Consider the following 115,570-nt stretch of genomic DNA (forward strand, 5'->3'; position numbering starts at 1 on the left):
AGAAGGGAATTTTTAAGGGCTCGTTTTTCTTTGTTAGACACAACGTGGCATCATGTCGGCCATAACGAGAATCCCGCTACTAATGAACGAAAGAAAGGGGATTTTTAAGGGCTCGTATTTCTTGTTAAACACAACGTTGTGTCTAACAAAGAAAAATGAGACCTGCGAAATTGCCCCTTATTTCGTCCGTGGCGAGAATTGTAGCACTTTTTTACATAACTAAAGTTACACCCTTTGAGTCTTCGGCTATGCGTGTAGTATTTGTCTTGTTAGCGTTTAGTCCGCCTAGTGCTTGTCGCTATTCAGTGTTATATTATAGGCGATGCTTGTAGTTCCGTCATGGCCTACAAGTTAACATTAGACTAACTTGCGTAGTATTGTGTTCTACAAAAATATCAATGGAGTGAAAAAGGTGTGGCACTTTACATATTGCACAGAAGACGTGCTTTCGTAATAGTGCGAGCCTGTAAGCTGGCAAAAAGTGTATCTTTAAAGAAACATGCTGATAGATTTATGAAGTTTGCAATAAATATGACGCGTTTTCAGAGTTCAGAATAATCGTATGGTTTGCGTTGTCATTTCGTCAGTCATGAAGAACTTTATTTACAGGTCCTGAGGAGTTTAAGCCGCCGAGGCATCCACGAGGGACACCCTAGCAGCCGCTACCGTAGGCGACGCCCGAGTAGGGGCGGGAACGTGGTGGCGTTCCGCCAGTTCTTGGGCCCTCTGGACTGCCTTGAGTTGATGGTCGAGCTCGGAGCTCCTGAGTGCCTCTTCCCAATTAACTGGTGAGAGGTCCCCGAGGTAACGATAGACATTGCCAGAGCATGTGCGAGAGTGAACAATAAAATTTCTGTGCAATCTGGGCATTGTGGAGTGATGTCTGTGTTGTAATGGCCGAGTCGGCAACGTGATGGGTACGATCTCGTTTGTAGCATGCGAAAGGCTACCGCTTGCGCGCGTTCAAGCTTTGTGTGTGCTAGGGGGTATTGGCTTCTGTTGTCACGATAGTGAGAGGTGATTTCGTGGAAGGTGCGTAAGGGGTCGTTAAAGGCCAACTCCGGCGATTTTTCGAGGTCGATGGATCTCAATGAAATTCGCTGGGTACGTTCCTTTGCACGTTTCCGTCATTTATACCAAATTACAGGCTTGAGACATGCGCAGATTGTTTGCAAATGAATTTTAAAGATTGTCTGCAAACACCCTCCTGGCTTCCCACAATTACCGGCAACATTGCGTCTGTGACGTCAGTATTGGGAAGGCGGCGGAAGTGACGCAGCCGAGGGCACCGCTAACCTCGGCGCTTCGGCCGCTACAGCGAGCGACTGCTGTGCACAAGGTGACAGACAGCGTTGGTTTGGCCGGCGCTTCGCTGGTCGTCCCGGCTGTCACAGTTTTCATACTCCGCGCCGGCGTGACCGGCATGCCTTGCACGACTTCCGGTTTGTTCGTAACAACGTCTACGTCATACGTAGACAGTACACTCGGTTGGGTTTCGGTTTCGGTGTTGCGCTTTTTTGCTTATTTAAAATTATTCTCCAATTTGCCGAGTATTTCTGTTATCGGGCCCGTAACAGGAGCGCCTCAGGAACATAAAAGCACCATTACTTTGACATGACCAAAAAAATCGCCGGAGTTGGCCTTTAAACTAAGATGCATGTCTGGGCCCAGCTCTTCGGTGGCTGATTGGTCGTCGCGGCGGATGAGATCTCGCGCTCGGTCATGAGTGGAAGTCTTTGCTCTTGTGGGCAGGGAACCAAGAGAGGCAGTGCCAGCCCATGTGCTTGCGTGTTTGTAAAATTTGGGCTGCTTCACGCGCGATACTGCGGTTTCGTAAGCCCGAATGGCGGCTCTGGAGTCTGTGAAGACGCTGGTGTGCGAGGGATCGATCATCGCTAAAGCTATGGCGACCTGCTCGGCTATGGCGCTCGTTGCTAGTCTAACCAAGGCGGCTGAGCGTAGGGCTCCGTCGCAATCTACTACCGCGAGTGCAAAGGTGGAGGAGTTACCGTATTGCGCCGCATCGACGAGTACGGTAGAGTCGCGATTCGCGGCGGTGCGGTCGAGGATCGCGCGAGCCCGGGCCAGGCGTCTGCCCTTGTCGGTGTTGGTGGACGTTTCGTGGGTATGGGGTTACCATGTAGGTATCCCGGACATCTCTCGGGAGGGTTACTGAGCGTTCAAGGTAGTGGTGTGGGGGACATGCCGGCCTCGTTTAAAAGTCGACGGCCTGCCTTGGAGGAGGAGAGGCGGACCACTTGGGCCGTAGTCTCGGCCTCGATGACTTCGTCGATGTCGTTGTGCATGCATAGTTGGTCGATTCGGGAGATACTCGTGTTTTAGGGTAGGCTGAGGACTTGTTTAATGCTTTTGCGCACGAGTTTCGTCTTTTCCACCTTTGTCCAGTTGTGGGCAGAGGCGACGTAATTGATGTGGCTAATTAGGAACGTTTCCACTGTCTTGGTTAATTGTACCCGCTCTACTTGTGTGCCAATTAGCACGATTAGCTCAATTAGCACAATTTCAGCAATGTTTCGCGGTGCAAAAATACTGCTTTAGCTAATAAAAATTCGGCAGATCCCACGCCTTGTGGGAATCGGTTTCATGCGAAGCAGTCAGCGAGTAGTTGCCTATGTTGCATTTTTTGGCTTTGAGCCAAGTGTTACGAGGTGGACCGACGTGTTGTTGTAAGTGTCGTAGTTGTGTGCATATCGTGGGCTTACCAGGCACGTCGACTACACTGGCGTTCACAGGGTAGCTTATAGTCGGACGTAACGTCAGCACTCACGTTAGAGTACACACGTCAGTATTATCGAAACGAAGTGCACATTACAGTGCCATACGTGACTTTCGTTAGCGTATTCCTCTGTGGTCGGGCAACGATTGAATATAGCTTGCTGAATCATAGATAGAAATGTAATGTTTATTAGGCTGCTATATAAACGAAGCCAACCCTGGAACCTCAACTGACGTTAACCCGACATGATGCCTGTATCATAGGAGTACATATGTAATGTTTGTTGTTTTGTTATAAAATTAGATAACCAGCACTACAACCTCAATTGACGTTGCACCGACATTGCGCCTTCGTGTTCTCTGAATCAGAATAAAGTTAATTCAACAACGCCTGCATAGGGTCTTTTTCCAAAGCAGTTTCTAGATCTGGCGTGGCTCTGTGGTAGAATACCTGATTACCACGCAGAATTCTAGGGTCCGATTCCTGCTGGGACCTTAATTTTTATTTGCATTCGTCTAGTCAACGCGGCCGATGTCTGTTTTTCTTAACGCCTTACTTAGAGTTAGGTGCATGGTAAACAACCCCAGGAGGTCGAAATTTCGCAGCCCTCCACTGTGGCGTCCTTCATAAATGCTGGCTTTGGGACGTAAAACCCCAACAATTCTATTACTCAAACGTCTGGAGTGGGCCAAGTTTGTTTTGAACATGAGTGAACTCAACCTTTGAATTGGGTAGTCAGTTTCGTGCATGGTTCTACTCAATGCTGGAATTGTGCAAGGTCAGTTTTGGCGTTAGCAAAGTCAATTTTGGAAGTGGGACAAGGTAGCGTCGAGAAGGTCCTCACTGAATTGTAGGCAGGGGCGAAGCCAATTATGACCCGATTCGTCCATTCATTTTTGGGTGGGCCTAAAAATACCCAATATACCAAACCATGCATTGCCAATGTTATCCTGCAGGGTCACTGCCAAACTGTGCACTGCTTGTTGCGTTGACATGCAATCCATTTCCCCGGCGAGTCCAGTTGACGCCCCGTATTATTTCCCGACATCTGCGACATCTGATAGAGCGCGCTCCGAAGGATCCTAATGGACTTTTTCCATGCATTGTTATATATGCGAAATCTTGACAGGTAGAATATGTAGTGAAGAGTTCGACGAAAGTTCGATTGGTCACGTAACATAATGATGAAGTTGCGATCACTAACCAAGGCAAAAACGCACGAGGGACGTTTACGGGCTTGTACGGGTTCCTTGATCACGCTAAAGCAGGCAGAAGACGTAAGTGTCTTATACTAAAACATGACTTAGCGAATTGGTGTCGTAAGCGGGCAGATTTCCATTGTTCCTGTTGGCGGTGTTGTCGACTGAATAAAAATTTTAAAGTATTCTAGTTGCTAGATTCTTCTCCTTAGCTATTTTATTGGAGTCATCCCAATCGATGCGGTGACCGTGAATGTCTGCATGCAAAGTCAGGACGGTCGATGCTTTCTTGTTGCAGATTTCTCTCTGACGCTCCTTCAATATCCTCGTGAACTTGCCAGTTTCGCCGATGTAGCTGCAGTCTGCACATGGTACTTTGTCGACAAGGAGGAATTTTCGCTGTTTATCGGATCCCCGACGTTAGCAAGCTGATTTTTCAGTTTCTTGGACAGCATGCGTGGATTGTGAATGTCGTATGTAAACATGCGGTCTAGAGCTTCGCTGACACCTGGAACGAACGGAACACCGGCGCGCCCCGCAGAAGGCCTGCTTTGAGACGGCTTTCGATAAAACCAAAGATAAAACAGCGGAAGGCTTCTGGCAAGCCTGGCGGCACGTATAGCCGGTATGAGTCCTTCCGGGCGCCGAACGAGAGTCTGTTCCTCTTCACTCACGTAGACGTGGAGGATGGAAAGGATGTTATCCAACTTGTATTCTGCAGTGGCTGTTGATTCAGGAGACATGTTGCGTCTTACACTTGTATAATGCTGAAGCAGTCGTCTACGTAAAGGACGAAAATATTTGGTGTGGGCGCAAAGTAAGCGAGGGCCTTCTGTTTATTGACCTCCGTTCCCAAATTGCCGGCAGTCATAGAATGGAAGATCCCATGGCAATTATGAGCATTTGTTGACATAACCGTTCCCTGTAGGAGTAGTATGTGTTGCTCAAGCACATCTCAAGCTCCATTACCTGTTCACTTAGCCATTCTCGATTAAGTAATTTCGTGCAGTAGCTCAATGTAGTAATTTTCAACATGACTGTTATCGCAAGATTAGTCCTGTAATGCAAGGTTTTTGGCTTGCAATTCCAAGAAGTTTTATTAAGCCACCGTAGAGCATGATTTCCCCTTATAGAAGTAATGGTGTGGTTTTATCTTTCCACTGCAGAAATATGCGTGCACGTCTCCTTCGCAGCATCCGGAGAGTAGCAGAATTCGCGTCGTGTCCTGCGATGCCCAGGCCTTCAGCTGTTTCGACAACGCTTCGCAGCGGCTCGGTGACCCATACCAGCGTACTTGGCGTCTTCTCCATCTGGTACTTTGGGGTTCTGTCGATCAAGTGTTCTTCACGACCGAGCGTGCATGTCAGCGAGTTGCGTTCTCATCGCAATCGAGATGGTCAACCATTGCAGTACCGGTGGATCAAGAGCAGCAGAGTTCAAGAACTGTCAAATACTGGTGCGTGAATACATTCACCGAGGTGTATATTATCTATTGAGGACCAGTAATTGCTTGCGTGTGGTTTCTCTTTTGATTTGTTCAATTGAGGAAGCGTGTGCTCATTAGTTTGCACATTGAAGCCCTTAATGATTGATGCATACTGAATAAAATTTCCGCCGTCTACATTCTATCACCACCGTAGGAGAATACTGGGCGCAAAAATTATACCTTCAGTTCCGTAATAACTTTCAGTGAATGTTCGCACTAATGTCGTTGTTTGGGCAGTTACCAACCATATGCAGCTTGAATTTGACGTGTGAGGAAGTAACGTAGACGTTAGGGTGAGTCGGTGTAGCTCCATGTCGTGACCAAATGGCAACACAAAACCAACGAAAAGAACTGTGTTCTTTCTCCAGTCTGACTGCATTAGTATTTCGCGCCTAATTCATCACAACGTGACGTTTACTATTCGTTCAGAATAATAGTACTAGAGAGTTTTTAAGTCGAAGAACGCGTTGGTACGTAGCGTCAAGTAGACCATTTAGGAGCATACGACGCCAGAATTGGAGCCGGACGTAATGATAGCCGTTCGTTGTGTGAGCCCTGAACGCATACCAGTGCAAGCTTGTGTTACGTAGTAGTGCTGCGTGAATATTCCGAGCAGGAAAGACGAAGGTAGTGGACGAGAAATGCTGGTGTCGACTCTTTAATCACATTTTGAAGGACGTTAAGTTGAACTAAGCTTAGATTTGTCACACCTACCTGAGCATCTCTGTTTACTAATAGGTCGTGCGGTTTTTGTTTTGCACTTACTAGGGTGAAGAGGAGAAGGCTGGAGATCGGCGAAAGTCAAGTTGATTCCGTGAGCGGTTCCTGCGGTGTACGTCTGCTTGGAAGAAGAACTCGCTGAGATCGGGGAAGAAGCGTCGAATAAAGGCAGCCGCGACGTGAGCGAGTGCTTACGCGAACGATTGCGTGACCAACATGTATGCATTGGATAAGCCCTTAGACTCTGTGCAATATTTATACGCTGGACGTCGTATATGTACATATTTGTCGAGATTATTTAGACTTATTTTCAATTGTGTTATTCTATTTAGCTGGTCTTGTTATTGTATAATACCACGACCATGTTTATGGATAGGTTAGCCGGCTAGAACACTGGCTGACGTGCCATGTTTTTCGTGTATAATATTACAGAAAAGTTATTAAAAGGTGCGAGCGGTTGTTGGTGCGTCACTGTCGTTATTACAGGCTCAGCCAGAACAGGTTGGCGTAAGGGGAACCTCTGACCGAGCAAACAACAACAACAACAACAACAACAACAACAACAACAACAACAACAACAACAACAACAACAACAACAACAACAACAACAACAACAACAACAACAACAACACAACAACAACAACACAACAACAACAACAACACACAACAACAACAACAACACAACAACAACAACAACAACAACAACAACAACAACAACAACAACAACAACAACAACAACAACAACAACAACAACAACAACAACAACAACAACAACAACAACAACAACAACAACAACAACAACAACAACAACAACAACAACAACAACAACAACAACAACAACAACAACAACAACAACAACAACAACAACAACAACAACAACAACAACATTCGTCCTGCGCGCACAGCAAACTTCGTTTGCTGGCGCTTGTCCGACTCTGACTGAGGGGGGGATATGCCAGGTTCGTCCTGCGCGCACAGCAAACTTCGTTTGCTGGCGCTTGTCCGACTCTGACTGAGGGGGGGATATGCCAGGTTCGTCCTGCGCGCACAGCAAACTTCGTTTGCTGGCGCTTGTCCGACTCTGACTGAGGGGGGGATATGCCAGGTTCGTCCTGCGCGCACAGCAAACTTCGTTTGCTGGCGCTTGTCCGACTCTGACTGAGGGGGGGATATGCCAGGTTCGTCCTGCGCGCACAGCAAACTTCGTTTGCTGGCGCTTGTCCGACTCTGACTGAGGGGGGGATATGCCAGGTTCGTCCTGCGCGCACAGCAAACTTCGTTTGCTGGCGCTTGTCCGACTCTGACTGAGGGGGGGATATGCCAGGTTCGTCCTGCGCGCACAGCAAACTTCGTTTGCTGGCGCTTGTCCGACTCTGACTGAGGGGGGGATATGCCAGGTTCGTCCTGCGCGCACAGCAAACTTCGTTTGCTGGCGCTTGTCCGACTCTGACTGAGGGGGGGATATGCCAGGTTCGTCCTGCGCGCACAGCAAACTTCGTTTGCTGGCGCTTGTCCGACTCTGACTGAGGGGGGGATATGCCAGGTTCGTCCTGCGCGCACAGCAAACTTCGTTTGCTGGCGCTTGTCCGACTCTGACTGAGGGGGGGATATGCCAGGTTCGTCCTGCGCGCACAGCAAACTTCGTTTGCTGGCGCTTGTCCGACTCTGACTGAGGGGGGATATGCCAGGTTCGTCCTGCGCGCACAGCAAACTTCGTTTGCTGGCGCTTGTCCGACTCTGACTGAGGGGGGGATATGCCAGGTTCGTCCTGCGCGCACAGCAAACTTCGTTTGCTGGCGCTTGTCCGACTCTGACTGAGGGGGGGATATGCCAGGTTCGTCCTGCGCGCACAGCAAACTTCGTTTGCTGGCGCTTGTCCGACTCTGACTGAGGGGGGGATATGCCAGGTTCGTCCTGCGCGCACAGCAAACTTCGTTTGCTGGCGCTTGTCCGACTCTGACTGAGGGGGGGATATGCCAGGTTCGTCCTGCGCGCACAGCAAACTTCGTTTGCTGGCGCTTGTCCGACTCTGACTGAGGGGGGGATATGCCAGGTTCGTCCTGCGCGCACAGCAAACTTCGTTTGCTGGCGCTTGTCCGACTCTGACTGAGGGGGGGATATGCCAGGTTCGTCCTGCGCGCACAGCAAACTTCGTTTGCTGGCGCTTGTCCGACTCTGACTGAGGGGGGGATATGCCAGGTTCGTCCTGCGCGCACAGCAAACTTCGTTTGCTGGCGCTTGTCCGACTCTGACTGAGGGGGGGATATGCCAGGTTCGTCCTGCGCGCACAGCAAACTTCGTTTGCTGGCGCTTGTCCGACTCTGACTGAGGGGGGGATATGCCAGGTTCGTCCTGCGCGCACAGCAAACTTCGTTTGCTGGCGCTTGTCCGACTCTGACTGAGGGGGGGATATGCCAGGTTCGTCCTGCGCGCACAGCAAACTTCGTTTGCTGGCGCTTGTCCGACTCTGACTGAGGGGGGGATATGCCAGGTTCGTCCTGCGCGCACAGCAAACTTCGTTTGCTGGCGCTTGTCCGACTCTGACTGAGGGGGGATATGCCAGGTTCGTCCTGCGCGCACAGCAAACTTCGTTTGCTGGCGCTTGTCCGACTCTGACTGAGGGGGGGATATGCCAGGTTCGTCCTGCGCGCACAGCAAACTTCGTTTGCTGGCGCTTGTCCGACTCTGACTGAGGGGGGGATATGCCAGGTTCGTCCTGCGCGCACAGCAAACTTCGTTTGCTGGCGCTTGTCCGACTCTGACTGAGGGGGGGATATGCCAGGTTCGTCCTGCGCGCACAGCAAACTTCGTTTGCTGGCGCTTGTCCGACTCTGACTGAGGGGGGGATATGCCAGGTTCGTCCTGCGCGCACAGCAAACCGCGTGCAGAATGTGCTTCGTTACTGCCTCACGAATCGACTGCTGCAAAAAGTTTTGAAATCGGTCAGGTAGAAGCGGAGTTATAGTGATTTGTCGCGCTCGCATGATAAAAATGAATGTGTACATGTGCATGTTTTCCGGGAGTTTCTTGTTGTGACTTTTTCTACTTTCTTAATTAAAAGAACGCTTTACAGTATGACGTTCAGGTTGGTCGCGAATACGGGCCAAAACTTCTTGAATGGATGTATTTTCATTTTGCAACTGACAAACTGAGTCCCTGGCCTTCGTGTGGCTCTGATCCAGATGACTTTTCTAGCGACAGTCCGTCTCTCTTTTGTCTCTCTCCCACAGTAGCGAGGCAACGGCCCCAGAACTCAAGGACATTTCTCGGCACACTCTGCGAGAACTGTTTTATGATTGTTTACTTGTAAATTTACCTGAGTCTACTCTTTTCTACCAAGCTGTCAAGATGCGTGTTTCTCGCATCTGCTAAACAGAGCTCCCAACACGTCGTAATTCACGGACCTACTCGATATAGCACTGACAACTTTAGCATGGTAAAAGAGGAAAGCCTGCTGTAGTTTTACTAAGCATATAAAACAATGATTTTCACAACAGCGCATTACGAAACGGTTCAAATAAACAATAAAACGACAGGCGTTGTAGACTGCTGTTTATGTAGAATCCAGAATAGATCAAGATGGCTGATCAACTACAGAAATTCAGCAAAGTGGGTACACTAGTAAAGAGGTATGGGTGGACATTCAAAGACTTTGAAAGACACAGATGTTAGTATTCAGATTAAAATTAACCATAAAAATTTTCCATTTCATTACTTGATTTCTGTGCTGCGAATGCAGTGGCTTCTAGCTGTAAGCTGACTTAGTACACGATATGTTGCTTGCCCGTAGGGTGCTGCGAAAATCATGCACTTCAAACTCATTACACCCGCGGAAACACGAAATATGTTTCTGCATAGATAAAATGACGCGCCAATGCTTCTAGTTATGTTGTTCAAAACAATAAACGTAGTGAAGCGAGCCTGACTTCGTCTTCAAGAGTAGAACGCGACAGCATAATCGGGCCGGTGCCGCACGGAAAGGAACGTTCGTGCTCGTAACATTGGCTGTTTCGAACTATCCTAGAATGTCTACTGCAAGTACAGTTGCGAAGCGCCCACTACGCCATTATTCCTCCATTTGCTAATTTGCGAAGTACTCACTACGCGTCAGTTAGGTGCCACGCGCACCTGTACACTTTGTAATGGTTGGACAGCTTTAAAGGGACACTAAAGGCAAATGTTAAGTCGACGTTGATTGTTGAAATAGCGTTCCAGAAACCTCGCAGTGCTTGTTTCGTGCCAAGGCAATGCTTATTTTGAATGAAAATCACGTTTCGGTGGTCCGCAAAGCGTTAGCGCATTTCAAATCACGCGCCTGAAAAGGCCTAACGTAGCATTTGCCTTGCGCAACATTGCCGGCCTTTACTGCCCGGCAGCCGACGCCGTGGGTTCTGCTCTCAAGGGCACATTACACCACATCACATGGCCACGGCCTTTTGTCGGAGTGTCCGCTGAGCGACTTTCATGAGCGTGCAAGGCACACGCAGCAGTACGCGATAACGAAACTACCACTGAGACGCGAACGCGCGAGCGGAGCGCTGCCCGGCGAAAACGGAACTTTTGCACAACCCATATTGCACAACGTCTTGCAAATTTCGGAATGTTCTTTTTCATCATGAGTAGCTTGAATACTATTGATAATTTGTACTCGGGACTCTTGACGCCATGGGGATCGTTCCAAAGCGTCCCACTGGTGGCGCACACAGCGTCCTACATTTACCTTAATTTTTCGATTACTAGAAAGAGCGTGAATGCTAACAGTGGTAAAAACCCTTGCATTTTACTTGGAAATCTACGTTACCAAAATGCCATATCAGAATCCAAGATGAAAGATGTGCGGCGACCAAAATTATCTTTGTTTCGCTATAAATGCAATTTGCTTGTCTTTAAGTGCAACGGACGGAGAGCTCACGCATGTGCCAAACTGCCCCGACGGCATAGCGTACACTTCTACAATTGTCTTTTTTTTTAATTCGGTCCCTGCTGTGTCAACATAGTTTTGTCACTGAAAGTCGGGTTACCCTTACAGGCAGATCAGTGCTGAGCGTGATTCCCCTCGATTGCAACTCTATTACACATAGTCTTTTGTTCCTGTAGCCTTTCGTTGAGGCACCTTCCCGTCTGTCAAATGTATAATGAGCCGCAGGACAGAGGAATCCTATAAACTACTTTTTCTTTGCACTCAACAAATCACTTGACACGTTTGACGTTACATGTTGCATCTCGGGCGTCTTCATCAGTGCTCTACATGTTAATTTTAGACACAAACCTATCGATTTTCTGGGCGCCGAGAATATCATCGGCGCATCGCACCGGGAAGCCATTATTAACACGAAAGTGTTTTATGCCGGGACCACCACGGCTCCACTGACGTATTTCCGTCACGGAAATGACGTTGTAAAATATAAAGACTAACTGTGGGCAAAGAAAAAAACCAGAAGAAAACGTTCCGTCACCGGGAATCGAACTTACGACCCCTCGCTCCGCAGCGCGAAACGATTCGGCCACGGACGGTACGCTCTTCACATTGCTAACGGCGAGCTATTTATATACACCATTTGCCGGTGGCGGTACTCAGAGATCGGCGTTACAGCGTGTTTTCGTTGTCACTAGCGAGATGGCGCGAAGAGCTGGAAGAGCGGAGAAGAGCGTGCTTGAAAGGTCGTCGCCGTTGCGACGAGCGCCCGCGTCTACAGGGCGCGGTCGCTCGTGCGTGCGCTTATCTCGTGATCGCGGTGGTTTGTACGTCTCGCGTTGAGAGCACGAAGGTCACTTGGCTCACTGCAGCGGCCGCTTTTGCGAAAGGAGCGCGGTGCTCACGCAGAAATAAGTTACAAATGTGACAGTTAGTTCGCTCTCATCCTGTGTATGTTCGTTTCGTGCGTCCTTTCTGCTTGAGCAGCGCGTTGCAAGTTTCGAGCTGCTTGCCGTTCTTCGCGTGACATTACAATTTGTTGCTGTAGCATTCATTCCTTCGCCCTTGGGGCGAAAGAATGCGCAACAAACGGTCAACTACGTCTGTGAAGACACGTACGTTTCACTTTCGTGTTATACCGATTCCTATGACAGAGGGATCAGCCATGTTTTTTTTTTTTAATTTGTGCGTTATTGTGTGCAAGAACGGCAACACAACCATCGGATTCCTGTTTCTTTTCTAACACGAAAATGTTTTATGCCGGAGTCCACCGAGACTTTCATGACGTATTTCCGTCACGGAAATACGTCGGCGAAATGAACGCCCATCAAATGGCAAAGAAAAAACTGTAAAGAAGTTTTGATGGCAGGAGTCGAACCCATGACCTCTCGGTCCGCGACGATGGCTGGCGGGAGTTTAGCCCGCTGAGCTACCGCTAAACAAATAACGGGTGCTACATGAACGCGCCTTTTATCTTTCACACTTTCCTCTCGCAGTGCTCTTGGATGGATGCTATGAGCGTCCCCGGGTCGGTGAGATGTGTGCCACCAGGTTTGAAAAAAAAAACGGGCCGTTGCTACGACCGTCCCTATTCGGCGCGTTTACATTGGAAATGTAATTTCGCTTTAGCCCAAGCCTCGCTCATAGCATTCATCCATATCGAAAAATATATCTCTGACGCTCGCCTGGCTGTCGCAACGTGTTCCCTTCTCGCCCTGTGCGAATTCACGGCCAAGCTTTCTAGAAGAGACGATGCGCGTAGCGTTTCTCTTCGCGTTTCACGACGTTTTGAAGGAGTGCATATCGAGTTTCAGTGTTTATTATGTGCCCGTTGATGCCATATTTGCGCGGGATTCACCCCATATGCGGTGTCCACATATATGTTAAGAACTTTAGCTGCAGCAAGGGTTAAATCATGATCATGGGCGTTAGTCGTAGGTACGGAGATGCGCCACTAGGTGTCAACGTGAGTGCGTCCACATCAAGTGGTGCTATGTCTCCCAAACAACAGTAGACATTGTACAAGCTCTCATATACCAATGCACTATAATCAACCAACTGCTACTGTGACGACACGTTCCACTTTCGTGTTATACCGATTCCTATGACAGGGGGATCAGCCATCTTTTTCTTTAGCTTTACCGGGATTGTTTATTTCCTACAGGCAGAAATCCGTCACCGCCACCAAGACCGCATTCGAAAAACCACTCTTTCGCAAGCGCTCTATTTGCATATTCGGGCTTTGGCTCATTCTGTTCTGGCACGATATCTTAGTGGCCTGCAACATGCAATATTTTATTCCTTTTGCGAATCAGCGAAGGGCCCACTACGCGTCCGCAAGGCAACACGCGAACCTACGCAGCTGTTCACTTTGTTGATGCTTTTGCTGATGATGATGCTTAAATATGTCTCAGCGCTTTGTAACGGGTGGGCCTTTAAAACACCCACTCATCGCGCAATTCACATGTTTTAACACCTGGCGCGATTCTACGCTTTTGTCACGCAATATTTCATGCGTTAAGGAGACTGCTTCCACTACATGACATTCATATAGTATTGTTTTTTTTTTTTCGAAGCAGTAGAACACGTGGTAGAACACGTGCTTCCCACGCTGACGGCTTGGGTTCGATTCTCACTCGTACCCGAAGTTTTTTATTATTTATTTTATTTGCGTCTTTCTCGATTTTTCGGTCACGTACAAGATGATCATTTTTCGCTCACAACCAACGACGCCATCACGGACGCCGACACCGACGCCGACACTGGAATTTCTGCGAAACGAACTCTTTAACGCTGTCGCGTTAAATCCCTGATACCATGAGAATAAATTGCTTGACTCGTAGCCCACGAAGTAAAATGCGCTGCATCGAAACATTTCACGTGCAACAGCAGCGCCAGAAGACAGCCTAGGGAGCAGAAGCAAGATCGGAGGGGCGGAATAAACATCCGCCGCGGTAACTGGAATACCTCATCGCGAAGCAATAGTGTCAGTAGTCTGGAAACGTTCATATGCGCATGCTATGCGCATGACTAACTTATGCTTGTCATAGAACATTCCCAAGCTTAATTTCGACAAAGCTTGGTGCGTGACACCCCCGCATTAGCGACAAAGCATATATGCGTGGTTGTTTTCAACGGGTCGTATCTTTTTGCCCCCCAGTTACCCATGTCGGCGACTTCGGACTACTAAATGTTAGTACTGCCACCTGAATTTTGTGAAGTGCTTATTGGTAGTATCGCATGACTGAATTTGTGACATTGAGGGACACAGTAGTCGAAGGCACCGAATAGGTGCGCTATAGAGGTTGTATGAACAGGAAAAACTCAGATGGACCCTTACGCGATCGCCTAAGACGACTCGAAGGCGATAGCCATTTTAACGCGACAGCGTTAGAGGGTGATTCCACGAGAGATCGAACATGCCTGTCCGGTCGATATTTTTGTTTTGCCTGGGTTTTTTGTATGTTATGTGGGCACATTCAAAGTGCACGGAACTGAAAATTTTATTTCGAAGAAACGCTCCCAGCGCGCCAAAAAAATATTTGAAGGTGGCGGCGCGGGCCTCCTGTTTTTGCTCACTGCAATGTTTTCGGATTTCACGGCCGAATTTAACGCGAACTATAAATGCTGTGGCGAAAATTTCTTTTGCTGGTTTTAATACGCATTACTGTGAATTACATCCATGCTTTTTTTATACCGTCCTCATAAAGAAGAAAATGTGAAAAAATGGCAAACACGGCCGAAATCAAAAAAAGGTCCTAAGTTTGAGGCACCTTGGCGCCTTTGCTATTTCAAACAGAAACTTGAAAACAATGTCAACTATAGAAAAGAGCCTTTGCAACATATATACCGAAGATCATTTTCCTACGGGCAGCGCAAAAAAAGAAAAAAAATAGTTAAAAAAGCGAGTTTTTTTCAAAAAATAAAATAAAAAAACTCCGGTCTCAATTTTGACGACAATTTTTTATCGAAGAGCGCTTATGTCAGTGAACACACGGTTTTAATATCATATGTCCTCATTTGCTTTGTTTACGAGATATAACGGGCCAAAATGACCTTTGCTGTGTGTGCTCACTTCAGTGCGGCTGATGGTTGTTATCAGCTTGCATTGTGCGTAAATCTCAGTTTTAATTATTCTGCTGCAGCAAAACCTTGCTTTGGTGGCTTTTCGTCAAGAAAAATGTGTTCTCAGATTTTATTTGGTTCTAGCGTGTGCGAAAGTGGGCTGCTGCCGCCCTCTAAAGGGTGATTCCACGAGATATCGAACATGCCTGTCCGGTCGATATTTTTGTTTTGCCTGGGTTTTTTTATATGTTATGTGGGCACATTCAAAGTGCACGGAACCGAAAATTTTATTTCCAGGAAACGGTCCCAGCGTGCCAAAAAAATATTTGATGGTGGCGGCGCGGACCTCCTGTTTTTGTTCACTGCAATGTTTTCGGATTTCACGGCCGAATTTAACGCGAACTATAAGTGATGTGTCGAACATTTTTTTGTTGGTTTTAATACGCATTACTGTGAATTACATCCATGCTTTTTTATGCCGTCCTCAAACGGAAAAAAAAAATGTGAAAAAAATGGCAAAACCGGTCCAAATCAACAAAGTTTGCTAAGTTTGATGTGCCTTGGCGCCTTTCCTATTTCACACACAAACTTCAAAATAGTGTCAAGTATTTCAAGGAGCCTTTGCAACATTTATACGGAAGATCCTTTTCCTACAGGCAGCGCAAAATAAGAAGACAATAGTTAAAGAAGCGAGTTTTTTCAAAAAAGTACGTTTTCAAAAAATAAAATAAAGAAAGCTCCGGTCTCAATCTTGACGACAATTTTTTAGCGAAGAACGCTTATGTCTGTGAACACACGGTTTTAATATGATATGTCCTCATTTCCTTTGTTCAGGAGAAACAACGAGCCAAAATGACCTTTGCTGTGTGTGCTCACTTCAGTGCGATTGATAGTTGTCATCAGCTTGCATTGCACGTAAATCTAGTTTCAATTATTTTCCTGCAGTAAAACTTTGCTCTGGTGTCTTGTCGTCAAGAAAAATGTATTCTCAAACTTTAATTGTGTCTAGCGTGTGCCGGGGTGGGCTGCTGCCGCTCTCTAAAGGCCTAACGCGTACGCAGTTTGCAGCTTACAACCTCAACTTACCGCGCCAGTATTCGCTAATCAGAAGCACGCGAGACACCGCGAACACATGGTTTAGGTCACTTTGTCAAAAGTCTCATTGCACACAGAATAAAGCATCTGTATGCAGCGAAGGCAGGGGTGGAAGCGGGCTTGAGTGTTTTGGAGCAGCCCAGGGAGCAGGCATATTGCTGTTTTGGAGCAGCTTTGGAGCACCAAATTGTGTGTGTATCGTGTTCGATGTAAGGAACTGAGGCGACACGTTGCTGAACAAGGAATGACCCCTAGGTCGTTTATTCATGACGCTTATATAGCTGCGTGGGCAACGAGGGGAAGGGAAAGACAAGGAAAGAAGTGGCAAGCGGTATCCTCGCACATGCGCGATGGCCCGTTCTGATACATCTTTTCTTCATACAATTTGTAGTTATAATACCAAGCAAACAAAAGAAACACAAGTGAACTAGCACATCTGACGAAAGTTTTTTTCGTAGCGCAGGCGCTGCGGCTCCGTCCGGGATCTCGTTGACCTACGAAGTGTTGGCAATTCAGATGGGTCTCCCGGTGATTCTGTTTGCTCGGTTTCTTCAGAAACCCTGGTGCTTTGCGGGTCTGAACAGCGGTCAGCCGCCGCTACGTCGCACGTGCCGTGTGCCGGTTCCGAGCCTTCGACGGCTGGTCCTACGCTCTTGGACGGCTCGAAGTCTTCCAGGCCGCTCTCGTAGCAGTTCTCGTTTTCGCAGCGTTCATGTGTTTGCAGCAAATGTTGTCGGTTTCGCCTCAGCTGCCCTTGGCTCTCTGTTTTGACCAGATATGAACGCGGCGCTACCTCCTTAAGTACCGTTGCTTTGCGTGACCAGTTCCCATTCTTGATCCGAACAACGTTGCCTGCATCAAGGGGCGATAATGGCTTACCCTGTAGTGATTGCCGATGTTTCGATACAGGGCACTCTCTCTCGACGTTAAACTCTGGGACCGTTGACCGAAGACGACGACCTTGTAGCAGCTCTCCGGGTGACCGTCCGTCTTCTAAGGGGGAAGAACGGTAAGCCAACATGCCCAGCCAGAAATCCTCACGGCCCTCCGTAGTTTTCTTGAGAATTCGTTTCACAATCTGTACACCCTTTTCGGCTAAACCGTTTGAGCGGGGGAAATTAGGGCTGGATGTTATATGCTCGAAGTCGTACCGTTTTGCGAAGGCAGCAAAGTCACTCGAAGCAAATTGGGGCCCGTTGTCGGTGCATACTTGCGCTGGAATGCCATAGCGAGAGAATATGGCAGATATCTTAGAAATAGTTTCCGCTGCTGTTGTGCCCACGAGTCTTTCAACATCCGGGAAGTTCGACTGGTCGTCATACACCACGACGTAGGAGTCCCCTGCAAACTGGAACAAGTCAATTCCGACACGACACCACGGTCGTTTCGATGCAGGCCGTTGTAGCAGGGGCTCGCTCGGCTGGCTGTAGGCGTATTTTTGACACACCTGGCATGTTCGCACTAGATTCTCAATGTCACTGCCGAGTCCTGGCCAAAAAACTAGCCTACGTGCCCTGGCCTTGCATTTGTTTTGTCCCATGTGGCCCTCGTGTATCCGCCCCAGAATTTCTGATCTCATACTTTTCGGCACGACGATCTTGCTCCCTTTAAGCAGTACGCCGTCCACTGCCGATAACTCCGATGTGAATGGCTTTAGTTCCCCTTGAATCGTCGCACCTGCCTTTAGTTGCTCTACCACGCTGCTTAAATACGGGTCTGCGCGGATCTCTTCTTGAAGTCGTTGCTTTGTTCGTCTGCTTACCAGGCTTGAAACCACCTGAATTGCGTGGACCTCCATGTCTTCCGCTTCATCAGCAGCCCCAGGCAGCGTGGCAGTACGGGACAGCATGTCTGCGAGCACCAGGTCTTTCCCAGGGATGAACTGCAAGACATAGTCGTATTTGAAAAGACGGATGAAAAATCGCTGCAGTCTTGGTGGCATGTCCGCAACACTTTTCTGGGCGATGGCAATCAGAGGCCTGTGATCAGTTTCGACAAGAACCCTGCGGCCATAGACAAACTGGTGAAACTTTTCGCACGCAAATACTATAGCCAGCGCTTCCTTTTCAATTTGAGCATAGCGTGTTTCACTCTCGCTCAAAACCCGCGATGCGTACGTGACCGGGCGCCAGTCGTTTCCGTGTTTTTGCAGCAAGGCGGCACCAATCCCGATTTTAGAGGCGTCTGCAGTTACCTTCACTTCTTTTTTTGAATCAAAGAGCGCTAGTATCGGTGGGTTCATCAAAGCTTTGCAGATCTGAGCCCACTCGTGCGCGTGTGCTGACGTCCATTCGAACACCACGCTTTCCTTCAAAAGGCCACGAAGTAGTGACGTCCTGTCACTGAGCGAGGGTACATACTTGCGGAAGTAATTTACAACGCCCAACATTCTGCGAACTGCCTGCTTATCTTTCGGCTGCGGTATAGCGTGTATGCTCTCGATTAAGTCTGGACTGGGGCGGACACCGCTCTCGCTGATCACGTCACCAAGAAATGTTATCTGTGTCACACAAAATATGCATTTTTGGGCGTTAAACGTCATCCCAGCTTGCTCCGCTCGCTTTAGTACGGCTTTCAGCCGTTCATTATGCTGCTCTGTCGAGTCCCCCCAGATTAGTATATCATCAATATATACACGCACTCCTGTCAAGCCTTCAAAAATTTCTGTTAACGTCTTCTGAAAGACCTCACTTGCTGAAGAAATTCCAAATGGCATCCGCAAGAACCTGTAGCGACCGAAGGGCGTTGCGAAGGTGCAGACGCGTGACGTAGCCTCGTCCAACGGTATCTGGTGGAAACCTGCGTTTGCGTCTAGTCGGGAAAAGTACTTTGCGCCCGAGATTTCACTTTCAATGTCCTCCCGAGATGGCATAGGATAATGTTCGCGCATTATGCTTTTGTTTATGACTCTTGGATCCATACATAAGCGAAGACGGCCATCCTTTTTCCTTACTACAACTAAAGGGCTTACCCAATCGGTAGGCTCGTCCACTTTCACGATGATAGAGGCCCTTTCCATGCGGTTCAGCTCCTCGCGAAGCTGCTCCTTGATCGCCAACGGTACCCTCCGGGCAGGCTGCACCACTGGAATGGCATCCGGTCGCAGTACCATCTTGTACTGTCGCTTTACACAGCCCGTTCCGCGAAATAGGTGTGGAAAAGCCAGCTGGGGAGTGTCTTCTCTGGAGTCTACCGCATTCACTGTTGGAATCAGTCCGAATTCCTGACATGTCTTGAGACCAATGATGGCATTGCGACCTTTCTTCACAATGAAAAATGCAACCTGACGTTCTCGGCCGTTTAAATGCAGGACTTCTGTTGATACTCCCACGTGCTTGATAATGCTTCCATTATATGCAGTCAGAACTGCAGTGCTTTTTCTTGGCTCAGTTGCTCGGTTGGCACGCCGGAACAAGGACAGAGGTAGTAGGTTCGCTTGTGAGCCAGTATCTACTTTAAATCTGAATTCTTGGCCGCCTATCTTGCCGCGCACTGTCCAATCTGCTCCCACACCATCCGCCACGCCGCACACGCTGATATTCAAGATATTGAAATTATCATCGTCCTCTTGTGTATGATCCACTTGGTCAACGTGACGCTTTCTGCAACACGCCGCAAAATGATTCTTTTTTTTGCATGCGTAACAAAACTTTCCCCGAGCTGGACATTCTTCTGGAGCATGGAATCTACCGCACTGACGACATCGAGCCTGTTTATTGCCGGCCTGTTCCGTTCTTCTTGTGTACTCCACTTGCCGGGTTTCCTTCGACCACTCTGCATTTTGCTGCGCAGATACTTCGGCTGCTTTGCACATTTGATCAGCTTTCTGCAAAGTAAGGTCCTTCTCGCTAAGCATTCTCTGTCTGAGTTTTTTATCGCTGATCCCAAATACCACTTGGTCCCTTATCATAGATTGTTCAAGCTCTCCAAAGTTGCAGAGTTTTGCTTGCTTCTTGATGTCCCTCAAAAATCTTTCAAACGGTTCTGCCTCCTCTTGTACTCGCAGGCGGAATACATGCCGTTCATAAACTTCATTGCCTTGCTGGACACAGTACTCTTCAAACTTTTTGACCAAAGTTTGATAATCTTCTTTGTTCTCACCTTCGGAAAACACGAAGTTGTTGTACACGTCCAAGGCATCGTCACCTGCGGCGCTGAGGAGTATGGCCGCTTTCACAGCTTCCGTCCTTGGCTTTTCTGACGATGTGGCTGTGAGGAAGAGCTCCAACTTTTGTTTAAACTGCAGCCAGTTTCTCCTCAGGTTTCCGGAAAGCTGCAGCGGTTCTGGGCGCTTGACGACATCCATTCTGCCGCCGAGACAAACACTTCTGACACCATGTATCGTGTTCGATGTAAGGAACTGAGGCGACACGTTGCTGAACAAGGAATGACCCCTAGGTCGTTTATTCATGACGCTTATATAGCTGCGTGGGCAACGAGGGGAAGGGAAAGACAAGGAAAGAAGTGGCAAGCGGTATCCTCGCACATGCGCGATGGCCCGTTCTGATACAGTGTGTTTTGGAGCAATGCAAGTTAGTTTTGAAGTAGAATTCTAGGGTCAAACATCGTTGTTATTTTTTTTTATTTCTGGTAAACACTAGAAATTCCAACGATTTTAGAAAACATTCAATACTGATGAACCAACCACATTTAGCGTACGTGTTATCATTAAAACATCACAGCGCTGTGATAGAGCAATGACTCAGGAAAACGAGATGAGCGATGTTTTGAATAGCTACACTTGACTAGACTGACAAATGAAAAACGTTCATGGTAATGAACGTTTTTCAGCAGCGGCGTTTTCGTGCCGCGTTTGCCGGGTTGCTACATTTTCGTCAAAAGCCTACGCCGGCTTCAAATTGTTCCTTCGAAATGCGCGGAGGTCAGCGTCCTCTGGAGGCACTGGAAGAAACCAAGCAAATACGCATCTGCACCCTAAACTCCGCTTGTCGGACGAGCGAGCGACGCGCCGCGCGAGGCGTTTTCGAGTAGGAAGACGCGGCGACGCGATTTTGAGATGGCGTTCGTCAAAATGACGCGCGAAACCCTCCGACCATGCGTGAGTCGCGCATGAAATCATGCCATTCGGGACGCAACAGGGCAATTTCGCGAAGGCGTTTGTCAAAAAACACGCGCGTCCCTCCAAACGTGCGTAAATCGCACCAAAAACTGCGCCATGCGGTTCCACCTTTTCCCTTCAAGTTCCCTTCCAAGATTTGTCAATTATTGGTGTCGGTTATATGCCCGCAAATATGGTACATGAGGTGCGATGATACTAGATGTCGCAAGCACACAATTTGTATCGCGTGGTTCTGTTTTCGTACTACCCCACATTCGTCTGAGTAAGCGTTCCAAGTGTCTATCTTATTCTTTTTTGTATATTTCTTCACTCGCCAACTCATGTACCAAACCACACACAGCATCGGCGGCGAGCGGATGGTACGAGCTACAGCGTATTCAACCACGAGCCGAGCGCAGGTTCTGACGAGCAAAAATCGAACAACGCGACCAATCGCACTGGCGAGACTAAGCTCGTCGCTGCACGAGCGCGTTTACATGCTGCATTTATAACGAATAACGGCTTGTGTGCAATGCAAAAAATTCTCCACATGGCACGCTCTAACTAAAGAAAATGAGTTTCGGAAATGGTCCAACCGACTTACACAAACCGAAGCCTTGTGAGTGGTTTCGCGGTTGCTAGTGGCTTCATTGACCGCAAACGGATAAAAAATTTTTCTTTCTCATGCAGACTTATGACACAAAATACATCTACAGCAGTTTCCTTAATGCAAAGTTTCTCAATAATGGTCCCGCGTTTACGTCCGCGGCAGCTGCTCGCACTATCCTCATGGCTTCACATCAAATTAAACATTCGCAGTAAATAGAACCTTTTCGACATTATGAAGCGTCAACGCACTTTTATTCATGTTCACAATCCCAGGGCACGATGACAGCAACCGCCTCATGCGCGCAGCGCGCCAAAAAACTCCGTTGCCGCCGGCGCCGTCGAAATATGGCCGGACAACTCACTTTCTTGAATCTAAAAACGTTGCTTTCTTGTAGCTAGCTCCTGTACAGGCTCGCTAGCTTTCTTGCGCCTTCGACGACGTCACGAGAGCGCGCCAAGTGATGTGATGATGATATGAGCTCGCATAGGCGCGCCATGACACGGATGACAGCGGCACATGAAGGCACCAAACATAGCCTCAGTGATCGGTTCCGGCAGCGCACCGGAGCCCATCGCGGAGGCCGTGCACCAAAGACCGCTTGGGAGCAGTTTCGGCGCAATATTGCGTTTTGGAGCAGAATGGCGCAGCAGCAGCGGATTGGCGCAGCGTGGCGCAAATGGCGCAGCTCTTCCACCCCTGAGCTGCGAAGGCCAGCTTAATCTGTAACTAAATGCCACAATCAGCGGGCGCGCTGTTATGCAGTTGTTTTCTCACTGCCTGCTTGCTTCCCTTCCATTACGTGCAATGTACGCTTTAACCATCTTCCCCATTCGACGCACACTGTGCCTAAACAACATTTGTAAAAAGTTAGCTCAATCATTTCCGAGCCGTTTATTTCACTTCCCGCTATCACATGTTTTCGGCGTCGCAGATAACGTCTTCCTGTATCATCTCGACCTTTACCTCAGCGTTTCAACAGCCAGAAAACGTGCGGTGCGGCATGATTAAGCCATGAGTGGCCGAAGCTGCCCAATTGATGATGTTTTGTTGCCACTTTACTAAAGTGCTTTCCCACGTCGAGGACAGCAGAGGTCATTGGTGGCGCCAGACGGACATTACCCTTAGTTTTGACAATGAGTGGGGCCTACAAATTAATTATTACAGCGCAAAGCGCTTAGACACCTTAGTCATAAAATGTTAAACCGTGAGCAGTTATGGAAACGCATTCATGACAGCTGCGCAGATGTGAGATAATTTGTACGGTGCCGTTCAGTATAAACGTTTCGACTTGCTCTAGGTCTAGCTGTTCACTACACGCGATGCGCGCGGCCCATGGCTACGTCCGATTATTCTCTGCCGATTATTTACGCGTTCACAAAAAGAAGATTGCTGAGGAAAACATTTTCGTTGCGCAATTTTTTTTCTTTGCTGTTTTTGTAGTTGCCTACCTCCAGAAGCTACTGTCATAGGCTGAAGACCTTCGCGACACCTCAGGGGTGGAAGCGGGCTTGAGCGTTTTGGAGCAGCTCAGGGGGCAGGAATAATGCTGTTTTGGAGCAGCTTTGGAGCACCAAAATGTGTGTTTTGGAGCAATGCAAGTTAGTTTTGGAGCAGAATTCTATGATCAAATATCATTGTTCTTTTTTATTTCTGGTAAACACAAGAAATTCCAACGATTTTAGAAAACATTTAATACTGATGAACCAACCACACTTAACACAAATTATATATATATATATATATATATATATATATATATATATATATATATATATATATATATATATATATATATATATATATATATATATATATATATGCGCACACACACACGCGCGTACGTGTTATCAAAACATCACAGCTGTGATGAGCAATGACTCAGGAAAATGAGATAAGCGATGTTCTGCATAGCTACACTTGACTAGACTGACAAATGAAAAGCATTAAAGATAATGAACGTTTTTCATCAGCGGTGTTTTCGCACCGCGTTTGCTCGGTTGCTACATTTTCGTCAAAAGCCTACGCCGGCTTCAAAAAGTTCCTTCGAAATGCGCGGAGGTCAGCGCCGTCTGGAGGCATTGGGAGAAACCAAAGAAGCACGTGTCTGCACCCTAAACTCCGTTTGTCGGACGAGCGGGCGATGTGCCGCGCGAGGCGTTTTCTTTTCTACTTCGAGGAGGAAGACGCGGCGGCGCGATTTTGAGATGGCGTTCGTCAAAAGGCCGCGCGCGACCCTCCGACCACGCGTGAGTCGCGCATGACATCAAGCCATTCAGGACGCAACAGCGCGATTTCGCGAAGGCGTTCGTCAAAAAACACGCGCGTCCCTCCAAACGCGCGTAAATCGCGCCAAAAATTGCGCCATGCAGTTCGACCTTTTCCCTTCAAGTTCCCTTCCAAGATTTGTCAATTATTGGTGTCGCTTATATGCACGCAAATACGGTACTTGAGGTGCGATGATACTTGATGTCGCAATCGCACAATTTGTATCCCGTGGTTCTGTTTTCGTACTACCTCACATTTGTCTTTTCAGTAATAAACGTTCCAAGTGTCTATCTTGTTCTTTTTTGTATATTTCTTCACTCGCCACCTCATGAGCCAAACCACACGCAGCAACGGCGGCGAGCGGCATATGTCATGTAGTGCTGCGGATGGTACGAGCTACAGCGTACTCAACCACGAGCCGAGCGCAGGTTCTGACGAGCCAAAATTGAACAACGCGACCGATTCGCACTAGCGATACTAAGCTCGTCGCTGCACGAGCGCGTTTACATGCTGCATTTATAACGTCTAAGGGCTTGTGTGCAATGCAACAAATTCTGCACATGGAGAGGCACGCTTTCACTAAAAAAAAAAATGAGTTTCGGTAGTGGCTTCACTGACCGCAAACAGATAAAACAATTTTTTTCTTTCTCATGAAGACTTATGACACAAAATCCATATTACACACTCAGCTATACAGCGGTTTCCTTAATGCAAAGTTTCTAAATAATGGTCGCGCGTTTACGTCCGCGGCGGCTGCTCGCACTATCCTCATGGCTTGACATCAAATTAAGTATTCGCAGTAAATAGAACCTTTTCGACAATTATGAAGCGTCAACGCAGTTACTTTTGTTCGTGTTCGCAATCCCAGGCCACGATAACAGCAACCGCCTCGTGCGCGCAGAGCGCCAGAAAACTCCATTGCCGCCGGCGTCACAATCGAAATATGGCCGCACAACTCACTTTCTTGTAGCTAGCTCCTGTACAGGCTCGCTAGCTTCTTTTGTGCCTTCGACAACGTCACGAGAGCGCGCCAAGTGATGTGATGATGATATAAGCTCGCATAGGCGTGCCATGACACGGATGACAGCGGCACATAAAGGCACCAAACGTAGCCTCGGTGATCGGTTCCGGAAGCGCACCGGAGCCCATCGCGGAGGCCGTGCACCAAAGATCGCTTGGGAGCAGTTTCGGCGCAATAATGCGTTTTGGAGCAGGATGGCGCAGCAGAAGCGGATTGGCGCAGCGTGGCGCAAATGGCGCAGCGCTTCCACCCCTGACACCTGCAAAGTCTGCTTGCATTGCTTTACGCTCCTCAAGGAAAACCTGTCTACATCTAACCGCGATGAGGTAGACCAGGCATTTCTTCAGGAAGAAGAAGCGATTGCTATCTTGAACAGGCGCGCCCGTCTTCCCTCTGATGATTGTAGGCGAGGTTGTAGGCTGCAAACTGTTTACACGTTAGCCATATAGAGGGCGGCAGCAGCCCACTTTTGCAGACGCTAGACACAAATAAAATCTGAGAACACATTTTTCTTGACGAAAAGCCATCAGAGCAAGGTTTTGCTGCAGCAGAATAATTAAAACTGAGATTTACGCACAATGCAAGCTAATAACAACCATCAGCCGCACTGAAGTGAGCACACACAGCAAGGGTCATTTTGGCCAGTTATATCTCGTAAACAAAGCAAATGAGGACATATGATATTAAAACCGTGTTTTCACTTACATAAGCGCTCTTCGATAAAAAATTGTCGTCAAAATTGAGACCGGAGTGTTTTTATTTTATTTTTTGAAAATGTACTTTTTTGAAAAAACTCGCTTTTTTAACTATTTTTTTCTTTTTTTGCGCTGCCCGTAGGAAAATGATCTTCGGTATATATGTTGCAAAGGCTCTTTTCTATAGTTGACATTGTTTTCAAGTTTCTGTTTGAAATAGCAAAGGCGCCAAGGTGCCTCAAACTTAGGACCCTTTTTTGATTTCGGCCGTGTTTGCCATTTTTTCACATTTTCTTCTTTTTGAGGACGGCATAAAAAAAGCACGGGTGTAATTCACAGTAATGCGCATTAAAACCAGCAAAAGAAATTTTCGACACAAAATTTATAGTTCGCGTTAAATTCGGCCGTGAAATCCGAAAACATTGCAGTGAGCAAAAACAGGAGGCCCGCGCCGCCACCTTCAAATATTTTTTTGGCGCGCTGGGAGCGTTTCTTCGAAATAAAATTTTCGGTTCCGTGCACTTTAAATGTGCCCGCATAACATATAAAAAACCCATGCAAAACAAAAATATCGACCGGACAGGCATGTTCGATCTCTCGTGGAATCGCCCTAGAGAGCTCGTTTCGCAGAAATGCCGCCGGCAGTGTCGGCGTCGCTACGTAGCTTGTGAGCGAAAAATCGTCCGTGACCGAAAAATCGAGAAAGGTGCAAATAAAATAAACAATAAAACTTTTCGGTCCCATTGATGATCGAACCCGGGCCGTTTGCATGGCAAGCAGGTGTTCTACCACAAAGCCACGATGTTACTTACGACTGCTTCGGGAGTGAGTGAGTGAGAACTTTATTGTGGTCCAAAAGTGGCAGAAGCTGAACGCGACTGGAGGTCCTGCTAGCTCAGCCAGGTGGCTCCACCCAGGAAAGTGCCGGAAGCTGGAGCCTCTCGGCGATGTCCCGGGCCCTCTGGACTGGCAGCAGTTGGTTGTTGAGTTCCATGCTGCGCATGGCAGCCTCCCAGGAGGGTTTGTCCGATAATCCTGACCCCGAATTAAAGGGGCACAGCCAGAGCATATGTTCGAAATTGCTACGTGATTACAGTGCTGACAGTGAGGTGAAAAGTCTGGATCTATTCTGTTTAGCATGGCTGGAGTGATGTATACGTTTTTGTCTGTAGTTGTAGTGTGACCACTTGCGCTTTATTCAATTTAGGGTGTGGAGGGGGAAAGCACAAGGAAGTCAGGAAACGCTTGTGGAGGAGGAGTTCGGACTTGCTAGGTGACAGTTGTAGCCCCGTGCTAGCCAGAAAGTCTTCCGTGACGTCGAAAAAAACACTACATAAATGCCATGTAGTGGAAGGAGTCTCCTTAACGCATTTTGTTCGACAGGTGTCACGAAGAAAATGAGCCCATTCGGCGATTTGTAGGCGCATTGGCGAGGCCGTCAAACTACGTTTTTTGCGCGACGCCATGCTTCGAAAAAAGCCGGGATAGTGCAGCCATCGCCGCTAACATAGAGCCGCTAAAAACACACACGAACTTTCAAACAGCTCAAAAAATGGACAACTATGTCCATCTATATATAAGTGGCTATTTATTAGACGTAGAAGAAATGAGGAAATAGAAGACGCTTCTTTCTGTCTCCCGTATCGGGGTCACGGCTAAGCACCTTGCGGGGAGGCCCTACAAGCCCTGCTGCAGCCTGATCATGCCGGAGTCACCGTGGCTTTGCTGCACGCTAAGCTCACTGCCCTACGAGCCAGCGGCGTGCATCTGTCCCTCCACTGGCTTCCATCCCACGTTGGGATAGCTGGAAATGAGGAGGCAGATGCCGCCGCCAGGGCAGCACACCACGGCGACACCCCGGTGACCTCGGCAGTAGCGGCAGCAGACTTCTCTCGACAGCGCCTACGGCAGCTGCTCCTCACCATCCACCCGGACAAGCGAGTGGCCAGCGGCAAGCCACCACCACCTCTCCCGGAGTCTGGCCTGGAGAGGAACGAGCGGGTGCTCCTTCTACGTCTGCGGACTGGTAGTGCCTGGCCCGCGGCACGAATGCATTCCACGGGACGCTGCACATCAGCTGCGTGCAGCAGATGCGGCGAGACCGAAACACTCGAGTACATCATCTGCTCCTGCCCAGCGTTATCCGCCGAGCGACGCAGACTGGTGAGCCGCTACCAACATCTTGGTCTACCAGCGACATCCGTGGAGGACATTCTCTTCCCTGCGCGGTCACCACTGCCAGCCCTGCGGGCTTTCCTGGAGTTTGCGGGACCCGCTAATCTCCATGATATTTAATCGAGATGCGTTGGCCTCCCTCCCGTGCCAGGGTGGAAGACCTCCTCTCCTAATACCCTAGCTACTCTCATTCTATCTCTCTCTCTCTATCCCTTTTAATCCCACTAAAACATAACAAGCCAACGCCTTCTTTCTAGAGGAGGCGTTTATCAAGCAAACAGCAAACATTAGGTAATGTGCTGCCATCTGTGAGGCATTGTGAGAAATATGTCTCGACTCTAGTACACGTGAGTATGAACGTGAGTGAGTGCCAATGAATGTGAGTCAGGGGCGTAGCCAAGGGGGGGGGGGGATTGGGGGGGTTGAAACCCCCCCCCGAAATTTTTCAGTTTTGCTTGCGTATATATACACGCACACATACAAACGCACGCACGAACATACATAAAGTATGGTTGAACCCCCCCCCCCGAAAAAAATTTCTGGCTACGCCCCTGATGTGAGTGTACGTGAGCATGAACGTGAGTGAGTTCCTATGAGTGTGAGTAGGCGTATGAAAGTGAGTGAGTGCCTATAAGTGTGAGTAGGCGTCTTCTTTCTAGAGGAGGCGTTTATCAAGCAAGGAGGAGGAGGAGGAATAAACTTTATTGCTGATAAATGGGAGTGGGAAAGGGGGAACCAGACTGGACGGGGGGCTAGATTGGGACCCAGGGGGCCGCAACACTAGCAGACCAGTCCGCACTGACACTGACATCAAATTTACGCATGTCAAGATTTTTGTATCCACGAGTAGTTATCTACCCCCTAGTAGCGATTCGTGACCGAAAATGCAACTGAGGGACGAATAGCTATCTGTTTTATTGATTTATATCACCGGTATCTAGCACGATTCAAAACGGCCTGCAAGCCCGCCATTTCTTAGCGCTGGCAGCGCTCCCTCGCGGTCAACTCCAGACCGCGCCCCAGTTTACCACTTGTCCACAGAAAGGAGTGACGTGGGATCAGCTGCTCAGCTAACATTTCGTCTGCTAGGCGCGCAGGTTCAGTCATGCCTTGTCACCAGCGTCGCCGTCGTAGCCGTCAAAAGTATCGACTTGTGTTGAAGACGACATTCTGGAACTTAGAATCACCGTGATACGCGACGTCGCGAATCATTTTCGCTTCGACCCTTTGCAAAACAGCGATTCAGAAATGGTCGCCGTTCCAAGCAGCAACGAGGAGGTGCCCGGGGACGCGCGCTTGGGCCATACTCGCCGGTGTGTCTCAATTAGCTATATCAGAGAATTGTAGCGTGCACGGCATTCCGGTATCCGCAAAGGGGTCTATGGAATATCGGCATAGCGAATGCACACCAGCGGAGAAATAGAATAAGGTTTCTACAATAACAATTCTGTGCTTGCCAGGTTCTTCTTTGCGCCGCCAGATGGCCCCACCTATCCGGCCTCTCACGGTTACGGCTCCAGCGCCAGGAAGTCCACGAACGAACTACCATTCACTATAAACGCTACATGCGTGTTACTTGTTAGCGACGTTATTTATCTATAGGCTACTCCACTTTGATAGCTTGTGGTCGTGTTGGCGTGTACCGTACGTGTAATGAAACGCCACGCAATTTCCGCTTTTTCCGCGCCTCGACGAACAGGTCCGCACTACGCAGCGGTTCCCCGACGTGCTGGCACGTAGTCGCTCTGATTGATCTCACTCGCGCTGAGGATCACACGACAAATCAGTCGATACGACACGATGGATCGCAAGCACCGATCGGGACAGCAAGGAGAGCCACTGGCTGTGAGTGAGAGCCGGTGAAAGCGTCGTCTGGCGTCGGCGGCACAACAAATACACTCAGATCGTCGACGTCATTGTTACTGGAGTATCGTCACTCAGGATGGTATTTGCGGAATGTATCACACCTGTTACGTAGCACTAGTGTCGATGTCGCAGCGTGATCAATCTTCCGTTGAGCTTTCGTACGCTGTTTGCCCTCGAAATAAAATTACTTCCACGCGACGGACGCCATTCAAATTTGGCCAAGAAGACCTATGCATACCGAGCAATCGAATGAATGACATATCTCGACTTTAAAATTTGATGTCAGTGCTTTCAGCAGCTATTACGTTACTGATCCATGTAATTGTCAAAATATGTTTACGGCATTTATTTTTATCCTATGCAAAGCAGTGATATTCTAAGGAAAATATCTTGATTGTCTGAAAAACAGTACTACAACACTCAGTGCTGTGTACTGTCAAATGCACCATTTTTCTGTGTATCCTTTTTTGGCTGTGCTACAACAATGTATACGACACTTTAGAACCATGCAGTTCACAAATGGCTTCACAGTGGTCGTATATGATACACTAAAGCAATTACGATTATGTGCCAAATTAACCATGTAGATTTTCTTGACTGTGTTTAGACTGATGCCAGTTGTATGCACCGTAGCACCATAGAAAGTTAATATTTAGTGCCTTGTTTATTTCACAGAGTGTCAGAGCAATACAGCATCTTGCAACTTGTGAAAGTGCTGTTCTGATAGCATAGGCAAAGACATACTGAAAACAGTTTTATTTGAAAAAGTTAACACAGACAAGTTTAATTAAATGCCATAATGGCTAACATTATACATCACAGAACCTTATACAAATGCAAGAAGGAACCACACAAACAGTGATGGCACACACTCTGGGTTATATTACATTTCCTTTCGTAGAACGTCGTAACAGGGGTAAGCTTTTTCTAAATACTGAAAAAGCAAAAGTACTAAAACAAGGTATAAAATTTACGAAAACCTCTTCTATGACTTACCAGGAGCCTAACAGGCAAGGAGTGGCATACGAGACGTGCCACTCCCTACATTTTTATCTACCAAGCCGCCGAACATGAAACAACACTCGGCAATACCCACCTGCCTAAGCACCAACTTCTGGTCAAGGGCATGCCCTCGCAAAAAAAAAAATATTCCCCAGCTGTGCCACTGTTCCTTACAGAATTTATTCAGCAAAAACATGAGGAAGATATATATGTAGCATGAAAGTATATAACATCATCTGATCGGCAATCAAAAAAAATATGCTTCATGCCTTGTCCAAATAATACCTTGTGAAAGTCTGTTCTCTTCATACAGCTAGAAAAGATAAGACTACAGAAGAAGACTTAGAAGGAGAGCAAATACAAAGTGCTAAAATATTCAAGGATACATGTCAATGCACACTGAACAGGTATAACAAGATGCCATACAACATTTGCTGGCACATACACGTCACTATATGACTACTTCTACACAACAACAATAGACTCCTGTAACTTTCAAGATGCATTTAGCTGCATATGAGAAAATAGCATGCAGTACAAAATAATTAAAAGATATATGGACCAGAAGCAAAATATTGCAGCAGTACTGATGAAGGACCGAAAAATTGCGTAACCTATCAAATAACTATGAGCTGTGATCTTGTTTCTGCTTGTGAGAAAACATGGCATAAAGCCCCCAAAAAATGCAGTAAAGAAATATCTTGCGAGACAAAGCACTGTACTGCAACTACATGGCAGTGCAATTATTATAAAACAGCACTTTGACAGTACCCAAGCATTCATACAAATATAAACCAGCTGACAAATGCAAGTATGTGAGCCACGTGGCAATGAGAGCACTAAAACAAGGCATCTATTTGCCAGTGCACCCATAAAAAGTACACAGCTGGAATAAGATGATGGATTGATTGATCAATTGATTAGGGAGCAGCAGGCAACCAATGGTGAATGCAACATCCATCTAAATAAGCATTTGAAGCAGTGCAAGATAATCCCGACCATTAGTTCCAGTGGGCAATTCTATATTTGCAGAGTGCTAAAAAAAGGGTCCCTCCCTGCACCATAGATGACATTTGTGGCTTCTACAAATTGACTAGCAGCTTTTATCAGAACTACAATAATATGGGGAGTGTTGAGGCATGAACATTTCAGCTTGTCACAAAATGAATGTTTCTTGCCAGAGGCATCAGTTACGAAGGGAGGGATGCTGAAGGTAAAGAATTCCATTTGGCAATAGATAGAGCTAGAGGGAAATTTCAACAAGCATTAGTCTGTGCAAATATATAGATTTTACTTCACGAATGTGATCTCGCTGGGTCGAGATGTGTGGGGCAGGCAGAATATGGGCTTGAGCAAATGGAATGTTACTATGATAAAGACTATGAAAGCACGACAATCATGCAAATTTATTGTGCATGTCAAGACTAGGAAGATTTAGCGATATCTTTAAGGTGGATACACTTTGGTAGTGTGAGTATGAAGACAAGATGAACAGTGCAGCTTTTTTGAACTTATTCAAGTAGGTTAGACAGATTTTCATGATGTGGGTGCCAAATTAAGGAAGAATATCCTAAGGAGTACCTGATAAGGGAACTGTATGTGCTATGTCTGCATTTGCAAGGTAAACATCATTTGACAAAGCGTAGCTTTTTGCATGCTTTACTGGTAATGCCAGTAATGCAATGTGGGTATTCCAGCTTAAGTAGAAAGTAAAAAAAATACCAAGGTGGGTCAGGATTTAACTGAGGATAGTGAATGAACTGTAGTACCTCGTGTTTTATACTGGTTAGTGTTAGGGTGGGAAACTGCAACGAATTTTCATGTTTATTTTTTGATGCCTTCATTTACAACTGATATGTGCCACACCATTTAGTCAGTCTACAGAAGACAGATTGTAGTGTAATGATATTGACGGGGCTGCGTATGTTTTTATACACAATGCAATCATCTGCAAAAGACGTACTCGTGAAGCAATTTTATTTGGAATGTCATAAATGTAAATTAGGAATAGTATTGGACCGAGGACGTACCCTTGAGAAATTCCCAAAGTGACGCGAGTATGTTTACAAAGTTGTTAACTGATTACCTCATACCTGCTGGTTCCCTAATTCATCACGTCATGTTGTAGTCAAGCTGTAGGTTTCACCCTTTCAGTATAAGCAGACTCAGGTATACTCAGTGAAATTCAATAGAAAAGTCATTGAAAACGGAGTCTGTGTAAAGCTGAGAGTGCAAGGAAGTGTGAATATGTGTTACTAGTTTGTATAGGGGGGGTTATTTGTATTTGTAGTCTATTAATTGTACTGTAGTAATTAGGACATAAATGTGAAGAAATTTAAGTGCATGAAAAGACAACCTTGCCGCCAGTAAGGACCGAATCTACAGCCTTAGGATAACACATCTGATGCTCTACCAATTCATCTACCGTGGCGGTCATCCTCCCGTCCACTTTATTGGGCATTTCTGTGCATGTAAACTTCGGAGTGTTAGCCAGCCTCGCCCGTAGACATGATGGCGAGTGTGGAACACTCTTTTTTCCCCTTCTTTAGTTTGTACTATATATATGAGCATTTAACAGCGTTGCTGACGGAAGCCACATTGGTTATTGAGAAGCAGATTATTTTGGTCGTGACAGGCTGTGTGTGTAAAGAATGTGTTCAAGTAATTTGCAAGTTAGACGTTACTGAAATCGGTCAGTGTATGCAGGATCCGTGGTGTCCCCAGATTTGAATACAGGAATCACTAATGCTGATTTCCAATTTCTCGGTATGCAGTCTATATCCAGTGACTGCTCAAAGATTAGGGATAAAAAAAATCTACGGATAAAAAAATCAAGGGAAGTGGGATGCTAGTTTTAAAAGTTTGGCACTTTTACCACCAGAAGCGAGGCTGGTTTCACAAGGAAGCAAGCCTGTCAATTGCATGAAAGATACATGTTCCAATATCATGGTGGACGAGAAAGGGATCGAATACAGAGACAGCTGTTAAAGTATGCGAGCATTATCAAGTGCTAGTTCTTCAAATAAAACAGCCGAGAAACATTTTGCTAGAAATATTTCCATTATTCCCAGCATTTAAAACAGCCCGATCTTCAGAAATTCGTAAGGGAGCTGTACAATCAGGTTCTGGGTTTAACAGTAACTGGAATTTTCTTTGGATAATTTTTAGCATATCTGGAAGAATGAAGCTAAAAACTTGTTTTCAGCATGGGCAATAACAGTTTCTATAAGGTGGGCTATACTTTTGTAATTTTGCCAATCTTGAGCATTTTGAGAGGAGAATTTCTGGAAAGCTCCTTTTTCCTTGTTGATCATTTCTTTACACCATGGTTAAACCGTGTGTCATAATTAGTCTTGAGCTGATCGTTATTTTCGGTATACAGACAGTTTAGACTTCCTTCAGCTTGTCACGGCACAAGCACCAGTTATCGCTTGCTATGAAAACTATTTGGTTTACGCAAGACTTGGTCGGCATACGACTGAGTTTACGCAATCTCAGTTTACATACTATAATAAATGCTCCATAACCATCATAAAATCTAATGCTAAATTTGTTCACCAATTCTACAATTGTGGTCAATTCTCACCAACAAACAGGACATCGAGACAAGCTGCAAGTGTACTTACACCACTTTTATCTCCTCATTCATAGTCACTACACATTTCTTTAATGAGCATTCACAGGGATATTGTTAACAGCAGGCCCTTTCCAATAAAGGAAGTCAATTTTATGGTAGTAACAGTATAGTAGAACCACAAGTCCCCTTTTAGTAAATGACAAGATAAGAGGTCTTGCTGACAGCTTCGTCACATCATTATGGTTAAAAGTAAGCCTAATCTTTCTACTTTTGTCTGAGAAAATCACATTGCTTTTAATGCACGCAGAAGACATGCAAGACGTTATCCCCACATTTAAAGTGCATTTCTTGGGCCTATCTTTGATGGTCTTAGTGCTAAAGTACCCATTCTCAATCTCTGTGAATGCGCTAGTACAGAAAGTGAGGAAAAACAGAAAAATAGCCACGAAACTATGAAAATAAATAACAATGTCTTGAACATACATGCAGGCAATCTTTATATTAATACAATGGATCTTACAGGCTAAACAGACAAAGGTGACGTAGAAAATTGACCACAATGTGCAGTAGAGTGGAGGGTGCCTAAACTTGTCTAGAGAGACTTACAACTTAGGGAAGTTATGCTCTTCTTGTGAAGACGAGCTTACATTGCTGCTCAGTACACAACTCTGTGCCAAGGGTGGAGTGACGAGTTGCTTACATCAGCGGGCCTTACAGGACTCATAGGAGCCAAACCGGGCGCCCGTAGGTAACGGGCCTCCTCCTGCTGAACAATCCAAGCACGCACATCTTGTGTCGTGGCCTGGTACGACATGTCGCCAGCACGCAAGTAGCAATCACCACATGAAGTGGTGTACATCGTGTCAGGAGCACCACGTACCATCACTTCCACAACAAAGCAAGAGACAGTCTCGCGTGAGTCGTCGGGGGTGCGCAACACTGGCACGAACTCTACGGTGATGCTCTGTGGCATCAGACGTGGTCGCAGATTGGATGCCATACAGTCCACGCCCTGACGCAGGCAATCACGCTCCTTATGATTCAGCATTACGCCGTGCACTAAGCCCTCACGGGAGATGCCATAGTACACGATACAAGGCTTCCAGGAGTTCAGAAAAGAGCAGGCTACCTTAGACAGGGTGCGGGCCGATGCCATTCGCATGCTACGTACTGGTCGCAGCTCGTGGGTCTGGTCAGAGCGAAAGGGCACCAGGCTGCCACGCTGGTAGAAGCGGTCTACAGCTTTCTTCTCTGTTCAAAGGACGCAGAATAAATATTTATATAGAAACTAAAAAGAAAGAAGGAGCATGCAAAAGCTACCGCAGAATACAGTTAAAGAAAGAACCTGACCATAATCGGCAGACCTATTCTAAATGCACTTCAGCAACTTACCAACCACAAAGGCGTTACCTAGACAGGTACAGGGTCCAATACGTAAACGAGCATGGTGCCATCCCTAAAATTACACATCACAGTTTCCCACTTTCACTTTAGTGAAAGGCAAAACACATTTTTAAAGTTCACAAAACACTTAAATGTTTGCATTTTGCTGATGCAAGATAAGTACGAGAACAGTTGTATGACTATTATGCTGCCAGATACCTGTTTTCCATAAAAAGAGGGCAACCAAATTATCCACTATAATATGTTCAGCGCTTACCAAGGATTAACACCCCCCCCCACCCACCAACACCACACTAACATAACCCCCCCCCCCCATCCAGAATGACCCCAACACAGCCCCAAAAATTGTTCTACACTAACCTACCTCCCTCCCCTCTTAAAGAGAGGCTGTCACCTTCGCTAGCAGGCCGCAGTCACAAAAATTTAGTCCTGCAAGGGCCGAGACAATGAGGAAGGTTGTAGCGGAATAAGGGGGTGGAGAGGAGAGGAAATAGAGGAACTTGAACAAGATGTCAGCTAACGTTGCCATTTGTAAGAAGGCCTTTCCCATGTCTCTTATATGGGTCATTTCTGAAGGGAATTGGGCATCGGGTTTCGAGAAACATATCAGTGCAATCTCCTAAATGACAAATCTGGACACCGGTTCTGAAATATAATGTTTTTGTTCCGTTATGTTTCGAGACATAGTGACTGCATGGGGTGTCTCATTAAAAAAATGAATATTTGAGACCAGTTTGCATGTGTAGCTCATGAATATACTTATCAAGCAAAAAAATTGGGAAGAAGACAGTCACGTGCGGGCCGCTAGCGAAATGCCCACGGTTTGAGACCTCCCACTTATAGCATAAAGCTACAAGAAAATCCATACGGACTTCTCAGAAAGGAATGCTTCCTAGCTGATGAAAAATTCCTCCTAGTCCAGAGATCGAGGATGGGAACAACACCTATCCAGGGCAATTTCTCGACAAAAATGAGCTAACCATGAGCAACAGTAGTTGTTGGGTTCCTCGGCATTTGACTAGGCACACTTGCACTGAAAAAAAAAACACGAAAGAAGTTGACTTGGAAAATACAGTTGAACTCCATTACAACTATATTAAACTGCCATGAAAACTCTATTGTTATAACTGCATTGCATGGAAAAAAAGATTAAAAAGTGGGGAATGGGGGTGGCTGTGCAGACATTCCGAGACTAACAGAACATGTAAAGCAACCATCCCAACATTAAGTACCCAAAGCATGCTGATGAACAAAAGATGAATCTGACTACTTAAACTAAGGTGGTTCACACCACTTTTATGCCAATTGTGGCATTTTCTTTTACAAGAATTGGCAATTCTAATAAAACAAATTTTTATATTTACCATTGTAATGCTGCAATGCCAAGCTTGGTTCATCTGAAGGGCTTTGCTGAGAGCGAGAGCAGAAAAAGAAAAGCATTCAACTTAAAATGCATACACAGTCTTTTGTACCAAAGACATCATTACATTGTGCTCTTCAAATCAAACTTAAGTGAGGGAAGCATTTCACAATTCCTTTCACTTTTCCAAGCCTATGTAACATAACACGTTTGGGAGCTATTTGAGCCTTTCTGAGGTGATTACACCTCAAAGTAATGAACAAGTTGCAGTCAATGTGTTTCAGAGTCTATACTGTTTCCTTGGCCGCCCGGTGTAACAGACACACACAATGTAATACACGAAGTGTCCAAGAAATTTGTACAGGCTCTAAAACATCTCTGTTATTCCTCCTTGACTTGAGTTGGGATTCGTGCCCTTCCTCAAAACAAATAAACATTTTGGCCACACACAAACTGGTCAAGGATCACATGTACGTCTCCACTGTGTGACGTAAACATGATCCTCAGCCAATCACTTGCAGCAAAAATGTTTGTTTTTTGAAAGAGCACAACACCCCGGCCTTGGTCAGTAATAAAAACTTTATCATGTTCCCTGACCAGACAAACTTTCGTCGTACCCCTGGCTACAGATCAAGTGCCTAATATCATGTAAAAGTCAATTTGAATTAAAATGCAGAAAATGGCTGATAAAAAAGTAAACTGAAAAACATATTGCAATACTGACAAAGTAAAAGTCACCCATGATTCAATTCAGAGTTTTTTTTTTTATCACCAGTTTTCTGCTCCAGACAAGGAATGTGAACAGCCAATACCAAAAAGCTGTGATGCTAATGCTGTGGAAGACTGTTTCTCATGGTTCGTAGTCTGTTTGAGAAAGTGTTGCCAGTGCCGTTACCTGGATAACAATAATTGCGTGGCTAAGGGCATCAAATGCTTAAATCCTTAAAGCATAAGTTTTCATTTTTTTTTTTTAGAAAAAGTGAGACAGGCCTATTTTTGGGCCACACATTCAATAATAAACCTGACTCTTCAAAGATGCAATCGGGAGCAATTTAGTAGTCAAAAGTTGCGACAATATGATACACCGTGCAGTTATGAGTATGCTTCAACTGCTAAGCATAAAGACTTTTGAATTGCGAAAAACATGCAAACACATCAAAACACTGATAAAGACAAAACAGAGTAATCTCTTCTCAACAAAATTCACCATATTATGGAGTTTTCTGCTGCAAGTATGGCTTTTTAATATCAAGGTTTGAGTACTAAAATTCCACAAACTGCATCAGTTAGAGCATTTGAAGTGGACGAGTCTGATATGCTACCGTCAAACTCGTTTATAACGAGAGTACTGAGAAAAGTGGTCGTTCTAAGAGTAGTTCATTGTATATGTACTTGCCCTTTAAAACATGCACAAATTAGCGACCAAGTCATTTTTTTTTTCTAACATTTTTATTACAAAGTGCAAAAGACCCTTCTGGTGACAAGGCAAGCCTTTTTGCTTTGTGAAGCAACACCCACTGTGTGCTTATGAGTTAATTAAACTGCCTTTGCAACGAATCGAATCTGCCACAATTGGGAGAGTGAACGCCTATGAAGAAATTCTCCCAGACGTCTTCAAAATATCCGCTCACCGTAATGGCTTTTATAAATATGCATCAGCTTTGAATCAGCCATGCCATGCTGATTGCACCCTAAGCTGTGTCACTTTGGCCAGAGAAGTACATTGTCAAAAGATCATGCACGAGTGTGGCGAGTAGCCTGTTAGCTCAACGTGGCGACAATGAACTTCCTGCAAATGACGAGCACTCCAAGTTCCCACAGTCCTGCACGATGAGATGCAACACATCTGGATTGTCACCTAATAAAAGCGTGCAGTTCGCTTGCTCATGCGGGGAGATTTCTTGGTGCTCGTGCAGCTCCACCCTGCAGCAGTCAGCTGCTTTCATTTCTACAAAGCGACATACAATTGAAAGCAGACTTGCACAACGCAGTGGCGACCGAGTTGCAAGTGGCAACACAGTGTGCTTAGGTTTTCGCCTATTAAAAGCGTGCAGTAATTTTAGAATAGAGCCATGCCACACATGGGGCCGAGCAGATATGTTGGCGATAAGTCATACTTGTGTTTGTCAGTGGCTGCCATTGTGCCTTCGCTGTCTCCTGATGCTTATCCATAAGGGCATTGCCACAACCGCGCAGAACTCAGAATCATTTATCAACCAATCTCTGCAGCTACCGAAAAGACGGAAGACCAAGCTTTTGCAGCACATTGTAACATTGGCGAGTTGAGGGGCACAGTTATCATTTATGTGACAAAAACTTATCACGGTTATGGCTTCTTGCATTTATGGCCTATTGCATGCCAAGGGATTGTTTGGTTTGTCGTAAGTAAGCATAGCTGTAGGGAACAGTGTCAGAAAATGTTGCCACAAAAAAGAGACGGCCAAGCTTTATGCTCCCTCCTACTGCAAAAAAACTTTTTTTTCCTCACTGTCATTCTGGCTCTGGAGAAATCGCTGGAAAATGAGTGATCTCGCTCATGGTATCTGAAATCTGTGCGTGGTGCTCACCGATCTTGGATATTTTCGTTGCGTTAGAATGGAGCAGGGAGCGCATGCCCCCCCTCTTGTGCTTTAGAAGGCCTGTTCTGATAGTTTTTCACTTCATATACAGCATATATTTACCGTAACTATGTTTAAAGTGTTTAGTGTAGAAGTAGGGCACTTTGAATAATGTTCATTACGATATCTGGACACAGCTTCAATGGGTAACATAGGAAAATCGTTAGTGCACCGAAAATGGTTCGTTAAGTAATATAACAATAATTGTTGGGGCTTTACGTCCCAAAACCACAATATGATATTGAGACGCCGTAGTGGAAGTTTGAAGTTTGAAGTTTATTCAATATATAGTAAACACTGTAAGAGACCTTAGGGCTCCAGAAATATCGATCACCTTGGGTTTTTTAACGTACACCTAAATCTAAGCACACGGGCCTCTAGCATTTTGCCTCCATAGAAATGCGGCTGCCGCTGAGTTCATAACTATTTCAGAACTTGTGTAAAAATGTCACGTTGTCTGTCTCAGTTTTGCAAAATTCCTATCCATCAGTTCTCATTGCAATCAGGAGTCTTCTATAATGGTATATCAGTTTTATCTACTTTGTATGGCCCAACAGATGCAGTTTACATGCAGTTTACATATATGTATATATGCTGCTGGTGTAGGGGTTACTGGGTATTTAGCTTTGTGCTCCAAATTCTAGTTGTTCTCTGTTCCCATGTACGTGTTCAAATTGGAGCCCTCAAGGTAAAGCTTCCTCTTCTTTTTTCGTAAACATTTTCATAGGGTTTGCATGTGATACATTTTGCAGATGACATAGGTAAGTATGCGTTCATAAATAAAAGCAGAATTATAGTGGTCTGTTTGTCTTTTAGTATCCGTCTTTTTTCACGCTATGCTGTTATATATCACATATCACCGCAACACTTGCTGACTGAATGGACACAATACAGAATAAATAGCACTTACAGAATTCATCTTTTCGGTTGTCATGGCAACCTGCTTAGCTTGAGCAGGGAGCCTAGGAGAGAAAAAAAAAGAAAATGTATTATTCAAGCACTACTCTCATTATTTTAAACATATATGAGGTGCTGACCTTCTAAGTTATATTAAAAACAATAAAGTGACGTATATAATGTAATGAGGAAGAAAAAATGAAAGACGGCGAGGCAGATCAGACGGTTTTATATGTTTGAACGCCTATCCATTTGTCTTCATGCACACAAAAGCAAAACCTTTTCCACATCTCATCGTATACGCAAGTGTACATGCCCATCAGTGAAACCGGTGTAATTATGTTTGAAGCCGCGAGGAAATGATTGATACCCACTACTGGGATTGACCAAGATGCAGGTGCTTTCACCATATTATGCGCATGCGTAGATGCCTCCACCTGTGAAATCGGCAAGACTATGTTGGAGGCTGAGAGGGAAGCGAGAACTATGCGTGTCGAATCCACCTCTAGCCCCGCCATGGCAGAGGTGTGCTGAGCCTCTGACAGCTGCTACGCTGTGTCCGCCTTGGATGTACCGGCTTTGTCTGGTGATTGAGAGGCTGAGTGCCGAGCGAGAAGGACAGAACAGCAACGCAGGTGACAGGAAGCTGAGCATGATTCGACCAACCCCGAAGTCATCACTGGGCACGAGCAGAACAAGACTACCAAGGTGCAGGTAGGGTACACGCTGGAGACTCCTGAACAATGTTTGAGGCCAAATAACCACACTTACATTCAATCAAAGCATTTCTGAAACATTATACGTGAAATGCACATAAAGGGAACAGTACCCATGCACTTGTATGTAAACAGTGTGTACAACGTGAAACGTCACTATAATTTTTTCCGTGGCACCACCCTTTTTTTTTTATACTTGCCCTTAAAGCATAATATTTGTTATGTATATTTGTGTTAAATGTGCGCCTTTAGGACGGTGTTGTGTATGAAGTGAAGAAGTGTCTTGTGGAATGTTTTGTCATGTATCCATCGGTCATAATTTTTATCTCCACTGACAACTGCCAACTAAGCTATGCTTAAAGTCAGGATGCTGCCATTAAATATTCACACGGACAACGATGTGAAAGTGAACATTTAGTTCACAGAATTTTACAGCTATCAATGAAAGCTTAGATATACATGGCTGCACAGCTAGGGTTGTCAGGCTTGGGTACACATGAACTTGCTTGATGTACTTCTGCTGTTTTTTAGGCTTAAGTATTTACCTCCGGTTATCCTGCCGACGTGCTACGTGCCCGGCCCATATCCATTTCTTCTTCTTGATTTCAACTATGATATCCTTAACCCCCGTTTGTTCCCTGAGCCACTCTGCTCTCTTCCTGTCTCTTAAGGTTACACCTATCATTTCCCTTTCCATCGCTCGCTGCTGTGGTCATTAAGGGTAACTGACTGGATTCTAAGAGATGGCAAATACGTGAGGGGGAGACAGAAAATTAGGTGGGTAGATGAGATTAAGAAGTTTGTAGGTAGAACATGGCAGCAGAAAGCACAGGACCGGGTTGATTGGCGGAACATGGGAGAGGCCTTTGCCCTGCAGTGGGCGTAGACAGGCTGATGATGATGATGATGATGATGATTTACCTCCTCTTCTGCTTGACTACATTTTGAATCAATACCAAATATCATACACAATAACTTACAATAAAATTCAAGCCATTATTACTAGGGGTGTGCGAATATTCGAAATTTCGAATATTTTTCGAATAGTGTTTGCTATTCGATTCGATTTGCACTAGAATTTTACCATTCAAACTATTCGAACTTCCCAAAAACAAATGCAGTCGACGTCCGCTTGAAAGTGACCCCTTCAGATTTTCAATATGCTTCACCTCATTACACTCTCGTATTGCGGCAAAGCTGCCTATCAAGCTCCGTTACGGTTGAACTTTGCCAAGAGACAGTCAACGTCCGATTGGAAGTGGTTCCTAGACTTTCAATATGCTTCACCTCATCACAGCCCGGTATTGCGGCAAAGCTGCCTTTCAAGCCCTGCTACGGTCGCATATGTACTCGCTCAAGAAAACGCTGATTCCAACATGGAGATGAAAGATGTGGCAGAGGTGGGGGCTCAATTAATGCTGTTTTGGACCTGAAATTAGAGCAGGAAGCCCGAAAAATCGGAAGCCGAAGCTTTTTAGCATCCAAAATTTCAGATGTTCTTATATATTGACGTCTACAAGGCAGATTTGGAACTCCGGACTTGAAGGGAGCACACCCTTGTCCGCCACATCAGTTGGGCTAACACAGAAGTTGAAAGAGGAGGAGAGGCTGAGGAAATGGCATCTTTGCCTATCACGTGTAAAGTGTTGTCGGCAGGGGCGTAGACAGGGGGGGGGGGTTCACACCCCTCCCCCCCCCCCCCGAAATTTTTCAGTTTTGCTGGCGTATATACACGCGAACATACAAACGCAAGCACATAAATACATAAAGTATGGTTGAACCCCCCCCCCCCCCCCCGAAAAAAGTTTCTGGCTACGCCCCTGGTTGTCGGCAACACTTTGGTTGCACCAAATCATATACATAAATAGCATTCGGCCTCTACATTGCTTCATTGTTGATAAGACAACTATGAAACACCACCCCACCAGTGCTTCATCAACCTAGCGAAAAGAATTACTTTCATGTTGCTATCTCATAAAAATATGCTTAGGAATCCTCTCTAACTTTTTTTTTCTGCAATTTCACTTCGAAGTAGTCGAACAATATTCTATTCGATTCGCACTTCACACTTCTATATTCGAATTCGCTTTGCACCCAAAATTTTGCTATTCGCACAGCTCTAATTATTACATTTTTTTTTTTGCACAGTGATGTTTAGAACAACAGTAGCGTGCAATAAGCATTGCTTTATTATTTCTGTACTATGTGGTGTTAAAATAGAAAATAAAGTAATAATTTGCAGACTCTTCCCTCTTCATAGCTTATCTATTTTCACAGAAGACTAACACTCCTAGGTTTAAATGCACACATATACCCTATAAAGTGGACGGGGGGATGACTGCCGCCGTAGCTCAGGGGTAGAGCATCGGACGCGTTATTCGAAGGTCGCAGGTTCGGTCCCTGCCGGCGGCAAGTTATCTTTTCGTCCACTTTACTTTCTTCACATTTATGGGGAGACGTGGGTCTTTTTTTTATTTCTTTTATTAGCTGGGTGAACTGAACGAAATTTAACAAGCTTATCCCAATTTTTCTGCAGATTCCAAATCTCTAATTAGATTTTTGGTAGCTGCATTAGTACAAAAGATGTGCAATCTCTAAAAGCATATTTCTTACGGGAATTTTTGGCAACTTTGCTTTGTCAAACACAGAAACAAAGTATGTGGCAAGGCTGCCAGAGAGCTGGTTTAGCTGGTGATGCTAATCCGATTGTGTTCAACAAACTTTGAATGCAAAATAAATAGACGTAAATGTGAGTGAAATTTTTTTGCTGCATACTATTTCTGATAATCGAGAATTATAATTTGGTGAACAACATTATAAGAAAATAAATAGCATCACCGGCTAGACCAGCTTCCTGGCAATCTTGCCACATACTTTGTTCTTGTGTTTGACAAAGCAAAGTTGCCAAAAATCCCCGTAAGAAATATGCTTAAATATGTGTTAGAAACTGCATATATTTTGTTCCAATGCAGCTATTAAAAATCTACTTAGATATTTTGAATCTGCAGAAAAAGCTGAATAAGTGTATTAAATTTCATGCCATTCACCCAACTTTTAAAAAACCATTTTTTAAGACCCACGTCTCCCCTTATATTCCAATTATTACAAATAACATCTCCTATACTTTCCTTGGCATTATATTCTGCTAGTTCTCATTACTATTTTCACACAGTTATATTCAATATACTGAGAGTAAAGTCAACTTCAGAAAATAAATGATACATGGTCATGAAATTTCTTATGAGGCAATGATGACAGAAAGGTGAGCTAGTAGTAGGGATTCACCATGAAAGAAGGTAAGGCGTGCAAACACAGACACAAGAGAAGGGAACATAACACAAATGCCAACTATCAACTCAAAGGGTGCACTGTGGTGGAACAAAAGTAGACAAAAGCTTATTTGCATGTGAGAGATAGCTGTTTAGCCATTTCATTTCTTTATGCAAGTTAATCGAAGGCTGGCTCCTGCATGAGCTTCCACTAGTACTATCCATATGCCAGGCCTCAACCATTAGACATGTTTCATTTCATTTGGATAGCAATTACATGGCCACTCTTGATGGGTTTTTGCTGTCACCGTCATGTTCCGTATAAAGTCCAAATCGATAACATCGCCCCGCACATCATGTGTTCTACCCGCGAGTAAAAGCGTGCGAGCGCTGGCAACAAACGTGGCTGAAGCAGAGTTGAAACGAGCCGGCCATCTCTGTGGCATAAGATAATATCAAACCGCGTGCGAGGCCTGCCGTCGATTGCTCCTCAAGAAGAGAGGAAACGCCTCGCCTGTCTTTACTCGGAGGATCGAGCTCAAACTTCAGTGACACTGAGAGCGTACTTTCTGAATCAGGTCCCCTTGTGCAGGAAGGAATGAAACGAAGTAGGAAGCACACCTTCCTGCTGAGTCCCTACTTCACTAGCTAAAATGTGCTTTAAAAAAAAAAAATCTCACTATGCTACATAAAACGCTACTGTCCTCACCAGCCAGAACCACCTAGAGAGCAGCCTGACAACAGTGCAAGGGAGGAGAGAGATGAAGGCCCCTGTTATTCACCAGCCTCGGTAGTATTGCATGTGCCTCGCTAACTTACCTGCCCGTGATGTGAACAATGTTTGCAGAATGGGCGAAACATCATACAGAGACCAAGCAGCCACTAAACCAGTCATATAGGTAATGATGTCGTGAGGTGCTTCAGGTTTAGATGAGCGCACCAGCTTACTTTAAAAGCTTATTAAGATATGTTCAAGGCAACGATCACTGCTAATACCCAGTCAGAGGTACCAATGTAAGCAGGAGAATGAAACAACACATATTGAAGGTTTAAGTTTTGGTGTTCGTGGTCCTCAAGGTTAATGGTTTGTGAAAGTGCCTGGGATACCATCCATCCCATCACAAGGCAACCTAGAGGTAATCACTAGGGGTGTGCGAACATTAAAAAATTTCAAATAACGAATCGAATAGTGCAGATGAGAAATACCGAATGTTTTTCTAATAATAAGCACCGATGAAAAAATCTCAGAGCAACGAAATGTTGGAACAGATAGGGGCAACGTTTTAATCATCGAATTAGCAAGCTGCATGCAGCCTAAGATTTTATGGGACTATCGACGCTATATTGATCACAAGATGGAGGCGTTCTGGCTTGAAAATTCAGTGCCGCCGAAGCGACAGAGTTGTCAATCTACTATCCTCATCATGACATTCATGATGATGATCACTCATATGATATGTCATTTTTATTTAAAAGCTGTTGACAAAGTTCCACCTTGAATACTGTAGTCACGGCTGCATTTCAGCCTGCAGTTCCAAAATATTTGTAAGGATCTAGTTGCTGCTGTATACGAGCTTGCCTCGGTTTACATAATTGTGGCATTTTTGTGTTGGTTAAAAGTAATTGTAATCTTCCTTTGTTAAAGCTAGTGAATATTTGCTTCAAATAAAATGTTGTGGAATTCTTGGGCTGTTTCAAAAATGGTTACATTACCACTCTAGGGCTGCTTTGAAAATGGTTGCCTTACTATATATTTGAAAACTATTCGAATAGAATTCAATTCGCATTCGATTTGGTGTCATCACTATTTGATTCCGTCCTGAATTCACTATTTGCACACCCCTAGTAATCACACAATCGACAGTAGATCAACGTCCCCTATTTTGTGGTGCTTTTTTAGCACATTCGGTGACACCAGTGTTGCAAGAAGCACGTGACAGTTCACATGGTTACTTGACGCAATCATTGGACAGCACGTGCGGATTTCGATTTCGTTTTGCCAAAAGCATCCATTGAACGGCAGTGACTGCATCACTGTGTAGAGCTTGTAAGACTTCTCTGTGGTGGCGTTCATCGCCGACAGCTAGTCAATATACTGAGATATCAAGAATTTCGTCTGAAACCTCTATATAAATGGTAATACTGTAATACATGACACTTTCGGAATGTGTGACATCATCAGTGCAACTGAATTACTGAAACCATGATGTGACGAAGTTTTTTCTGAAATGTCCTACTTTGTTATCTTGAGATTCTACTATATTAGAAGCTATTTCAAAACAATCACACTAATACTAATAAAAATCTATTACGAGACAAACACGAACAACTTAACTGAACTAAAGACTACTGCAAAGCAGTTGCATAAAATGCAGCAATTATTAGAAGTCATGTAATGTATATAGTTAATAAATGCCTATCTGTATGACTAAAATATTCAGGCATTCCTTGATGACTTGTTTTTTCTGCTCGTTCATTGGAACGGCTATTGAAAATCCAGATCAAGTGCCAAAGGTGCAGCCAAAAAGGGGTGGCACACCGGGCATGTGCACCGCTCCTTCCCCTATAAAACTTCTGTCCACGATTGCATACCTAGTGTATGCAAGATGACACCCACCTACCCAGCCCAGTCGAGGGGTAGTGGGGGCTAACGCCCCCACTGCCCTCATACATAAATTGGCAGCTGCACCGTAAATTTATTAAATGCATTTACCTCTGCATCAATTCTGTGTATTTTGGTGCAGTTGACAATTTGAAATATTACTAAATTATTTTTTTAAATATTTACATTAACACATGGCATCCATCAGATTTAAAGACTGAAATGAAGAAAAGACACTACTCAGTTCGATATTTGAAATTTCAGAAATTCATACACCCCTAGTGCAAAGCAAACCACACAGAACCATCAGCATGCACATAAAATTGCTTTTCCCAAGCCTCTTGAAGGGCGCACAGATTTCCCTCGTGGCATATTTCAGATAAGCGTAATGTGCATTAGTAAAGCTAATGGCAAGATACTAAACTTTCCCATTCCTTCATTTCCAATGAGGAATTTTTATATTCCCCTGTTTGAAACACTTGGCAGCCCTTCCTGAAGCTTAGGCCTACCATACTAAACGTTTATGCACACACTTTCAGTCAGGATATTTACTGGACAGCACTCAAAAGAAACGAACCTGCAGTAAGAAAAACATGGCAGATATATAGTTTCCCTCACAACAGTACTTGTTGGCTTAGTTTTCTAGAACACACAAAAACCACAAACCTGCATTTGTTATAGGCAGGACCAAGCAAGGTGCGTAGGCAATAGTCAACTTCTTGGTAGAGCTGGCAGGCAGGCGATAAGCCATGATAAATCTTGCTGAGGAGCGAAATATCTAAATAAAAAAAAGTGCCCAGTTTTAACATCGCATTAAAGTTAATTGCCCAGCTGCTACACTGCAATCTACCTAAAACATTTACACAAGGTCAGAATATGGTGAAAGAGGAAAGGTTACCAGTGCCACCACAAAATCAAAGTACAGTAAAACCTCGTTAATTCAAAGTCACTGGGACTGTGAAAAACTTTCGAATTAAGCGGGTTTTCGAATTAACGAAACATACAAAAAGCGGGATGCAAGGAACTTTGAATTACTGAAAGTAATCAAGAGGTGGTCGTTTGGCCTTCTAGTTTGTGGCTCCAAGGGTTGTTTTCCAGCAATACCTGGTTCCATTGTTGCCGCGAACTCGGGAAAACGGCAGGCCTCGCTGCTATCAGCGCAAAAAAAAAAAAAAGAAAAAGAAAAGAAGTCTCGTGGTCAGCTGAAATGCGTGCCTGCGGAAAACAAGGCGTGCTTCATTGCAGCACAGTGGTGACATGCGGGCAGCATGTCACCTGCTCTTCGCAGCCTCAGCGCGTCATGATGCGACCATTCGCCCATTTTTTCTGGTAAAATAAAGAATATGATAATGGCCAGTGTGATGGAATCCGTAATGTGTTCTGGCTGGAAAACATGATCATTAAAGTTTTCACTGAGTTTTCGAAGTAGGCGTTACAGGCAAGAACTCCGCCAGCAGTGCAAACGCGTAAATTGCCGAAGCAACCGCCTATCGGAGGTTCGCATACATCATGAATTCCGTCAGACCGTCCTTTATTATCTTTTCTTTTCCCAAAACGAATGGGTAAATCATGACGCGCTGACGTTGCGAGAAGCATGCGACATGCTGCCCGCATGTCACCACTGTGTTGCAGTGAAGCACGTCTTCTTTTCCGCAGGCGCACGTTTTTAGCTGACCACGAGACCGTGTTTTCTTTTTTATTTTTTTTTTGCGCTAGCAGCAGCGAGCCTGGGTTGCTTCAACTGTCACTCATTAATATCGCTACACTGCATTGCCCTGTGGCTCCTAAGGGCCGTCGCTTCCGCGGATTTGCGGCGAAATCAGGATCGGGAATTGGCACATGGCGCCCAAAGTTGAAGCGCTGACCGCCGCTTCAAATTATCCACTCAGATTTACATTGCAAAATACGGGACCACAGAAACCCTTCGAATTATGCGGGATTTCGAAATAACCGAGTTCGAATTAACGAGGTTTTACTGTATACAAGATTTACAGATAATATGTACATCTGAGAACAAAAGAATATAACTCAACTAAAAGGACATTTTAAGTGCCATTACATAACCCTAGCAAAAATTGGTTCGAAAAGCAGGTAAATCGTACAAATAAATATTTTCTTTCTTCTACGGTACCCTAAGTGGCAGTTTATGGCCAAATTAAGGGATTTGGTCAAGTTCACTTTTTGAAAGTTCACAATTCTTATCAAAATTGGACACACATATTCTCTGCTACTACTTCCGTCAACTTCCTTTCAATTACAACTGAATCAAATTTAATCAGCAACAATACACTCTAAAAACCCTGCGTTCATGTCACTCAGTGGAAGCTTTCTACACAAATCTCTCTCAATGCCATCAAGACATAGCCTAGCCGCTGACAGCCGGCCCACTACCTCTGTTCCAAAAGAGAGCATTTACAAAGAAGTCAGCCTTAAGCTCTGCTTTTGAACTCAACGTGCTGCGCATGACCTCATAATTTGGCTGAGACGTTCACAGCTCCATCTTTTATCCGCAGAATAAATTTTCCCATCAGGGGTGCAACAGCCAAAATAGGCTTTGGAGCAATTTTTAAAGCAGCAAAACGTTGCTTTTGGAGCCCGAAAATGCAAATATGAAGCAGCTTACAAAAAAGAACTCCATTTTTTAGCACGAAATCCCAAATTTGGCGCAGTGTAACAAAAGAGGCTTACTTTCAGAAAAGAAAAAAAAATATGTATGAACCATTCAACATCAGCAAATTCATGCACAGTGCAAGTGAGCACTGCTATTTCAATCAAAGCAATGTGTTGAACCACCTCACAGTGCAAACAATGACAAAGTCGACATTAGCATTTGCAGCACCTGTCAAATCATTTGACAGGCGCTGCAAATGCTAATGTGGTCCTGCCAACCTGGTGACCTTGAAATACGGGAGATTTGTAAAGAAGGAGCGAGTTGAGGTGGCAAAAAAAAAAACTTGTGTACATTTCTGTTTGTTGTTTTCAGGGCCACAGAAACATCACTCACAGCTCTGAATGACTGGCGGTAATTTTTTCAACGTCAGCGATCATTGTAGTACTTGTAATTATATGGCACGTGCACGCATGAACAATTATGGAACAAAACGTGCTGTATGCCGTGACAGCTAGTGCTAATAGCTCCTTCTAAATCTTAGTGCCCTCATCCACAAGGAACCAGTGTACTGTGGCGAAAATGGCTTATTAAGAAGTGTTCTGCAAGCGAAAGAACAAGGCTAGGAAATTGTAAAATTGTAGAACCACTGTCCCTTTATTTTCTTTCGCCGTGAGGTTAGGTTAGGGTCTGCACGTCTGGATTGAATTGCATGATGATGCACAAACTGCACGTGGCCAACGCTGCCTGCACTTCTTGCTAAAATTAGCACAACTGAGAAAATTTTGGGGTTGGCCGGGCATCTTAGCACAGCATGGCGCAATTTTAACATATTTCACGGCTTTGGCTCATCTCAGTGCAAAAATAAAAATTGTATCAAATTGGCACAATTGGCGCAGCTGTTGCATCCCTGTCTCATCAATGATTCTGAATGATTTTCTCATCAATGATTCTCATCAATAATCATGGAATACCAACTAGCCCAGTCACACATCTTGCTTTAGTTTATTTCTCATCAAGCCTGAAAAGTGATCCATGGCCCCTATAAAGGGCAGTAACTTGATGTAAAGCTGATTCAAGCTTTCGGTGTTTTGCAGCACACAAAAAGGCATGGATAAGTTCCTATTTCATCTGATTACCTTTTTGTGAGCAGTATGTGTTTGCTGTAATGACCTAATGCATACAACAGACATATAAGCCAAGGAAAGCATAGGGGACATGATAGGTAATTTTTAACTGTAGTATAGTAATTGTGACATCAATGGAAATTAATTAAAGTGGACGAAAAAACACCTTTGCCATCAGTGGAGCCCCAACCCACAACTTACGACCCATGTGTCACTAGAGAAGTTCACCAGAGTAATAAGACGCTTGATAAAGACTTTGCAGTCAACCTTACGTACAGATTTTTAATGTCTTTGCTGTTCTGTATAAAGCACAGTATGCATCATAATTAACTAAGTAAAAAGGAATGTTTATGTTTTGAGCAAGAGATCATGCAAAATTTCACAGACTGCTATTGCAGGCATTCTTTTTCCACAAAATTTATACAGAGATATGGCGCTCCACCTCTGTTGGCTTTGCTTACGGAGGACATTTGGAATACATGTCACTATTGAGCGGAAACTATGTTTCTTGTATCCAATAGTAGAGAGGCAATAGAGGCGCTTTACAATACACACAGGACAGATTAGCCTGAAGCCACACACTCGTGATGATAATGCGATGATGATGTAGAGTCCCATACAACAGCCTCTGTATCACAATGGCGGTAGATTCTTCCAGAGCAACATAACTTGCAACATTTAAGCTGCAAGCTCTCATGAGTTACACCATTTATAAACGCAAATTTTGGATTAGATGACAGAAGAAAGCAACAAAAACACTTTTCAAGGTGTATGGCTGGCTTGCTCAATGCTCCAAGTATGCATGAAGTGAACAATCAAGCATGACAACCAAGCAAGCAGGAGCGAGGGACATCCTTGCTATGACATCCCTTACAAGAGGGTGCTACTACTTCTTGGCGCTCATAGTACAATCCGTTTCCTGCTCATATCATCACAACTTTTAACGAAATGGCCTTGTTTATCACTGATAACATACATCTTGCTCCTGCTAGTCTTTTCTTAGTCCCTTAATTTCATGCTTTCTTACCCATATTTTACTGCATGCTCAATTTCTTTTTAAACATTTCAATTTTGAATATCACTTTCTTCTAACTTGCAGTTCACACAATACAACCTGATCCCTAGGGCTTATCACTGTGATTTTCATGCTAGGGCATTTACTTACTGAGCCTTCGGCTGCTTGAGAGTTTGCTGATTTCCCTAATTACATCTGGCCACCTGACTTCAACTATGGCCTCTGCATATGGTTACCTCCTTATACATTTCTTCTACGCTACCCTTGTCTTCAGGTTCGTCGAGCCTCACACTTGTAACATAGAGCTAGTCTTATCAATCACTCTTCATTTCCACTAACTCAACTTCCCTTTTAAGAAATAAAATCCTAATCGAGGACGAAATTGTGATCCTTACAATGCACTCAACCTAACAGCGCTTTATCTGGCAGTATGTGAGGACTAGCTGGTACATGGTATAGTTTTGTTTCATTTCTCATCTCCCAGTTGTTTGGACTTTTCCCGTATCCACATCTGATTACTGCAGTGCCAATTTTCTTGAAATCGAGGTCGGCCATTGAGGTCCACCACACGGTCCACCACACTTCAAGGTCCAATTAAATTTTTTTATCCATGCAGGGAATGTTACTTCAAGGTTTTCTAAATGTGGTTACATAATAATAATAATATCTGGTGTTTTACGAGCCAAAACTACGATGTGATTATAAGGCACGCCGTAGTGGAGGGCTCTGGAAATTTCAACAATCTGGTGTTCTTTAACGTGCACTGACACTGCACAGTACACGGACCTCTCAATTTCACCTCCATCGAAATGCGACCACTGCTGCCGGGATTGAACCCACGACCTTTGGGTTGTGGGTTCAATCCCAATCCAAGCACCATAACCACTGTACCAATGTGGTTACAAATACAGTGGCTTGTAAAATTCTTATACAAACAGCAACTGTAGTACCTAAAGACAACATCAAAAATACAAAAAAAGAAAAAAGAAGTGGAATGCTTACGGTCTGAATCGGCATAGTCAAGGCATAGTTCCTCATTGCGAAAGAACATGGACTGTAACAATATCACCAAACTGAGCTTTTCATCTGTTATCATATGATAGTTGGTTTGTCGTTGCCGTATAGTCACCAGCTTCCTCAGCCGCCCTTAAAGAACAACAGCAGAAACAACACATAATTATGCATTCCTCAGACATTCAGCAGCCATCAGCAGCCACTTCAAGCGAAACCCCCCCCCCCCTCCTCCATCACACTTCTCTCTCTCTTTTTACTTGATAATACACATACATGCACTAAGGAAAGCAGTTGCAGCCTTGAAGAAGACAAGCCCACTTGTCGAAACGTCGGCTACAGTGACACCCCGTGTTCACAAATTTTTCATATCTAGTGGCACTAAGATATGTAGGTGCTGGCTCTGTAGCTTTGGCTGCATAGCCACCAAGGGCGTCAGCAGGATTGTGTCTTGGGGGGTGCTAACCCATGTTGCATCACGGTTGGGGAAGGGGGGGTGAGCGCTGGTGCAACACCCTCTAGAAGATATCAAGGCCTTAGCTCTCTCTCTGTGACGTCACACGAGGGGGCAGATTAGTAAAGATACGGATCACTGTTCAAGAGAGGTTGTCTCGCAGATGCACCTTTGAAAACTTTTTGTATTTCTTGCAACAACGAGCATGATTGTAATTTGAAAGAAATCTGACTGCAAGAAAATCATAGGAGCAAAACATTTATTTACACAATCCACGTTCGTTTTGTGCTTGCGCTATATCAGGAGCAATACATATATTTGTTGTGGAGAGCTGTGGCTTTTCTTTTTTTACTGATCGGCAGCGTCCAGAAAGTTGTCATTCCGCTTGCCACAAAAGCTTTTCGCTCACGTGGCCATTCTCACAGGCATCGAAGGAAGATTGCTCTTCGTTGGCCAGCAATTGCAGTGTGAACTTCATGACGACCTGGCGTTGTGCGGGCATTATTAGCAGTTCTCGCCCCGTAGCGAGGTGCTTTACGACAACATAGCTGTGAGCAACAGCGTTAAGTGAAAACATAGATGGGTAGACTAAAACCTCCTTGGTCCAACTGCTTCACGAATTCGTAGTGTTCATGAGCGGCAGAGACTGTGATCGTCTTATCCATAGTCAGAGCATCTCTGCATTACGCGCAATTCGAGTTTTTCAGGATCCCATACACTACATATCCTGCAACGTAGACCAGGATCGGAATGACGTCCTGCATCTTCGACAGAGTCTCACTGCTTACAACAACATTGCAGCTGGTATGTAATGTTTACCTGCTTGCGCAGCGCTGGTCAGTAGAAGTAGTCAGCAGGGTGTTCTGCAAGCTTACCCTGGAATTCTCAGTGACAGAAAGGTTTTCCTGCGGAACAGCACGTATCCAAGCCTTCCTCAGTGTTTCCTCCCTCAGGAACTTGAACATGAACACCTTCATGTACCTGGTGTAGTTGCCGCGGCATCACGGTACGCAGCGTTTTCACAGCATCTCAGCGTGCTTCCTTTCATATTTCCAAAGCTCGCAGACATCGAAACAATAATAATATCTGGGGTTTAAGGGGAGATGCTACTCGAAGACACTTTTTCTTTAATATTCACCCTAGAGCAATGAAACTTGAGCTGCTTTTAGAACTTTTTATGCTGATTTCAAATATATAATTAGTTTTCTTGCAAGTTGCATACTTTTAGTTCTGCAACATGACAAAGTGAAAAACTTAAGCCTTTTGCCCCCCCTCTTTTCAGAAATAAACTTCAATAATTTTTTACAATTGATAGTTCATAATGTTTCAAATAAAGTGTGGAATGCAAGTAACTAATTAGGAAGTCCATACAAAATATGTACTAGACGAGAAAAATTTTAACGTGGGAAGCTCATATTTCTCCTACCCTAGTAAAAGCTTACATAACTTTTTTTTTATTATATAATAAGAATATTGAAACTTAAACAAGATAATTGCATTTAACCTACTTTGGAAAAAATTTGGGAAAAATTTCATGCAGATCTGAGCACCAGAAGTACCCGAAAAAGGAGGGGCACATTGACAAAAATGGCAAAATTTGCGTTTTGAGAAAAACGAGTTTTAAAGTCAAAATTGCATGTTTATTTATCAAAGATGTCATTGAATGCGACTAAATTTGTACACAAGAAAGAGCAATCCTCCTTGTAGTGGCCACTGCCATTAAAATGCGCCAGCACCATAGGTTTGGCCCTCACAGCTCTTTCGAGCTGACTCCTCGACAAGAGATTTTTTTCTTCAGCGAACGCCGACGAGCCCTTGCTTCTCCTGTTAGTTTTTGAGACATTTTTTTCTGGCGTGTGCTGTCCCGTGATGTGCCAAGAGCAACCAGATCATGAGGCGGGAGCACGCCAAGCTCTTCCAGAACACGTTCAAAACTGGAGTGCCCTCGATTAAACCAACATGTTCAGTGCTGTCATATCAGCAATCAACGAAGACTCGTCGTCCTGTGATTTTTTTTCGTCTTCGAAGAGTCCGATCTTTTTCTGGGAGGCAGTCACATATTCGAATACCGCGGCAAACTCGTCGGACGCATCGGCGTCACTGCCACTACGCCTTGCGGCAGCAGACGCTCTTTTCGTGGTTTGAGTGTTCGGCTTTGATTTGCGCCGGCGTCCTCGAAATTTGTACGCCGCGTGAAACTTCACAGGCCGGTGACCGCGCTTCCTATGGCTTTCTTCATCCATAACGGATAAGCACTCGAGAAAAGCGTTGTTCAGCTGCGCTGCTCAACGAGACATGGATCCTGCAAGTAGGCTTCACAGCACACACAGGCGCGCAGCGGCCAATGGCGGCTCCCGATCCGTACCACGTGATTTAAAGCCAGTCGCGGCGCTCGAAAAGGCGGCAAAAGCGTGCGTCTCTTTATTATTTCTTGCGCTGCAGCAGCGCGGGAAACCGTCGTTATTTGAACAGTGAGGCTCGGCTCTTCGCCTAATGCGGTCAACAATGGCGAGCGGCGGCGCATTATCGGCGGCAAGGTGCTCGAAGACGACACACTTTCGGCCTTTTGACAGCCACCTTGTGCTCTTTAGACGCAATTTTAAAGAGGTTCCAGTTGAGTCTCGGCATTGATTTTTTTTTTCAGAACAGTAGAGGTACTAATCTTAACAAAACAGGTGAAAACAAAAAATCGATAATTTTTTTAGAAAACTCGCGTTTTTCGACCCGCATCTCCCCTTAACGTCCCAAAACCACGATATGATTATGAGAGACGCCGTAGTGGAGGGCTCCGGAAATTTCGACCACCTGGGGTTCTTTAACGTGCACCTAAAGCTAAGTACACGGGCCTCAAACATTTTCGCCTCCATCGAAAATGCAGCCGCCGCGGCCGGGATTCGATCCCGTGACCTTCGTGTCAGCAGTCGAGCGCCATGACCACTAGACCACCGTGGCGGGGCAGACATCGAAACACTCACAGCAACACACAAAACACAAGCAACTGAACCGTGAAGAGATGCACGTCGGCAAAGACGCACCAGGGAACACCGATTCTGCCAGTGCCTCAAGGTGTTGATGCTTCGGATACGCGACGTATCGCGGTGACTGGCCAAGCTCGTTTGCCGCCTCATGCGTCTGCCTCATCTGCTGACGTAGTGTGAGTAGAAAGGGCACAGAACTAAGGCCTACTCCTTTTTCTAGAAGGTGTTGGCTGGTGTGATTTGGGTGGGGGGCAAGGGCTGGTGTGGCTTGGGGGAGGGTAGGGGGGGGGGGGGGGGTCAAGCGCTCTTTTCGCACCCCCACCCCCTGCCGATGCCCATGATAGCCACAGAAAGCTGGGTGTGTTCAAATAAGGACACACCAAGGGGGGTCCCGACTATTTTTTGTTTTGCACGAAATTTTTATATGGGCTGGGCAAATGTCTCTATAGAAAGGAATGAACCTTCATTATGCAAAAATTGTCACGGATTTCTAGGAAAAAATTCGTGTTTCAGTACAGGTGGAAAAAGACAATTCTACAACTTTCGGATTTCACAACTTTGGAGGTCTATCACTAAAAACTTAACGCCCTGTGGACATCAGTGTTCATTTTTCGTAAGTCTGCACCAACAGTACTATCGGCCTATGGAAATTCAAATTTGTGTCACTGACAGTACATTTTTGAAAAATTGTCAAACTTTGATTTTTGAGCGACTACCTCTGGCTGACCCCAAATTCAAGGGCCTTTTTTCGCAGTTTTCACTAAGGCGCTCAAGCTGAAAATATTGCTCACAAGTCTACGAAAGGTTTTTCGCTAACAAAGCAAAAAATTATGCGACTACACCACATATTTATTTCATTATAAAACCACAAAAATGCCATAATTGCAAAACTAGCGAAAATTGCAGCATTTTAGGGTTGTTTAAAAAAATAATCATCATCGATTTTTATGAATATGATGAAATATACCCGACCATGACTGCTAAATATTGTGCTGCAAAAATATGATGCATTATTTCATTTTAAGTGAAAAAATTGAGCCTATTTTAATACTCATGTATGGTCTTAACATCTATGTGTGCCGTTTTTGTGATAAAATACATTTAATAGACATATTTAGTACGTAGCTCGCTTTTTTGGTTTTAATAATGACGATTGACCCAGCTTGTGTCTTTTTTGACCATTTTGAATCACAGAAAAGCTGAGCTTGAATTTTCAGAGCTCCTCTGTCTGTAACCATACTATGGTGCGTTGAGGCAGCTGGCACACGAGAGCGCGTACAGCAAGACCAGAGCGTAATACAATACCACCCACAAGAGGGAAAAACAAAAATACGTATAACAGCCAAGCACTCGGAGAACCTGTGACGGAGAACACATGACCATCGTGAAATGCGAGACGCACCGCAGTGCGCCTGCAATGGTCGGACCCAGACAGGAGAGAGCGTTCCCTCACCTCTGAAAAGAAGCTTTTTCGGTGTGGACCGTATGTCAGTCTGGATAGTGAACTCGAATAAAGAAGTCGTGTTGTTTTGTATGTGTGTCAATGACAGTTTTTTCATCATATTGTAGTTACTCTCGAGTCGTCCTCTATTATTATTAATAAGTTATTTCGAAAGTAGATAAGATAGAGATTGCCGAGTGTGTAAGAAGCCCACTGAAAGCAGCTCTCCTCACGTAAATTATGGTGTGAAGACACCAGCTGCGATCCGGCTACTGAACTTTCTATATCGCACTAAGAACTTCCTTGGACGCTACCTTCAGCCCAAAGTGAGTGTGCCTTAGAGTCACTGTAACCTACTGTATCACCAAGAAACCGCACTCTGGCACAGTTCTGATGGCGAAGTTTCCTGAACGAAATTGCTGCACCGACTACTTAAAGAGACACAAGCGGAAGATCAGGTTTCAAAGGAACTTCCGCAGTGTCAAAGACTTGGGAATTGAAAATCTAAAGAAAGTGTTGGAAGCTGACACAGCGCCCCGAGTGCATGACTCGCACTTTGTGTGCCAGAATCGCTTTAAGAACTTTAAAGAAGGCATTGAGCATATGGAAGAGGAATCCAGTCAGTCCAATCAGGGTTTCCAGACTACAGAGGAAGTTATGAAAAGCATTAATGCAGTCGTTGGTGCGCCAGCAGCAGTGTCGCCACTAAAGCCTCCTCAGAGTGTAAAGAAAGGGAAGAGACTCTCCTACTCAAAGCGCAAGGCAGATGAAATTACTAGAGCTGCTGTAAGAAACATTCGCTCCGGAGTTCGCACAGCATACGGCATTAAAGACATTCCATCCCAATTCAGTTGCTGCGCCTGTGCCTGCTGGAAGAAAAACCTACACACAGCGTACATCAAGTGCACATCCTTCCGAGAGCGCTGCCGTCTGCTGACCTTGATACCTCTGAGCCTAACAATAAGAGAGGTGCAACGCTTCATTCCAGAGGCAACGAAGCATGCGATTCTAAAGGCCAGGAAGATAGCTTCAGAACAAGGCGTGTGGAGCCTTTTGGAGCCATACTGCAGAAAAAAATTGAGTGAAGCAGACACCAACAAAATCCTTGAATACTACACAAAGGATGAGCTGGACTGTTCAAGACAGAGTCCAAACAAGAAAGATGTGGTGCGCGTGCGCATCGATGGAAAAATCGAATTCATTTCGAAGCGTTTCATGACGTGGTCGCTATGAGAGACATACTCAGTCTACAAACTTGCTAATCCGCTGTCAGCGGTTGGTCTGACAAAGTTCATAACTTTGCGCCCAGAATGGGTGAAATGCTCACCACATCGGGAGGTGTGTGTATGTGCATATTGTGCAAATTTCAAACTATGCCTTACTGGAATCAAAAATGCGTTGGGGTATTTCATGTTGACTGATGATGTGCAGGCACTCTGTGTGTGCACGCAACCTAGCACCAAATGCTTCTTAGGCGAGCGTGAACAATGTTCTCTAACGATGGTCTCAGCCTGGGAACTCTTGGCATAGCACCGGATGAAGAAATTGTATTTGCTATTTGGGAATCAGGTGAACTAATAAAGAAGACCATGATGCCTCCAACATTCCTAAAGGAATTTCAAAATGTGACCATGAAATGGATCCCTCATTGGACACCTTAGGCGCACGCAAGCAAATGCCCTATGAGGAAAAAGAGTGTTGTGAAAAAGGTTCCATTGTTTTCCACTTTGACTTTGCCGAAAATTGGTCTATCGTACTCCCAGATGAAGTACAATCTTACCATTGGCAAAGTGCACAAGTTAGCATCTTTACTTGCGTTGTATCGACAAGAAAGTCGACATGGAACTACGCAATAATGAGCGACGAAGTTTGCCACGATTCTGCACATGCTTGCTTGGCTCTGAGAAAATCAAGGATCATATTGAAGGTTATGCTCCAATCTACACGAAGCTAACACTTGTGAGTGATGGAGCAGCTGCCTGTCGTAACTTGTGTTGTATCGGGTTCGAACAGAGAACGAGACGGAGACACAGAGTAACAGGACTCCCGGTGCGTTGTGTCACGCCCATGCGAGCGCCCCACGTCTCTTTATTGAGGCTCTCAGACCGTTTAATCCCACATCTCTTTTTCCCCCAAGCGGAAGAATTGGTCAGTTCCGGTACCTGACGGGTTTCACAATGCGTCGACCATATCTTGAAAACACGCCCTTTTCTTCACTCAAGTCGGGGTCAACGCTGTCCTCTTCATCCCTTGATGTAGCCACCGTTCCTGGTGTTTCTTGGTTTGCTTCCACTTGGTCATCTTCGATGTCTGCGTGATCTTCCCTAGTTGCCGGGGCTGGAATCAAATGGTGTGTGTTCCGAACGAGTTGTCTTCGTGGAGTATCGACGACCCATGATCTTGGATTGTCGTTCTTCTTCACGAGCCGGCCTGTAGTGCCAGGTATTGTCACCCATACTGGACTTCCTGCAGTCATTTCGCTTCGATCGCTGGCTTTGTGCCTAATGTTGTAGCTTTGGGTTTGCTTCCGCTTCTCTTCTTTATCTTTCCGGCGGAATTCCTCATGGTTGGGCAACTTAGGGGTCAGCTGGGATGGCAGTGTAGGTAAAGTAGTCCTGAGCTGTCTTCCCATTAGGAGCTGAGCTGGAGTATATCCACTGCGTCCAGGAGTCGTCCTGTACATGACGAGTCCTATATTTGGGTCTTCAGCTTTTTTGAGGATGTCTTTGGCAACTTTCACCATCCTTTCTGCTTCACCGTTGCTCTTGGGATAGTGCGGACTGCTCGTGACATGCTTTATTTGGTATTCCTTTGTGAAGTTCGCAAACTTCCCTGAGGTGAACTGGGGTCCACTGTCTGACCTAAACGTCTCTGGTATTCCGTGACGGGCAAACAACGATTTCAACAGAGCTATCACCGTATCCGTAGTCGTGTTCCGCAGATAACATACTTCTATATAACGGGAATAGTAGTCCACGACGACCAAATAGTGCCTGCCTTTCAGTTCAAACAGGTCAGCAGCAACTTTCTGCCATGGATAATCTGGTAGCTCTGACTCAATCATGGGCTCCACTCTTGGAGTCCGTTCTTGGATGCAGGTCGTGCAGTTTGCGACAATCTCTTGAATTGGAGTACTTAGTCCTGGCCACCACACTGACAGTTTCGCCCTTTCTCTACACTTGGACACCCCTTGATGTCCCGCGTGCAGTTGGCCAAGCACTTTCTTCCATAGAGACTTTGGAATGACCAACCTGTTGTCTTTCACAAGTAAATTCTGTTGCACCGTGAGGCTGTCTCGGTATTGGAAGTAGGAGACAATCTCAGGCGGAATTTTGCCCTTGCCTGGCCAGCCTCTAGTGCAATACTCTTTCACTTGTCGGCACACTGGGTCATCAGTCTGTGCAAACTCTATTTCTTTTAGGTAGTCACTCGATGCTGGCAGCAAACTTGTCACTATCTGAACATATGCTTCAACGTCTTCTTCCATACTCTCTGCAGTTTCTACTGGGGCTCTCGAGAGTGCATCTGCAATCCACATCTCTTTACCCGGAACATGCTCGATGGAGTAGTCAAAATGCATGAGTCTCAGCTTGAATCTCTGAATCCTTGCTGGAATTCTGTCTAGTTCTCGATCGCCCAGCAATGAGATCAGAGGTCTGTGGTCAGTCTGGACATGAAACTTCGTCCCTACAAGGAACTTTTCAAAGCGTTCGCATGCCCATGTAATAGCGTATGCCTCTTTCTCAATCTGAGCGTATCTTCTCTCCGTTTCACTCAGTCCTTTAGACGCAAATGCAACTGGCCTTTCACGACTGTCCTTGTCTCTCTGCAACAACACAGCACCAAGACCGAAAGAAGATGCATCTGCAGAGACTATCAGCTGTTGTTTGGGGTCATACACAGTGAGTGTCGCTGCTTTTTGGATGTCTTTCTTCACCTGGTCAAATGCCTGCTGCTGTTGAGCATCCCACCTCCACTCCATGTCCTTTCGGAGGAGTTCCCTGAGGTGTCTCATCTTGTCGGATAGGTTCGGTATGAACCTTCCCACTTGGTTTGCCATGCCAATGAACTGACGTACTTCTGTTACTGTGCGTGGTACCGGAAAATCTACTATTGCTCTCACTCTTTCTGGATCAGGTTGAATGCCCTTCTCACTGAGGATGTGACCCAAGAATTTCACCGACGTTTTTGCAAACTCGCATTTTTCATTCAAAGTCACCCTCGCAGCTCTCAGCTTTGACAGAACTTCCTCCAGCCGCCTGTCATGTTCCGGAAGTGTTGCTCCGAAGACCAAGATGTCATCCATATGACACAGAACTCCTGTCATGCCTTCAAGGACCTGAGTCATCCTCCTCTGGAAATGTTCAGGCGCTGAGGTTATTCCAAAGGGCAACCTTTGAAAGTAAAATCTTCCGAATGGTGTTATGAAAGTTGTGAGCAATTGCGAATGTTTGGAGAGCTTCACCTGCCAAAATCCGGCCTTTGCGTCCAGTTTCGTAAAGAACTTGGCTCCTGACAGTCTTCCTAGCGTTTCTTCCACTGAAGGAAGTACCAGCTTCTCCCTTTCAATGGCTTTGTTGAGGTTAGTCAGATCTACACAAATTCTGACTTCACCATTCGACTTGGGTACAACTACCATTGCTGAACACCATGGAGTTGGCTCTTCCACTTTTCTGATGATGCCATTTCTCTCCATCTCCTTTAATTGGGCCTCCACCTTTTCAAGCAGCGGCAAGGGAACTCTGCGGGAAGTACTGACGGATACTGGTCTGGCCTCTGGCTTAAGCTTGATATGGTACTCTCCTTGCATTTCTCCTATCCCGGCGAACAATTCAGGGAACTTCGCCTGGTACTTTTCTCGGGAATCTTCTGTGACTTGCTGCAGAAGTTGCACAAGTTTCAAGCCTAAACTTGCTCGACGTCCAAGGAGAGCCTCTTCTAAGTCCTCTACCACGTAGAGCTCTTCACGGAAAGTGTTTCCACCACACTTAAGTACCGTGTGAAGCTTGCCTACTACTTTGAGTGGCTGTCCCCCGGCGCCATATAGTTTTGTCGTGGTCGGAGTAACAGTTTTAACAGCAGTCACACTTCCTGCCGGCACTGCACTTACATCTGCTCCAGTGTCTATCTTGAAGCTGATCTGTTCTCCACCGACATCAATGATTTTTCTCCACGCCTCTGCTGTTTTGTTAATACGCAGGGCTCCCAAAGTCCACACCTGCTCTGGCGCAGCACCTTCTTTTATTCTCTGAGCATTTTTGATCGGCACATCTTTTCCCAGTGCCCCTTTTTCCCACAAGAATGGCATTTTGTCTTAGAAGCCGGACAGTTGATGCGGTCATGTTTCTCATGTCCACCACATCTGCTACAACCATGGTGCCCTTTTCTTTGTGTTGAAGGACGTTTTTGCTTGAGCAGCTCTGGAGGAGCTCCTTTACCGGCCTCTCGCAAGGCATCAACAGACGATTCTCCGGATAAGAGTTCCTGTCTTACCACGGCTTGCTGCTTTCGAACCGCTTCTGTCTGGCGAGCTTTTTGTACAGCAGTCTCCAACGTGAGATCTGGATAGCTCTGTAGCGTTTCCGACAGCTTTGCATCCTGTAAGCCCACAATTAGCCTGTCGCGCACCATTTCATCTTTCAGTGCTCCGTATCCGCAGTGAGCTACCAATCTGTGCAAAGCAGTCACAAAAGCTTCCACTGTCTCTCCAGGCTCCTGCCGCCTCTGATTGAACCTTGCCCTTTCGTATATTATGTTTCTTTTACTGATGAAATGATTTTCCAGCATGTCAATCACTTTCTCAAAGTTCTCCTGCTCTTCTTTGGTTAGCGTCGACGCCGCTAGAATATCTTCCGCGTCTCCCCCGAGACAATAAATCAAAGCGTCTACTTGAGCTGCTCCGTCTTGCTCTGCCAAACGCGACACTCGCCTGTAACGCATGAAGCGTTGCCGCCACGCTGTCCACTCTTCTGGCCTCTGGAAGTCCAACGGCGCCGGTGGTGCGAACCCGACACCCAGCGGCGTCTGCTGGGGCCCACCTGTTGCCATCGTGATCTGTCCTTGACCGTTGTCGTTGTGGTCACTTGCGGTGCGCTCGTTGCTCATGCTCACAGGCAAATTCTTGTCCGTTTGTTGCGGGTGCACTCTAGACGCATGGTTTTGACCTGTCGATTCCGGCTACACTGATGGCGCGAGACCGACGCACGTTTGGCTCGGCTGCTGCTTGGCCGCCATGTTGCTTCTTCTTTCGCGTCCACCGGTGCCTTTTGCTTTCGCCGTGAATCCGGTCAATGAAACCTACTGCAGCGTGGCCTCTACTTCGACTGCTGTCGTTCCCGATCTCACCACTTGCACCCCACTTCTGACACCATGTCGTAACTTGTGTCGTATCGGGTTCGAACAGAGAACGAGACGGAGACACAGAGTAACAGGACTCCCGGTGCGTTGTGTCACGCCCATGCGAGCGCCCCACAACGTCTCTTTATTGAGGCTCTCAAACCGTTTAATCCCACACTGCCCATTTTGAGAACCGCTTCCAACTGCACGAATTGCAATGCAGTCAGCTTCAGACAAGTGGCTTTTTTCGGCAACGGCGCACGGCAAAAATGCTTGCGACGGCGTCGGTGGCGTTGTAAAACACCAAGCCACACTACATAACCTGCGTTCACCCACCGCAGAGGTCATTCAGTGTGCAAGTGATTTCATTACTATTGTAGCCAGTAAACTTAAAAAGGTTTTCTTACTGCATAGGGAGAAGAGTGAAGTGGAAGTCTTCAGAGAAGTGAAAAAGGAGGAATGGAAACTTGCCAGACGGGGCCAAGAGATTCAGGCAACCCACATAGGAAACATAAAATCCAACCAAGGGAATTCCCTGTACGTAGCGAAGGTGCGCAGACACAGAGTGGAAGGAGCTGTGAATCTGCAGTGTGTAAAATTTGATTGCCCGACTGGATATTACGCGTTCTAGGTGACGTGAATAAAAATTGGGGGACCCTTAAGCTTCGCCTTTAAGAGTTGAATGCGATAGCGAAATCCGGCCCCCAGTGTGCACTTCAACCACTAAGTGCATACTTATTAATGTGTGTTGTTACACACACACACACAGACACACGCGCACGCACTATGTATCTATAGTAATGGTACAGGCACTGGTACAGGTTTTTGATCTAAAGCACTTCCCTCTGCTAGAGTCGAGACATATTTCTCACAATGCCTCACAGAGGGCAGCACATTATCTAATGTTTGCTGTTTGCTTGATCAACGCCTCCTCTAGAAAGGAGCATGGCCTCCGAGATGGCGGGGACACCGCGCGTCCGCCATCTCGGAGGCCATAAAAGACGAAGTTGGCTTGATATGTTTTTCGCCAGATGGACATAGCTGTCCATTTTTGGAGCTCTTTGAAAGTTTTTGTGTGTTTTTAGCGGCGATGGCTGCACTATCCTGGCTTTTTTCGAAGCATAGCGTCGCGCAAAAAACGTAGTTTGATGGCCTCGCCAATGCACCTATAAATCACCGAATGGGCTCATTTTCGTCGTGACACCTGCTGAACAAAATGCGTTAAAGGGGCCATGACACCCAATTTTCTATCATAATCTGTGTTATGTGGATTAATCCTTGTGCATTCACAAACAAGCTGGCGAAATTTTAGCGCATTTGGTCGAGCAGTTAATTTATAATCGAATATTTTTATAAACACGCGAGCGGCCCGAGAGTCAGGCAACACTGGTGCACTCGCGAGCCGTGACGTAACAAGCAGCTAGCTGTGCAAGCTTCTGCATTGCAGCGAACGATATTGTTCCGTGGTCAGCTACACGTGATATCGAGATATTTCAGCTTTCTTCAGCTTGGCACTGAAATTGAACGATTTGCAGCGGCTGAAACTGGTAGAAGACGACGGCTCCGTTCCGTGCTGCACGTGACGTCACACGCGCCATAGCAAAATGGCGGTCGCCGGCGGTGGGCGGGCTTTACAGCCGGCGACTTCTAGGTCTTGTTTTGCACTGAAATAGTCTTTTACGGCCCACTTTTGAAATCCGTATAGGCATAATAGACCCTCTACTTCTAGTTTTCGCTGAAAACCACAAATCTTTGGGCGACCGTGTCATGGCCCCTTAAAGGAGACTCCTTCCTCTACATGGCATTTATGTACTGTTTTTTCCCGAAGCAGTTGCAAGTAACATTGTGGCCTTGTGGTAGGACCCCTGCTTGCCACGCAAACGGCCTGGGTTCGATCCTCAATGGGACCGAAGATTTTTATTGTTTATTTTATTTGCGTCTTTCTCGATTATTCGCTCACAAGCGTCGGTAGCGAAAAAAGGCCCTTGAAAACTGCGAAAAAAGGCCCTTGAATTTGGGGTCAGCCAGAGGCAGTCGCTCAAAAATCAAAGTTTGGCAATTTTTCAAAAATGTACTGTCAGTGACACAAATTTAAATTTCCGTAGGCCGATAGTACTATTGGTGTAGACTTACGAAAAATTAACACTGATGTCCACAATGCGTTAAGTTTTTAGTGATAAGCCTCCAAAGTTGCGAAATCTGAAATTTGTAGAAGTGCCTTTTTCCACCTGTAGTGAAACGCGAATTTTTTCCTACAAATCCGTGAAAATTTTTGCAAAACAAAGGTTCATTCCTTTCTGTAGAGACATTTGCCCAGCTCATATAAAAATTTCGTGCAAAACAAAAAATAGTCGGGACCCCCCTTGGTCTGTCCTTATCTGAACACACCCAGCTGTCCCCAAGTAGAGCATTTCTTCACCAAGTAATAGAGCTTTTGGCAGCAGATCATTTTTCACACTCAGCCTATCGTCAGTGTCTTAGAATCACGCTCTGACATCAACATGCAATGCAGACAGACCTTTTTAGATGGATCTTATCACTTGAGCACACACACATATAGTCATGGAGAAATGGAACATGAACAAAAAATTACAAAGTAGAATGGGATTTGCAAGTGATAACTCAAGAGCAATATCTCAGACCACTAATAACGTGATTGCCTTAGATGGTTTAAGCCTCAAATTAAGTGCGCAAGCTGAAATCATGCTGACATTTGCGTACTTACAAAAACAAGAATGAAGGAATGCATTTCAGTTAACCCAACTCCTCCACACTTCATTTGTCCTTAATTGTAAGAAGATGCATGCAGACACACAGACAGACAAATAAATAAATGCATACCTTGTACTACATTTGTAATTGTGCTACACAAACAACATGAGGTTCTTGTTTCTAGCGCTCTTGGCTTTACTAAAAGCAGATTTTAATGAAAAGTGTAGTCCTACAGTCCTAGGCATTACGTTACATTCTGCATGCCCTACATCCAGGATACATACAAGGTGTCAGCAACATGATGCAACTGTAGTAGAAGAGTGTACTTAGTGAGGGCCTGTGTTTCTAATCTATAGCATTTGCTCAGATATCACCACGGAAAGAAGTGTGTTACAGGGAGGTACGAGAGATGGATCATCAGAAATACACAGAATTCATAGGTAATATGTATTTTTAAATAACAACAACAGATGCTTAGAACGAGTCTTTGAATTTCTGAAGACAGTAAAAATACAGCACCACATAGGTAAAATGATAAAATAGCCGAGGGAGACATCAGTACAAATATAACTGAGCTGCCAACTAAAGTTCACAATGAATTCACAAAAGAACATTAATTATAGCCCTTCAAAAGTGAAATTTTAAAAACATGCCAACAATGGTTAAAGCACAATGTAAAAGCTGCATATTACCATACAAACAGCCCAACAATTATTCAGAAAATGCATTTTCACATATCAAAGTCACTGTAAAGCAGCAGGCTCTACACAAGCAATTAGGATGAGTGCATTGAGCAGCTATGTCAGGTATAATGAACAGCTCAGGGGCAACTGCATTACTGGAATGTATACACCTTGCTTCTGTTTTTCCAAGTCCTTAACTCTGATTTCTCTTAACTACTTCAGTAATCTGAAGGTGTTTTACTTACAAGACCTCACAAAGAAAGGTCCTATATTATATGGTGGCCCAGTTAGTAATATTAACATGAGCCAGGTGATGTCAAAGGCCTGTTAGTGCTGTCTCAAATATACCAGTAAGCAGTCCAGCTAGCAGTATTCAATACTAACCGCCCTCCCCCACCACTCTCATGAAAAAATACTAATAAAAAATTTCCAATACCGATTGAGGCCCGTAATGTTTGAAATAGCACAGGTGCAGTATGCCAGGTGCCACCTCGCATGAACTTAAGACAAAACAACACGTTAGGCAGACGACCGTCAGTCGAAACCAGAAGTGCACAAACATGAGATATTTTTCGGCATTTTTGAAGATATCAACATACATATATTTTATTTATTGAACTCAAAATGAGCAATAGAATTGAGGATGTTTTTGCAAACATGAAATCAGCCTTTGAATGCGTAGTTTGCCAGGAGGAGAGCAAGAGATTTTTGGTTGTCTTTGAAACGAAATCGTAAATTCCCTGCTGCGTGCAGTGCTAAAATATTTGGCTCACATGTTCACAGGAGCCTTGACTACTAATCGGCAGCATTTTTTTTTTTAAATGTTCAAAAAGTGCAGCAGGGTCCCATTAAAAAAAAAGAAAGAAAGTCTTCTGAAGCAACCTGAAGAAGCATCTAGAATTTTTGTGTTATATTCCCAACTGGTTAGGATGTGATTATTAATTAATTAATTACTGTATTTACGGCAGATGCATCAGCATTAGGTGCGAACAAAATATAAAAATATATCAGGTGACTGCCCACAGCAAGGCACAATAACAGTGCTCTTTAACAAGCTAAGTGGAACATGATGTTTACCTCCCCACTCAGCTCATTAAAGAATGAACAACGTGCATTCACCACATAACTCTGTATCCCACCCGCCACCCCAAAGGTGATCAAAACAAACTGCCTACCTAGAACTTTGTCTACACAGCCGACTTTTGAAACAGCCTGGCGTCCAACCTGCCTGCAGCACAGCTGATTTAAAAGCTTTGCAGTGATCATTCTGGTGTCATAGTCTGGGCAGTTTAGAAGGCCTGAAAGAACTTCAATGGCCTTGTAGTCCTTCAACCTGGCCACCATCGCAACATGGAAGGATGCTTCAAAAGAATAACATCAGCTTATTAAACTTCAAACCATAACACTGAGTAACATAGAGAAAAATCACCTGTGCTCTACGGAACAGCTCTCATGCAACACTATTTCTGATTTTATCACAACATTTCCGACACACTAAACACAGTCTTAGATAATGAGAAGAAAAGTTAATGAAAGGCATCAAGTCCAAAGAATAAGCTCAGCCTGCAGACGGAACTTTATATGATAGCCTTGTGTTATTGTTGCCAGCTGAATCAACTTAGAACAAAATGTTATTTCCAACAGAAAACATTACAGATATTTTATTACAACTCTCTCCTGATGTTCTGTCAGTACTGAAAGGGTTAAAGGGGTGGTGCCATCAAATTTCGAGGCTATAACAAGCCTGGTGTGGGTTTCCTCTGTATGCAAGGACATTCCACACGAAGGGTCGGACACAGCAAATGTTCAGAATATATTTTAATTCACTTCCAAAGTGTACCTAAATGCCCATTCTCCCGATTGAAACCCATCGCTAGCGCGCCAACACTGACGCAGATCTGTAGGATCGGCAACGAAAGTTGTAGTGACGTCACACCAAATCTGCTGTAGTAACGTGAGTGGCCTCCGGACCTCCGCCACTTCCGCAACGTACGTACCGGCTGTAGTGAACTAGAATATATTCTAGTTCACTATAGTACCGGCAAAGCATCGGTTGCTACATCACTCGCCGAGTTTCGATCGCTTCCTGGCTAAGTGCGTCACAGCATTGTGTGGTCACGTGACCACGCCTCCTACACTTCTACGTCACTGCTTAACCTCGGCGCCCAGAAACCGAAACCGAAAGTTGTCCACATCAAAAGGCCATATTAAATTATTTAGCGTGAATACACGAATCTTGGTGCATGCATCATGCTTTCTGGAGCTATAGGAAACGCTTACAGCAAAGAACGCGCAAGCCACAAATTTGGTGGCACCACCCCTTTAAGTACAGATGAGATTAGTCATTCATACAAGGTACCTCAGCTGAGAAGTTAGCCAAGCTGTTAAAAAAGAACTTCTGCAATATACAGTTATAAAGCCTATCTACAGAGCTCGATCATCAGTCCTCTCCTGACACTAGGATAATTCTGTGTTCTAATTACATGACTAAATAGAGAAGGTCGATTATATAACTTTTGAATTTTTGAATTTGAGGTAGGACTTCCAATGGCAAAGCTGTCACTGAATTTTACAACATTTAATTCAGTAATTTTCAGCGTGCTCTACATCTTGCATAATTATTTTTTCCGCACTTTACCTGCGCAACATATCATCAGTGGCCCAACAAGTTATATTAACTTCCTTTGCTCATTTTCTGACTCCGAAACAGCCTCGTTATTGCATAGACTAGAATTGTCATTCGGGACACATAGCGTGCAATCACCAGAAGCCAACACCAATATCGACAGCTTGTCCTTTCGGCCAACAGCCTAACCTGGAAGTGGCAATCAAATCAAATCTCACATTTACCTAATCGATTCTCATGAACATTTACTAAAATCAGTGTTGTCCAGATTATAAGAAAAATGAAAGTTATGTATATTTTCGTACAAATATAAACCTTATGCACATCTGAACTACACATTACCTTATCATACATTAACCATCCCTCATTCTCTTCTTCAGTGCAAACGCATAGCATGCTAGAATTATGGGCACAGTGGGACCTGGAGAATACAGTAATCAGTACAGAGTGATCATGAGCCAATCAAAAATGGTAAATAATAAAATTATCCAAACCACATGAATTCCTATCGAATGCATGACCATAAAAATTTTTGATTAACAGTATTCCAAAACGTTAAATTACACACACACACACACAGACAGACAGCTATTGTAGTACTCTGAAGGTATCCACTAGTGTCAATTAATAACCTACTATGCATTACTTCTGCCAGCCACAATAATAGTGCAATTTATAGTATTAGGACAGCCACTTACAAATGTAGAATTGGCCGCATGCTCCAATATGTCCTCCAAACATTTTTCTTTTTTTTTTCAGATAAATGCAGACTCATTTTGCAATCACCATGTCAAAATAAATACACTCAACTGCATTATTTAATATTACAAAGCTATCTAAATAACCTTAGCTTCACAAAGTTGTGTCCAATAAAAAAAAAAGTAGCCCCATGATCCTATACCCTTCTTTAGTCAATGCCACTTATAGCAATTTCGTTCAGTGTAAAATGAATGATGCATCATTCATAGGCTAACTAGGGACACAGGAAAGTCTCACAGTGCAGCAGCTGTGACTCACCTTCCTGGCCGCTGTGGTCTGTCAAAGTCTGAACAGTCCTTACACATTCTCTCAAAAGCCTCAGGGATGGCACTGCATGAACATCTGCAAAGGTAATCGTAGAACGAATTCACTATTAAGACTTCAAGATAGTGAGTGGTCTAAAAAACACTGTTGTAAGTTCATCAAAGGGCATGTGCAATAAGAATGCAGCTTGTTTTATAAATTTTTTCTAGAATACACACATTAAAAATAATTAATTGATGTGCGATGGTGCACTCAAAACTAGCATAAAATAAAAACATTCACCGTAAATGTCTTCTTGTCCTTTGCTTATAGGCTGGTGTATTCAACTAATCTGGCAACCTGGCTGAACACAACACGGCCAGGTTCAAATGGTGTGCTATATTTTCACTCTAGCTGAAGTCACGCCCCTTAACTCAGTGTTGTCCCTAATGCTTCAGTGACACACAGGCACCATGGCAATGCAACAATGCCCAAATTTGTGCCATAGTTCATCTGCCAGTGGCTTGTGCAGTCTTACATCTTTGTTGAGTGCTCAGGTATTTCCCATCAATGTTGCACAAAACAAGCTCAATTTTAGAGTGCAACAATCCAACCATAATCCACCCATCCAGTGATCAGTCTGCATCGACATGGCCAGAGATGGTAAGCAAAAGTCAACAGAAGAGCAACAGTAAGCTGACCATGACCCACCCTGCACTTTCATGATCACCACCAATTTAAAGGTGCACTGCAATGCTTCCTGAACATTGTAAGAGAATGCTGACAATGTTGTCATGAACATGTGAGCCAATTATTATTCAGGTGAATGCAATAGGGGGCCTAAAACCTGATGTAAAAAGGTCACTCTCCCTCCTGCAGCTATCAAGGTGACCTCTCCCATGTCCCGTTTATGACCCTCACAAAAGCCTACAACTGCAGACACCAGCCATAACCATTAGTTACCACGTGCACAGCCCCAAGACCTTTTAGCAAACTAGGAAGCAATGTCTGTCCAGACACTGCACCTCGGTCAGATGCTAACCTTGAAGGATTACCAGAAGCACACCATGGAGGGAAGTAAAGGAAAAAATAGTCAGGCACTGCTATCAGAGACACTTCCTACTAATAGGAAACATTGTGCTCTTTGCATCAGTGTTTTTATCCTGAACCTTTAAAAAAAAATGTGTGCAAGCACAAAACATATCATTGAATAGCATCACACTCTCTACCTGTTCCTTTACCCATTTCATTTACCTACCAATCAACAGCAATACCTCACCTTAACTCTGCAAAGCATGTTTCGCGTAAAACTTGTTAATGCTCACATAAAGCATTATGCACAAGTACTTTTGCAGTCTACCTTTGTGAAATTGCAGTGACCATGACCAAAAACCAAACACGCATCTTTGTAGTTAGGCATTGAACCGGTGAGCGACTGAGGCCGGCACTGGCATAAATCATGTGGGGGGGGGGGGGGGGGGGGGGGGGGTCAAGGGGGGTCCTGACCCCCCTTGTGTTCAGGCTGGGGCGGACACCCCTTGAGTGTCCCCCCTTGAGATTTATCTTTCAAGCGCTCGAGTTTGAAAGTCTTGAATTGCTTGAGAGTTAAGTATAGTGCAACCAACGCCAGTGCCAAAAGGGTTAATGCCTTTTTATTTTGTAATGTGTAGGCCTCTGTTCAATATTTCTCAGCTGTGTGAGACTATTGAAATCGCAACTGCCACTCGACCGCTTTCACAGAAGACTAAATAGAACAATGCAATTACATGAGCTGAGAACCCGTGCTCGGTTTTTTTTTTATTTCATTTCAAAGCATGATTTTAATTTTTATATAAATAAAAATAAAAACCAAATGGCAACCGTGGCAAGATGTGCATCCCCCCTTCTGATTTTTCTGCATTTACGCCACTGGAAGCCGGCTTTCTAAATATTTTATAATCGCAGGTTTTGTTACAGTAAACAGGATACTGAGATGCACTTTCCATTAACAAAATATTTTCTTCTGCAGAAAATTTTAAGAAATACTCCAAAATGGCATTTTTGCATCCAGATACAGTGTAACCTTTTTTTAATCTTGGCTTCTCAGTAGCAAAATGTTGCCAGGAAAATGCAGGGTTATCATGTGCAATACATGCCTCACAGAAGCATTTTCTTACAACCACAAATTGGCCATAACACCCAATCTGAGCAATACAGCAATAAATATGTTTGCAGCACACTGTTGACAAAACTTAGGTCAAGCTGAATTTGCTAGCTGGTGTTTACTAAAGCATCAATGCACCAAGAGCACCACTTGTGTAAACCAAGACGGTATGAATGACATCCCTTCGAAAAATTGCAAGGCATCTCTCCTGGCAACAATATGGCAATCTTGGCACTGATATGTCGTGTGACCAACAATTAGCAACATAAAAAAAATTGCATTAATCTGACATGTAAACAACATAGCACAGTTTTCCTTGAATTTTCCCATGAAAGAACTAACTGATGCTGCCATTTTATTTACACAATCTGCAAACGACTTGAAAAAAAATAAAAATATGGGAGAAAATAGCACAAACAGTTCCCTCCTTTTCTTTCCCTACTTCAGAGCTTTGGAGCAACAAATTATTGGGGGATCCATGTGACTTCAGGACTACCGCAGTGAAGAGTTTCTCTCCAAAAACTGCAACAATTACCCACTGGCAATTAAACTTTTACATGTCATGATGTCTATTCACGTGTTGGCAGGATCTCTCACAGAACTAAAAGTACTGTGTTGGTGACAATTTCAATCACGACACTGGAAGGAATTTCGTGGAATTGAAACAAATTTTCCCGTGGCACAGCGAAGTGCCATTCCCGCTCTGCCATGCAGTAGTGACAAATGAGTAGGCTTGTGCAAATAGTAAATTTTAGGTTCGAAACGAATAGTGATTTGGTCAAATAATTTCGAATCGAATTCAAATAGTATATATCTCATATTATAAAGAAAAATGAGCATATTTGTCATGACCCGACTAACCTGCACAATTTTTTTTAAACTGAAACAAGGCATGTGCAAACGTCATTCTTTTTGGTTCAAAGGGAGGTGGAAGCAACTTTGAATAGTAGCAGGATTTGACTTTCGGTAGAATGCCCGTGATAACCTGTAAAATATGTTACATTTTAAAATTTACTTTACTTAGAGCATATAAGTCGGTATAATGAGCTTTTAAACTTAAAAAATTATGAATCAATGTGAGGGTACTTTGATCATTAACCTTGAAGTAGGGCTTCGCGGCAGTGCGGATTTTCCCTGGAAAGGTGTATTACGGCATAGCACCCCTGCACTGCAGTGAAACCACCTTTACATACGGTTCATATACGTTTATTCGTTCATTTCAAATACTTCGAAATTTAGAATAATTTAAATTCGTTTCAAAGCGAATTCGAATACTGTAATATTCATTCAATTATTCAAACTGCTCGAATATTCACACAAGCCTACAAATGAGGTGTTATAATGTGGCAGGTTGCTTGCCACAAGGCAGGACACAGGCCGTGGTGGAGGGCAATTGATGAGGAGATTTTGTGACGCAAGTGATCAGTGTGATGGACACGGTTGTTGCTTAATGCAGTTCAAAAGGTATACTGCAACAAAATTTATTAACTAACACTAACCAGCACAGTAAGTAGCCTAGTTTCAGATTAGTACAGCTATAGATATAGAGCATCTCCCATGCAATATTTTGCTTTTAAAATACAAGCGGATGTATCACGAAAGGCTTCGGTATGAAAAATGCCCATCTTTTAAACCAAAACTCGAAAAAAATCCCGCCATATCCACGAAGTGAATGATGATTGAGGAGCTGGCAAGCCCTCCTCTCCGCCACCTTGTCTGCTTCGTTCATGTTATTAGTATCCTTGTGTTTTGTTCTTTTCCTTTCAAGAATTCATGATCGAGTGATCACATGAGCAGATCAATAAGCTTTTCCTAACGTTGAGGTGTGAGTGATCGTTCAGACAGGTATGAGACGCGGTCGAACCATATGTGGTTTTGCCTGTTAATGTCATCATCAAGGCGCTCGAAGAACAAGAGGAAGAAGACTTCCATTTCGCGCGAGCGTGCCCATGCTACAGTTGGCTATGCTATATGTGGTTTTGCCTGTGTTAATATCATCATCAAGTTGCTTGAAGAACAAGAGGAAGAAGACTTCTCTTTTGCACGAGCGTGCGCATGCTACAGTTGGCTATGCTATATGTGGTTTTGCCTGCGTTAATATCATCATCAAGGCGCTCGAAGGACAAGAGGAAGAAGACTTCTCTTTCGCGTGTGCATGCCACAGTTGGCTATGCTATATGTGGTTTTGCCTGCGTTAATATTATCATCAAGGTGCTCGAAGAACAAGAGGAAGAAGACTTCTCTTTCGCGCGAGCTACAGTTGGCTATGCTATATGTGGTTTTGCCTGCGTTAATATCATCAAGGCACTCGAAGAACAAGAGGAAGAAGACTTCTCTTTTGCACGAGCGTGCGCATGCTACAGTTGGCTATGCTATATGTGGTTTTGCCTGCGTTAGTATCATTATCAAGGCGCTCGAAGAACAAGAGGAAGAAGACTTCTCTTTCGCGCGAGCGTGCACATGCCATAGTTGGCTATGCAATATGTGGTTCTGCCTGCGTTAATATCATCATCAAGGCGCTCGAAGAACAAGAAGAAGAAGACTTCTCTTTTGCGCGAGTGTGCCCATGCTACAGTTGGCTATGCTATATTTGGTTTTGCCTGCGTTAATATCATCATCAAGCTGCTCGAAGAACAAGAGGATGAAGACTTCTCTTTCGCTGCACCTGCAGCGGTCTCCTCTGGAACTAAGGTTACACTTACGGTGCGGGACTTTGCCCCAGCTTAAGAACCTGGCAAGCCAGCTCCTAAAGTGCCGCCATCCCTGGCTTGCCAGAAATGATGCAGATCCCACAATGTTGAGCACTGGTGCAGCTTCTTACAGCTGCCAAGATTACACGGCACAATGAAATGTCCTAAGATGCCTCTGACATTTCCACCATATCTGCTGACAACAAAATGGATGTGCTTGTTTAGGCGCTGCTAATAAGAAAATTGACAATTTCGCTGAGCTTTATAATATACTACAACTACTCAGAGTTTACAATATACTACTAAGTTTATAACTTCTCAGAGTTTACTACTCCACTCGAAGTTTACAATATACTACCAGAATTTACAGTATACTACTACTACTACTACTACTACTACTACTACTACTACTACTACTACTACTACTACTACTACTACTACTACTACTCATTTACGACCAATTTTAAGAAAAGTTAGCTTTTACAGTGCCCTGGCTTCCAATAACAGGTCACGGTAAATAAAATGGCAGCAGCAGCATCAAGAAAAGCTGCACCACGAATAAACAGCAGCCCCCCAATGACAAGATCTGCCGAGGAGGAGGCAGCATTCTTCAAAGATTGGCATCAAGTACTAATAACAAAAATCATGGTCTCCACAATTCTTGCTTTCTTAGCTGTCCACTTCATAAATAGAGTATGAACTCGCCCAACTATCGAGTGGCACCAATTACACTACAAAGCCTCAATTACAACAGTGCTTTGAATAATTAAGTGCTTCACATTTTATGCGACCAATTCCAAACGCACACCACATGCAGCGCAACTTATGATGCAAGACAGAAGAATATTCACATCACCAAAACCGATGCTTGAGACAGAATCAAACAGCAAGCAATGTGCAGCAGTGTACTCTATGCTGCTGTCTTGCACTCTGATGCAGTGTAACCTAGCAGAACATGAATTCTTTGTCTGTCAGTGCAGCTCAGGATCCATGCATTCTGCCAAGCATATGTTATGTTTGTTACCCACCATCCTTTGGCAATACAAATCAACAAAAAGCCAGATACACTTGTCATTTTCTCTGTGACTAGCTCACTTTGGCACAGAACAAAAACAGAGGTTTTTCAGAGGCTTAACTCCTTCAGATGCCAATTAAATAATGTCCACTCTAAATTTGGCATCACCACATTTCTTGCACCTTTCATGTGTTCCTGCTTCTTTCGTCTACTCTTACATCTTTTTCTTCCTAACGTGTTTTTTTTTATTACTGTTTCCTTTATTTCTTTATTTACCCCAAGGGCCCCTTGCAGGCATTACATTGGGGAAATGGGGAAACAATGCATAAACAGACAAAAGACAAACGCTCAAAGGCGACCAAATGTGCGAGTTATAAGGCAAGTATGATCTAGCAGAGGCAGATAAGGCACACGTCACACACAGTCAATGAAGAACACTTAAAATTTTGAAGAAACTTAACTAAAGAATAGCAACTACACAAATATCGCATTTGTGGGTATGATGTGGGTAGCTGGTGTTTACAAATGCCCATGAAAAAAAAAAAAAGAGAAAAAGAACGGGTTATAACAAAAATAATTTAAAAAATGGGGCACTTTGTTAAAAAATATATGGTAATGTAAATAAAAAAGTTTATAAAACAAAAAAGAAATGCCATTTATTTGTTTAACGTATTTTTCTACACTTCTTTTCTCAGCCACCAACGATAGAAGGTGATTTCATTCATTAATTTCCAAATGAAGAAAGAATAGCCGGATAAGCTGCAGCACAAGGATTAGGATTATGGGGTAGGTTATAAAAGCAAGTAAATGACAATATTTCCTACACAATTTTTAAAGGTTTACTCGAAGCTAATGTTTTATTTCAGTTATACTTGAATAAGGCGAGTACGATAGTTTTCTACAATGAGCCAAGCGGCTCTGTTTTGTAATGCCTCTAGTTTGTTAACAAGGTATGCTTGGTGGGGGGGTTCCAGCTTTACTTAACTACGATGCCAGTTGCTTTGTGTGATGTGTAGTAGAACTTGTTTCTATATATGTATATTTGAATTTTACATTACCTTTGCAATGCTACCTGTCACTAATGGCCAACTGTAGGAAATAGGGGCCTGTCAAGCTCCTCGGCTTTTTCCTTGGATTCCTTATATAATGTAAATACATAAATTATGCAAAACTTAAGTATAGTATTGCATCTTCAGAATCATGTACAGCATACATTTACAGAGTAGACTAAGCTTCAGTGAGCTATGCCAAGGTTCAGAATGTGGACTAAACACAAAAAACTGTATAAGAATGTCACATACATAAGCTATCTGATGTCTAGCACACTTGGAGAACACCTTTCCAGCCACTTGATGAGCATGCCCAGTTTAGAACATTGTGAAAAACAATTAAAGTGAGCCTGCAACACTACAACAAACTGAGGCCGTTAGCAAACTACCATCTGTTTAGCTTCACATTCTTTTTACTAAAACAACTTACGTGCATTGAAACCTGCACCACAGCTCCTATCAAAGGTGTTTCTAGATATATGTGGCATATCTAAAACGGGTCCTCCAACACTTTTGAAGCACCTATTTTTCTTATTGCGGGCTGCATAGAATGGTGGCTGGGGATAATTTTAGCTTAGGTCAAAGCACCAATATCAATAGATTTATCACGGTAGGGGCACTGCCCGCTTTTCAGCCAGTGGCCTCCGAGCATATAAAAATGCGCACACGAGGTTTTTTGCTACACAAAAGTTTTTATTCTTGTCTCACTCATTGAAATCACTACATCACTGCCGACCACATCAACGCGTAGTGGCGCTCGCCATAACTATTGCAGGCGGAAATGACGGAGAAGAGCACAGGCCTATGATTGGATAAATATAATTTAGAAGTGATCGAGACACTGCATCAAAAAAGATATTATTATCGGGTTTTCTTTTGCGTGCTTTTCCACTATACGGTAAATAGACACTTGCAAAAAAAAACAAGACTACTACAAAACACAATAGGGCCAGTGGCTGCTATTTTGCCTCTGGCTTTTTGCTTGCGCGGGTCGGGTGTCGGTACGAAAGGCTTCTCTCGCATCTTTCTTTTGCTTGTGTATGTTCACAAGCGCCTCGTTTCGCACATGCGGTATCCCCCTTCAAATTCAAGGAATCTTTATTTGCTGTACTTTTTATACTAACACAAACAGATAGTGCCATAAACAAAAAACAACTTGTAAACACGGTAGGGGCACTGCCCGCTTTTCAGCCAGTGGCCTCCGAGCATATAAAAATGCGCACACGAGGTTTTTTGCTACACAAAAGTTTTTATTCTTGTCTGCGTGCCCTCCTGAGCAGCCTCTTGTGCACTCGTGAGTGGTGTTAGAGCATTCAAAGGGTGAAAGTCTTTCACTTCGGCACATTGTTATTGGTGTCACCCTCATTCTTGGAGTGCAGGGGCTGCGGCACCACATTGTTTGCAGCAGTGGCATAGGCAGAAATTTGCTTCGGGGGAGGGGAGGGGGGTGAGGGGGGTGTCCTTGATCTGACGTGGGGTCCGGGCAGGTAAGTGTGGTCGAGTGCCATTTTGTGCTCTGTGTTCCATGGCAGAAAAGCTTTTTTGGAGGGGGGGGCACAGGCCTGGTGTGCCACCCCCTGGCTACAGCACTGCTTGTTTGTTACTGTGGTAACGGTGTGATCGCTGCACTGGATGGAACAGGCAACAATGATGTGCAAGCTACCCCGACGTAGGACCTTTCAGGTTATTCCATTGGCCTTGCAACGTCAGTGGCGAGTATGTGAACCCCGAAAAAATCGAGTCGAGGGTAAACATTCTTTATTTTTTTTTAAGTTTTCTAAGCTGAATAACATCGGACTGCGTGCACCTATCGCTGCCGTTCTCGCTGCATTAATCTTTCCATCCTTCAATCTGCGCAACCCGCAAGTAAAAAATGGGAGCTTGAATAGTGTTGGATGGCCCCTTTAACTATACAATTATTTTGATCAGGGCTTCTGCTGCTTATGCACTACCTTCATGTTGCACATCACACCTGGAGGAAATAATCAGTCAGTCAGAGAAATTTATTGTTCGCTTTCAGAAGCTCGATAAACATTAAAAATTACAACACTGAAATCAGTAAACTACACATGCAAGTACAACAGGGGACAATGACAAAGGCCATTAATAATGTCAGCAACAATACCAAAAACCCAAGGACACACGTCTGAATCTTATCTGGTGCAAGCCAGTGAGCAATTTTATTTATATTTTCAATGTCAGAAAGGTATAGTGGCTAACATACTAGTAGTTTACCATTTGCTGCACAATGAAAAAAATGCTACTACTTCCTTTAGTGATGAACTACAATGAGCAAAAGTGGGCGAGTTGCCAATATTAACACTGACAGTAGGCAAAGACAAGAATGAAGGCGAGATATGTCATATCACTCACCTCCATCCTTACTGCACCACGAATGAATTAAACAAAACCAGTAACATTTGTTGGGCATGTACATTATCTGCATTTTTGAAGAGCCTGGTTTGGCCTTATGAAATAAAATTGAAAGTTGGTGTATTGATTACACCAAACCCAATACACATGTTTCTAATCTTGTTATGATAAGCGGAAACCAACTTACCATTTGTTATTTAAACTGCCACTAGCATTTCACAAGTTAAGGCCCTTCATGAGCCTCAAGTCATTTTACTTTGTAAACATAAGCTTTCAGACTGCAAGAAACCAAATGCAACAAAAATCATACATGCGTAGAAAGAACTATGTCACTCGCCTGGGAGGACACCCAGACCAACTGCAGGTGGCAAGCATCTGAACGATGGCAACACATCAATAAGGTTGCTCCAACGAAGCCTGCAAAAATTGCCCTGATCCATGGACCATACTACGGCCTTGTCTTCAGACACTTCTACAACAAGCATTCTCAGCAAACGATCCCTGGATTCAAACAGGCCAACAATGTCACCAACATTTGGAGGATCTTCTCGAGGCCCACTTGTCAAGTTTTGGTGAAACTCAGCCAGCAACAAGTTCAGTGCGTCTACACTTGCTTTGCCACTACTAGTACGATAGACTATTAAATGCCGAGCATCTACACACCGGATAACATCCAAAGTCTTAAGGTCGGACACCGGGTATGGGTTCCCCTTACTCACAGCTTCCGGTTGGCTCATGAGCATACCTTGTGACGGCTGTTCGTAACAGTCCTTGTCCCATACGCAAGAGCTACCGCCAGGTATACGAGTACCTTTGAACCTGATCGCGTAAGTAAGTGGTCTAATACTCTTTGCTGCCTTGCCGAGGATGCTCTTCCACAGATCCTCACTCTTCTCATCTTCCAGTATGCTTACTGTGCCGACAACTTTACGGTACGCCTGTGTTTCATAGAATGCTGTCATTTCTCTGTCAGTGACGGTGCAGATACTTGGCGAACCAGGCGACTCGAGTTTACAGAGTTTCACCAGAAGTTTCATGAACTTGCCGCTGTTAAGAGCCACACGACGACCTTGCGGGTCTTTCCTGACTGCCTCGCGGATTCTGGCCAGAGTCTTCTGGGCCGACAGACAAACAGCACAGATAAACACACCGGCTGTGCACTCACGTTCCAGATGCAACGTCGTGAAGAACTGGACAAAGCGATTAGTCATGTCCGCGACTGTCTCGAACTTCTGACGAGGCTGCTGCTGCTGCAAGAGGCTTTTCTTGTCGGCTTCCAGCGCTGTCTGGAGGTCGCCAAGGTCGTCAACACATTGCGATGTTTGGCGACAATGCGCGTTTAGTTGTAAGTCCGGCTCGATCGGCCTGCCATTGCAGCTACCTGACGACTGGTGCCATGTTTTAGACCTACACTTATTAGATTCTTGGACGAATGAAATTCCCGCGTTACAGCTTGCAGGCACGGGTGCACTCGACGCGCAACAAGTGTCAGGTTTCGGACGTGGGTTTCCATGACCCTCCATAATAAAACGCGGTGTGGAACAAATGCAAGTGCGCGCTTCACTTGAGAAGTGTCACGCGAAATGCTGTTGCTCCCAATTCTTCTAAAAACATGAATTTGTTCTTGTACAACACGAGAAAGCTTGGATAGAAGCATTCGAAACTGCAACAAGCGCGGACGAGGGCGCAGTCAAACAAAGATGACCAAGCCCAAGGTAAAAGTTACCGAATAAACTTACGACGATTGAACAAATCAGATATGTGCTGTCTACCACTGCGATTCTTCACTGCATCCCTTACCCAACGCCTCACCATTAACACGCTGCCCGTAATGCAAGCGCCCAGTGCACCCGGCGCGGCACAAAACACCTGCTGTTTCCTCACATGTGCGCTTTGCGTCTTTGTTTATGTTCCCGCCATGTGAGAAGGCGAACAAAACACAGCTGCAGCCAGCTGCACGTGGACAATAAAAGAATGCGAAAGTATCTTGCTACGTTTAAAATTCAGATATACATTTCGCTTTTAAAAATACCAGCCAAAAAACGAAATGGTGCAGCAATATTTTGCAACTTCAAGATCTACCGTGAAATGAAGCTGCCAGAAGTACAACGTAGTTGAATGAAGTAATTGCTCCCGCGTAATTGCTCCCGCGTTTTATAATTTCACTATCACAGTCACGCCCGCAATGATTAACTTAATTAAAGTTAAAGCCAAATTTTTCCCACTATGCTGGCTCATCTCTCTACTCAAAAGTAATACCAGCCCAAGGAGGTTATATACTATTTCTTCTGGAGTGGAGGTGGCGCCCCCGTAAGTGAAGCCGGTCGCCGCCATATTGCAAAAGGAAAAACTCGGAAGCAGACGACGGAGTGCGCTCCGTTGCCCCGCCGTCGCAGTTGTCTTTGGGGACGGTGGCATGCTTTTGTAAAGCAGTTAAACATTTTACCGAGGCCATGGCGACTTCGTGCGTCGCTTATGGCTGCACAAATCGCAATAAGAAGACGCCTGGGATCACTTTTCACGTGTAAGTGTCCTCACTTAGTTCGCTGACGATTGTCTGTTTTTCGTGCATGCTGTTAAACTGGAAACAATTTGAAAGGTGCGCATACATGTAATACATGCGTGCAGTTGTAGCGACGAAAATTTTACGCTTTAAATGTTCGCTGACACGACGTTGTACGTGATTTTAAGTGTATACACGAAGTGGGTGCAGTCTAGCTGGACGTACCGAGGCAATATTGGTACGAGTAGAAAGTCAGAACGCCCTTAGAATTCCGAGCTTTCTGGTGTTTTCTTGCAAGTCAAGACTGACGGCGTGCATGCTATTTACCGGTGCATGGATATCGAATTTGATGGATGTTTATCGAGGAATTGGCAAACGCAACATTCCATGACGTCATTATCCGTGTTACATGTTTCCAAAAGACTGCGCGCAGCGTTCTACCCGGGAACGTGCCGGTCGAAGAAGTGGTTAGAGAGCTAAGGACGGTTACCAGCTCGACCAGCTCTGACCACCTCTGCTCCAATGTAAAACAATTTTATCTCTAAAATAAGGTGCCGCCCGTTTCATGGCCGATACCCCGCGATGGGTTGCGCCAGGTTGCCAAGGAACACCAACCAACCAACCACCTCTGCTCTATTCACTTCGCAGAATGCTGCTCGACAGAACGGGGCAGGACGGCCTGGCACCTACAATTTGTACCTACAATTTTTCCTGCTTTCCCAGCGCATCTACAAAAGCCTGTTAGTTTCTACCTCCTTGACGTAGCTTCAACACAAATAGTTACGAAAAGAAAAAATTGCGGCAAAAGCAAGATGTAACTCTTTTGAAATCCGACCAAACCGAAATCGAAACACCGAAGGACGCGGCTGCTTTACTTTTTTATGCGTCTAGTCTGAGTCAGGTTCTAGTCTGAGAGGGCGAGAGCTACCTCGTTTCGAGGCTGTGCGCGCTGCGCTTGCCGTGATGGCACACGTCGCCCACGTAGGTTAATGCTTGCGAATCCTCCTTCTGGCCAAATGTTCGCGTGATTGATGTGTGCTTATGTAAAGAGAATAAGTGCGTTCCACGTTAGCTTGTGGTTACCCCTTGAACACTGACGCCGTTACAACACAAAAACCCAGTTCCTAGTAACACATATGTAATTACTTCGACAACAGATTATTCTGAAAGTCTGCAGCTGACATAATAGTATGACATAATTTGTTTCATAAACGAGAAGAGGCAACTGTTCGTGGGTTTAAAGCAGTTTCCATCTCATTTTTTGATTGTGGGACTGCAAACCAACGCGCGCGCCGCGCGTATTCCATTGCCGTCTATGGCGGTCGCGCCGTGTTTTTCCTCTAGCTACATGGCCGCCGGCGGCTTCACTTGCTCCCGTTACTCCCGTTGGCGGCGGCCGGGACTGCCACTCCAGAGGTTCTATAGAACCTCCTTGTACCAGCCACTAGAGGCCGCGCTACACCGGCCCTTCAACTTGTTATATCATCGTATCATCCTTCTATGACAAACAGAAAACTCCGTCAGAAATGGCTGCTGCCGCCGCCGCTCTCATCGAGCCTTCTTCGGGATTTTGCTTTGAAAATTGTCGCAGGTAAGACAAAACAAAATGTTCAGTGACACCAGCCTAATTATAAGACGTTTGCGGCAAATTCTTTGCGCACATATAGATTATGAATGCGCCTGAAATCGTTTGTTTCGACTGCATTCGTAACTAGCATGATTCGACACATTTCCTTCAGAAAGCATGTTTCTCTTCTAACTTCGCTTTTATTGCGTTGTGTGATGCACGCGATAATTGTACACTTAGCAAAAGAAGACCAAAAGGTCGTCGTTTTCGCTTAAGCTTGTGCGCGAAGCTCCTGCAATTTTGATGTTTTCTAGGAATGCCTTCCTGCAATCGCAAGGGATACCGATGCCCAAGGCAACAAAGACCGGCACAACTATTGCTGGTATAGTGTTCAAGGTAATGTATATTCTACTCATGGTTCTCTGACCACCGCTACGCGTAATGTAATTGACGTGATGTGCTTACTTTCTTCAGGACGGGGTAATCCTCGGAGCCGACACTCGGGCCACGGCTGGAGGGTTTGTGGCGGACAAGAACTGCGACAAGATCCACTACCTTGCCCCCAATATCTAGTATGGTTTGCTTGGAATATCATCTACAGTGGCAAGGTGTCTTGTACATGAATGTGATGATTGAGTTGTCTATATGTAAGCTCCGCTGTAAGGTTAGCTTCAGTGTTTTCCTCGGTGCCAATCGTTTTACTGCATTGCACAGAATCGTGTTATGGCTGTACTATTTTATTGTAGGCCTACTAAAGTCAGGAACATTGGGTCAGTGATTGTTGGCGTCATGCTAAAGCAAGCCCGTTGGTTTTTCCAGGGTTGCGTAATGTTTCTTGGTTCCAGTACTGGGTGACGTGAATGCATGAAAAAGTCGTGTTAGTGTGAGGAGTGCACCCTGCATGAAATCATCGTTAGGGCACTTTAGCGATTTGTGTGTGTGTGTGTGTGTGTGTGTGTGTGTGTGTGTGTGTGTGTGTGTTTGTTGTTTGTTTGTGTGTGTGTGTCCCAAGTACTTTGAAGTGATCAGTCTCTCTTTAAGTATTACAAAGCTCTTTCATAGTAGGCTATTCTTCCTACTCATTAAAACATCAGCTGCAACAAAACTTTGGACCGTGCAAAAAGCCTAGTTTCAGATAGTATAGATGTAGAGCCGCCTTCTGCAAAGTTTTGTAATTGAAGCACAAGTGGGTGTATTATAAAATTGCCACAAAAATGGATGTCTTTAATATCAAAACTCTGACACACCACCATTACCACTTTCTGGAAATGATGGTATGTCCTAAATGTTGCAAACCAGCATGATGATTGGGCCTGGGCTTAGGTTTGGTGGTGCCTGAGCCACGCACAAAATCACCGAGGTCATGGTCTGGATTATGCATAACCACCAGGTCTCTCCATCATCAGCTGATGCGATATCTAGAAGCTAATAAAAAAATAACAATAAATAAAGCAGTTACCATGCTACAGCTTTTTTCTTTTGATGGGAGGGGAGGGAGTATTTCGTCAGTAAAGAATCAACTATTTCATTAAAAGGCACTTGGCCATTTAATGGGGTCCTGCAACGAGCTAGAGCTTATTGTTTTGAACTGTGTGTGTGTGTGTGTGTGTGTGTGTGTGTGTGTGTGTGCGCGCGCATGCACGTCCACTACAGAATAACAAAACATATTTGGTGAATCAAGCTAAAACACAAAGCACAGATATTTGATAATAACAATTTTTCATCTCCGAATGGTGCACTTTTATCAATAGAGGCTGCCACTTTCTCAGTGGCAGCCTCCATCGTCACCTGTCATTGACTATCTAAAACCCTCGACCTCTATTGACGCCAGTGATTGTTGAGAGGTATTGGCGGTTGAAGTTGTCAAAAACTTGGAACTGTCATGTCATTCACTGCAACTGCTTTTGACTTACGGCAGGTAGTTGAAAATGCTTCTATATAAGGATAGATTAAGTAATTAAATTCACACTATTTATTTATTTATTATTTTTCATTGTATTGCTTTGCATATTTCAGCTTGCGTTGGTTATCCTGTACTTTGGTGTCATTGTATTTGCATCATTTACTGCTGTATGAATTCTCTTTAATTACTTATTGTGCCAAGACTTTGTGAACAGTTACGAAAGCCAAGCTGGTGCTGTAGGTTCACCTCTGCAATATGCACTTAATTTTTTGAGGTATATTTTTCAGCAGCACAAATGCAGCGAACAAGTCACAATGGCAAATCATACAAGCTTTGTGCAGAAGTTTGTGTCAACAAGGAGACATTCTCCTTGTTTCTCCTCCTGCCCTATTTTTTTGTGTTTTGCCAAGAAACTAGAATGTATGCTAGGTTTTGGTCAGAAGGCTCAACAAGGCACCTGAACGTGACTATTATGAATGCACTTTGCACTCTCTCCTGGTCAGTTGCTGTGGTGCTGGTACTGCTGCCGACACAGAAAAGACAACAAGAATGATATCATCGCAGCTAGAGCTTCATCGCTTGGCAACCGGACGTGTTGTGCCTGTTTGCACAGCAAACCGCATGTTGAAGCAGATGCTCTTTAGGTGAGCATTGTCATAGTTTACGAAAATGCGTTTGCGGAGCGAGTACCTTGTTACTGGATGATAGTATCAACATCTTCCGACACTTTGTTAGACCATAATTACAGACACGTTTGTTTGTCTTAGTCTAGTGTTCTTGACAAAAAACTTTAAAAAGGCAACACATTCATAATTATGCTGCTGCCGAAAATTTATACCACCTGTGAAGTAGAATACCTTTGGTTACTGCAATAATAGTTTTAGCTTGCATGGTCGATTTCTGCACGACCACATGGCACCACCCATCCATCCAGCCACTCGCATTTATGGCTACAGTAACCCGGAAATACACTAACTTTGAGAGGTTTGTGGACAAACTAAAACTCTTATTAGAAAGGTTATGCTACTGCGGCACCACTTTTTTGTTTCAGTAGGTTCCATAGAAATGTTCATCTAGAGTTTTTCTAAACTAATGAAAGCAAATTATTGTAATATGTATTAAATGCGAAGCATTTCTTAGCAAACTTCTGTGACTTTGTGCATATATAATATATCTATTTTTCCACCTACGACTTCGTGCTCTTGTGGTCATTTCGTTGATGATATGTATCTTGCCTGTGGTAGTATTCTGCATAGAATTTCTCCCCAGAAAAACATCAAGACAAGTTCATATTTCATAAGAAAAAATTTTTGCTGGAACCTTGGTGAAAAAATTCATACTAAGAAAAATAGCTTCTAAGGTTGAGAATGTTTTCAAAAATGTGGGGCCTTCAATTCTGTGCTGTTGTGCGGTGACACCTTTATGAGGGATAACATTAAAAATGATTGCTATGAGCAATTTTTTAGTTGCCAAAGCACCACCAGGGACCCCATTCTGAGACTACTACTTTTAGCAACACTTTTGTTATACTTGCACCTGGCACGTTGGCATGTGTGATCAACGTTTCCAGCCAGCAGTCTTAACACGATTAGCACAGTGCTAACCGTAGTAAGATAGCGGGCCAGAAACTGCTGAACGAATCTGGCGTTGATCTCATCAAATCTCGTAAAAGCTGAAAGTGTTACCAGAGAGATTGTTTCAGAATACTGCCCACGCGAGCACATGAATAAATGTTTTTTTGGTCAGAAATTGCAATCTACCATGTCTCTCGCCCTTTAAAAAAAAAAAAAGCTTGGAACTTATGGTATATTCAGCAACACACCTTGTCATCCTCTTTACAACAGTTAAATCTAATTTCTTTAGGAAACATCTGAAATTTTCACAGTACCCTTTGTTTTTTAATAGTTACTGCTGTGAGATTTTCATGCGCTTTTAGTAGTACCAACAGCAACGTTTTACCTGTACTGCAAGTTATGGCTGTACCTGTCGGACTGCACACCATTGTAACATGGCTTAGTAGCTACGAGTTGGGCAGTCAGTCTTTGTGACAGGTTTCATGATTTGTAAGGTACACCGTGTTGAGGATAGTGGAGAATCATTCTGAGATGGATCTTGTGCTTCTAAACCTCATAAAGTGTACCTTTGAGAATTTTCATGTTGTATGACACTGGTGCTGCTGTTATCTCCACAGATACCAGGGCCACATAAGTGCTGCACTGGTGCTCGGGGGAGTGGATATAACTGGTGGTGTCCTCTGCAGTATTCACCCACACGGTTCTACAGATAGGCTTCCTTATGTGACCATGGGTTCAGGATCTTTGGCTGCAATGGCCGTCTTTGAGCGTGACTGGAAACCTGACATGGCAGTATGTGATCCCTTTGCAGCTTTTTGTGAAGTAGTATTAACGCGATAGCGTTAAAGAGCTTGTTTCGCAGAAACTTCGGCGTCAGTGTCGGCGTCGTCGGTTGTGAGTGAAAAATCAGCGTTGTCTGTGAGCTAAAAATTGAGAGAGATGCAAGTAAAATAAATAATACAAATCTTCAGTTCAAGTCAGAATCGAACCCAGGCCTTCTGTGTGGCAAGCAGGTGTTCTACTACAGAGCCACGCCATTGCTTGAAACTGCTTCGGAAAAAAACACTATATGAATGTCATGTAGTGGGAGGAATCTCCTGAAGATACAGAGTTTTGAAATTTTCACTGAAGTTTTCATCATCCTAACTTAAATAAAAAGATGCTTCATGTCAAAGTGCCTCTTCCCCCCTTAACACATGTAATATTGCGTGGCAGAAGCATAGAATCGCGCCAGACGTCAAAACATGTGAATTGTACAATGAATGGGTATACTAAAGGCCCAACCATTACAAAGCGCTCAGACTTCTTTAATCATCATCAGCAAAAGCACCAACAAAGTGAGTAGCTGCATAGGTTTGTGTGTTGCCTTACGGTTGATATTGGGTCCTTCGCTGATTTGAAAAAGGAATAATTATGGTGTAGTGGGCACTTCGCAACTGTACTTGTAGTAGACATTCTGTGATAGTTTCAAACGGCCAATGTTACACGCACAGACGCTCGTTTCCGTGCGGCACGGTTGAGGCATCCGCCGGGAACCGAAGCGAGGCAGTGGCGCAGCCAGGGGGTGGCCCACCGGGCCCGTGCCCCCCCTAAGGGCACCTAAGAGCTGCACTCTAAAATGCACACAAGACACACTGAGTGCTGACTCTCAACTGAAGCCAGCAAGCCCCTACCCACTGGTGACTAGAAAGAAAGAAGTTTGCAAGTATAACATGGCAGCAGCAAGCACAGGACCGTGTCGATTGGCGGAACATGGGAGAGGCCCTTGCCCTGCAGTGGGTGCAGTCAGGCCGATGATCAGTTTCAGTTTCAGTTTATTTACTTTCATACAAAACATACATGCTTACATAAGTATACAGAAGGAGGTCCCAGAGCATTTGACTGAAGGGGGACCTCCTGTCAGAAAAATGTGTGAGAGATGTATAAGTAAAATGCAACTATGTCAACAACGTGGTAAAAGTTATACAAGAAAATGTAATACAAACTACAAGTATTCAAAATTAAACAATTATAAGTACAACAAGAACACTGCTTAAAACATTTTAAAAAACTATAAAAAATAAAAAAATTACAAAATGCAACAAAGTAAAAAAGAAATTTTCAAAAAACATTGACCAAATGAATAATGGGACGATTAAAAAGAAAAAAAAAAGATGAAGAGCTGTGGCAGTACGAAAAGTACACAAATGAGAAGTGAATATAATATACATTTTATAATTCTAATGTATGAGAAGAAATGAGAATAATGTTTTTTTAAAAAGAGCTAGTGATAAAGACTGCTTAATGTTAGGAGGAAGGCTATTCCAAATCGATAATGACGCGAAATATCCATAGTGTTTTCCATAATTAGTATGGACTAATGGCAGTAATAAATTATTGTTAGCTGCGAACCTTGTTCGATTGGTGTTAACTAGAATGGCTTCGGGAAATATGTTCACTGGAGGAGGGTTGCTCATCGGTTTAAATAACACTATACCAGGGGTGAGACAGCTGCGCATATTGCGCATTTTTGATACGATTCCGTTTTCCTGCGCCAAGCTGCTCCAAAAGCATAAAAATTGCAAAAATTGCGCCGAACTGCGCCGAAACGACCCCGCAAGCAAGAATTTTCAAGCCTGCATCAGTTTCAGCATGGGAAAACGTAACTTTAGAAGCAGCGCCAGGGATACGTTCGCAGAACATGTTAACGCGCCCAAGCGTGTCCTTCTACGCGCCTTTGTAATGGAGGCTTCCATAGTGCTGTGGTAATCGCCTCTGAGTGGTTGTAAGTACAGTCAACTGCCGATTTTTCGGACTCCCTAGGGACCGCGAAATCGTCCGAAAAATCGGGCAGTCCGAAAAAACAAATTCATGCTTTTTTATTCCGCTTAAGCGGTCAAATCGCCACAGCCACGTCCGAAATAGCTTTAATGCCTCCCAGTACAATTATCAGGCATTTTAGTGCGCGCCCAGGCTCTCGCAAATACATTCGGTACCTGCCGCGAACCCCGCTTAACTACGTACGTGCCAACCGCCACTTTTACATCTCGTGATGAGCGCCGCTGATAACTGCAAAGCGCGGAATAGATTACGGCTATCTCGCATGAAGCGTTTCTAAACGATGACGCGGAACACAAAGACTGTGGTGGAAGAGCGGACGACTCGTCCGGCATTCCCCGATGCGTGTGCGCATATGCGCACACACATCGCCGAATCGCCGCTGATACGCAGCATTTGCTGCCGTATCAAGCCGATCGTTTCTAGTTGTGTGCAGTACATCGCCAACTAAACTGACGCCGTCACGTTACTGTTGCTGTATCGTACGCACGCATTTATCATGAAAGGGTACGTGATGCGCACTTAGTTCTTGACCGCACACGGGCGCTGCAATGGCGAGCTGGTTTTGTCCGCGAAGGCAACGCGTCTATGCGGCGCACTTAGCGGTCTCGCACAAAGACGCAGCAGGAATGGCGGCGCGGCGCATTTGGGCTCTCGCCTATTAAATGCGTGCAGTACGCATGCAACTGCGCTAGGCCACGTGCACTACCGAGCAGTTAACTGAAGATGCTTATCGTAAGGGTTGTCAGCGATTAAGTCGTACCGGCGCGTTTGTCAGCTGCCGCCATCACGCCTCCATGCATTTCCGCTGCTTATCCGCACGGCGCCGCGATAGCGGCCCCTTTGAATTTCTGGTCTGCTTCACCCCATAACGCTTCGGCAATGCGGCAAAGCTGACTTTCGGACTCTGCTACTGTCGCACACAGATCGACTCGCGTACGCGCTGGTTCAAACCTAAGAGATGATTGACGCGGCAGAGGTGAGGGCTCCAATTAATGCCTTTCGGACCCACAATTCGGGCAGAAAGTCCCGAAAAATCGGACACCGAAGAGTTTCAGCGTCCGAAATTTCGGACGTTCTTATACATTGACGTCTATGGGGCTGGTGACGGTGCCGCGATAGTGTCCGAATTTTCGAGCATGTCCGGAAAATCGGGCGTCCGAAAGATCGGCAGTTGACATATGTGACCCCCCCCCCCCCATGCGTTCATCGGTGGCCGCCATACCGCTTTTGTTCTTTCCTGATGTTACACGTGAAGGCATCGCCGCAATCGCGTGCTAGTAAGAATCGTTCATTGACCATTCAAAGACCTACCGCTATGTGACTACAATTCTTGTGCAATCAGTTTTTTTTTTATTATTTGAAAAATGTGATGTTTTTTTCTTTTTTTATTTTCAAATGTAAAGTGAAACTAGTTAAAAAACTTCATACCTGGCAATAATCTGTTAAAAAAAAGCTTTCTCCAAAGGCTCTTTGAACGTTATGTGTATTCTAAGCCGATTAAAATGTGCATTTCTTCCTCCAAGTTGCTACAAATCTTTTTTCAAGCTCCAAAAACGACATAATAAATGCCACTAACTGCTCCCAAACAAGGTTCTCCTGCTCCTAAATTGAAATTTTGCTGCTCCCAAAACTGCTCCCATATCGATTTCAGCCGTCTCACCCCTGCTATACATAAATTGTATTTAACAAGGCTATGCAGAGAAAGGATTCTGTGATTATGGAGCATGTCAGAAACACAGTAGCTGAATGAGCTGAACGTTATTATACGTATGGCCTGATTTTGTAAATGTTGTAGCGGTGCTATATGTGTTGGATAAGTTGTACCCCACGACGTGATGCAGTAATTCAGGTGACTGTGAATGAAAGAATAATACAGGGTTATTAGTGCAGGTTTGCACTAATAATGATGATGATGATGATCTGCAAGCGTGTATGACACTACAGAGAAAACGGCACACAAAACGCACAGAGCACTGACTCACAACTGAAATTATTGAAACCAGCAAGCCTTTAATACCCACTGGTTACCAGAAAGAAAGACATGTGCATACAGAAGATTAGTGCCAGTTGAGATAATTTCTGTCGGATGTATTTACTTTCTCCGGCACTGCCAAGGCAGATGCTGCAGCAATTTTCACCATTCGGGCCAGGCATGTGCATGTAAACTGGTCAAGTTCTAATTATCTGGCAATGGCCAGTTTTAGGGTTGAAAGAACAAAGGTTTTGACTAGGCTTGTGCGAATATAGTAAATTTTAGGTTTGAAGCGAATTCGAAGCGAATAGTGATTTTGGTCGAATAATTTCGAATCGAATTCGAAATGTATATATCACATATTATAAAGAAAAATTAGCATATTTGTCATGACCCAACCAACCTGCACAATGTTATTTTAAAATTGTAACAAGGCATGTCCAGATGTCATTCTTTTTGGTTCAAAGGAAGTGGAAGGAACTTTGAATAATAGCAAGATTTGGCTTTCGGTAGAATGCAAATGGTAACATGTAAAGTATGTTACGTTTTAAAATTTACTATACTTGGAGCATATAAGCCGGTATAACAAGTTTTTAAACTTAAAAAATGATGAATCGATGTGAGGGTAATATGTTCATTTAACCTTGAAGTGGAGCTTCGCGGCAGTGCGGATTTTTCCTGGAAAGGTGTATTCACGGTATAGCACCCCTCCACTGCAGTGAAACTACCTTTACAGGAGGTTACAAGCAGACAGTGCTGATTTTTCCTGGAAAGGTGTATTCACGGCATAGCACCCGTTCACTGCAGTGAAACAACCTTTACAGGGGGGTTATAAGCGGACTAATATACACCTATTTGTTCATTTCGAATACTTCGGAATTTTCAATAATTTAAATTCGAATCGTAGCGATTTCGAATATTGTATTATTCGTTCGAATATTCGAAGTGCTCGAATATTCGCACAAGGCTAGTTTTGACCCATAGGCCATTGTCTGGATTAACCAAACTTTAATCTAATTCATAGAAATCTTTTCTAGTGCCTTTTAAGATGGAGACTAAAGGAATGCTCCTCTGGTCAGGGAAGGTCATAGTGTGCACACATATTGCTCACCCTGATAAAATTTTTCAGCTCCGCTATGGGATTGTGAACAAGGCGTTGTAGGTGTCAGTGCCGAGTCTGTTAATTACTATTACTTTTATGCCCAAGACGTTGGGTTTACACTTCTTTCTCGACTCCATTGAATTAACTGTTGAAATGCATGACTAGGACAGAAACCATAGCAAAATTCACGTCGTTGCCTTTCTCTCCTTTAGTGGTTTATGTGAGAAAACATGCTACTAATATTCTTTTGGAAAAAGCTGTTGATTGTGTGTACTCTTTTACAGCTGGAAGATGGAAAGAAATTGGTGAGAGATGCTATTGCCGCTGGTATCTTCAACGACTTGGGATCAGGCGGCAATGTTGATATAGTTGTCATTACTCGTGAAGGAGTAACTCGTGCACGCCCTTATGAGGAAGCAAACAAGAAGGGTGAACGGTAAGTTACAGGAGCAACTTCGTTTTTCTTGCTGACAGCTAGTTAATTGCTGCAGTGCTCCTAGTTCTCATCACTGATTGTCAAGCCTACAGTATTACTTATTTGGTGCAGAAAAGGCTTTTGAAACACAGCATTATTGTGTTGCCACTGGCAAACAATACTTTCAATCAGATTCACCAAGCACATAAATCATGCGGTAGGACTTAGGGGAAGTGTTGGGGATGCCAAGATTATGTATATATACTACCAAAGGCCTATGTAGCTAGCGCAAGTTCATACGTGCCTAAAGTCTAGGACGGGGGTGCTTTTAAACTGCTAACAAATTGGTGACATCTTCCACTTGCTGCGAGGCGTTTATGAAGGATTAAGTGCCAGTAGTTAACGTGTGTGTCCATGTATGGGAGTGCTGCAGTGCGTTTCCTCATTGTACATACAGTTAAACCTGGATATAACGAAATTGACAAATTCCCGAAAAACTTCGTTATAAAGAGGATTTCGTTATACAGTCGAACCCGGGTATATCGAACTCACCAAAAAACGTTAATTAGTTCGATATATGGCATAATTCGATACAGGCCCGCTATAGGATTTAGACACAAAGGCACATAACAATAAAAAAAGTACTTTATTAATATGGTGGCTTACTTGCGTGCCCTACTTTGGAACAAAATAGTCCTGGATTTTCTTCTGTGTCAACGACTTCGCTGCCTGCGACAGCACGCACGCCTCCACGTTGTCCAACGAGTCGGAGCAGCTGAGACCGCAACCTTCCACATTCACGCAATAGCGCCGGACCAACGCAAGTGCACTAATCACTTCGGAGGATGTAGGCAATGGGCCATCGTCAATTTCCTTATTGCTGTCGCTTTGGCTCGTGGTCGGCACGACGTCTGCAACGTAGTCCTCATCTTGTAGCTCACCCATGATGGCGACATCATCGTCCGCACTGACGAACTCGTCAAATGTCGATCCGTCGATTGCTCCCGGGAACTCTGCCAGCTCGCTCCAAACTTCGGCAGAAACACCTGCGGTGTCTTCAGTGCTGTCATCGGAATTTGGGGTGTCATCACCAGGCATGCGGAAGCCGGCATGCCTAAAGCAGTTCTGGATCGTCTCCTTCGTGACATCTGCCCACGATCTACTCAACATAGAAAGAGCTCCGAGCAAGTCGATTTTAAGCTCCCTGCCGACACGAAGGTTCTGCAGCCTCTCCACCAGGCGCTTCCGATAGCCGGCTTTCAGTGCACGTATAACGCCTTGATCCAGTGGTTGCAGTACAGACATAGTGTTTGGGGGCAAAAAACGCAGCTCGATGTTGCTGAAGGTGCGATGAACAATTGTCCACAAGCAGGCACACCTTGCGATTTTCGCCTACCAAATCATCATTCCACGACGATAGCCACCTGCCGAAAAGCTCCCCGGTCATCCACGCTTTTGAGTTTGCTCGGTAGGTAACTGGAAGCGACAGCGCATTTGCATTTCGAAAACACCGCGGTGCCGTGCTTTTTCCGATAACCAGAGGTCGAAGCTTTTTCGATCCGTCTAAATTAGCTGCCAACAGCACGGGCACACGAGCTTTGTTTGCCTTGCCGCCGCAAGTCTTGTCGCCACGACACGCAAGTGTCTTGTTTGGCAACATTTGCCAAAATAGAGCGGTTTCATCCGCATTGAAGATATCTTGGGCTTGATATCTTGCTGCGATATCTCGCCAGTTTTCCTCGAGCCATTTGTCTATGCTGTCCAGGTCCGCCGCTCTGCTTTCACCTGTAACAGCTTTGCCAACGATGTCGTGCCGTTCTTTGAACCGTTGGAGCCAGCCTGAACCACCTTGGAAATCTTTCCTGCCAAGCAGGAAAGCAAGGTCCTTGGCTTTCTGCTCGATCATAGGGCCGGACACCGGGATGTTTCGCGACCGAACGTCCACAAACCATTTGTACACGGCCGCTTCAACATCTTCGTACACAGCAGTGCGCACACGTCGGGCGCCACGGGCACCTGGCCTTTTGTCCGACTGGGCCCTGATGTCTGCCTTGTTCTTCAGGATAGTACTCAAGGTGCTCCTTGGAATTTTGTACGCGGCGGCGACGTCGGACTTCTTTTCACCGCGCTCGACCCGATTTATGATTTCGAGTTTCGCGGCGAACCGCAAATTCTGCCTCTTTGCACAAGCCATGACGACAGCGCGCCAATAAAGTTCACAGAGCACCAGCAGGCAACACCACCAGCACGGACCACGCTGAATGAGGACTCGAGGAAAACAGGCAGCAGCAGGCGCACAAGCATAAAGAAAAAATGGCGCTCACTTCTACCGCCTCCGCGCCTCGGAGAAAGCACGACGGCCTCTGATTGGCTGTAAGCGCTGCGAGCGGGCCAGGATCATTTCTTGCAGGGGGGTGTTCGCCAGTGCACAACCGGGTCTAAACCACTTTTTCTAGGGTGGCGCCGGCAGTTTTCCCCGCCACCGTGAAGGAAAGCCAACTTGCTGGGGCACTTTTGAGGCACATGGAGTTTGATATATGGGTTGTCGTTGCTATTTTCGTTCGATGTAACAGTAACTTTTGCTATACATTCTCAATGTAAATTTACCGTGTTTAGAAATTGTTCGATATACGGGATAATTTGATATAAACGGGTTCGATATAGTCAGGCTCGACTGTATGGAGGTTCAGCACGAAAATTCGAAAAAAGAGCTTTAGTAAGAAAAAAAGTCACTGACGGCAGGACTCACCCAAAACATTTATTTCGCGGTAAAAAACTGCGTGATTTTGCTCTGTTGTTTGTTCATAATGGACAGCAGCACTGACCGTTCATACGACATCAATGAACACAATGCTGCTCCGTCGTCATCCAGCGAGCCCGCAGCACGGCGCAAAAGGTCGATGGCGTCCAGCACCTCCTTCGGGGAGGGCAAAGCGTGTGCCGAGTCGTCCTCCAAAGGTCCGTTGTCGTCACTGCGGTCTCGGACAGTTTCTGCCAGAGCCTCATCCGTCATCTCCTCAGTTGTGACAGCGCAGTTGTCCGCATATAAAAAATCACAAATCTGCATATCATCCGGGGCTCCTCCATTCGTGTGCAGCAAAATCCAAGCTTCGGCGAGATCGGGCGGACATGAAGGCTCCTCCTCTCCGGCGTCGATTTCCTCAGCCTGAACCTCTTTTGAGATTCGGGCCTTGCGGAAGCAATTCGCAACAATTTCAGCGCTTGTTTCTCGCCAGGACGCTTCAAGCATCTCAATTGCTTGCACAATGTCCACCTTCGTATCTCGCTGCAGACGAATGTTCAGGAGCAGTTTTTGGATTAGTCGCCGACGGTATGAGCACTTGACACTGTTAATAATACCTTTATCAAGGGGCTGAATGAGCGATGTACAGTTCGCGGGTAAAAACTCCAGATCAATGTTGGAGAGCTCGAGCCCTTCTATGTGGTGAGCAGTGCAATTGTCTATAAACAGACAAATCTTGCGTCCTTGCCTCTTGACGTCGTTGTTGAAATCCGTCAGCCACTCACTAAATATGTCATGCGTCATCCAGGCTTTCGTGTTCGCCACATATTTTACGGGCATCCTGTGGGTTCCTTTGAAACACCTAGGTCGGGTGCTTTTGCTGATGACCAGCGGAACTCGCTTGTCGCTTCCGTCTGCATTTGTGCACAGTAGCACAGTCAAACGACGTTTGCTCTGCTTACTGCCGTGGCAGACGTTGCCTTTAAGCGTAAGGGTACTGTTCGGAAGCAAATCGTAGAAAAGCACTGTTTCGTCAGCGTTGTACACATCCGACGCTTTGTAGCGCTCCAAAATACCCGGTAGTTTGTGTTGGATCCACGAGTCAGCGCCATCTCTATCCGCAGAGGAGGACTCGCCACTGATCACTTTTCCGACGATCCCATACCTGCGTTTAAAACCTTCGAGCCACCCGTTACTGCCTTTTAAATCATTGCAGCCCAGGATGCAAGCATAATCCCTTGCCTTTTGCTGCAAAACAGCGCCACTGGTGGGTACGTTTCGTGCCCGCATGTCCATAAACCATGTGAACACAGCTTTGTCGACGTCGGCGTATGTTGACGACTTCAACTTCTTCTTTTTGCTGTCCGTGCCACGCTCCACAGCGCTGTGGATCGCATCTTTCGCGTTTAAAATTGTCGACAAAGAACTAGCTGCGATGCCAAATTTGGCAGCTACATCCTTCTTTTTTTGGCCTCCAGAAATGGCGTCCAAGATGGCCATTTTGTCAAGAGTCAGTACCTTGCGTTTCTTCCTCGAAGCACTCATCCTTGGATTGTCACAACGGGTACTGGATGCATGGCCGTGTGTCGGTTCGCACAAGCGCGAGGCGTCGGAAACGAAGAGCGAGTAACACAATGGCTTCGTACCGAAGAAAACAAAGAAAGACATGGAGAATGCAGAAAGCCACAGCGCCAACAGCGCTGCCGGCGCTGCTTGCAGCTCCCCCTTTTTCTTTTTCTTTTTAAGTAGTGTCACCTAGTGTCAGGTTAGCGAAGTGAAGCGCAGAGACTTGCACAGTAACCAAAAAGTGGCACTGCCAGCGCGCTGAAAAAAAAAAAAAACTCATTCTTTTTTTTTTTTTTTTTTTCTCGCGCTCTCTCTCTCTGGCAAAAAGGAGCGTGCCGGCTTGGCGGGCTAGGCCAGCTGCAGCAAGTGGCGGGATCACGTTTGAGGGGAGGGGGAAAGGTCACGCCCGCGGCCGCAAGTTCGCCGGGTCGAGAGATGCAGGCCCGCCTCTCACACGCACGTACACGTGCGCTCGCTCTTGCCTCGCAGTCGCCGTGCCTTCGAGCGTGCCAAGCACGGCGCCGCCGCTTCGCATTCCGTCGCGGCGGAGAAGGTGCTTCGGGTTGCTGCTCGCGCAAAAATCACAAAATTTGGGCCAAAATCTTTAGGTTGTCATCGGGGAAAATTCGTTATTTCGAGGGGGTCTCCCGCTGCCACTTCGTTACATAGAGGTCTCAAATACGTGTGCTTCTATGGAGTAACGGTGGGGAATAGAAAAACTTTGTTATATCCAGGAATTCGTTATATGGAGGTTCGTTATAAGCAGGTTTAACTGTAATTTGGAAGAGGGTTACAAGCGGTTTGTCATAAAAGCATAGGTGTCTACTCTTAAATGCACTTAAAGAACACATGGCCTATAGTGTCATTCCAAGCATTTTACTTTCCTGGTGGTATTAATGAAAAAGACAATGCATATTTTGATTAGCCTAATTTGCATATACTAGTAAGCCTGCATGACTATGACCGCTGCTGTTGTGCAGAGTGCTCTTATAAATTCAAGTTATTTACAGTTACTTCGTTAAATTATTTGTTTTGCTAAATTTGCAGCATATCGTTTATTGGCCAACCTTCTTTGTTCCTTGTCCCATCCTTTCACAGACACCTCAGCTACAAGTTCAAGAAGGGCACATCTGCTGTCTTGTCAACCAAAGTAGTTCCCATTGAAGTGGAAGAGACGGTTGTGAAACAACACACAGATGCTGAAGCCATGGATACAGCCTGAGCTAAATTTCATTTCTACACAGGTTGAATAAAACCACTTCAAGCTGTGCAACAGTGTTGTGTCGGTGTATAGATCTGAATACTAGTCATTTACAGAACTAAATTGTGTGGTGGTTACCCAGGCTAGCATTCTTTCGCTTACATTGACGAGTTTTCAAGCAAACACTTGATGTTACAATATGCACAATTCCTTATGCCTGAAATAAACACCTTGCATGTCTAAGAAACTTTTATGCCTTTGGTGTTATGCTAAGAGGTAAATGTTCTCCACACAAAGCATGAAGCCGCATTTTCGATGGAGGTGAAAATGCTTGAGGCCCGTGTACTTAGATTTAGGTGCTTCTTGAAGAGCACCAGGTGGTCAAAATTTCCGGAGCCCTCCACTACGGTGTCCCTCATAATCGTATCGTGGTTTTGGGACGTTAAACCCGAACAAGTGTTACCTAGCATGAAGAAAGCTGAGACTTCATGTCTTCTAGCTGAGGTGTATACATAGTGGGATTTCAAATGGCTACAGAAAAGTACAAATTGAGCAGTGTCATGCAATCTCCTATGTGAGTTGTATTAGTGTTATGCGGATTTTTAGTGAAACGGTTCAAACTTAAATATTTAAGTGTGCTTGTGTGTAGCATGGACAAAAATTTCGGCAGATCCCATGCATTGTGGGAATCGATTTCATGTGAAGCAGTCAGTGAGTAGCAGCCTATGCCGGATTTTTTGCCTTGTGTCAAGTGTTACTAGGTGAATCGATGTCTTTGCGTAAATTTAGTAGCTGGGCGCATATCATGGTCTTACCAGGCACGTCGACTACACTGGCATGTAAAGGGTAGCTCATGGACGTAACATCGGCGCTCACATTAAAGCAGATGCATCAGCTTTAGTGCAACGAAGTGCATACTATGGTGCGATGATGTGCATATAATAAGTAGCGGTCGTTGGCGGATTCAAGCAACACTTGGCTATAGCTTGTGGCGTCATTTATTACATTGTTCTCAAAGCAGATTGCCAACACTGCAACCACAATTGTAGTTGCCCTGAAATGACGCTTGTATAGGGTCTTTTTCTTAAGCAGTTTGATGCACTGGCGTGGCTCTATGGTAGAATATGCAGAATGCCTTGTGTTCGATTCCTGCTCGAGTCGCGATTTTTAAATGCGAAGTATTTCTTAGCGAACCTCAGGCACTTTGGCCGTTTCTATCTACGTATCTACCTATCTATCTATCTATCTATCTATCTAGCCGCCTACGTCTGGGCGCTCTCCTGGTCGTCTCCATAACTTGTAATATACCAAAATTGGCATAGCAGGGGATCAGTGTATAACGAAGACGATTCACTGGTCATGAATGAATGAATGAAAAATTGGGGGACGCTTAAGCTTCGCCTTTAAGAGTTGAATGCGATAGCGATATCCTGCCCCTAGTGCGCACTTCGAACACCGAGTATTTAACAGAATGCGCGCAATAAGGTGTGTGCCTTATGTAATGAGTAGCATGCTTTAAACCAGGAGCAATTATGCGCGAGAAACTTTTTCGAAGCTGCGATGCACCCACTACGTGGTCTTAAGGGAATACGTGCAGTAATGTGTGTGCCTTTTGTAATGGCTGGCTGTCTTTAAACCACCAAGTCGTTATGATATTGACGTGGTGTGACGCCTGATGGCAATGTACGCTTGTACCACGCAATATTACGATATTACTGCAATATTACGTCTCGTACTGTGACACCTGTATACAGGACGCGTATTTTTGGGAAGCATGAAAGTTACTTTCAGTGCAGCTCCAAGCAGAGGCGTGGCTGTGTGGTAGAACACCTGCTTGCCACGCAGATGACCTGGGTTCGATTCTCACTTGGACCCAACATTTTTATTATTTATTTTATTTGCAGCTTTTTCGATTTTTCGGTCACGGGCAAGATGATGATTTTTCGCTCACAACCAACGGCGCCGACGCCGACGGCGGAATTTCTGCGATACGAGCTCTTTAACACTATCGCGCTAATAAACTTTATTAAATGTCCGGGCGAGGTGGGGGGAAGAGGGGATTAACCCCTGCCCCGTCCCACTCTTCGTCGATGATGATGGCGTCGGGTGACGGCTTGAAGCCCTTGGACCCGGGCAGCATGCTCGGCTTGCCGGACGGCCCAAAGTTGGTCAGTCATGACATTAATAACGCAAAATACCTGTTGCGTACGTCATGAAACCCTTTCTCTCAGTCACGTGTGGCACATGCCTGTATACCAGAGTTCATGCTATGCAGGTATGTGCCACAGGTGAGACAGACTCTCAAGCAACACAGTAACCGCAAACAGACACACATTGACACGTAAGGAAAGTGATAATGATAATAATTGTTGGGGTTTTATGTCCCAAAACTACGATAAGATTATGAGAGACGTCATAGCGAAGGGCTCCAGGAATTTTGACCATCTGGTATTCTTTAACGTCCATTTTGCCTCCATCGAAATTCGACCGCCGCGCCTGGGATCGAACCCGCGACCTTCGGGTCAGCAGCTGAGCACCGTAACTGCTACACCACTGCGGTGGATGCAAGGAAAGTGAGGAAGCTGAAGACAGAACACCCCTGGAAGACGCTCAACTACTATCCACTCGTCCACATGGTCCGCAATGTGGACCACATGGATTACGCAGAAACCGGGGCCAATGCTTCCTACAATAAATCTGCCGAGAGTACCAGGCCTCTCATCATTACCGGTGACTTCAACATTGATTTACAAAGGCCCAACAACGCCCAGTCCTTATACTGCATGTAAGAGGGCTTGGATGTGGACAGGGCACCAATAGACCTCCCTGCCACGTTCAGGACAGGAGGCCTCATAGATCATTTCATTGTAAGAGGCATCCAGGATTTCCACCAGCTGTACTATACATATACCTCGCATTTTACTACACTTAGACCCCTCATAACCGCGATCACGAACGGATCCGATCAACAAGTCCGGTCCAGCTGCTGGTGCTCACTGATCACGGTGATGATGACCTTGTTCAAGAACTGTCAAGAACCCTTTCCACACATGCACACGGGTTCGTGAAATGTGCGTGTGTTCTCCGTCATAACAGACAAGTGCAAGCATAACAACTGTGACTAACGTACGTGCAGTCCGCCTGTGCATGCCGCTCGGTGGTGGTGGTGGTGGTATCTTTATTTCTCCCAGAACAGAAAGAAAATTAAAAGATAGAGGGGACCAGTACGAAGATTGGTTGCGCTATTTCAGAGGAGGTCGGCGGGGATCCCTTGGGATACCGCTGCCTCCACCGTGCGCTGCTGTGTATATATCTAGGGAAACTTTCCTGAATGAAGCTTAGTTGCGAGTAACGCCTGTCCTGTGCATGTGTTCCTTTTTTGTTCGGTTCAGATTAGCGCTATCTGGTTTTGAAGAATATAAGCACTGCAGATCAGCTTACCGTGTCAGGTGTTAGTAACACCGATATTGCTGCTGGCATCGTTACGCAACTGTAAATAACCGGCTACATAATAAACATGTGAGTGTTGTATACCACTTGCACATTTCTCTAGCATCATTCCGTAACGTTTCACTCAATGTGAAAAATTACGCCACAGTCACCATCCTGCGCATGCTTCGCATAACATCGATTCCAACGGTACGTGGGATCTACCGAATTTTTATTCCTTGCTTCCATTGGAATTTTTCGTTCACCGACAACGCTGGCATCGCATTTCCTGCAACACAGGCTAATCCTTAACGCTATGGCATTACGGTTTGCAAGGTCTATTCTCACTCTCCCTGATTTGATATAGACTGTGAATCACCTGTGGCTCATACCCGTATACCATGGGCCGTGTCGTGTGTATGTGCTGCAAGTGACTGATGGAGAGGGTTTCGTGACGTATGCGACACGCAAGTCGCATTATTCAAGTCATGACCTGTGAATCATGTTCTTCATGCATTCATCTCTTCCTGTGTCAATTGTGGTATGCACAAAGCTCAGGAGATGAACACGAGGGCGGCCAAATGTAGGTGGCTAGATGGGTAGATAGATGGAAACGGTCAAAGTGCCCTTGGTTCACTAATAAATGTTTCGCATTTAAAAAAGTCAGTTCAGCTACCACTGTTGAGAGAACATAGCATGTGCACTGCAGAGGTTGTGGGTTCAGCTCCCACTGGTAGCAAGTTCTCCTTTCCTTTCACTTCTCTTTACTTTATGAAACTATAATCCATTTGAAGAAGGCGATTTCCTCTACGTTTTCTCTGCTGTCTGTAAGCTTGTACTAACAGTAAAGTTAGCCTCTTGTTTCCCCCCAATCCTTGCTCAATTTCATGCTAGTATACCTTTTGTGTGTGTATGTGCATGTGGCAATATTTTGGTGAAATAAATTATTTGATTTGGTACACTTGCTTCCTTTAGACTTGGAGGACTTCAAACTTAAAGGACCCCTGACAGCAAAATTTTTGTTTGCGACTTTTTTACTGTAATTTGTAGCTTGTGTGTTTGGTAATCCCTAAGTTGAATCGTAAATGCTCTAACGTATCGTATAACTAATTTTAGCGTAGCGTCACTTCAAAACGCCCGCCTAAAAACCATAAGAAACTAGCGCCCCATGCGGGGAGCGCCAAAGATCACATGCACACAAGCTATAGTGACGTTAAAGCGCAGTTTTCAAATCGGGGACCCATGCATGGTAGAGATTGAAAGTATGTGGGTGCTTCCATATGGGTTAAACCTGTCCCCTCATGAAAACTACCTCAAGAGCAGCCCGACAACAGAGTGAGAGGGGTGAGGAACAATAGGCCTCGCCGGGTGCCAGTCGTCGTATTGTGTGCGCGCCGCAAACCTTCTGTGACGTCCACAATACTTGCTTTACTCGTGGAACGTCACGCAGGCTCTTGATCTACATCATACCAGGATGTCGCGAGGTGCAGCCAACTCAAATGACCACTCACGCTTACCTTAAAACCAAATTAGGATATCTTAAAGGCAACTTTCGCCACTAATAATCGGTCAGAAGTGCCTCCGTATACAGGAAAGTCAAACAACACAAACATCTCGAGGTTTCAATTTTGGTGTCAGGGGTCCCTTAAAAGCAACATTTCTTCATAACTGGGCATTCTTATATTGTACAAAAGCTTTTTTAAATGTGCTGTGACAACAAAATTGTATTCCTTCGACTGGGTTGCTAGCAGAGGCTGGAGTTTTGTAAATCTAAATGCAGTATCAACTAAATGTTTCTACAAATGAAGTTTTTACCAATTATGGTAAGATGCAATTTACAAATTCAGCCAGCGAATTTGCAAGAATTATCCACTTGAAGCATATTTTTAGGGTGGCTCCACATTTAAAAAATTCGCTCCCAAAATGTGTCGTAATATACATTGGCAATCCACTTATTTTTGTGCTTGGATGCACAGAACGCTATTCTTGGAAAAACATCAAATGGAACTTCTACTACAAAGTCAAGATCATATATATCAAAACTGGTGCCATTCTCGGAATTTGTTCAAAATGCACGTCTTGGTGCCTTGTTGTCTATAATTTATCATGATTTAATTAGTTAGACATACATAATGAGTAAAATTTCGTTAATCAATAATGCATTTCCGTTAATGTGCAAGTAATGTTTTCTTTTTTGAGTTCAAGGGTTACAATATTGTGATTTGCCTCAGATAATTATAAAAACGGCATTCCATATGGTTTTAAAAAAAATATCTGGTGTATCCTCAAAGGAACCCTCGCCAGACCCCAATGCAGATTTTGGTTACAGTGGAAATGCTAGTAAAGTGCAATCTAGGGAAAGTTGCAGCAAAAATTTTAATGCAATTTTTTTTTTAATCTACTTGTTATTAGAGGAGATATGGTAAACCAGTTCTGCAGAAACCTACAAGGTAACGCAAGGTTGATGAAATGAAAAAACTGACATCCACGCAATTGTAGAACAAACGATTGGATGGTAGTTTCTGGCTTCTTTTCTGGCTTAACAAGTCTTCCCTCATGGTAACAGTGAACTTGCTGTTCCAGAAGCTGAACTTACAAATACGTTATAACTTGCTATTTCTATTTATCATACCTTTAATTGATGCATATATGCAAATTATTATGGAGCACGAAAGTGGTACTTGAAGGTTAAAGAGAGACGATTACACATAATTGAAACGGTCTGTAAGGGTGTCTTCGTTGGAACACAGAAACAAAAACATACCTATATACTTCAGCCGATGTATCACGATACCACATTCAGCGTGCTTCAAATCACACAAAGCATTTTTAAAGACAGTGTATCAAAGGTGACATTTTTTTGCTAACACTTTATAAGCAGCAGTGTTCATCACTGCTGTTCATTGAAGCAGACTAACTGCGTGCAGCTTGGGCCATGTATGTGTTAATGACTCAAATCTAAGTCTGAGCATCCAAATTTGCTAATACCCATCATGAACAAAATGGCCTTGATTTAATTAAAGTAAAGGCAGGAGGAGTTCTTCCCTCATGCAGAGGCATGATGCTTAAATTCAGGGTGCATGTAAAGTCAAGAAAAGATGGTAACACACGAAGCTGTGTCTTCCCTTTCGCGCAAATCGTGAAACCTTGCACTGTGCTGACTTCGTCATCATCATCAGCTATCTTACGTCTATTGCAACACCAAGGCTCCTCCCAATAATTTGTACCTGCAAGTCTCCCAATTTCTGCACAGTGCCTTATCCTCTGCCATCTTCACCTGTGCTTCCCATCCCTTGGTACATATGCTGTACCCAGCTCAAAAGATTTACTTTAGCAAACAAGTGGCATAATGCCTGCTGAAATAACTAAAAAGTAAGTATAGCAGTAAAATTGGTTGCTGAAGTGCTGTTATGCATACAAGTTAACTTTAGATAAGATTTAAAAATATGACAATTGCACTGCAGGAGGAATACACCAAACGCATGTTGTTTGCTATTGTGTGAAGCAAGTTAGACTTCTTTGTGTTTGGCCTAATTGCACAGCTAGCCAAAATTAATCAATCAACTTCATAAGTATAACTTTGAAACAAAGCTTTAAGAAATTTGTTTTAGGAAATATCCAATTCAGCAGCCTATAGCTTCATCAAAAAACAAGCTTGTGGAATACTTTAAAAAAAGAACACATTTGGAGTGCATCATACGTGCTCATGGTGAATCCCCATCTCTATGCCTCACAAATTAAAAAAATTGCAAGCAGGATGTGCAACCCAATAAATGAGACCTAACTGTTTTCCCGCCATGTATAGGTATTAGGGGTGTGCGAATATTCGAAATTTCGAATATTTTTGGAATAGTGTTTGCTATTCGATTCGATTCGCACTGGAATTTTACTATTCGAACTTCCCAAAAGCAAATACAGTCAACGTCCGATTGCAGGTGACCCCTTCAGATTTTTAATATGCTTCACCTCATTACACTCTCGTATTGCGGCAAAGCTGCCTTTCAAGCCCCGTTACGGTCGAACTTTGCCACGAAGTCAACGTCCGATTAGAAGTGGTCCCTAGATTTTTTCATATGCTTCACCTCATCACACCCCGGTATTGCGGCAAAGCTGCCTTTCAAGCTCCGTTACGGTCGAACTTTGCAAAAGACTACGTCCGATTGAAAGTGGCCCCTAGATTTTCAATATGCTTCACCTCATCACACCCACGTATTGCGGCAAAGCTGCCTTTCAAGCTCCGTCGCAAATGTATTAATTCCAGAAAACGCTGGTTCCAACATGAAGATGAAAATGTGGCAGAGTTGGAGGCTCAATTAATGTTGTTTTGGGCCTGAAATTTGGGCAGGAAGTCGAAAAAATCGGACGCCGAAGCTTTTTAGCATCCAAAATTTCAGATGTTCTTATATATCAACGTCTACGAGGCAGATTTGGAACTCCGGACTTGAAGGGAGCACACCCTTGTCCGCCACATCAGTTGGGCTTCCACAGAAGTTGAAAGAGGAGGAGAGGGTGAGGAAATGGCATCTTTGCCTATCACGTGTAAAGTGTTGTCGGTAACACTTTGGTTGCACCAAATCATGTACATAAATAGAATTTGGCCTCTACAGTGCCTCATTCTTGATAACTATGAAACACCACCCCGCCAGTGCTTCAACCTAGCGAAAAGAAACACTTTCATGTTGCTATCTCATAAGGATATGCTTAGGAATCCTCTCTAACTTTTTTTTCTGCAATTTCGCTTCGAAGTATTAGAAAAATATTCTAGAAATATTCGAAAAATATTCGATTCAATTCACACTCACACTTCAATATTCGAATTCACTTCGCAACCAAAATTTTGCTATTCGCACAGCTCTAATAGATATCATAGTTTGCAGACAACTGTTTTCACATGATCTGCATTCCAAGCTTGTGTGCTGTGGTTAATCCATCCTGGCAACGTGCCCTTTGAAAGAAGCCAAGCTACAGCTGATGTATCCCACAGAGTGAAGGCAATCAGCATGAACTTGTCTGTGCTACAGCAGATGGACACATGTTCAAGTGAGGATGCTTTTTAAAGGGGCCTTGCACCCCAAATTATGCACATTATTCATTAGCTTATGGCTTGATGTTGTGTGAAGCACCAGTGAAAGTGCCAAAATCAAAGCCTTTGATATCTTAATTTACTTCTGAAATCAGTTCCCATGCTGAATGCACCATCACACATCAACATTTTTTTGGCAGCGAATGTTATGCAAAGGCACATGACTTATGGCGCTTGTTTTGATTGGTTGGGCACAAAGAACACTTTGTACAGTGTTCACGGAATGAAAACTCAATCAATATCAAAGCTAAATCAATATCAAAACTTGTAAGTATATCAACTGGTATGTGCAATTTTTCAAGATAATTGCACTGTGTTGCTATGAATCTAGCCTCTAAAGGTGATGTTGGCTATGACGTAAGCATAGCTAGAAGCTAACATTACGCTGATGTGACACAAAATAATGAAGGTTGAAATTAAAGTATGTGCACACTAGGCCCGGTTGTACACAACAGCACTGGCAACGTCATCTAGTGACAGTGATGTCAACTACAGCACGCAGAAAGAATATTGGAACAATGAAGTTCTATCTTTACAGTAATAGTGCAATTGCGTCGGATGTAACAGTCCTTGTGTATACAAGCTTTTTATTTTGTTTTTCATTGTTCTGCAACACAAATGACTCAACACAAGTGTTTGTGAGGGATTGTGGTTGAAGAAATCCTCAGGAGATATTGCTACCAGTGTTAGGCTGAGGTATATCATCCGTGAGAAAGCGCAAGGTTGTTGTGAAAAGGCCACAATGGACAACTGCTTCCGCTACTGCTGAACGAAAGGAATGCTTTGATTGGAAGCACCATAAGTTCATGCTGGACAAGGTCATGCCTCTCTCAGTCTTCAATCTGCTTTTATTTTTACTTAATGAATGTAACTTTTGTTTACTAACATCAATTTTCATATTTTTTTTTCATCATTGGCAGTATGATACAAGCAACACATTGTAATGCTGAACTTAGTGGGTAAAATTTGGATGCAGAGCCCCTTTAACCCTTTGCGGTCCGTTGTCGGGCAGCGCCCAACAACGCAACACGGCCGTAGCGGTCCGCTGTCGGGGCCTGCCCGACAAGGGTGTTCGTGGTTTAAATTTCGCTGTTTTCTCACTGCGGGTCGCGCGCATTTTTTGTATACATGAAGTGCCATCTCTTGAGGAATAAGTGAGCTTTGTTTGTTGAGGTTTTACTTTTTTTACACTAGGGTACAGGCTGTGCAGCACTATATTCAGCACGGGGCCTAGAGCGTACCCACTCGCGCGCGCGGTTCGCTGAGAAGCATGGCCACGTTTTCACCGCGTGCGTTTTAAGGTGGTGCTTTTAGCGAAAGCGAGGATGACTTTAGGGAGGAAGAGAATTACGTGCCTCCACCAGACAGTGATGACAGTGATTCAACAGAAGTGAGTGACAAAGAAGACGATAGCGGCGGTGGAAACCTGCAGTAATAACACTGGCCTGCACAGAGGAGAATGCTTTGAGCGGTATCATGCGTTGCCCAAATATCGCTAAAAGAGTTGCCTGCAGAATACAGGAGCAAAAATAAATATCCTGTGCGTTTCTCTTCCACAGTTTGTGTTTTTATTCGCGGCGCCAGAAACTGGCGAAATAGTTTCGGACCGCTAGAGCCGGAAAGTGGGTAAAGGTTTTGGACCGCGAAGGGTTAAGGACAGCATGTGATAGTAACAATTGGCAGCAACAGCAGCCACACTACTACACTACAATGCCACACAACAAACACATTTTTAAGACAGGGATAAAACTTTATTTGACATCGCTTGTCTTTTGTTACATCATTATTCATAGTCATCCCTTGCTACTCTACTGTTCTGTTACCAGAGGAAATACCCAAATGTATTATCAGTTTAAAGTTGTCAAAAATTGCTTCATAAATGTGAAAAGCTCAATTTAAAGTCATCTAATGAAGTAGTATACTTTTCTGTAAGTGTTTATCTTGCCACTTGAAAAATTACATTACCTATAAGTAATACAGTGTTCCCAAGAGTTGAAGAAGGTGCTAAACTTTCAACACAAAGCACTTCTTTCAATGCATAACATTTTTCATGAAGTTTGGAGTTTCTGCACAGTTGCTCAACGAGATATCTAGGGCAAATTCAACAGTAACAAATGCTGTTAAGATACTAATACACATTTTGTGCATTATTAAGTCATACTTTAACCATAATTCATGCATTAATTGTCCCAAAGTCTGTGTTACATAAAATGGGAGCATGTTTAAAGACATGTTCAAAGATTAGCAGCAAACACACCACAAGATTATTTTTCCAGGAACAGAATACCTAGTTACACAGTGAACCACAACAAGAGAACAGGAATAATGAGGAGGCAGTTTCCCAAGAGCTAATGTAAGTATACATTCAGCCAACACATGTTGCCTGTAGTTGGCAACATGAATCATGACATGCAGTGCAAATATTCCTACTAGTCTCAAATGCCAACGTTATCTACAATGCTAGCAACACTTCAGATGTGTGGACAGGAATTTACATCTTCATACACCATGCAAGTTTACTGTTGCACCTAATAATGTTGTGAATTCTGTAAGCATACCTGTACACTATTGTGAAATGATAGATTGCATAGAAAAGTTATATTAGACATGAGAATGTAAAACAGAGAGAACCTACTTCTCTCAAAGAAAGAGCCAACTTATGTTAAGTATCTGGCTTTAAAATCTAGTATACCATTTAATAAGTGCAATGGAAAAAGATGAAGGCAATAAATACAACCAGGTACTCCTTGGACTCTCATGGTGTTTCAATATAATTTCAGATCAGGTACCATTTATTATCTTTTATTAGTTCTTTCAGGTCTTCCATAATTTTTTTCATTCATTTTTTTTTATAAGTGCACACAATGACTTCATCATTTTTATTTAATAGCCACACAAATGAGCTGAATCAAATGGGCAATGCAGAAGTATTCATGAGGAGCTACATCAACTTTAATTGGAAGTTTTCATCAGTATGCTGTTTAGGTCATTAAAGTAGCATTCCAATGCCAACAGTCTGCCAGAAGCAACCACTGGCCTTCCAGCCTTGAAATCATTGTGACAGTTTCATTGTGCATGTGCTAAATTTTTCAAAAGTGAGAACATATTGCAAGAAATGACAATGTTCAACCATGAAATGCATTTTCAGATTTTCATAAACCCAGGTTATATCATGTTTTAAAGTTATCTTTGCTAAATATTACTTGCATTTGTACATTAAAAATCCAGTAATTTGCATTAGTTTGTTAGCCAGGGTCATTTGTGCAGTTCTGCTAGAAACAACAGGCACTTGCAAAGTGGTAGCAAGTCAACCACCAATTGAGAACGTGTTCAAAGGACCTTCTAACATGCCATAAAGCTAGGATTTAGTGCATCACTCAAAGCAACCGGAGATTGACAGACAATGCTACCGTTTCTCTACAGGTGCCAACAGTAAAACTAGGACTGTCCTGAACCTTCGCTGCACAAGCCTGTCGGCAGAAAATCGCCACATTGTTTCTTCTTCAACACTGCTATTGTTAGACCTCAGAACACTGCTGCCTCCAACAACAAAGCATTAATCCTTACTATGCTCAGTAAGAATTCGGCACCACTTGAGTTGCTTGAAAAGGCATGTGAAGATGTGGAACAAGACAGCTGCTAAGAGCTGCAACAACAGAGCAGGGTTACAATTTTGTTCAGGTAACAGCGCCAAAAGCCAGACACTGCAACTTGAATTGACCGTAATTGAACGGACTATAATTGATTGCCTCGTTTCAAGCTACGGTGCGAGCGTCAATAATGTGCGGAGAGCACATTATGCCCACACTATATATAATTGTGAATTGGTAGGTACGCCAAAGGTGCTGTGCCACAACGAACTGTAATTATGCCATCAATTTAACGAAACTCAACATATTTGGTAAAACCAGTGCTGCTCCAGAGGCTTGAATATCCACATTTTGTTTTTGTTTGATCTTAACTTAAAACAGCTATATCATGAGCTCCCAATTTAATAACTTTGTAAGCCTTCATTTCATCTTGAAAACAACCCTACAGTACTACATGAAATGACTGGACCATGCTAAGCGTGGCACCCCTGTGATCCTAAGTATGCAGTTTCTATGCAGTAGCTGATGCAACGTTTCCTTGGCACCATCCACAGGCATGTAAAACATGCCTGGTTAGTGAACCTTCTGCAAGGGGAGCTTTCAATGAACATTAAATAGTGAAACTTAGGGGAGTTGTATAAGCAAATCACCTTCCTGGAATACTGTAAAAGCCATTGTTACCATGAGAGGAGACGTGGGGTAAGAAAATGTGGAAAAACAAAAGACAGATGGTGGCACAGTCCTCGAAAGTATCTGCACTACTAGCTCACCATAACATCGTACACTGTTACAGCACCTCACAGCACTAAGTTAATTTGCATCAGTAAAGAGGGACTACCTTGCATTCTACAGGCAACATAGACTAAATTTAACAAGTTTCTGGAGCTTTTACGGTGCCAGATCTGCCCAAATACAAAAAAATAGTTTGAAACCTATGCTATTGCCCCGCGTTGCAGAGTGGAATAAACAATACTAAATTTAGGGCTTCATCTTCTACTATATTAGTAATTAACCTTTTCCTGTGTAATTAGCTAAAGTAGAGTTTTTGCTGATTTATGAATTCCTGTAGAGGAGTCAGTGCCACCTTATCTGCTTCTTTTGGCACAAGTGTGTTCCTGTGGTGGAGTGAAGGCACGAGTCACGTGTTGCAATGAGAAAATAACAACAGATCTTGAGCAGTAACTACTCCATCGGGCAGTCAAAGCTGAAGCCCTAAAAAACAGCAAAGTTGGACTAGAACCCTGCGGGACACATTTATTTCGCATGTGCTTTTTCGTTCTTTTACTGCTCACCACACCTGGTGGAGCTGTGGAAGTCTTCAACAGCTACAAAACCATCACTGGAATTTGTCATTAGTTCACCTACACTTTTAGTGCACCTTTTTTAAAAACATCTGCGTGGCATTTGCTTCATCAATCTGCAAATGGCACACAATGCAATAAAAATGGCAGTGAAATGAAGGAAGGGGGTGCTCTGCACATTCGCCAATGCTGCAAGCATAGCATCTCCATCAGCATCGCAATATGGTGCACAAGACAACAGAAAACTATCACCATTTTTTTTGTCAGCGCACGATGCAAGCATTATCTTAGCTTGGGCAATGAGGCTGTGGTGTAATGCTTAGAATGCTGGGCTGGAAACGACAAATATATACAATCAATCCTGGTGCACAAGCCTTAAGATTTATTTCTTGCATTGCACTGTGCTGTGCTTGAACTGAAGTTGTAAAATGAACAAACAAAAGAACACCACCAGCTACAGCTCATAAATGCTGTTCAAAGTAAAAGAAGCCTACAAGGTGTTTTTCTGTAATGGGAACAATTTTTAATTGCATAAAACATACCGCACAATTCGCTCTGTTCAGGTAAATTACCTTAAGTGGCAGACATTACTTGGATGGCAAACCACAAGTCCTATGTGAAGTAATAAATATCACTTTACTAACTTCATTGTTCACTTTAGAACATACATTTGAACTGCAAAACTGAAGCCAAGCATCAGTGAAGTGACATTAGTTTAAAAGAAATCCAAAGACTTTCTGCATATAGATCCCCAAGATCTGCTAAAAATATTCTGGCATTCTGGTTATGATCATTCTGAATTGCCTAATAAGTGCTTTTGGGAAAATGTTACCTGTCATGCCAACGTATTCCACAGTACACTTTGAGGCCAAATACCTGGAAAAGTGGAAAGCTGTGCCAGTCGTGCAATTTTTACTCTAAAGACATGGCTTTACTAAATCCTGGTTTCAATTTTGCAATTACCATGTGTGCCTTAATTTAAATAATTAAAAAGTTACTTAAAGAAGCTTTGCATTAACCACCTAAGAAATAGCAGTTTCTGAAGCAGACAAATTCTGCCTTCTTCAGTAATGCACTTGAAAAGGTGGAATCTATTTGACCTAAAAAAATGCACATGATATAAGTGTGCTAGCAGTGGTGCATGCAAGGCTAACTAAATAGGCGTGAAAGTGCAGCAGTTATGCACGAGGTTGCCCTTAAACAGAGGGCACATTGAGAACAGAAACAGGGGTTCAACTGGACCTACTACTTTTACGGCTCTCCATATGACAATGACAAAAACGTTTTGAGCAAGAATTCTGTTTATCATCCTCACATAAATGTCAACTCAAATCAAAGCAGAGAGTAAACATTTAAATGTACACAGCAATAAATAGCAGTTTAATTAAAACAAACAGATCTTAGCACACAGAAGTATATCAGAGAGACTAGGAGACACGCTGTAAACAGAGCATTCGGCATACTATTTTTATCATTTGAAGGCAATTAGTTGGTGAAACACTCACAACATGGCACCCTTTCTTTTGCGATCATTTAATCTTGTGTAAGAAATGAGACATGTACACATCCAGAGCTAGTAATTAGTCATGCTGGCATTTTCAATGACTAACGTAGGCTAGCCGAACTAATTTTAGCCTGTCAGCAAATACAACAAGCCTATGAATGGCCATCTTTATCACTTGTACACTGAAAATGCATGGCTTTGTTCTTAGTGCAGCAGGGGCGCAGTGCAACATCTTTCATGAAAGGTATAAAATGCTTTGTAGTTTGATTATTCAAGGTATGAAAAGCTCAGGTTTTATTACTTTTCTGACCATGCTGCTGTTTTGCGGAATAGCTCACACTTCAAAAAACCTAATTCCATGTGGGATAAAAGGTTTGAACCCGTACTTAAACCATTTGGCTACAATTGCATGAATGCTTATACTGTGCTGACAGCAACTAGCTCTGAGATGATCACCATGTGTATCATGTTGTATAGCACGGGTGCATGGGAACACGCGTGCTTGCCAGCTTTCTTAGGCACACCTTAGGCATTACCCTTAGGCATTTCTTAGGCATTACCTTAGGCACAGTAATGAAATGGGAAAGTATTATTCCAGCCTTACTGCTGTCATTGCTATCGTCCTTGGAACATGCAGTGTAAGAGGAGGATCAGTGGCTACGATGAAAACAGAAGTTATGG

General features: G+C 44.4%; 2 protein-coding genes across 2 annotated transcripts; one reads left to right on the forward strand and one right to left on the reverse strand.

The window, feature by feature from the left end:
• Positions 1-30,655: 30,655 nt before the first annotated feature.
• Positions 30,656-82,500, reverse strand: LOC119395173 (uncharacterized). The gene is made up of 8 exons (XM_037662457.2): positions 80,954-82,500; positions 71,362-71,445; positions 68,894-69,079; positions 53,106-53,249; positions 48,020-48,131; positions 40,780-40,831; positions 37,256-37,301; positions 30,656-35,738 (listed from the first exon to the last, which is right to left on the reverse strand). Exons 1-8 carry the CDS (start codon positions 82,137-82,139, stop codon positions 35,143-35,145), a joined length of 2,406 nt encoding a protein of 801 aa, XP_037518385.1. The 5' UTR covers positions 82,140-82,500; the 3' UTR covers positions 30,656-35,142.
• Positions 82,501-84,614: 2,114 nt separating this feature from the next.
• On the forward strand, positions 84,615-100,036 carry LOC119395184 (proteasome subunit beta type-7). Its single transcript, XM_037662466.2, has 7 exons — positions 84,615-84,710; positions 85,001-85,082; positions 85,161-85,258; positions 87,093-87,233; positions 88,781-88,955; positions 94,342-94,493; positions 99,880-100,036. Exons 1-7 carry the CDS (start codon positions 84,646-84,648, stop codon positions 100,001-100,003), a joined length of 837 nt encoding a protein of 278 aa, XP_037518394.1. The 5' UTR covers positions 84,615-84,645; the 3' UTR covers positions 100,004-100,036.
• Positions 100,037-115,570: the final 15,534 nt, after the last annotated feature.

The sequence above is a fragment of the Rhipicephalus sanguineus genome, chromosome 1, assembly GCF_013339695.2.
Source record: "Rhipicephalus sanguineus isolate Rsan-2018 chromosome 1, BIME_Rsan_1.4, whole genome shotgun sequence".
In the NCBI taxonomy this organism is placed as follows: Eukaryota; Metazoa; Arthropoda; class Arachnida; order Ixodida; family Ixodidae; genus Rhipicephalus; species Rhipicephalus sanguineus.

What these genes read in the sequence shown, in the direction of transcription:
- LOC119395173 (XM_037662457.2), bottom strand. Translation starts at nt 82,139, where the DNA reads ATGGAGGGTCATGGAAACCCACGTCCGAAACCTGACACTTGTTGCGCG. An exon ending in TGACTATGCCGATTCAGACC is followed by an intron (nt 48,132 to 53,105) that starts GTAAGCATTCCA and finishes TTTTTTATTTAG; the next exon opens with ATATTTCGCTCCTCAGCAAG. An exon ending in CAACCGAAAAGATGAATTCT is followed by an intron (nt 37,302 to 40,779) that starts GTAAGTGCTATT and finishes TCTCGCTCTCAG; the next exon opens with CAAAGCCCTTCAGATGAACC.
- LOC119395184 (XM_037662466.2), top strand. Translation starts at nt 84,646, where the DNA reads ATGGCTGCTGCCGCCGCCGCTCTCATCGAGCCTTCTTCGGGATTTTGC. An exon ending in ACTGGAAACCTGACATGGCA is followed by an intron (nt 88,956 to 94,341) that starts GTATGTGATCCC and finishes ACTCTTTTACAG; the next exon opens with CTGGAAGATGGAAAGAAATT. An exon ending in GCAAACAAGAAGGGTGAACG is followed by an intron (nt 94,494 to 99,879) that starts GTAAGTTACAGG and finishes ATCCTTTCACAG; the next exon opens with ACACCTCAGCTACAAGTTCA.